Source organism: Heteronotia binoei, chromosome 7 (assembly GCF_032191835.1).
Source record: "Heteronotia binoei isolate CCM8104 ecotype False Entrance Well chromosome 7, APGP_CSIRO_Hbin_v1, whole genome shotgun sequence".
NCBI classification, from domain to species: domain Eukaryota; kingdom Metazoa; phylum Chordata; class Lepidosauria; order Squamata; family Gekkonidae; genus Heteronotia; species Heteronotia binoei.
The window spans coordinates 48,777,124-48,921,302 of record NC_083229.1 but is presented as its reverse complement, the minus strand read 5'-3'; the positions used below and the strand labels follow the sequence as shown (position 1 = coordinate 48,921,302).

The 144,179-nt window shown below is 42.2% G+C and overlaps 1 protein-coding gene across 1 annotated transcript; it reads right to left on the bottom strand.

The window, feature by feature from the left end:
• Positions 1-30,362: 30,362 nt before the first annotated feature.
• On the bottom strand, positions 30,363-111,802 carry PAG1 (phosphoprotein membrane anchor with glycosphingolipid microdomains 1). Its single transcript, XM_060243587.1, has 10 exons — positions 111,674-111,802; positions 73,939-73,998; positions 56,373-56,484; positions 55,998-56,212; positions 50,180-50,390; positions 43,502-43,553; positions 41,680-41,776; positions 40,286-40,887; positions 34,992-35,051; positions 30,363-31,145 (listed from the first exon to the last, which is right to left on the bottom strand). Exons 5-10 carry the CDS (start codon positions 50,302-50,304, stop codon positions 30,795-30,797), a joined length of 1,287 nt encoding a protein of 428 aa, XP_060099570.1. The 5' UTR covers positions 50,305-50,390; positions 55,998-56,212; positions 56,373-56,484; positions 73,939-73,998; positions 111,674-111,802; the 3' UTR covers positions 30,363-30,794.
• Between the last annotated feature and the right edge of the window lie 32,377 nt (positions 111,803-144,179).

Below are 144,179 nucleotides of genomic sequence, written 5' to 3'. Positions count from 1 at the left end.
ATCATACAGGGCTTTAAATGTCAACTCCACATAACCTTGAACTTGATCTGGTATTCAGTTAGAAGCCAATGCAGCTGACAGAGCACTGGATGTATGTGTGCTCTCTGAGGTGTCCTGGTAAGGACACATGCTGCTGCATTTTGTACCAACTGCAGGTTTTGGGTCATTTTTAAGGGCAGCCCTGTATAGAGCAAGTTACACTAATCTAGTCTGGAGGTGACCGACCGTTGTGTGGGTCACTGTGGTCAAGTTGCAGGGGAAGAAATCGGGAACCACTTGCCAACCTGCCAAAGATGATAAAATGCTGATCTGGCAACATTTGTGACTTGGGCCTTTACTGAAAGTGAGTCATCCAAGATCATGCCCAGATTCCTCACCATTGGCATTGGCATCAATTATATCCCAAGGTTTAGAAGCTGGATTTCAAACTCCCCAACCCTATGGCTCAGGCACAGGACTTCTGTCTTTGAGGGATTCAGTTTCAGTTGACTCTCTTTTAACCAATCAGTGATGGCCTCCAAAGCCCTGGCCTAGAAACTCCCACAATGGCCACTCAAAGGGCCCCCATGTCTTAAATGTACAGTTACTACTTATATTATTTGAAGTGATTAACTCCCAGGTGCTTGGGGTTTTTTTTGTTTTTTTAAAAAGATTTTGGGTTCATCTGAAAACAGAGTTTTCTCAGGTTTGTAGAAAGTTTATGGATCCATTCTCCAAATTTAAGTAATTAAATGTATTGATTACTTCTATGTCTACGGTAGACATGTACAACCTTTTCATGATTTTTAAAAAATGTGAACAATTTGGTAACAATGAATATGCTATAATGTGTTATTGCTAAAACATTACTAAAGAGTTCAGTGTTTTCATATGTTATAAAAGTTTAACTCAATATCCAACTATTCTGACACTCTTACCTATTGCAACTGTACAAGAGTGTTTTTTTTCCAAATAGTACAGTTTCTTTTGGTTGCTACAATATTTGTTTTCTCTTCAACTTTTATTTTTCCCAGCATCTCAGATGGCAAAAAAGAAGAAAAAGATACACATGCTATGTTAGCATAGGCTACAGCAGTTTGCAAGTTTCTCTTAAGAACTGAGTACTTACAATATTTCATTATAAGAAAACAAGACGTATACTTTTAAATTCCATACATATGCATAATGTAATTTTATATGCTAATTAAGTTATAAATGATTGAATTTATGTTGTTAAACTAGTAAAAGTAGTTTCAGTTTGATAGGAAATTGTTGTGTATATTTATTTTTTCCCTAAAATTTCAAGGGGGGGGGTTTCTATTAAAGTAAATGTAAACACATCAGTTTGGAAGAAATGGACATGCTAAGCCCAGTGGCTAGCAGGTACCTCAGCAGATGTTTGAGAAGCTCAGACTCATGTTCTAAGCCAGAGCTGGCAACTTTATAGGTCCTGATGGGATCCTATTGGCGCCATGTGTCTTGTGATCTCTCCTGGTGTTGTAGGTGAAGTACCACCATCTGCAGTAAAGATGCTATAGCACAGTAAAGATCAAGCTAGCAGTTTCCTTCACCAGCAAGCTCCCACTGCAGTTGTCGCTGGGTGTCTGATGGCAGAATGCCTGATTCAAGCCCCTAGAACATTATAGAAATGTGAACCCAGACCTTTAGAGAAACCTTATAGAAATCTGTTTCAGAATAATACTTTTATCCATACACAGCCTTTTACTTCTTTAAAATGTTACCTTTGCCATCTCCTGTGGTTAAGTGTGTGGACTCTTATCTGGGAAACCCAGATTGCATTCCTCACTCCTCCACTTGCACCTGCTGGAAAGGCCTTGGGTCAGCCATAGCTCTGGCAGAGGTTGTCCTTGAAAGGGCAGCTGCTGTGAGAGTCCTCTCAGCCCCACCCTCCTCACAGGGTGTCTGTTGTGGGGGAGGAAGGTAAAGAAGATTGTGAGCCACTCTGAGATTCAGAGTGGAGGGCGGGATATAAATCCACTGTCAGTGCTCAGTCAAGTTTAATACGGTCATAGACCAGTCAAATTAAATACAAATAACTTAATAAAATACAATCAGGTAAAACAAGAATCAGAATAAAACATACACAGTATGATATAATTTCCCTCCAGAATACTAGTTAGGTTCCATAGCCAAGGCATTCAGTTGGATATTTCCCTTAGGAATTGCTTCCGGAGACTTATAGCTCGCAAAGCAAATTTTGCCACACATAAAGTGGTTCTTTTATTCCTATCCGCCAATAATTTGTCTAGCTGATATCTAATATTTCTCCCAGGGACACTGGAACAGATCGGGAGTATATAGTCAGCCCTAATACACTGATATAATTTACACTGGAATAATACATGTTCCCTATCTTCCGGTTTCTTGTCCCCACAAATACACAATCTTTCCTCGTATGGTTGTCCTGTGTATCTGCCTTCAATAATAGCTGACGGTAACATATCAAGTCTGAGAAGGGTAAATGCTCTCCTATACTCAACTTTATCAAGATTATGCAAGTATGGCATCGGTGTTATTTTATGTAGCTCCTCTGTTCCTGGTAAATAACCTTTAAGCTGATTCAAATCATGCTGCCTTTCGACATCCAAGATTCTCTGTTTAAGAAAGGGTTTAACCAGATTGTACTCCATGTTGAGCAAATATTGTTTAGATAGTCCATAATAACCCAACTTGGACTTCGTTTCTCTAATCCACAGAGGCACAAACGCGTCTCTTGCTATCAGCCCCGCCAAACTGGTGGGCTGAGTCATTAGTTTATACCAGTAAAGAATAGCAGCAATCCACAGTCTTGCTTTCACAGTGACCATACCCATTTCTACTCTGATAAATGAGTTGGGAGCACATGGAGGGACTTGTAGTATATGCCTAAGGAACTTTGATTGCACTTTCTCCTCTAAATACCAGAGATGCTGATATGGTGTTATACTCAAGGGTGCCCCATATAGAATTTGGGCGAGGGCCTTGGCCTTAAATACCTTAACTGCAGCTGCCATGTTCTGCCCCCCGGAGGTCCAATAGAATTTCTCTATGGCTCCTGAACTTTTTGCTGCACTTGTAACATATTCCACATGTGCCTTCCTGGCCCCTGAGGCCTGAAAGACTACCCCTAGGTACTTAAAGCAGCGTGTCTGTTCAATAGCCCTATCGTTTATCTTCCAATGATGTACCTTGGGTCTATTTGCAAAGGCTAAAATTTTGGATTTTGAATAATTTATTTCAACCTGATTAGCTTGGCAGTAAAGCGCAAGAATTTTCATTGCTCTCTTTAGCCCAATTGGGGTCCTAGAGACCAGCACTGCATCATCCGCATATAGCAGGAGCGGGATATGCCTATCTGCAATCTTTGGAGCATGCACCTCTGGACCACTTAAATGTTCCCCCAGATCGTTTATAAAGAGGTTGAACAAAAGTGGCGCCAAGATGCAACCTTGCTTAACTCCCTTCCCTACTTTAATGGCTTTCGTGAGATGTCCCTTCAGATTTATCCTTGTCCTGATCTTGGTATTCCTATATAATGCTTTTATCAATGCCAGTAGCCTCTGATCAATTCCCATCCCTCTCAATTTTTTCCACAGTATGTCCCTCTGAACCATATCAAAGGCAGATTTAAAGTCTATAAAGGCAGCGTATAGGGCAGAGGTGCTGTTAGAGGAATATTTGGAAATAAGATGGTCTAATACTACACAATGATCCAGAGTGGAACAACCTGGTCTAAACCCAGCCTGTTCTTCTCTCAGGATGTTATTACACTCAATCCACTCCCACAGTTTCTCTTTAAAATGGCTGGCATATAATTTGCTTAGGATACTTAAGAGACTGATGGGTCTATAGTTATTTGGGTCATTAAATCCACTGTCGTCGTCGTCGTCGTCGTCGTCGTCGTCGTCGTCGTCTTCTTCTTCTTCTTCTTCTTCTTCTTCTTCTTCTTCTTCTTCTTCTTCTTCTTCTTCTTCTTCTTCTTCTTCTTCTTCTTCTTCTTCTTCTTCTTCTTCTTCTTCTTCTTCTTCTTCTTCTTCTGTCTACATATGGAAGTGCCATCAAATTGCAACTGACTTATGGCAATCCCAACAAAGGGCATTCAAGGCAAGTGAGAAGCAGAGGAGGTTTGCCATGACCTTCCTTGGTGGTCTTCCATCCAAGTACCAGCCCTGTTCAGCTTCCAAGATCTGACAAAATCAGGCTATACCATGCCACCATCCCTCCCACTGCTTCTGTTTTCCCTGCTGAAAACCCTGTGACACTTTCCACCCTTTCCAAATGTGGACCACTAAGGACCTGCATAAGAGCAAAGCAGATGGAAACCCCTGCATAAGATGCTTGTCAATATCACAGTATTGACTTGTGCAGTTAGTTGCTTATTTAGTGCATTTTTAATACTGCATTTCCTACATGGAACTCAGGATGGCATACATCATTTTCATCTCTTCCATTCTATTTTCACAACAACCTTGTGAAGCAGCTTTGGCTGAGAGTGCGTGGGGTTACTGGCACACGGTTACTCAGTGGGCTTCCATAGTAGAGTGGGAATTTGAACCTGCATTCCAACCACTACATCACACCACTGGGTCTTATCTTGCTAATGGGTGAGGGAGAGGGACCCAGGAGTAATTCTGGGGGGTATATGCAGTACTGCGGTGTTTGTGAATGAGGATACATCATGCTCCTAGCTTGTTCTGTTTTGCTAAATACAACAGATTATTAGTAAAGTGTATCCTGTGTTGTCATTCAGATCTGTTAGCATAAAATCCATCACATAGACTGGTGTAAAGACACTATTTTAAGAGAGATTTTGCAAATTTATTCCACTGTGAAGGCGTGGGGTTTCCAGCTGGCCTCTCTTCAGTTTGGAACCTTGGTAGTTGGCTGGCATCAGTCCACAGAGCTGTAACTTTTGAATACAGCAAATTCTTTATTGTAATACACGGAGAGCCACTCTCTGGTCGCCTCTTAATCTCAGCCTGGTCATGGAGCTTAGTTGATTTGAGCAATGCCAACTCATTAAGTACATCTGCTCCATTAAACTCCAAGCTCTTTGTGACAATGAAGCATTCTTAATGTGGTTTCTCTTAATAATTTTTTTTTTAAATCAATGATTTTGCCAGTATTAGATTTTCATTTTTGTTGATAGCATTTTAATATTAACCTCTATTTGGGTACCTTGGGATGTATGCTGAACTTCTGCATGACTTCATTTTCATTGGCTACAACCAGGGCCGGATTAACAATTAGGCCAAGTAGGCACTGGCCTATGGGCCCCCATGCCTTTAGGGGTCCTGGGCCAGCTTCCCTGCCCCCCCCCCCCATTTTCCTCCCTGCTTGCAGTCCTCTCAGCCTGCACATGCAGCCAGCAACTGAGCCACTCTTTGCCCAGCTTGCCTGCTGTGACTGCTGCTGGCATCATCACCAAGTTTGCCTCACTCTGCCTCTCCCCACAGTTTTTTCAAAGGGGCTTTTGAGAAAGTGCCTGCAGGCTACAGCAGGGTGGGTGCCCCAACTCTGAAATAATTTGTGAGGGGCCCTCTGAAATTTTGACTGCCTAGGGGCCTCCACAGAGTTTAATCTGGCACTGGCTACAACTGGGTGTTCCTCTGGAAAACTGACACAGAAATCATACCACAATACAGGAATTACTACGTCACATTGCCCAGTAGGAATTTTGGAGTACAAATGCTTTGTCCCGCAATTAAACAGTTATAATTTGGGAAAGAGCTGGTAGAGGCTAGGTCTATATAATTATAATTTAATTTCTTTAAACTTAAATATCATAAGCTTGATGCTTGTTGGCTGAGTTTTGATTCAATTGAAAAGCATACTGTTCAAGATGATTTCAGGAGACAAGCAACCTATCAAGGGTGTTAGGACTTTGCATTGTTGGATACAGTTGTGCTAAAAAGTCATCTACAGCTGTCTTTTCCCATTTGTACAAGGAATCCAGTTGTGAATGAGCACTGTAATGCACTAAAATAACACAATATTCAGTGATGTGTGGCTGCAGCCTTAATAATCAAGAACTGAACATTGATACGAACAGGGCTTTTTTTTCTGAGAAAAGAGATGCTGGATCCAAGGTTGGTGCCAGGCTTGCTGGTGCCCTAGATTGGGATCTGTCCCCTCCTTCCTGGGTGATTTAAATCACATGGGAGGGCATCCAGGAGAAGACGCTGCCCTTCCTGAGCCCTGGGGAAAGGTCCCACCAATCAGATGATCCAGTGGGACCTTTAAACCCCCCAGGCCATCTAGTCCAACCCCCTGCTCAGTAAGGGTCAACCTAAACCCTCCTTGACAAGTGTTTATATAGCCCCTGGTTGATGACTGCCAGCAATGGGGAAATTGCTACCTCCCTAAGCAGCTGAACTACTCTTGCTCTCACCTTAATATCCATCCAGTATTTTTCTGCCTGTAATTTAAACTCATATTTGTGAGTACCACCCTCTGCTGCCAATAGGGCTGCCAACCCCCCAATCCGGGTGGGGAATCTCCCACCCAGGAGGTTCTCAACCTGCTGGCCCACATTGGGCTGGTGGGGGGAACTTCTCCCTGCGTTGCTGGCATGATGACATCACCTGGAAGTGATGTCATCAAAATGGCGGTGCCTGTGCGGGGGCTGCTCTAGGTGTTTCCAGGAAAACTCTATGGTTTTCCCAGATGCTCTAGCCATTTGGGAGGTAAAACTCTATGGTACAATAGGTGTCATAGAGTTTTAACCTCCCAAATGGCTAGAGCATCCAGGAAAACCATAGAGTTTTCCTGGAAACACCTAGAGTGGCCCCTGCATGGGTGCCACCATTTTGATGATGTCACTTCTGGGTGATGTAATTTTGTTGCACGGCGCGCGTACAGCTGTCCTCTGCTGGGGGATGAAGAGGATTTGGAAACCCTAGCTGCCAACAGGAACAGTTCCCTGCCCTCCTCTAAGTATCAGTCTTCCAAATACTTAAAGACAGCAAACATATGAGCCCTCCGCCACCTTGTCTCCAGATTGAACATTTTCAAGTCCTTCAGTCTTTCCTTGTATGGCTTGGTCTCCAGGCTCTGGTCATCTTTGTTGTCCTCCTCTGCACCCACTTTATTCATATTCCTTTTGAATTGAGACCTCCAGAATTGCCACCATACTCACCCTGACCTGGATAGCCCAGGCAAGTCCAATCTTGTCAGATCTTGGAAGCTAAGCAGGTTCAACAACTCTGGTGAGTACTTGGATGGGGAGACCTCCTTGAAATATCAGCAGTCAGGAGAGCAGGGGCAGGCTTTACTCAGCCCACCTCTCTGAATATCCTCCATGCCCCCAGTTATTTGTTATTTATTTCATTTATAATCCACCTTTCTCACTGAGACTCAAGGTGTATAACAGAAATAGAAAACAACAAGGAAGGGCCTGCAAGGGTTGGAGAAACATTATGGTGCCCTTTTGTCTTATACCAACAGAAGGCTGGCAACACTGTTGTGCTTACTTAGCAATGGCCACTGAGTGCATTTACTAAAGATACAGGGCCTACTGCTATTAATTGGGGAGATTTTAATGCCCTAGTGTAATTCCTTTTTCCTTTTTTCCAGAGACTTCACTTGATGCAGTCAGAGGTGGCAGCAAGAATAATTTGTTTGGTTGTGTGTACCAAGTGGCACTTGCATCTATCAGGGTTTTTTGCAAACCTAGGGCTTTTATCAAGTTCAATCAAAGATGTGTCTTATCTGTTCATGGCTCCAGTCTCCATATTTAAATACCATAGGTTTGGCCATATTGAAAATTAGATATATTAACAATGCAAAAAAGGGGCAGTATAATATTTTTATTATTATTTATTACATTTATTATTATTTGTTACTTCTGTAGCTGAAGCTTTCTAGGTCATTTACATCTATAATAATAATTCTCCTGTCATGGTGGCAAATCTGACCATCCTGATTGGTTGGGTCTTGGTGGGACTGTGGAGTATCAGCCTTTGGCCCATCAAACTATCAATCAAGAGTACTTGCATGCCATTGGTTGAGTCCACTCTTCTCTCCCACCCAAGTGGCTATTGCTGTCCCTCTGTCAGTAAAAGGCAACCAACCTTAGTCTGGCAGTTACTGTGGGAACACACAATTGGCCCATCACATGTTGGTCACTGTCTCAGGCCTCCCATTGTCTGACTCCCCTGCACTGCCAACTGAAGACCCAGGCAGGGCCAGCCTGCTCACTATGCAAATTAGGTATTTGCCAAAGGCGCCAGGAGGGGGGCACCGAATTGGGCTCTCCCCCCCCACCCCGCCCCAGCACCCAAGACAAATACCTGATTGCCACGGTTGCTGGCTTGTGGCTGCAATTAGGTGGCGGCAGGCAGACCACCTTCCTCTCCACCGGTGCACTCAGGGGAGCGACACCAGTCTTGTGCTTACCCACTTTGGCAGGCATCAGTAGAGTATCTTAATAGAGAGCAGAATGAGGCTTCACTCCCTCCTCCCTTCCTGTTCCAGAAGGGAGGGGTGAGTGAAGTCTCTTCCTGCTCTCTATTAAGAGAATGGTCTACTGTGATGGCCACCAAAGCAGATAAGGATAAGATTAGTGTTACTCCTCTGAGGGGGCAGGGGGGTGACAGGAAGACTGTTGATCTTACCCATTTGTAGGGTGGCACCTTCAGAAAGCTTTGTTCCAATAAACAAACCTATCTCAATTAAGTATATCAAGAGTATCATGTCTTGATACAAAATGCTTTTCGCTATAGCTGTATTCACCATATGTCTGTATGATCTTCTTTATTTCAATAAAAATATTGAAACAAAAAAAAAAAAGAGGGGTAGTCCTGTAGTTATGTGGCACCTCATCAAGGCCGTGAAGAGCTTTATAGGGATTTGCCCAGCAATAACAATGTTCTGTGTGGTTGCCAACTCTGGGTAGGTTTGCCAGATCTGTTTTGGAAAATACCTGGAGACCTTGGGGGTTGATCTGAGAGAGGGCAGGGTTTGGGGAGGAGAGGGGAGAGGCCTCATCATGGTACAATGCCATAGAGTCCACCCTTCAAAGCAGTCATTTTCTCCAGGAGAACTTATCTCTGCCAGCTGGAAATCAGTTGTAAAAGTGGGAGATCTCTGGCCCCACATGGAGGCTGGCAAACCTATGTCTGGGTGGAGAAATTCTTGGAGATTTGAGGGCCCCTTTCCCCCTTTTCATCCCTCTTTGGGTCATCTAGTAGTGAACCAATGTATCCCCACTTTTTGAGAAGTTGGCCATTTTGCTGAATTGCTGTACTTGTGCTCCAGCTGTGAAAGAATGATCTCTACAGCAGATGCCATTTTTGTCATATAGAGCCTGCTTTCCTGAAAACATTTACATATTAGCTAGGCACTTAACAGTCTTCCTTGCAGACACATTTCTAGCGGATTTGCTGTTGAAATAGGTTTGGCACATGCAAAACCCATTTCTTTTGGCAGCTTTAGCATACATTTTGCATTCACAGTTGACCGGTTGGTAAAACTCAAGCATGGAATGATGCCAGTTCAACACAGCTAGAGAGGAGCTTCTAGGCTTCAACTGCATAAACTGGTTCTATGTGATACATCCCAGAGACAGTGAGGACAATCATCTCAGAGAATGCTTTTCATGAGCCCCAATGTTAGGCCAGAAGGTGATGCAGAGATGCTAACCTCAATATACCTCAACACATGATGGCCACTGTTCTTGATTAAACACTAGTATGAACTTGATAAGCTTATCTGTGACTCTTGCAGCAAAAACACAAAAAGACTAATAGATTTATTAATGCACATTTAATGCCAATAAAGGTAACTGAACCAAACTGATTAATGCACAAACCTTTTGTGGATGTGTGCGAGCATGGGGGAAATAGTAAATAGTGGGTTCAAAAGCCATTGCTGGAGATGGAACCTTTTGCATTCCATTGGGTTTTGTTTCATATTTAATTAAACTGCAATATGAGGTCTCTGTGTGTGAGAGAGTGCGTGTGCGCATGCGTGCAGCACATGAAAATACATCTTGCATCTCAAGAGGGTGGCTATAATCTACAAAAGCCTATTGCATTCACAACTATTCTGTACACCTTATACATGTTGGAAGATTTCCCCAATTTGCTTAGCCTTTCAAGTATGAAAAGTTCTTTTAATTGGGTAAGTAAGTGGGTGCCACTATATCAGCCCCTTGGTCTGTAAATGCCATAACTCCAATTTATTCCCCCAAACAAGGGATTGTTGCACACTTTTGCACATAATAGATAGTTATGTTGTCAGCTGTGATATAATAACCCACTGGAAAAGAGGAGTGACAAAGATCAGTTTCCTCCAGTCTCCAGAGACTTGACTTGATGTAGTCAGAGGTAACAGTCAGAGTAATTTGTTTGGTTGTGTACACCAAGCTGCACTCACACATGGATGCTGGCTGTGAATTGTGTCTTCCACACAACACACTTTGGTGCCTGATACAAAGGGCAATTGATATGCATAAGCTTCCCCCCACAAGTTTGTGGCTCACTATTGCTAGATTAGAGATTCTGGATTCAAGCACATGCCAGCAATTATTTATTTATTTATTTAGATTGGGGTTGAATCTGTGGGTACTTTTTTGCCTTTTGATAAGGGCTAGCATGTCCTACCACAACATGGATGCCAAATGTAGGGAATTCCAATTCAAGCATTCTCCCATTATTGGGGTAGCTATTTCCAAATGAGCACATCCTGAAGACCCAAAGATAATGCCTGGGGTCTTTTCAAGCACCTTCTGCTACAATGAAGTAGAGGAAAGCCATGATTAAGTCTTTGATTTAGGTGTTCTGCAAAAGAAGAAAGTGGGCACCAGGAAATCATTCCATAAAATGCATGGCTAAGGGGGTGGTATTGCCTATGGGCATTATGTTTGGGGATCACTGAATTAGGCTTCAATGCCTATACAGAGAGCGTAGTGTGATATGACATATTATCACAGACATTTGTCCTCTGTCTAAGAGAGACCTGGAGTCAAAGTTGTGAACCAGGACCAGACAGATCATCCCACCCCCTTAGCCATGCATTTTATGGAATGATTTTGGACCTTTCTTAGTCCATCATCATTTGACCTTGCTTAGTATAGCTTTCTACAGCTAAACTTACCACTTCCTGCATCTTCTTTGCTTTTTATTCCATATCTCCATAGAAGTGTTGCTTGAGTTCACAGAATAAGAATGGAGACGTTTCTATCTCCCATCTCTTTTCTGACCAAATACAAATACATCCTGGAAAGTTTGCATCACATAAATGATGAAAAAGATGAACCACTAATGTCTTGTAGTACAATCTGTCCCTGATGATCAAAAGTCACACATGAAACAACCCTTAGGTTTGGAGGAACTATTCAGGCTAGGATTATTCTTTTCAAAATTCTTTAAAACCTTCAGATGCAGGCATTCCCATTCTGCTTGATACTGAAAAAGAAGTCGGTTCCTTGCCAGAGTCCTTTCACTGTGCAAGCTCAAAGAATTTGCTGCTGTTCCCTTTTTCACAGAGTGCCAACAGAATTTGTAAAAAGGGAATAAGAGTTTAGAGCTTTGCCTGTACAATAAAACTTTTATTTGCAAGAGCCAAACAGATGGCAGACACTTTGGTGCAATCAAAATGAGCACAATACAAGGCTCTTGAGTTGTCTGTTCATGCAATCACACATCAGGGTATTAGAGAATACACACTAAAGTTGTACAAACCTCAGATTAGAAAATATACACATTGATGTGGCTTGTAAAGAAAATGTCCACTTTGATGTGGATTCTTTGATTCTATTTTCATTATTTTTTCCTGCCTGATTTAGTGCCTGTATTATGATATCATAGACAAATTTCAGTTTTTTATGATGAACCCGAGCCTGGCTTATTCTTGGACTCACATGTTTCCTCCTTGCTCTCCTAAAACTGAAGACATCTGGGTTTAGCAAGTCTTGCTGGCTTAAGAAGTCTTCACTCTAACCACAGTTTGTTGTGATGTTAATGTGGTTGCTTCACAAATTATATAACTGGGGTTCTAAACTATGGTTTAACTTACCAGGAAGTCTTCAGTTTCAGTCTTGGGGATGAAAGGAGGAGAGTATTCAAACCAGAATAAATCAGGTTTGAGCTCACCGCAGACTTGTTTGGTCATGATATCTGAATGCAACGAATTCTTATCCTCCACCACTGTGAGCATCCCTTGTAAGATCTGTTTGTTTATTTATGCCCCACTTTTCTCCCCATTGGAGATTCAAAGCAGCTCACAACATCATTATTCCTTCCTCCTTACAACCACCACCCAGTGAGATAGGGCGAGAAAGGTTGGCACAGGATCACCCAGTGATAGCAGAATGGAAATTCGAACTTAGGTCTATCAGATCCTAGTCTGACACACTATGTTGGCTGCTTTCTGTAATCTTGGCTTTGATCCCAGCAGATCTGTACAGAATTCCATTTATAGACAACAGATATAGATACCTAAAATCAGGGCTTTTTTTGTAGCAGGAACTCCTTTGTATTTTAGGCCACACCCCTGATGTAGCCGGTCCTCCAAGAGCTTACAGTAGGTCCTGTAGTAAGAGCCCTGCAAACTCTTGGAGAATTGGCTACAAAAAAAGTCCTGCCTGAAATCCAAAGGAGCTGCTCAGTTCTTGCAGGGGCATGGACTTAGCAGAGTGTTTGACTGTTTCCTTGAATGCTCCATTTCAAAAGCGGTTTGCCATACAGCTGAGAGGGCTGATGTTCAAGGTGGAAAAAAAGTTAAAACTCCCAACTCTGGAATCTGACCAATAATATTTTTAGGGCAGTGTTGGCAGGTTATATATATACATACATACACACATACACACTGTGTTCACTGGCACACAGGTGTCTTGGAATGTCTTTGGCCAACTTTGGTTGGTACATCAGCTCCCCAAAAGAGCTGCATTGGTCACAGTTATTACTACCCTTTGGTAACATTCAGACCAATTACTAGCATATACATTAAGCTAGTTTTCAGAAACTTCAACTTGTTCAGAATCAGGTAGCCATATTATTAATAGGGTTCTCTGTAATGAACACTTTTCTCTTAACTATATTCGTTATCTTCCAGTTTGTTTCCAGGTACAATTCAAATAATCATAGTAACAATAATAATTGTTAGTATTATACCATGCTGTTTCACATCTATAAAACCATAAATGGTCCGGGACCAGGGAACCTTATAAAGTATCTTCTGCCATATGAACCTGTTGGGAATGCAGGTATCCCCACCTTCTCTGGTCAGGCAGGTGTAGACTGAAGACAGGGCTTTTCTGTGCTTTGCCCTGACTATGTAACTTCACTGCTGCAGATGTTCTCCTGGTTCCATTTTTGGTATCTCTTATTTAGATTCTAGGCAAAGTGTTGCTTGTTTTTCTCAGATTGTGGTGATGGTAGGTTATATGTCTTTGTTCTGCTGCAGGGAGTGGTTTTGTTCCTTTTTGGGTGGCTTTTAGTTCCATTTGTACTGCTGCTATTTGCTTCTTACATTTGATGTTGTTGGTGATTACTCTATTGTTACTGTTTTATAAGCCACCTTAATTTTAATGATGTTCTGTTTTTATCTTGTTATATTGTGTGGAATTTCTTAGTGGGAAGGAAAAGGCACTCTACATGTGCACAAAGGCATTTTTCCCTTTACATGTTCCAAGCACTGAACCTTGGACACCAAAAATAGGCTCTGGCTCCTAGCTGTGGCTGGCCTTCAATCTAAGATACTCTTTACCTCCTGACCCCAATACAGATACAAATGTTGTGACCAAACACAACTGTTAAAGGAAAAGAACCCTGAAATGTCAAGACTGGTTGTCATGCAGGACTGGGAGATTATGGGAGAAGGGACAAATTTTGCCATTTCCCATCCCTCTGCAGACTGTCAACTTCCCCATCATGGTGTTTCTGGTGGTCTCCTGTTCCCCAGGAGCAACAATTCAGGGGGCATTTTGCTCTAAGGGAAAGTGAGAGGTGGAAAGTGAAGAAGAAGAGCTTTGTGTAGGAATTACCACTAAGTCCAAATCCAAGACTGTGATAGCTGAATTGAGATTTCTTCAACACCCCTAGTTGAAATGAGATTTGAGGTTATCGCATTGGAATTGCGGCTTTCTCATAACAAGACCTGCTGAATGGTCTCTATATTTTTTCCTGATCAGACTGTAATCATTATATCTAATTCTGAAGTGGACTGTAGAATCTAATGCAGCCAGGAGAGACAAGGAGGATTTTTCTATGAATCCAAAGGAAGCCCCAAATCTAAATCCAGAAATCTAAAAACAAACAGCAAAACATTGTGAGGTTAGGAACCCTTCCAAACATTAGAAGCAGCATCTGCCACTTTTAAGAAATGGACCATTCAGATCTGTGAGACTACATTCTAAGATTTTGTTGGCTACTGAGGTGGGAAGCTAGGCAGCAACATGAGTTTAGCTGAGTCTTCCAAGTCTTGTTTTTTTGTCAGATAAAGGTGGTGATGAGCAAGGACAGATTGAGAGGCCCAAGCAGCCCTGGGAGTGTGGAGAGTGGGAATGTGATGTAGGAGCCAGTATTGTGAGGATGATGACACCACATCTGTGGAAAGCCTGGAAGCAAAGGCTCTAGGAATCACCAAACTCTACAAATCATCAGAAACTCTATGGTAACAGGAATAGGAGTTTGGGGCAGAGAAGTCCTCACCCCAGGACTTGGCAACCCTAAAAAGGCACTTACTGAATCCCTGGATGGAGGACTTGCCTGGGCTAAACCCACTGGCAACAACTGCATGACTAGTAGCTACCATATGACTTGCACAACTTGTGTGGCCACTGCACAACTCACAGGACATGTTGATATCACTTCATGGTGAAAACCTGAAAGTGATATCAGTGTGTCAGGCTTCAGAGGGCAGGTGTGTAGGTCTGCATTAGGACAGCTAGATTTTAGTCTAGAATCCTAGATCCCCACCAGTCCGCCCGGGCCATGGGATGGAGACAGTGCTAGTCGCCCTGGTGGATGATCTCCAGCGGCATCTGGATCGAGGAGGTTTGGCAGTGCTGATGTTGTAAGACCTATCGGCTGTGTTCAAAACGGTCTACCATCAGTTACTGACCCGCTGTCTCGCTGATGCGGGGATTCAGGGGCTGGCCTTGCAATGGCTTTCCTCTTTCCTTGATGGTCGAGGACAAAGAGTGGCGATTGGGGGGAGAACTGTCCCAGAGGCATCCACTTAATTGTGGGGTGCCTCAGGGGGTGGTCCTCTCCCCGATGTTGTTCAACATCTACATGCACCCCCTTGCCCAGATTGCTCAGAGGTATGGGATGGGTTGTCACCAGTATGCTGATGACACCCAGCTCTATCTACTGAAGGACGGCCGGCCTGATGGTGTCCCAGAAAATCTGGACCTAGCGCTGCAAGCCGTGGCAGGTTGGCTCAGGCTGAGTAGGTTGAAGTTGAATCCAGCGAAGACAGAGGTCCTTTGCCTGAGTCAGGGCAACCTGGGAAGGGAGATCCCCCTACCAGTTTTTGATGGTGTGCCATTGGAAATGGTGCGCAAGGTCAAGAGCTTGGGGGTGCTACTAGAGCCTTTCTTGTCAATGGAGGCCCAGATAGCAGCCACTGCTAAATCCACCTTTTTTCATCTTAGGCAGGCGAGGCAGTTGGCTCCCTTCCTGGAGCATGATGACCTGGCAACAGTGATCCATGCAATGGTCACCTCGAGGTTAGACTACTGTAATGCCCTCTACGTGGGGCTGCCCCTGTGCCGAACCCAGAAACTGCAGTTATTGCAGAACACGGCAGCTAGACTGTTTTTGGGACTTCCTAAGTGGGAGTACATACAGCCAAGGCTACGGGAACTGCACTGGCTGCCAATTGTGTACCGGATTTGTTTCAAGGTGCTGGTTACTATCTTTAAAGCCCTATATGGCCAAGGACCTGCCTACCTTAGGGACCGTCTCTCCCCATATGTTGCCCAGAGGGTACTGAGATCTGGCTCGCAAAATCGACAATCCCTGGGTCGAAAGAGGCCAAACTGAAAGTTATGAGAGAAAGGGCCTTTTTGATCCCAGCTCCCCACTGGTGGAACCAACTACCAGAAGAGGTGCAGGCCTTGCGGAGCCTTAACCAGTTCCGGAGGGCCTGCAAGACTACCGTCTTTTAGCTGGCTTTTTCATAATGTTGAATTTATTGTACCATCATCACATAAAATTGTGTCAAGATGAGTAACATCGAGATTGTAGCACCAAATTAATTTGTTGGTTTAAAATTTGATAGTTTTAATTGGATGGTTTTTTACATTTTAATTGAGTAATATAATTGCTATGTAACTAGTGTATTTTTATTATTGTATGATTGTAATGTCTGCATTTTTTGCCATGTAAGCCGCCTTGAGCCTGCTTTGGCGGGGAGGGCGAGATATAAATTAAAAATTATTATTATTATTATTAGGAGCATCTTAGACCAACAAGATTTTAGGCGTATACACTTTTGAGAGTCAAATCTTCCTTTGTCGGGAACCAGTGTGTGAAGTGAAATTCTGGAACTCCTCCAAAACTCTATAGTATTGCCAACATTTCTTTTGAAAAAGACTGCAGTCAAAGCACCCTTGCATATCTATTGGAAAGTCCCACCCACATCTGTGCCGTTTAACTTTCCTCAGCCCTCTTTGGCTGCCATTTTCCCTTGCACCACTAGAGGGCTTTTCAGATTGTTTGTTTTCTGCAATTGCTAGAATTGCTGAGGTACAGTAACATTCTAACAACCTGTTGTCACAATCTGCTATATTTGCTCCTGTAAATACATTCTGGCAATTTTTCAAGGCATCAGAGGTCACTATATGACCATTTAGTTCTGTCTGATAGGAAGCCTCACTGAACACAGCCACCCTTCTTAAATGTTATAAGTTTTAACGTGGCAAGTACAGGGCAGGACATTACAGGCTATGACAGGTTGGCTTCAACAGAGCTTACGTAAATTAAATCCAGCAAAAGTAAAGGGTCCTGTACCTGTCATGCGGGGACCTGAGATCGGGAATCCAACACTCATTGGGATACTGCTGAAGCTGGCACCAATAGGAAAAAAGGGGGGAATTCCCTGCAAAGAAGTAGAATTCCGAAAAAGAAACGCTGGGAAATACTGCTTACTACTTAAGGAGAACCTCCTTACTACATAAGGAGAACCCCTTCTGTTTATAAAGAAAAAGCCTGTGCCTTGTATGGAATTGACAGGGAGGATTGGTTCCACTTCAAGCCATAAGTCTTGACAAAGGCAATGAAACGTATCACACCAGTTTCATGTGGACTGGCTTTATATGAATAGACTTTTCTTCTCACACATCAATGCCACATTGGAGGACTGATTTGTGAAATATTTGCTTTAAGGATTCTGTAAAAAATTTAGAAATGCCAATATGAACAAATTTTGTAAGAGTCATTCTGTGGACTCTCTTGTATGTTTATTGTGCCTGCAAACACATTGTGATTTATTGTGGATGTTTGTGATGAACTGTTGACTTTCAAAATAACCTTTTATGAAGCTGGCACCAAGGCTGAAGAGCTTGGGAGTGCTCCTGGGTGCTTCCCTTACAATGGAGGCCTAGGTTGCCACCATTGATTGGCCTCCCTTTTACCATCTGCAGCTAATGCAGAATGAGGCAGCACTTGTGCTGACAGCGACACCTGTGTGGGCTCATGTTCAGACAGTGCTGCACCAACTGCACTGGTTGCCAATAGCGTACCTGATCCAGTTCAAGGTTTCGGTGTTAATCTTCAAGGTCCTATGCAGCCAGGGACCTGCATATCTTCAGGACTGCCTTTCACCATGTGTTCCTCACAGATCATTGTGCTCAGTTAACTAACACCTTCCGGTTGTCCCCAGCCCCCAGGTTGTCTATTTAGCCTCGACTAGGGCCAAGGCCTTTTCTCCCTGGTCCCAGCCTGGTGGAACAAGTTCTGTCTTGAGATCATGTAATATATTTTACATGTTAAAAGGTAAATTAGGTGGATGGGAAAAACGTCTGAGAAAGAAATGTCCTCTTTTTGGCCTAGGCTTGCTAGCAGTAGAGTATGAACATATGAAACTGCCTTATACTGAATCAGACCCTCAGTCTATCGAAGTCTACTCAGACTGGCAGCGGCTCTCCAGGGTCTCAAGCTGAGGTTTTTCATGCCTACTTGCCTGGATCCTCTTTAGTTGGAGATGCCGGGGATTGAACCTGGGACCTTCTGCTTACTAAGCAGATGCTCTACCACTGAGCCACCATCCCTTAACAGGCATTCTCACATTCTGACATGTTACTGTTTTATTGGTTTCCCTCACAAATGCTATCCAGACCAAATGTTCTTTCAATTTGTTAATGTCACTATCTGGCCATTAGATCCTAACTTTGCATTCTAAACCACTGCATACCAGCAATAAGTAGTTCTGCTCACTGTACCCCATTTCATTGCCTGATGAAGTATGCATGCATACAAAAGTTTACATTCTGAATAAAACTTTCTTGGCAGTAAGATCTAGTCATCTCTCTATTGTATTTTTTTATCTCACACTTCTTCTGAGGAGCTCATGTTCTTTCTCCCTTTCTTTCTCTCCCACAGCTCTTCTCAAGAACCCAGTGAGGTAGGTGATAGGTTGAAAAAAAGTGACTGCCAAGGTCACACTATGAGCCTCAAGACACAATATGGATTTGAACATGTGTTTTCAAAGGCAAATTGTTGCACCAAGAACTAATTTTGCAATGCAGTCATATGACTGTGTCTGTTACAGAGACAAATTTTAGTAATAGTGCCTGCAATTACAATGCATTTGCTGTTTTTCGGTGCAATTTTATTTTATGTATGCAACTCTTGCTTGAACTGCTGGTTTTTAGTATTACATATATTTACATATACTTACATATTCTTACACTAAATAAACATCTCAGAATAATTTGCATCCATTTTTAGACAGAGCACTATTGATAGGTGATAAGGAGGAATAGTGGCTTGGTGATAGAGCATCTGCTTGGCATGTGGAAGATCCCAGGTTCAGTCCCCTGACTCTCCAGTTAAAAGGGCCAAGTAATAGGCAATGTGAAAGGCCTCTGACTGAGACCCTGGAGAGCTGCTGCCAGTCTGAATAAATATTAACCTTGATGGGTCAAAGATCTGATTCAGTATAAGGCAGCTTCATATGTTTTTATGTTCAAGGAATAATTTGAAATCTACTTACACTGGTATAATCTCACTAATTGCTGTCTATGCCAGTATAAGGAGAAATGGAATAATCTCTAAAATGAAGTATACAATTAAGAAAGCATGGACACATTTTCAAATTAATTAACCCTTGTGCAATGTTAAATAGTTCTTGGATTTAACACAGTAGAAACCTCAACCAACTTTAGACATGGTTGGTTACTTGGTTTGTGGTAAACTGGATTTTAAACAATCATCAACAACCCCCATTTCAGTCTGACTTCTGTGACCCTATTAGTGGCTCTAGTGGATGATCTCAGGCTGCAGATGAAGAAAAGGAGATGCCTCTCCATTGATACTTCTTGATTTACTGGTGGCATCTCATGTGGTTGTATTGTTCTGCTCCTCTGTCTTGAACAGAATTGTAGTGATTTGGGTTTTTTTCTGCAATAGAACAAGAGAGTAGCAGGGATAGATATGGATTCTGTTCTCTGGAAACTGATATGTGGGGTACTACAGAGGCCTGCCCTCTCCCCTATGCTGTTAATACTTGGAGCATATTTATTTATTTAAAAATATCACCTTTCCATCTACCCTGTTTCCCTGAAAATAAGAGCTACCCAAAAAATAAGCCCTAGCAGGATTTCTATGCATTTGTTAAATATAAGCCCTACCCCAATAATAAGACCTAGTGATGGGCATCGCAAAAAATTCAGGATGGAATTCCAGGTCTGGAGAGTTATGACAATGTTCCAGAAGATGACTTAACTGTATTTGAATAAATGTAGATTGTTGTATCATACTTAATAAAAAATAAGACATCCCTTGAAAATAAGCCCTAGTGTGTCTTCTTGAGGAAAAACAAATATAAGACAGTGTCTTATTTTCGGGGAAACATGGTATCTGAGAGGCTGACCATTTTTGGACACAGATGATTTGACCACACTCATCCATGCTACTGTAAATTTGAGGCTAAGTTATTGTATTGGAAGGCTGACTTTGAAAATGATTTGAAAGCTGCCATTGGTCCAGAATGCTGCCAGGTCTGACTCAAGAAAAATCTGGGGATTTGGGGGGTGGAGCCAGGAGCAAAGGTGTGACAAGCACAATTGATCTCCAAAGGGGGTTCTGGCCATAACATTTAAAGAGACCATGTGCCTTTAAAATGCCTTCCCTCCATTTGGAAACAATGAAGGATAGGGGTACCTTCTTTTGGGGCTCATAAAATTGGACTCCTGATACAATCTTTTTGAAACTTGGGAGGTGTTTTGAAGAGAGGCACCAGATGCTATTCTGAAAATTTGGTGCCTCTACCTCAAAAAAGAGCCTTCTCAGAGTCCCAGAAACCCATGGATTGATTCTTCATTATACGCTATGGGAACCGCTCTCCATAGGGTTCAATGGACTGCCCAGCAGTTATTTACCTCCCTGTTTTCTGATAACCCTGAAGTGGGGGGAGGGCCTCCAAACTGGGGGATCACCCAGTTGGGGATTGGCAACCCTAGTGTGTAAGAAAGGTTCACAAGAACTAAGCACTTCCTGCCCTCCTCCTCATGATCTGCCTAAGCTCACAGAATCAGCATTGCTGTCAGATGGCCATCCAGCCTCTGTTTGAAAACCTTCAAAGAAGAAGAGCCCACCACCTGCTGAGGAAGCCTGTTCCACTGAGGAACTGCTGTAACTGTCAGGAAGTTCTTTTTGTTTAGCTGTAAACTCTTCTGATTTATTTTCAACCACTGGTTCTAGTCCAACCATCTGAGGCAACAGAAAACAACTCTGCACCATCCTCTATATGACAGCCCTTCAAGTACTTGAAGATGGTACATTTCTAATTTTAATACTGTTGGTGTGGATCTCTAACAAGATTCATGTTGAATGTCATTGGGAAAAGTGTACTCTTAAGAGTTTCCCAAAAGTGTAAAAAATATGAACAAATACTTTATTTACAAGATTTATATTCTGCCTTTCTGTCCAAACAGGACCATCCAAGCAGCTAACATTTAAAAGTAAAGCATTATAAAACAAATTATTCAATTGTTTAAAACAAAATTTAAAACATCTATTAAATGCAGCAGTTAAAACATACTGCAGGAAGGGAAGGTCATTGAAGGAAAGCCAAATAAAACAAACAAACAAAAAGTATTCACTCACAGGCAGACGATAAACTGTGGTGGGGTGGGGGAGCCTGCATTATACAAATAACACTTTTCTTTTATAATCTTTGGACAGCATTCTAATTTGTAGAGAATTTTCCTCATTTACTTCAGGAAAATTTTCTACTGTTTATCCAAGTACAGGGGCAGGAGTTGGTATATTTTCAGTAAATAAAAATGATGACTTTCTGTGCTTTCAGTTAACTTGGCTAAAAATATCAAATGAAAATTATTAGGCAAACAGGGTGATAAAATTACACCAGACCACACACGCAATTATGAAAAATATTGTAAGAAACTTCATGGCACTTTCACACTTACAGAACCATGCCTTAGCTATGATGATGAGTTATTTTCAGAATTGAATGAGACCTAAAATTTAGCAAAGTTGCAATTTGTGGAGCATAATTTCTGAAAATAACACTACTTTACCATCTGTAACCTTGGTGTATAAACCTCTATGTTTAATGAAATAATAAAACAGCCTGTTAATTTTTAAAAAAGAAACCTTGCCTATTGTCTGGTAAGTTGCATATAGCAGTAATAATGATTAGTGATTTCTGTTTGTAGCAGCATGTAGGTCCCCTTGACTTCAGAGGGCGAAGTGTATGCCATTATGTACAACTAGAGCTAGCAGTTGCTTATGATCTTCATAGCTCTAATCTGTACCTAGAAACCTTGCCTGCATGAGTTTCAAATAGGGTTGTTAATCCTCAGGTGGGGGCAGGGGATCCTTCCATTTGGAAGCCCTCTTCCCACTTCAGGGTCATCAGAAAGTAGGGGTGGGTGGGAGGGAAATTCTGCTGGGCACTCCATTATTCCCGATGGAGACCGATACTCGCAAGATATAATGGAGAATTGATCTGCTGGTATTGGGGCTCTGGTGGACTGTTTTTTGATGTATAGGCACCAAATTTCAGCATAGCATCCAATGCCACTCCCCAAAATACCCTACAAGTTTCAAAAGGATTGGACCAGGGAGTCCAATTCTATGAGCCCCCCAAAACGGTGTCCCTATCCTTCATTATTTCCAGTGGAGGGAAGGCATTTAAAAGGTGTGAGGTCCCTTTAAGTGTGATGGTCAGAACTCCATTTAGGATTGCACCGTTAGCCCCTGGATTCCAAGGTGATGCTAATTGCTTCCCCACCTTCACTGAAGTTACAGTGGTAAATGTTTCGTTTTTATGTCATCATCCCCCTCACCCCAAAATCCAAAGCAATGTCTATCAATCCAGTTTAGTTTGTCTGCGGGGCTGATAGAAGTGTGGTGAAAAAAAGAATGAAGTCTACATTCAGGTCAGTCAGTCAAATAGTTTATTATGGTTGGAATTAAACAGCAAGAGACAAGCCAGCTGCCTTTGAAAAGTATCCTTCAGTCTTAGATGAAATACACTGAAAGGAGCACAGGACACATGCTTATGAACTATTATTTAAGTGTGTACAACAAACATTGTTAAGGATAAAAGGAATCCTTAAAGTTGGGGGAGGTGTTGGAGAGATCAGCTGCACAGGGATCACTCAATGACAATTATCTTTTTAGCCAAGGTTTTCTTTTAGGCTGGTGCACATAGACTATTAATTTCATGTTGAGTGGCCTTGGGAGCATCATCACATCAGAAATTGTTGAACATTTTGAAGCAACTCATCCAGCAGTTCTAGCTGAGATCTGAAGAACTTGGCAGTACAAAGGGTAAATGCTCTAACAGTATATTTTTTCAAAAAATAATTCCAAATAATGACTTGCACATATATGTTACATCATCTTACTTCCTTTCCCTCCTAGAGATCATTCCTCTTTTTCTAGTTCCCCTCAAGAATTTTTAGAAAGTGGGTAGGTCTTTGCCCAGGAAGGATTCTGATTAAAATTTTTAAAATATAGCTTTGGCAGCAGCTGCCTCCACTGTACAAAGATCTTCACTGTGTGACTAAAGGTAAGTCAACAAAGGAATAATTTTGTGGCTGGGTCCACCTCCAAGGGCATCCATTTTATAGCAGCCATGTTGTTGCTGTGCCCACCACATGGTGTCAGAATTCCAAAGGTGCCCACAGGCTCAGAAAGGTTGCAGAATTCTGGTCTAGGCCTTATCTCCAGAACCTTTGTTCTCTGCCTAATTTCTATTACTGCAGAAATAAATCTTTTCTTAAATTATGAATCCTCTCATATTTTTAGGTAGGGCTTTGTTTGTTCCCAGCAGGAACTCATAGCATATTAGGCCAAACCTCTGATGCCAAGCCAGCCAGAATTGGGTTCCTGCTCAAAAAAGCCCTGTTTTTAGGCCAACTTTGGGCTCCAACCCAACCACCATCAGTGTAAGGAAATTGCAGTGGGCTAAATAGGAACTGTCATTCCATTCATCATATCATAATCCTGCCAGATCACATCACCAGACCATCTAGCCCAGGGTTCTCAGCCATTTGTATCTTACATCCTAACAATCACTCTGAAAAAAAACCCCTGAGTCCTACCACAATTAACACAAAAAGCCAACTTTTTCCAAGGAGCAAATTTTTCTGTTTTGCTTTACACGAGACTTTTCTTGCAGTCAAATTTACTCACTAGAGCATTTTTATATATTGTTAGGTACAGATGACAACTCATTAATTTATTCAAAAGATCAACATGATCTCTCCCATTGTTTTTTCTCTTTATATGATGAACATTGTACTGTGTATACAGCTACCGTTCAGGAAGTCACATTGTTTATCCAGATTGTCCCTGTAAACTTTCCAAGATCTTTTGCAGTACTGCTATGTAAGGCAACAGATCAGAGTTTGGATCTATGTGTTCTTTCCACTTGTGATATATGGAGAGAATGATTTCCTTCAATCCAGCCTCTCATTGCTGCTTCTCTGCTTCCAATCCCTTGATGTTCATGGGGTCACAAGAGCACAGGTGGGGTGGGGGAGAGAGAGAATCAGCTCTATTTGCATTTTATTGAAACCAAACTGAGATTTCTGGAGTTATGTTGGATAATATCTCCGTGATAACAGGGAAAGCACAGCCAGCAGTGCTGCACTTAGCCTTTACAATACAAATGGCAAAACCAGTGTGGGCTCAGGGCAGGGGAATGTTACATGTATCGGAGAAGGTATAACTTATGTTGTCTCATATCAGAATTCAATACATATTTCTCTCTTATAGGGTTACATTCTATTTACCATTTTTATATACACCTTTAAGTCATAAAATTGAACTACTACATAGAATCTGGGATGACACAATCCTGAACACAGGCAATATATATTTATGTCCAGTTCGTCCTCACCCAGGGCCACCATACCCTCCAGATCCTCTTGTCAGCTGTGCCTCAGGATGGGTCTCAGAATTCAGAGAAAGGAGGCTAGAAGGTTGGTATCTCCTTCCCCTTTTGCTCTCTCCACCTCCTCAGCCTCTCCCTGACTGACATAAAATAGGTCTAACCCTCCTGCCTGGCTTGTATTTGGGGTGGGGGGGGGGAGGAATAGGCTGACACTTGCCCAGTGCCCTGTCTTCAGGGGCCTGCCTAGGATGATTGGAAGGAAATCTAGCCTACTGGTTGCCCTGGATGGGCCTTCCCCTCTACTGCCCCACCCTCCCCTGAGGTTTTAAGAGGCTGCTCTGCCAGCCAGCACATACTGCATGATCCCTCAGCTGCTGCTGACTTCCTCCTCTGCCATGTACCCATATGTAACCAGCTGTATGAATTAGGGTTGCCAATCCCCAGGTGGGGGCAGGGGATCCCCCGGTTTGGAGACCCTCACCCCGCTTCAGGGTAATCACAAAGCGGGGGGAGGGGAGGGAAATGTCTGCTGGGAACTCATGATTCCCTAAGGAGGCTTATTCCCATAGAAAATAGTGGAGAATTGATCTGCGGGTATCTGGGGCTCTGGAGGCCCTGTTTTTTGAGGTAGAGGCACCAGATTTTCAGTATAGCATCCACTGGCTCTCCCCAAAATACTCCCTACGTTTCAAAATGATTGGACCAGGAGGTCCAATTCTATGAGCTCCAAAAGAAGGTGCCCCTATCCTTCATTATTTCCTATGGCAGGAAGGCATTGAAAAGGTGTGCTGTCCCTTTAAATGTGATGGCCAGAACTTCCTTGGAGTTCATTTATGCTTGTCACACCCTTGCTTCTGGCTCCACCCCAATGTCTCCTGGCTCCACCCCCAAAGTCCCCAGATATTTCATGAATTGGACTTGGCAACCCTAGTATAAATCCCACCTCCTATCTGAGGCCTTCCAGATATGGAAGCTGCTGTCATGCATTTCTGGGCATGGCTTCACCCTTCCTTCTTTCCTCACAACCTCTTGTTGGACTGCCTGCCTTAGCAGTGCCTGGACAAAGGCTTTTCCCTGCTGGAGTCTTCTGGAGCAGGTGAATGCAGGGATTGGGCCACCACCCCTGGATAATATAATAACTTAACATCCTGGAAATAATTTGTCTGTTTTGAGGCCAGAATATCTGCCTCCTTTGGTTTTAGGGAAGTTGGATATTCCAACCTCCCATCCCAGAGTTACTCTATCTTGTGAAGGCATAACAGGAAAACCAAGGGGAAAAAATCAACGCTAGATAATTTTTAGAAAGAATGAACTACTGTCTTAGATAATTTACACATGATTTTCCAATAACATACAACAAGAAATTAGCTTATCAGAATATTTTATAAAGCACCATAGAAAGATTTAGGAGAAAGCACCATGTATACAGAGTTTTGATGATAAGACTATTGTGAAAAGCTGTCCAGGAAACCAGAAGACTTCACAGAAGTTGGATTTTCTAAAGGCACAATTTGTTATGCCCTGAGGAAAATGATGGAAGGTATCAGGTTGCCAGCATACATCTAGCCTTACAAAAGATGAATTTGAGTTTTGGTTTCTGGTATTGCAACCCTGCTGCATACCAAGGGCAGTCAGGGTGCAATAGTGAAAAATACATTTATTTTAAAACAAAAGCTGTAATCCAGCATCAGCAAACTGTTTCAATTTTAGAAGCTTAGTAGAAGTTGGAGTGTTACTTTCATACCACACAGCAGCAAGGTGCTCTTGCATGCATCTTTTGAATCTGTGGATTGTTCCAAGTTTATTTCATTTGAGAGCTGAACTTCTTGATTCTAGATGTCATACTTGGTGATGTTACCATCAACAAGCATATAAGTGTTCATTTGTTGTCAACAATTCCAAAGCCTAAAAACCACTCTATACCACAAGAAAGCACCACACAGCAGGCATAACAGAAAGGATTGCTTACTCAGTGAATCACCAGCATTGCACAGAGACCTTCACTTAATAACATGCCACAAGACTCATCTGGAATGCCACTAGAAATGCATGGCAGTGGGCTAAAAGTGCTCGAGGTATTGGAGAAGAGGAGGAGATTGGATTTATACCCCACCCTTCACTACCCAAAGGAGTCTCAGACTCACAATCTCCTTTCCCTTCCTCTCAGCAGGCACCCTGTTGGTGGGGCTTAGAAAGCTGCTCTTGAGAGAACAGCTCTGCTGAGAACTTGTGGCTGATCCAAGGTCACACCAGCGGCTGCATTGGAGGAGTGGGGAATCAAACCCAGTTCAAATCAAACTCACATGAATAAGCAGCTCAACACTATGGCTGCTGAATGGAGCAGTTGCCAAATGGGGGCCTCCACTGGGTGGCTGTAATGGAGAGGCCAGATTCACATGAACTTAGATGATAACTGAAATGACAAAACTCTGTTGGTTGAAGGGCACTCAGTTCACAGGGCAGCTTATTTGCAATAGCAGATTAATGCAGAAAAGCCATCTCATGGCAGTTTATGTCCTCATGCGGCAACACACCATTTGAACTGGTACTTAGGATAAGGCTTCCAGTCAGCTGTGTAGTGTCTCTCCTTCTGAAACCTCTGAAAGTGTGTGGCCAGCTCTAAAACACATGCATTATGTTGGCCTTTCCAGACATGCACCATTTTCCCCAGCGTTGCTGGCTACTGTCCTTCCTCAACTACAGCTTTCTAAAGTATGTATTTCATATTTTGGAAGGATATATGCCCTTCATGCTTTAAAGCAGTTAGTCCTTAATACTTGTGAAAATTGTGTTCATGAGGTGAACAAAGCATGGAAATGTTGTATAGTCATCCAATTGTTATATTTTAGGGTTGACAGTAGGGGTGTGCATTCGGTTCGCCCGAACCGAATAGACCGTCGAATACCCCCTGATTCGGAAGTATATGGCATTGTATACTTCCGAATCCAATTAGAATCAATATTCGGAAGTATATGGAACTCAATGTAAATGGTGGGAAAGGAGCTTCTGCAGCCTCAGGGAAGCTGCTTGCCTCCTTTCCCACCTCTCCCATAACCTCCCTGGGATCAGGGAGGGAGGGGTAGAGGAGCCCCAGCAGCCAATCCAAAGCATGCATTTGCAAAATCATTGCAAATTCATGCTTTGCAGGGCTGTTGTGTAGCTAATGGCTGGGCTAATAACCCAGCCATCAACTACATTGTTGTTCTTTTGTTTACTTTGGTATCCAAGTAAACACTGTTCTCTGGCCAATCACAGAGCAGTGGTATTTTTTGAAACTGCTCTGTGTAGGGCCACAGAACCTTTTTAAGGAGTCTGCCTGGCTGGACTCCATTCCATTGCTGTTGTGTTAGTGTTGGTGTGAGAGGGAGATTGTGCTGTGCTGGCCCTTGGCCTCAGCTGCTGCTGCTCTCTCTCAGCCTTGCCTAAGCTGCCTGGAGAAGACATCTAAGGTAAGACAGTCTTGAGGTTCTTGTTTTTATTTTAGTTAGGATAAAAGTAAAAGAACTTTTTAAGACTTATCCAGATTTGGGTGGGTGGGTAGCTTATTTTGGGTTAGGGGGTTCTGCTGGGGGTGGGGTGGGGGTTGCCAATTTGCCTATATTTAACTTTAGTGAGAGGACTTTTAAAAGTGCAGTGTCCTTTAACTTTTCCTGATTTGGGTGGCTTGGATTTCTTGGGGTTAGGGTGAAGGTTTTTTTGAGGGGGAGGGGTTGGTTAAGTTCCCGTATTGTTAAAAGTCACGTTTTTTACTGTTTTAAAAGGATTCTGTGTTTGATTTGTTGCTGCTGTATTGTGCTGCTGTTGTTCCTTTTCTCTTCTGGTTCTGGTTCTTGGGGGGGGGGGGAATGTTTGGCCTAATTTTTCTTGTTAAAAAGTTCAGTTTTTAACAGTTGAGTTTGTTGGCCTTTTCTTGGATTTGTTTGGATCTGTTGCTGTTGGTTTTGCATCCTGTCCTGTTGTCCCTTTTTTTGTTCTGTTTTTTTTTGGGGGGAGGGGGGTGTTAAAAGTTCAATTTCTTTCTGTCATGTTTTGGGTTTTTTTTTAATTATCTCTGGTTGGTGTGAGGGGGTTGGTGTGTAGGCTGGGTCACTTTCATGTTTTAATAGAGCTATTTTTGGAGTCTGAGGGTTCCATGCAGTTTTGGGGGCTCTCCCACAAACCCCCTGCCCTGCAGTAGCCTCTGATTATGCTCTATGTTGCCATTGAGTTCAATGGCCCATAGGGTATAATGGTGGGATAGGGTCACCCTTTTTGGGTGCCCCTGGAATGGGAACCCCTGGCCCAATTGTTTTGGGACTTGGGGGGTTCGTAGGGGAGAGTCCTCTGCAAATTTGGGGGCTCTCCCTCAAACCCCCTCCCCTCCAGGCGGCTTCCAATATACCCTATTTTGCTATTGATTTCAATGGCCCATAAGGTATAATTGGGCCGTATATTCCAAAATAGCCGTATATCTCTCGTATATACGGCTATTCCGAATACTGGTATTCGGAAATATACGGTATTCTGAATATTTTGGCCTCGTATATTTCTGAATCCGATTAATTCCGAATTATTTTTTTTTGCACACCACTAGTTGACAGCTGGGACTAGATAATTATAAGGCAAGAAGTATGACATTATGGACACAGAGGCATCTGTATGCATATAATCGGAAGTGTGTTTTCTAATGCTTTCTACACATATTACATTTTTCCTACCTGAATCTAGGAAAAGCCACAAACAATGGTTTCCCATGGTCAGTATTGTCTACCCTAGAAACAGGATCAAGAAGTAGGTGATCTTTCTTTTATAATACTTTCTACTTGATCTTTTCACCTGGAGATTAATCCTGGGACCATCTGCATGCAAAGCAGATGTTCGACCACTGAGCCACAGCTTCAGTCATGTACAAAATATGAACCCTAACGTGTAAAAATCAGATATTCATCTTTCAGTGATTGTGTGAAATGTCACTGTAGTTGTAGGTTCAAAACTGCCTGGAGCCTTTCCTAGTTATAGTATTTGGAACAGTTCTAAGGATGACAAAGTTGTTGATGACTGAAAGCATTAATTTTCACTTAACCATTCACCTTTTGCATTAAGCTTCACTACTGAACACTTTGGTGCGATCTTCCAATGTGGCCACCATACTAGTAGTTCCATAATTCAATATCAATCTGTAATGTTCTGTATTCCAGATACCTATTTGGACTGATAACAGATTATTAGATATTGTAAACATTAAAACAAGTTATTGGAGTGTCTGTGTGAAATCCTAACTTTTAAACCAGGAGGAACAAAGTCCTAAGGAAGAAACTTCTGTGTTCTAAATGCTAAGATATCACAATATTCTATGAAATATGAATTCTACAAGATACTGGTGCAATAGATAACTTTGGAATGAGGGTACCATTCCATAGACCACAACTAAGCAAACAAGTCAGCATATCACCTTTTAACATCTCAGACTGCAGCCCCTCACAACTAGTTCCCACAAACACCTTTCTACTAAATGGCTGTGTTTTCATACCTGTGCAGAGAAAGATGCAAGCTGAAGCATAAAGGTGCAATACTGTTTTCATATGACATTTCTAATACCCTCAGCTCCTACAGCTGTTTTTTTGGTGATGTGCTAATCTAGGCATGGCGTTGCAAACCTACAGCTCTTTGCCAGTGTGCTATATGGTTGCAGGGTGATCCTTTGCATGCCAACCATCACAAACTTCATGGGATACCTAAATGCTTGTGTGAGCCCATCAGAAGGGGAGCTATGACTTGAAAAGTACACTTAAATACAGATTTTGAAGTGGGTGACAAACATATTTTAAATAAAAACCTGATTTTAAAAAAACCAGCAGGCTCCCTTTCTCTATGTGTATATTTTGCTGATGACATAAATGGCACTCAGTACTGGTTCTCTCAGTACTTTAAACTTTCATTTTGAATTATCTCGCATACAAGACAAGGCAAATAGCATTGTACAACTTGGCAAAACATGCACAGATTTCCTTTTTAGCTTGTAGGTTCTACTTGACTTTTCCTCTTCTCTATTTCTGTTCTTCAAGAGGAGAAAATAGCCTTCTTCATGCTTCACAAGGCAAGCTCACATGTGCAAGATGACTTACTCACATGAAACAGCCATCACAGGTCAAACACCATAGACAGAGCTCTTGTATCACCTGACATCACCTCAGACAAACAGAAAAACCTTTTCAATGCCTCAGTTCAGAGTCACATTGCTAAGCCTTGAGACAAGTGCCAGTAGGACAACCCCAGCGGCCTCATATTAAGTGCCATTAAAGCCTGGTGACATCTCTGTTTTGCTGCAAGTCTCCAATGCTCTCATAATCACTCTCTTGTGGGAAATCCGATTGGCTGGTGTTAGGCACTGAAACATTTCTGTCTTCCTCGTGACTTAAAGTCTGAATTGCTTCATAGTCCGACTCTAACTCCCCATTTAGTCTGTCTGATGAGTGAGGTGTGGAGATATGGTTTGGGGCATTTTCCAAGTCCTTCACACTAGCATACAGCCCACTGCAAATAGATGGTGATTTCTGAGGTACAATTTCAGGGATACTGGTGTATGTAGATTCCAGCTGTCTTGTGACCTGCCCTGGTTTATTTATGGATGAATACATTGCTGAAATCTGAAGAGAAAAATGAAAATATTTTGAAGCACATAAAAACAACATATCCTTCCTCAGGTTGTTATTTATAGTTCACTATTGCATACAGTAATCAAACTGCTGGCCTCTCGAATATTCTGTTATCACTAAGGAATGGCACATAAGGGTTACAATAGGGATGCCACTGAAAGGCAACTCTCTGAAGAGCACACTTTGTAGACAAAAGTGCAGATGCAGAGACTGCCCGCATATTGGTAAAGCAAATATTTCTAAATATTAGAACCAGAGAGACAGAAAGCTCTCCATGCTATTTTGGGGCAGCTTCTCCATAGTGTACATAACATGTGACCCAGTCCCACATTGCACATGGCTGCATCAGAGGGGGAGGCAGGGCAGTGAAGCTTCCTTTGGACCAGCTGAGATTGACTCCTTCCCTCCCAGAAGTATCTTCTTCAGTTGTCTTTCCATCTCTTTGTTACAAAACAGTTAAGAGTTAGTGTCTAAACTTACCATCTCTCTATCCCCTTACTGTTTCCCTTTCCTTTTGTGTTGTACATAGTATACTGTAGGTATTTTAAACTATAAACTGTCTCGTGTGCAATGGCAGAAAGATCGTATTGTTTATCAAACAAAATTTTAAAAATCACGATGAGATAGCATTATGGAAAGAGCAGGATTTTAAAAATATCTTGTGGAGAAGTACCCTCCCACCCAAGAATTCACCTCAATGTTTCAATTATTATGGCTGTTCTCTATTCATGAATAAGAGCCCTGCTCAAAGAGCTGGGTGGGAGAAATACAGATTATTTTAAAAATCTGGACATGAGGGGCTTTTCCATGTTGGGCAGCTCTTCATATATGCACATATATAGACTAAGCTTCCTTCTTTGCCATGAGGCAAGGAACAGTGGAGAAAAGTCCCAACCTGGAGACCTCAGGGAATAATGACCTTTCATTTACTGCAATTTGAAGTAAAGCTCACCCATCCCAAAGCAGACATCATTTAGGAAGTACCTAGAAAAGGGAAAGAGGTCTCTGTGCTTTCACCTTTTTTGTTGTTCCCTCACTAAGCTTGAAAGCTTGAACAGAATATGTGCATTCTTTTATTCATTTCTCATGTTTTTAAGCATTCCAGATCGGAAGGATCTATGGAAGGATCCATAGGATCTTTTGAAGGATCTATGGAAACTCAATGGCACCCAGGGTCAAAAGCTTGGGGGTGGTACTAGAGCCTTCCCTGACAATGGAGGCTCAGATAGCAGCCACTGCCAAATCCATCTTTTACCATCTTAGAAGGGTACGGCAGTTGGTTCCCTTCCTCGAGCGCAGTGACCTGGCAACAGTGATCCATGCTACAGTCACCTTGAGATTGGACTACTGTAATGTCCTCTACATGGCGCTGCCTCTGTTCTGAATCTGGAAACTGCAGTTGCCACGGAACACTGCAGCCAGGCTGCTACTGGGGCTCTCCATGTGGGAGCACATGCAGCCTGAACTGCGGACACTGCACTGACTGCCAGTGGCATACTGAATTTGCTACAAGATGCTGGTTATTACCTTTAAAGCCCTATATGGTCGAGGACCTGTCTACCTTAGGGACCGTCTCTCCCCATATGTTCCCCAGAGGGTACTTAGATCAGGAACACAAAATCTATTATTGATCCCCAGGCCAAGGGAGGCAAGACTGAGACCAATATCCCACTCACCTTATGCTACTCTCACATTCCTCTTCTCAGCGAGGCTTCCTTCCTATTTCACACTATCTGCTCCGGGGCTGCAAGTAGCGTCAGCATTTTCGTGCAGCAAACAGAAACTGGTTTTTAGAGCTCTCTGTTTGCTGCATGAAAACGCCGATGCTACTTGCAGCCCCGGGGCAGATAGCATGAAATCGGAAGGAAGCCCTGCTGAGATAAGGAATGTTAGAGTGGCATAAGTTGAGTGGGAAATTGGTCTGAAAACAACTAGAGAAAGAGCCTTCTCCATTGCTGCTCCCCACTGATAGAACCTTGCGGGACCTCGCCCAATTCCACAAAGCTTGCAATACAATATTATTTCAGTTAGCTTTTAACTGATTGATGACTACCATCATGATATTAGATCCAATTGAATGTCCAAGAACACTGAATGTCATCCTAAATCATATGGAATTAGCACCAAATTGTTTAAAATGTTTTAAATTGTTTATTTTAATATTTAATTTAACTGTTTTATTGTTATTCTATTATGTTTGTGAGCTGCCCTGAGCCTGCTTTGGCGGGGAGGGCAGGATATAACTAAACTAAACTATATGTGGACAAGTGAAAAGCAGAATTGTTGGAACTCTCTGTCTGGGGCAGTGATGCTCTGTATTCTTGGTGCTTGGCGGGGGGGGGGGGGCAACAGTGGAGGGCTTCTAGTGTCCTGGCCCCACTGGTGGACCTCCTGATGGCACCTGGGTTTTTTGGCCACTGTGTGACACAGAGTGTTGGACTGGATGGGCCATTGGCCTGATCCAACATGGCTTCTCTTATGTTCTTATTTGGCCTGGCTGTTTGAAGTGTGGTACTGGGGAAAGGGCAGCAAAGAAACTCTCCATCCCTTGAAAGTGTAATAACTTTTAAAGTGTGAGATTTGTGATAGATTGTCCCATGTTTGCTTGTAAAGGTGTTGCAACTAACTGGCAACAAGCTAGGTAACAGAGCATTAGATGCATGACTCTAACAGGAGACACTCCTAAGAATCATTGGTGGTAGTCAGTGATTACTCAGGTTGTCATTTGCACCCTTGTGGGGAGGTAAAGGGAAGGGACATATTGCCAAGCAGAGATGTGGGGTGGCTGCAGGGTCCTTTTGTTCTGCCTGGCACTATGCCATTAAAGATGTCTGACTCTCTATCTCTGATCTGCCTGGGGTCCAATCAGAAGGAACAAGGTCAGGCTTGTGATTCCATTCTTTCACATACACATCTTATCTTTAAAAGATGCAGCCTGAGCTACCCCACCCCATTGCTCTTACATTTCAACTATGTAATAATCTATGTCATGCTATATATTCAGTAATGGGGAACTGTATATAAGAAGTGCCAGACTTCAGGTGGGACCTGGGGATCTACCGGAATTACAGCTCATCTCCAAACTACACAGATCAATTCCCCTAGAGAAAATAGATGCTTTGGAGGGTGGCCTCTATGGCACTGTACCCCTGTGAGGTCCATGTCCTCCCCAGGGTCCATCTCCAGATCTCCAGGAGTTTCCCAACCCGGACCTGGCAACCCTACCTCCCATTCCCACCAATGGCCAGGGGGGACCTGACAACCTAATCAAAAGCCGTTATAAGCTATAAATATCTTAAAACAGAATTCTTGACTTACATTATTAGGATTTGCATCCAAAGTGGCCCTTGTACATGCAGAATGCAAGTCAGCATATACAAGATGAATTCATTAGTTCCACACCCCAGCTACAATAACTCAAGTCGCATCACCAGCCACTCTGGAGAATTCCTTGACCCTCTGAAGTGGCTTTTGGAAAGAATGAGTAGAATGCAATGGGGTGGGAAAGCCACAGCATGCAAATGGAACTCCATCTGCAAGTCTTTGGCTACAAACCATGGCTTTAAATATTAAATGTATTCCTGCACTACCAGAAATTGAGCTCAAAGTTTAAAACTAGCAACTGCAGGTTGTCTGTTCCATTGTAAATAACAGAAATTATTAAAGCTTCTAGGTTTGCATACACTAAAAATAATCCTCTTTTGGGATGGTTGAGGAAAGCATCTTCTCTCTATTGATTGATTTGCTCAGTGTTCTGAGATCCTGCTTAATTATCCAGCATTTATTCTGATTAAATCACTGGGAAAGAAGTTATTACATTTCATGCAAGAAACCCACCTCATCTTCTGTAAGAGATGGGTCTTCTTCTCGGGATTTGTAAGACAGTGAACTAAGCCTCTGGGGGAAAAAGAAGGAAATAAGCCTTATTAACAGCCAACAGTGACAGACTCTTTATACACCCTTCCCTGTGAATCAGTATAATATACTAAATGGTCATTTCCACACCCTTCCATTTTCGCATTAGCCAAAATCCACACTGCAGTTTCTCAGATAACAGCCTAGAGGTAAGCACAGCTTTTATATGTGGCAGAACCTTTGTGATGAGTCTGAGTGCTTAAAAATGGGTGAAATGATCTAATAGCTCAGCTTCTCCTCATAACAAAATAAGTAAGCCAGCAAAATGTCTATGTATGCAAACAATAAAAAATACCCAAAACTACAACCCACAAAGCTGTTAGTGTATCACAGGATTATCATTTGAATATATGTTTCATTAACAATACCAGGATATTCATAAAATTTATTCTAGAATTCCATAAAGTAACATTTAACATTTTCTTAGGTTTAGAAAAAGTCTACAAGACAGAAAAGTGGCAAATATTTAATTGTCCATTGCAATGTATTGCAATGCAAGTTAAAAGTTGTTTGTCTGACCTCAAACCAAATTGAGGTCAGCATAATGGGGTTCAGCAATCTATAGTTTGAGATGACCAATATCTAATTACTGTAAGTGGAATGGCAGTTTCTACTTGGAAAACAAGAACAAAACATACCAGAATTCTTTTCCTTGCTTAGGCAGCCACATATACTAAAATTGGAATGGGCACATAAGATTAGTATAGGTCAGGGGTGGCCAACGGTAGCTCTCCAGATGTCTTTGCCTACAACTCCCATCAGCCCCAGCCAGCATGGCCAATGGCTGGGGTTGATGGGAGTTATAGGCAAAAAACATCTGAAGAGCTACCATTGGCCACCCCTGGTGTAGGCTGTCCTCAAGGATAACATACAAATCCATGAAAAGTTCTATATTTTTGAAAAGGGTCATACTCAGGGCCAAACTAGAAGAGATACCATTCACACTTAAATTGTGCAGAATCCTGGAAGGTCATTTCAGAGCACTGTGTGTGTGTGTGTGGGGGGGGGATTCTGGTTGGGACCAGCACAGCAGTGGTGAGACGAGAGGTTCTTGCCTCCCCCCGTGCCATTTTCCCAACCCAAAACAGTGCTGGTGGGGGACTATTTGCCAACATGCCCATCCATAAGAACATAAGAGAAGCCATGTTGGATCAGGCCAATGGCCCATCCAGTCCAACACTCTGTGTCACACAGTGGCCAAAAAATTATATACACACACACACACTGTGGCTTATGGACCACTGATGGACCTCTGCTCCGTATTTTTATCTAATCCCCTCTTGAAGCTGGCCAGCACCAGTTCGAGTCAGAAGAATGGTTCAGGATAGAAGGCAGGAGTCCCTTCTTGGTTTTAACCAGAGATGGGCCCCAGCAGCACTTGAAAATGGCATTTGAGGACACTACAAAATGGAGGTGATCCCTGGAATAGTGTCTTGTCTAGCTTGGTCCTCAGTGTACAGCACATATGTGGTCCCAGTTTTAATGCCAGTTTCCTCCAGTGGATCTCTACGGTGAATCTCTGCCTGACAGCTGCTGCCAATCAAAGAGTATAATATTGAGCTATGTGTACCACTTGTTTGTATAAGGCAAGTTCATATTTTTATACCAACAGCTTTTTTCATTCAGAGTGGTCCCCTGACACATTTTCTTTTTTCTTCGTACAGCTACAGATTTAAATGGATTTAATCATCATTCCTTCAATCACAGTTACAGGGTTGCCAAGCTTTGGAGAAAGCCATGGTAGTTAAAAGTTTATATTACTTATTTAGAACATGTATGTGCTGCTTTCCAGATACATGTTATTTTATCCATAAGAACATAAGAGAAGCCATGTTGATCAGGCCAATGGCCCATCCAGTCCAACACTCTGTGTCACACAGTGCCCCCCCCCAAAATATTATATACACACACACACTGTGGCTAATAACCACTGATGGACTTCGTATTTTTATCCAATCCCCTCTTGAAGCTGGCTATGCTTGTAATGAGTCTTTCTGAACAGACACGTCTTATGGATGGAGGAAGATCCACTCCTGTCTAAAGGTAGTGCTTGCTGGGATCATACTTTGCTAACAAACCTCAATATATTTGCTGTTATAAAGATTTGATTTCTTCAATTTAAGGATCAGTTCACACATTTGGGTTTGAAAAATTATCCCTCCAAACAACACCAATTTAAAAGTGTCTTTTATAATCATCCATTGATATGAGCCTGATACAATTATTGTCCTTGTTAAGTGCTGCTACAAATTGCTCACATTTTGGGAGCAATGCTAAACAGAAGTGACCCCTATTGTAAGCAGATGTAAGCTCTGGGTAATTCCCAGGAAAGTGTTCCTAGGACTGCAGTCTTTGTTGTTTGGAATCCTACTTTGTATCCTGACATTCCTCTTCTGCATCTAATTAAACTCAGTGCTACACAGATTTCACCACTGTGCTAACACAGTGGAAAACCATTCTAAATAAAGACTTGATGACATTAAAACTTCCTATGTTCTTAGGTCAGCTCTTGGAGAGCTTCATCCTAGCAAAATAAAGTGTCATCTTCTCAGTAGAGGGCAGTAACAGTCACAGATTTCTCAAGCCATTCTTTATACTTGACAGTGAATATACGTATTTCCTCATATAGCAAAATAGTCCCCAATATATCATTGGTGGCAGATATGCTTCAGATAACATCCTGAGTAAGTAACCATATAGAAAAGGCAATATGTACAGAGTTTATAGGGGACAGATCAATATGGCTAAATTCTTCCAATCAAGCAGATGCTGTTGCTCATCACTATGGAGAGCTAGCATGAGAAACTGGACAACTCAGATAGATGAATTCAGTGTAACTGCAGCACAACAACATTTATATACTTGATAAGTACAATTATGTATTCCATCATTACCACTTCCTAATATGCAGCAGTTGTATTTTTCAAGGACAGGACAAGGCTATGCTTCCACATATTATCTAGTGCATACTAGAAGGATCAAATTCTGTGCAGCTCTACTTCAGAAGCCTTTTTCCTTCTCTGAATAATTTCCATTAGTCAAATATCTTTCCCCAGCTCTTCAGGGACTGCAGGTGTCATTTCTTGATTAATTCTTCTAAGTGGAACCACTGCAACGAATTCCCAGTTCTTACACCTTCTGATACTGTAAATTGTTCAAGCTGAGGAGCTACAGTACAGTGAATATATCTATTTGAATTTGTAGTTATGAACCACATAGAAATCATGGGATTTATTTGACACACCAGAAATATAGTCAATACTGTGCCAAAAAATTAGAAATAATCTTCATAAAATATTTAAAATGGTCAAAATTATTCGTACAGAGATAATCATGATGAATTCAGCTTGCTTTATGCTTCATCACTATACAAGACTGAATGCATAACATTCCTAACATTCTCTCCCTCTACATACTTGTAGAGGGATTCAACCTCCTTCTACACACATTGCTGTGCGTGCGTGCCTAGAGAAGGGCCTAGGTTGCACTTAATAACTATAGTAATATGCAGGGCTTATTTTGTAGAAACAGCCCAGCAGGAACTCATTTGCATATTAGGCTATACCCCCTGACACCACCATTGTTTTGCACAGGGCTTTTTTGTAGAGAAAGCGCAGCAGGAACTCTTTTGCATATTAGGCCATACCCCCTGATACCAAGCCAGCCGGAACTGCATTCCCGTGCGTTCCTGCTAAAAAAAGCCCTGGTATTTACTGGCTTGGAAAACCTCAATCATGTAACAGGTTGATATACTGTGATTATTTGGTGATAGAGAATACTTCACAAATCAAATCTAAAGATTTAATGAAGTGGTCAGATTTTTTTAAAAAAATTGAAAGAAAATTCTATTTCATAGGACTTTCCCCTAAAATAAATGTTCATCAGCCATCCTCACATTCCTTGACTTAGATATCTTAATATCAAAATTATTTTAATCCCCCAGGTTTCAGAAAGAAGATCTGTCCTGGGCTAGTCCTGATGAATGGAGCCATCAGTGATGGCCAATATTCTGGACAGAGAAGGGGGAAATCCTCAGTAACTCCTTACACTACATTTTCTGGAATTCACTGCCATTGAATGCCACGATGGCCATGGGCATGGATGTTTTTAAAAGACAGTTAAACAAATTTATGGAGGAGAGATACATCAATGGCTACTAGCCACATGACTAGCCACATTCAGACACAGCAAATCTCTGAATGCCAGTGCTAGGAGGCAACATCAGGGAAAGCCTCATTTGTTGGCCCTCCAGGGCAATGATTTTGCTAATGCATGAAATAGGTTGCTGGACTAGATATAATATATGTCTGATTCAATAGGGGTCTTCTCACAATCTTATTTCAAAGATACTGATTGATGGGCCCAGTTTAGATATATGGTTTATTTGGAATACTGGTTGTACTCCGTATTTTTTCTAAAGCTGGGAAATAATGCATTTGCCATACAAACACAAAAATAATAATTGAAACCTCTGCATATTTAGAGATCATAAATAATGTAAGAAATAGCAATTTTTAATTTTATCATTCATACAATTCCTTATCCCCAAACAATTATTCAATCATAAACATACAAAAACATAATATATGACATTTTTACAGTAAATGTGAGAAGCTAGGTAAACATGTTTACAGGATTTTAAGAGGTTAGTAAAAGTTTTTAAAATTCCTACTTCAGACATCTACCAAAACTCTGGAACTCTCCTTGCAGAGACTGGTATGTCCCCTTCTCTTTGCCATCTTCTACTGGTGGGTGAAAACGTGTTTTTTTTTTAGTGATCCCTCCTTTCCTGATCAGTGTTTTAAGTGTTGTTGTTATGTCTTTGCATTCATTTTAGCTCTGTTTGGTTTTAATGATGTATGTTTCTTTTAGTTAGTTTTAATGGTTTTTAAGATAAGATTTTATGATGTATGTTGTTATTTGTTAAAACATACCTTGAGAGGCCAGGATATAAATTTGGCTAAATAAAATAGAAATAAATAAAACCTAAGGAAGTTGGCTTTGGTACACAGAATTTTTTTTGTACCTCAACACACTTGTTAATCTTTATAGTACCACAGTATTCTTCCTTGTTTTTTCTGCCTTTGCTAAATAGCTGTATTTCACCCTCATTGCCATCATTTATTGGTAAAGAATAGCTTGTGCCAGGGATAAATATCAGAAATAAATCTCATAATACATTGATATGATTCTGTATAAGATGTAGTAGAGTGCACCTTGTCAGGTTCACTAGGGCCATCTGTCCCCTCTTCCTCCACTTTGGCTCCCTTCTCCTGGACATTTTCATTTTCATCTAGGAGCTTCACAGGTACTGGAGGTGGAGCTTCATCTTCCATTTCTGGAGTGTTGCTAAGAGGACTTTCTGAATTTGCACTTTGACGGCTCTTTTTATTTCGGTCAACAGATGCATATTCAACTGATTCAATCTTGTGTTCAGAGACATGATCAAGGCCCCCATTAACTATAACTGTAGCTTTGGGTTTGATACTGCAGCTTTTGTCTGAATTAGTGGCTGCTCCCAGCTCCTTAATCTCCTTCACTGTTTCATACAAGCAGTCCTCAACGATGTTTTCTTGGGAGGAGCTGTCTTTCAGGACTTCATAGGGCCCCTCCATTACCAGAACATGATCATTTTCTGTAGTTCTTGTTGACAGCATAGTTTCTATGGCATTATTTGGGGGAATTCTGGGTAGCTCCCTGCTTTGATGACATTTTAATGATCTCCCCAGACTGTCCTGATGATCCAACAGATCTGCAGCAGAAGTTTGCACTTCTTCATAAGGCTGGATACAAGCAGTTGTGCTATCTTCTGAGAGGACTACAGAAAAAAAAATACATACCATAATCAGCTAACTATGATTTCACTATACAAGGGCAGAATCTATTATCTATTGCATAAAAGCTAGGAAAAAGTATTATGTTATAGGACGGGTTCATGCAATAGTTTCCCTGTGGGAATTGGATGATCTCTGCTTATATAGCAGTTCTCGCCTGTCTGCTCCTTAATTGGCTAAGATGAAACCTAACTATGGAGGAGCTTCTTCTGCCTTTATATTTCCACAAATGAATGAGCACCTTTAACATAGATTACATTTAGAAAACTTGATCACTTTAGAAAATAAGTTAGGTAATGTCTTAATTAATTTTCTTGTCAATTTTTTTCCCTCATGGTAATTTTCTTGTCAAAAGGAATCTAGTGGGAAAGAGAGAGAGCACCCTCCTTAGATATCCTAAGGACAAAATAGTGTCCTCCTGAAGTTAATGAAGCCTTAATCCAGGTTTTCCTAAACCCATATGCTTTCTGAAGCCAAAGCAAGTTTAAAGAGCTTGTATGAAAGGGACCCAAGTTCTCGATTTTTATCTTTTAAAGGACTACATGAATGGGCATGCAGTACAGCAGAGGGCTTCACATTCTGGACCATACTTAAAAAAGCAAATGTTAACCTTATAAAAAACTGTATGGGCAGGGGCAGAGAGCAGTGGAAAGATAAATATATGTCCTTTTAAGACCTCATATCACCTCAAGTACTGTACTACACATAGTTCATTCACACACTGAATTATAAATTAGCAAGTACTGAGCAATGAGAGATCAAAAATCAAGGCTTACCATCACCATTACTGAGTCTACCATTTTGTTCACTGCTGGCAAGAGGATCTGTACCCAGACTCGTAACAGAGTGGCTGAATGCCTCTTTATCTGAAGGCTACAAAGCAAAAATGCATGTATTAACGTATCATTTTAATATATCATTTCAACAGGGGAAGAGGTAACATTACACAGCAATAATTATTTAGGAATAACTGTTAATTTGAGGGATCATTTTATGCCCCTTTCACCACAACATACATAAGTTTAAAAATATATCACTTTGATCATTTCATCGATTTAACTGTCCTTCCATTTCCCTAGCCTTTCTTCAGAGACACATCTAGAGACACATCTCTCTAGATACCAAAAAGCTGGGAGTTAACAAGAATCATTTAAAAAGATTTATAACTTTTGTTCTTGAAATTCTGCAATAAAATAATAATAAAGATATACATATAAAATGTCAATACTATTTATAATCTACCTCTTCCTTCACAATGAAAACCAATTAAGTAACCAGAGCTTTTTCATACAATGTATAATGTTTATAAGTTAAAAGCCAGTATAAAATAATTAAATAAAATTCCTCCAACTACACTCTTCATTGCATGGGCCTCAATAGTCATTGTTAACGATCCCATTGGAACGTCTGCAAAGGCTTGCTGGAATAATAAAAGGCCTAAGAGTGATGAGTTTTGGCAACTGCTTTGGGAGAACATTACACAAAGCAGCTGATCTGGAGTGGTGGGGGGAACCCTCTGTCGGCTTTAACAGGTCTAAGAGTGAAAGGACGAGTCCTGGAGCAGATTCTACTCCCTAGATCTCAGTAGGTTAGAGGGCTCATAGGACTTTGTTAACTGTAGCCTTTTAGGCTGCATTAGGATGCATTAAAAGGGAATAATTCTACTGTGCATTTGCAAAGTAAGGCCAAAACACCAAATCTAGATGTATAAATTTTGCATGCACACACAGAAGTGTAATGAGGCTGAGCTTCAGGCTACTTGTAATTCAAGTAGGAATTGTTTTAATTTACATTTGTGATAATTTCAAATATGTAACGGAAAGAAGAACAAGGCTGATATTTCCCAGCTGGACAATGTCTTCAGGAACTACTGACAGGCTATGGAAACAGTTATCTGCCAGTCCTTACACAAAAGCCCAAATAACAAGGCATAATAGATTAACCATAAGTAAATTATGTTAAAACAAGAAAAAAAAAGCAGGATAATCACACGCTATCATTAATCTAAAAGTAAGAAAAGCCTAACATGGGTGCTGATGCCTGGTGTACATCAATGCAGAAGATGAGATTGATTGATCATATCCAGGTCTTTCTCAGCTAATGCTATCCTGCTAGTACCTTTGCTCTACAGCGCATTATAGGACATACAGTTGGTGCATTGAATGGATCAATTTGCAGCATGTAACAAGTAGCACCTGCTCAGTTAGGGAGCACCCTGCCAGGTGGCACCTGAAGATCTCCTGTTTTTACAATTGAGCTCCAGATGCCAAAAGAGATAATGGCTGTTCCAGAGGGTACATTCTATGGCATTATGCCCCGCTGAGGTCCCTCCCCTCTCCAAACCCCAGGTTCTACCCCCCCATATCTACAGGTGTTTGTCCACCCAGACCTGGCAATCCTATGATGAGTCATGAGCAAGCCAAAATGACTATCATTAATCCTTCTCCTCACAAGGTTGGTATACACATGAATGACTGCTTAACCTCATGTGCAGCTACACACATACATACATTGTAGCTAAACATTTTATGTACTGAAGTTTCTTCTTTATAGGCTCTGAACTACAGAAATGCACTTGGAATAATAAATTATTTTTACCACATTCATCAGATTTTCATGGTCTCCATTCTGTTGCTTGGGTCTCTTCTCCCTTTAATTTAAATAAATCTTTAAGTACTTTGTTAAAATAATCCTAGAAAGTCCTAACATCCATCCATAAGCATCTAGCAGTACTGGTGTTATGTACTGTACTGTAGCACCATCCCAACTCAACTACAGTGACTATATTTAAATGTGAAAATAAATCATGGTTTATAATCTGTGGTTTGATCAAACCCCATTTAATTATAACTGAATACTGACAGTTGGCACCAAACCAGGGTTTCAAAGCAGAGACTGTAGTTGGTTTGTTAACCAGTTGACTTCTATATTCACACAATAATAATGGCTTGCTGTAACTTTCTAATTCACAAACCAGTTTGTTCAAAAGTGTCATCTTTCCTGGCCACACAGTCAGCAGTATATCTAAGATGCCCTCTTTGCTCCATGCATTACTTAGAAACAGACTTGATACACACACCACAGCTTACCACAGTGCCAGAATGTAATTTAGTAAATCACACAGAAGTCCTCTGAAATTAACTGAGATTAATTTAGTAGCAACTAATTTACTCTTGTTCAGTTCTCATGGAAATTGCTTTAATGACAATGTTAGGGTTTGTAGCCTTCCCATACTTGAAATATGGATTGTTCACAGCAAAAGGGTTGGAACACCTGGAGTCTGGCAGCCATCTTCATATTTCCCACACTTTACATTTGGCTTGGAGAGCTCATGGGTCTCCTAATGCGCCTTTATTATTAATGCACTGGGACGCTATACTGCTGCCACTGAAACTTTCTGAAAGAAATTCAACCTTGGTTCAGTTGCTGCTCTTTTACTGTTCATTCCGTATGGACAGAATGGGAAAAGACACCAAAAATAAGTACATCAACCTCCTTCATCTGTTATTCTATTCCTTATCCAGAGGGACAGGCTTGTTGCAGTATTGTGATTTTTTTTAAAAAATATTTATTTTAAAGGGCCATACTTTGCATCTCAGCTGTGGATTAACACAGAACTTTGCAGCCAGTTTGACACATTCAAAAAGAAGTTTATATAGCACTCAGCCTTGAGAGAAAACTTTAAGCTTCTTAGCAGTGAGCTGTTTTGGTATGATTTGGAGACTGGTCATTTGGGACACAGCCTTAAAGCTATCATCTAAATAATTTACATTTTGGTATCCTGTTTCTCCAGAGCCCTATAGTAACTAAAATCTTATATAAAAAACAACCAAAAATCTTGTGTCAGTTTGAAGATATACCAAAACAAAAGCTTTCATAGACAAGTGCCTACTTCACCTAAAAACCATTTGATGAAGTAGCCTATGAAAGCTCATGACACCTTAAATTTGTCTTCAGGATTGTCTCTACACGCAGCAATTTTTAAAGTTGGGCTTCTACAGAACATTGCTGTGCATTCACTCCACTTTTTAGGTTTTCCTGAGTCCTGCAGCAGATTTCCACAAACCTTCTACATTTTTCATGGGAAGAACATACCCAAACTAGGTTGGAGAAAGTGTGGATGGTAGACTGCAGATTTCCACACCTCCCTGGCCACATCTAGTACCATTTCCCTCTACCCACATCAATGGCAGACTTTTTCTTTTTAAAAGCAATCAGATGTAGATACATTCTATAGTGTTAACACACTGTAACTGTACAACTGATTTTTTTTTAAAAAATGACAAAAGCCCCACTGGTGGGTGGGGTGAAATAAGAGTCATGAAGCAATAGCACAGATAAAGACTCCATGTAGACGCAACCTAAGTTACCAAAGAGCTAGGCTTCCCAACCCTCCCGCCCTGGCGGGGGACCCCAGGATTTCCACCCTCTTCCCCCGCTCCCCCAAAAAACGGAAGCGAGGGGAGGGGGTGGAAACGGCGCTGGGGAGCATGGCCAGCCACCGCATCCCGGAGCCAGCGAGGCCGCCGCGCCACTGCTGCCCCCTCCCCTCCCACCGCAGCTGCTCCTCTGAGATGAGCCCAGGCTGAGCCCATCTCAGAGGAGCAGCCAACAGGCGGCAGCAGCGCAGGGGAGGGCAAGGCAGGCCAGGAGCATGTCCCTTCTAGGACCCGGACTCGCGGCTCGCCACGCCCCCGGCCTGCCTCCACCCCACCTTCGCTTCCACCCCAGAGGCCTGAGCCCATCTCGGAGGAGCAGCCACGGCGAGCAGAGAAGTGGCGTCAGCTGCACAGCGGCGTCGCACGCTCCGAGACAGGGCGGCTCGCTGTTCCCCCCCTCCCCCCTAGCCCCACCCCAGTGTCTCCTGGCTCCACCCCCAAAGTCTCCTGGCTCCACCCCCAAAGTCCCCAGATATTTTTGGGGTTGAACTTGGGAACCCTACAAAGAGCTCACTATTGTTTTTGCTGCAAAGACTCTGTACCTGGCTGCTCTTCAAGGGTTACTTGGAGAACTAAGGGGAGGTAGCTGTGTATTTCCTGCATTGTGCAGGGAGATGGACTAAATTACCCTGGTGTGTGTGGGGGGTAGTTCCCTTCCAGCTCCTTATACTGAATGCGGATGAGGAAACAAAGGCCAGTTCGCTGGAAAAGTAAGCACAGGATCATGTGTGGGCCAAGCTTCATCTGATAACTGCTCGAATTGTGCCAGCAAACCAGTGCTTACAATAATGCCTACCAGCTGCTGCCCTTCTGTAACATCATTCTCAATAGAATATTTTTGCAAACACTAACACAAACTGAGACATAATGTTATCTAATATGAGAGCTCTTAGAGTGGAAGATTTACATTTCCCTACCCCCCAGAATTCAGTGGCAAATCTCACATTAACTGTAGCAGTCCTTCCAAAAATGTATTTCATTGAAAGCTAACTAATTATAGCATTTAAATTCATCATACTCTCTGTGCAGCACACAATATGATTCATATTTGCAGTTACTAATTTGCTCCCTGAAGCTTTTCTGACATAGTATCTGTTTTTTTTTTAACTTCATAAATTATTGTATCAACAACATCAGTGTAAGTATTCTAGGAATGAAGGGGTTTACTGTAATTGCATTTTTGTGCAAGTACCTGCTACATGAATATCATGATACCATGTCTGGCCTGACAACATACTAAATTATTAAAGCACAACTGCCAGATAATGTCTGGCAAAGAATTTGCATAGCTTGTTAGAAATCCCCAGCAGACATATTCATATAAAACATTTCTCCAGTTTTCTCCTACTAGAAATGTTTTAGAGAACTTCAGGGATAAAAGATGCAAAAGAAGGCAGGAGTTATCAGTCACATCCACAGACTTTGGTAAGAACTCTTCAGGGATATTTCACTCCCAGTCCAAAGGCCCTGAAAATTTAACTACATACTCTACAGTTATTATTGCTCTGCTCAGTTTATAAGAGCAACAGAAGTTAAAAGGAAAGAGCAAAGCAATTTATTATAGAAAGGGTTTTAGCCAGCCAGAGGCCTTGTTGTTCAATTAATCAGCATTGAAAAGGAGACTGTAATTAGTTTAAGCCACATTCACAAAGATTAATTCAGATTAATTTCAGTTCAATTTAAATTAAAGAGGCAATTTTAAAAACTCAACATATTTTCAAGCATTTCTGTGTTAAATTCTCATCAACCTTAGATTATAAATCTATTTTTTGAGGCTCAGAGCTTCTAACGTTAAATATAGGCACCAATGTTATTTTTTCAGCACTGCCAGTACAAATTCTCTGATATAAGTATACTGGTTTGCAGTGTTTGCACTGATAGCAACTGGTGAACTCATCTTACTCTGAAGTTGAGCCTATGCATAAAGCAGAATTAAATTTGAATGAGCTGATAGTTTTATGGCAGTAGATTACACAGCACTTCAGTAGATTTGAGAATCCAGTTTTTAAATCTCTCCCTACATAAATAGTTCTCTAAAAAATTTTTAACTAACATAGCAGAAAAAAGTTTTTAATTAGTAAATTTAGAGAGAGGGTATTTTTTTAAAAAATGGGTGGGTGTGTAGAGCATTAAAAATGGAAATTCCATTTGCAACTTTATACTATGTAACTCAGAACACTGGTCCTATAATTTGGTATTGTCTCATCTGATTGGCAGATGCTCTCTACAATCTTAGGCAGAAAAGATCTTTCTCACCACCCGGGATCTAAGACCATTGTAACTGGAGGCAATGTGAATTGAACCTGGTGTCGTGGGTCAGCCAAAGCTCAGCAAGTACTCCTCAGGACAAGAGGAGCTAGCTCTGAGCCAGCAAAAGTCAGCAAGCAGGAAGATAAACTGCAGGCTTATCAAGACTCACAACCGACAGCTGGTGCAGTGCCACAAGGGTGAAACTAAATTAATCAGCACTCCAATTTCATCCACACCCTTTGAGCACTGCAGACAGAGGCTACAAGCAGAACTACAGGACAGACGACAAACTGCTCATCTCCAGACTCAACACCAGCTGCTTGAGTGGTTGCAGGATTTGTATGACCCTTGGGTATATGCCTATGAAAACCAGCCAAGGGAGACTGTTAGGTGTGGCAACAAGCCATTTTACTGGTGACTTTGTGATCACTGCACCAGACCATTGCTTGCTTGTGTGACTCCTGGACCAGCTCTTGACCTTGCTTGTGATTAGCCCTTGAACTGCCTGGCTATATCCACTGGACCCTTCAGTAATGACTCTGGTACTGAGTTTTATGTACTGAGCACTTCGACTCAGCTTTTGGCTAGGAATGCACACTAGCTCTGCCTGCCCTGTGACACCTGGCAGCTTTTGTGTGCAAAACATATGCTCCACCATTGAACCACAGTGCTGTGTTGATTCCTATCCATTGATAGTATTTATTTACTTGCAGAATTTATACCCTGCCTTTCTGTCATCATAATGGCCACCAAGCCAGCTAACAGATTAAAAACATGCATGCTAAAAACACCTCTTTTTTAAAAAGTATTAAAGCCAAACAAAACATATAATTTAAACAATTAAAACCAATTTAAAATACACATTAAAACATTTTAAAAGGGCAGGAAGCAGGGATCAATGAGGGAGCATTGGACAAAACATTTTTTTTTTTACCAGTTGATGGAAGATTGTAACAGAAGGAGACTGGCAAGTCTCTTGGGGAGTGGAGTTCCATAGTTTGGGTGTCATGACTAAGAAGGCTCTTTCCTAGGTTTCACCTGCTTAATCTCCGAAAGAAGGAGTATCCAAAACAGGGTCTAGGAAGATTACTGTAGTAGTCAGGTAAGTTCAGAGGGAAGCAGGCAGCATTTCTGGTATACTGGGCCCAAACTTGGAAACAAATTGGGAGCCAGCAGAGATGAGCTAAGACTGGAGTGCCATGGTCCCTATGGCCTATTCCAGTTAGCATGCTGACTGCAGTTTTCTATACCCAAAAAGATTTCTGAACATTTTTCAATACCAGCCTCACATAGAGAGAACTGCAGTGATCTAATTAATACCAATATAGGCTTACATTATTTCTTCTTATATTAGTTGCTGTAGCATTTTTTTATTCATTCATTCATTTATTTATCCCGCCCTCTCTGCAAGCAGACTCTGGGCAGCTAACAGTCAATTCAAAAACAATTTATGATTATAATTTAAAACAATAAAATAGCAATTAAAATACATTTCATGGTGCTGCTCAAAGCTTCAGTATAGGCGGGATGATAGCTTTCTTTCTTCTGACACTGATCCTATAATGATCGTAATTCCTCATGAGTGATATCGCTCAGCAGTGTAGAGTGGCAGTCCTCTCCCATTTAAATGTTTAAAGTCTGTCGAAATAGTTCAGTTTTACAGGCCCTGCAGAATTGGGAGAGGTCCTGCAGGGCCCTTATGGCCTCCGAGAGAGCGTTCCACATTTCTGATGCTGCCACTGAGAAGGCCCTAGCCCACACAGAACACAGTCTGGCCTCCCTTGGCCCAGGGATAGATAGCAGGTTTTGTGTCCCTGAACACAGTGCTCTCTGGAGAACATATGGAGAAAAGCGGTCCCATAGATAGGCAGGCCCTCAACCATATAGGGCTTTGAAGGTCAGTATCAGCACCTTGAAGCAGACTCGGAACACAATAGGTAATCAGTGCAGCTCTTTCAGCACTGGTTGAATGTGCCCCCATCGAGGGAGCCCCATTAACAGCCGTGCTGCAGCGTTCTGCACTAGCTGTAGTTTCTGAGTCAGGGTCAAGGGTAGCCCCAGGTAGAGAGCATTACAGTGATGTGTTCTCAAGGTGACCATGGTGTGGATCACCATTGCTAAGTCATGATGCTCCAGAAAAGGGGCCAGCTGCCATACCCATCAAAGATGAAAAAAGGCAGATTTGGTAGTGGCTGCTACTTGGGCCTCCATAACCAAAGAGGACTCCAGGAGCACTCCCAAGCTCTTGACCTTAGGGGCCAGTATTAGTGGCACCCTGTCAAGAGCTGGCAAAGGGATCTCCCTTCCTGGGCCACCCTGACTCAGATATAGAACCTCTGTCTTCATTGGATTCAACTTCAGCTGATTTAGCCTGAGCCAAGATGCTACGGCTTGTGGAGCCAGGTCCAGATTGTCTGGGGTACTGTTGGACTGGCCACCCATCAATAGATAGAGATGGGTGTCATCTGCATATTGATGTACATAGGGGTATTCTCTGAGATTCTGAAAGGGATCCATGGGGAGAGGTTTTACAGAACACATTTTCTAGTTTTTCCTTTATTGCACTCTCAGCAGCTTATTATCTTACCTGTCACAACTAGAACATAAAAAGATGAGAAAACTGAAAACCAGGAGCATGGTCAGGGCTGCCAAACTTCCCCATATGATGACATGAAGCAGCCCAGTGCTCAGGAAACCACTGTCCGGTCCCATGACAGAAAAAGAAAAAGTGCTGGCAAAGAGTGAAGCAAATGGTTCTCTCAGGACTCTGGCATCTGCAGTGAAAATTGCTGTTCGCTCTATGAAGAAAAAGAAAAAAAAGAAAAAAGAAAGCCCAGCTAATATGCCAATGCTGCGTAATATTTCAGTGAGTAATTAACATGGGACTGTATTGGTAAATGATACCTTAATATCTGATTAGATCCAAGTATGATGCCCAGCTGATTCTTATTCTTACTGTAACTCTTAATGACAAATAAATCTGGGTTACTCAACATTAACAGATTGGTGCTGTCCATATATTCTCTTCCTGAACTGCTGGATATATTGCCCTGTCTTATTCACATCCCTCAGATGCTAGTTCCACTGTGATCAGTGGGTCTTGCTTCACTTACAGATGTGTACATAAAGATGGCAGCCTTAGACTGGTGCAGTCCAGCATGCACTGTAGCTGCATAAGTAGATTATTTGTGGGAACTGAAATTAGACCAAATATTCTCTCCAAAAGATATTGCTCCCACAGATTGCATAGGCTCAAGACATTATAAAAAAGAATCTAACTTTTTTACTTCAATTAACAAGTACAAAAATGTGAAGACAACACTTTCCCAACAGTCTAGACTTGAACATTGCTGAGAAAGGAGGACTGTTTCACATCTAGTTCTTTGTTGATACACTAAACCCATCCAATTAATCCACCCTGGAATGTCAAGGGTCACCTCCTAATCTTCCCAGGACCTTGTAAGAGAAGATAGGCTCTGATGAGAGCATGCATCGCCCTGCTGCTCTCACCTTCCCGGGTCTGCGCAGACCCGGGAGGGTGAGAGTGGAGGGGCAGCACAGCAGTGTGTGCTCTCCTTGGAGCCTGCCTTCCCTTGCAAGGCTGCTGTGCCACTCTCACCTTCCCAGGTCTCTGTGCAGGCTCAGGAAGGCAAAAGTGATGGTGTGAGGGTACCTGGTGGCACCCCTGTAGGCCAGGTGGTGCCCTGGGCAGCCACCTAGCTGGCTTACTCTTATGTGCCAGATTGGGCAGGAGGTACCTTTAAATTGCGCAGTCAAATTCAAACTTTATTTCTTGGACCAGTCCTGATCCTGGGAAAGTGGAGTTCCTCATGCTTAACTCATACTCATAGGATGTGTGTGTGTATTTGGGATTGTGACAGTGGTTTATTTCAGTTTTATTTTGGTTCATTGCCCTGGTACATTTAGTTTGAACCAGATCTCCATTACTTACTGCCTTGGAATATTGATTTGGAATAAAAAACCCGTATACACAGATAAAAAGACCCCTTGTTTATCTATCTGAAAATTCTAAAAGCTAATTCCCCCCTCCCTGTAACACTATGTGTAACAAAATAGCAGCAGTGAAATATTGATTTAGTCTGTAATGATTTTGAATCCCTAAACTGGATAGTGCATTGAAACAACAGACCTCAAATTTGTGAATATTGGAATGATTTGACTCTGAAGCTTTAAGTGGAATTATCCTATCACTATGGATGCAATCCTAAGAAAACTTCATTGGGAGAAAGACCCAATGAATAAAATGGGATTTACTTCTGAGTAGGCCTGTTTGGGCTTCCTCTGTAATCTGGCTGAATTTATTTTGCTCTCAGGATACCAGAACTCTGCTGCAGTGTGAGGAGTAGAACAGAGAAATTGTTAAGGAACTTGACAATTAGCATGAAACACTGACCCAGCCTTCAACACAAGGTGGCAGCATCAGATCACTTTTGCATCTCACTGCAAGCAATAAGGTTCTTCTATATTAACCAAGCATAGTAACTGAATCCACCCTTTTCACACCTGTTGTTAACACTTCAGACATTTTTACATGATTCAGTAGTGTACCATCACTAACCTACTCTATGGGTATTTCCAAACATCAGGTCTTCTTCACATAGCACTAATTAAATTAAAATCTTTCACAGGGCCATTTCAGAGCTCTCCACATGGATTTGTAATCTATTGTGGCTACAAATCAGTAGTTATTGTACCTGCATAATATACATGTTTTCAAACATATCTGTCACATTTCATTTGCATGCTTTAGATGTACTTTGACATAGTTCTTCAAGATGAAGACAATGCCCCAGCACTTCAGGAAACAAACAGAAACTTAAAATGCTGTTCTACAAATGTTCTTTTAACCTTGGCACATACTCTGGGTAGCCATTTGAAATGCATCATTTAACAGGTCACAGTTTCAGCAGATGAGCATCAGTCACAAAATCATCTTGATAGTAATGCTCATTCTCTAGAAGTCTCCTCAGGACTCATATTATATCCTTGAATATATATATAAAGTACTAATGGACTCAAACTTTGTTCTACTGCTAGGCCCGGTGCTAGGGGTGCCTGCACCCCTAGGCAGAACGGCTCAGCTCCGCCCCACCCCGTGTTGTTTTTGTGTGGGAGGGCGTCCATGGGAAGGAGACGGCCGCGGGTGGCACAGCATGGCAGCGGGCATGTTTAAAATGTATCAACTTGCATTATTTATGGGGTGGAAGACAGGCACCCCCAAAGAGCCAACGCCCCAGGCAATTGCCGAATCTTGCCTAATGGACGCACTGGCTCTGTCTACTGCTTCAGACTAACATGGCTACCCACCTGAAACAATTTCATTGTAAAGAACTGAGGTCACCGCTGAAATTATTGAAACTAATTTCTCTCCAAACTTTCCCTCTACCATACTATAACTATTAGTTACCATAAGATTGTCAAGAACCTCCTTATGGACCAGCAAATTCTCTTCTAAAGAGGAACATTGTTATCATCAGCCTGAATCTTTGTAGAGACTTGGGCCAGTATGACTTCCTAGGAGACATAGGAGTAAATACTAAACGCAAGGAATAAATGCGATTCTATGTTCCAATTCATTCTCTAACTAATATAAAAGTGTATCAAGACCCATGTGTCCAACTTTTTCATGAGTCAAAGCTCACATCTTAACTTTGACTCATGAATACCCTGATACCCTGGAAATGTTTGTTGGTCTTTAAGGTGGCTGGACTATAATTTTATATAGTGGGAAATTATAAAACAGCAGAAAATTGAACAGCTTTAATTTTGGGGCACAGGATAAATGGATCAGAAGACTTGATTCTTCAAAAGGAGCTTCAGTTTCACTTATTTATTTAGAATATTTCTGCCATACCATATTCACTTCAAACTCTCATGTCAGCTCAAATAATGATATTTTCAGAGATATTGTTTAAAGGGAAGAAGTCTCCTATTTTCCAGTACTTAAGACTGAGGAGTTTCAAGAATGTATGGCTTTTAGAAAACTCATAGACCTTTCTGATCTTGTGGACACCTTTGGAATTCTGACAGAGTTAGCGGCAGCCACAAATGATTGCTGCAGTTTAACTTCAGTCACACAGTGAAGATCCTTGTGCTATGAAGGAGTATCCTGGAAAGCAGTGGATTATATATAGACTTGTTCAAAATCAGGCTAAGAAAACATTTTTTGAAAATTATTTAGATAGCGCTGTATGCCAAACAGAATGCAGAAAGGTATAAACACATTATTCTTGTCTGATGGAGATTTCAGAGAATGCTGGATATGGTTCTTTCTTGCCTACTTGGTTGACTTGTAACCTATCAGTTACCGGGTTCAGTTCAAGGTATTGGTTATGACCTGCAAAACCCTATGGTTATCTGAAAAAAGCCTTCTGAAAATGCCACTCTACAAATGGGTAAGATCAACAGCAGCCTGTACATGTGGGTTCACGGGTGTGGCTCCTTCCTTGTGGAAAGGAGGTCAAGAAGGCTCCCCACACTTCTGTCATTCTGTAGATTGTATAAAACAGAGACCCTTTTAATAAATAGAAGGCTGAAGTATAATGGAATGGTTCAGGAGGATCCTTTTATTAAAAAGGATTGTTCCTTTTATAGAAAGACTTCAGTCTTCCCATTTTATTGTATGTTTTATCCTGCTTTTACTGCACCGTCTTCTACTTGTGTAATTCCATTTTCTCCATTGTATATCATATCTGATACTTTTTCCTTTTTTGCATTGTTTTTCCAATTTTGTAATCCTAGTCCTATCTCATTCTCATTGTTTATTGGATATCTTGTGTGTGTGATTACACTTTTGTATCATGTGATTCACCTTCAGCAACAAAAACTGGTTATAAATAAACAACAGTTTTTAAAAGTCATATAAGAAGAGTCACTTCAACCATTCAGTTAATTAAAGGGTGAAGAAGACCTGTGACTCCATAAATAGCTATTTTCAGGAATCTAAAGATTTAAGAAGAAGAGCACTTCACTTGGAGTCTCAGAGCAGCTTTACATTTTCCTTTCCCCTTCCCTCCCCACAACAGACACCCTGTGAGGTAGGTGGGGCTGAGAGAGCTCTTTCCAGAATTTCTCTTGAGAGAAACAGCTCTGAAAGAGTTATGACTGATCCGAGGTCACTCCAGCAGCTGAAAGTGGAGGAGTGGGGAATCAAACCTGGTTCTCCCAGATTAAAGACCGCACACTTTAACACTACACCAAACTGGCTCAACTTGACTTGATAGCACTTAAATATATAGATGTATTATTTATTTGACTTATATTCCACCCTTTCCTGTGGGCAGGCTCAGAGCAGAGAACACATTCTTTATACCACAACCAATGCGTACATTTTTAAACAATTAAAACAACATAATGAAACCATTAAAACAGCAATATGACAGCATAGGTGGCAGTTTCAGTTCGGTATGCTCAGTGTATCAATGTAGCTATAAGGCCCAAAATTAAGTAAGAGGATGGTGATATCAGAAACCCAGAATCAGAAAAACAGCGTCTCAGCAAGGAAGGCCATGTAGATGGAATATGGATGCCCACTGCCTCAACTAAAGGTCCAGTGGAATAGCTCCGCCTTACAGGCCTTATAAAAAGGTAGTAAGTCAGGTAGGGCCTGGATCTTTGCAGGGAGCTGATTCCACCAGGCTGGGGCCAAGGCTGAAAAGCCCTGACCCTGGTTGAGGCAAGATGGATGTCCTTCAGGCCAGGCAGAGTCGGACGATGTTGTGAAATGGATCGTAATGATCTCCAGGGCACATATAGGGAAAGGCTGAAGTAAGATGAAATAATGATTATTTTCACATTGCAGTGTATGAGTTGATTAGAAAAATAAGTACTTGTTAAGTTTGCTTAAACATAGTAAATTTTATGTATGTTATAGGTACAAAATTCTGAATTATGAAATTAATGTTAACTTGTATTTTGTATTATAGTGTGTTAATTATAATTCTTAAGCAAATGTATATAATGTTTGATTGTACATAATAATTTAAGTTTTTAAAAACCCAATTCTTAGTTAGGATAATCCTTAGTATAATTGTACAATAGGATGTTTTGGAGGACACTGATTCATAGAGATGCTGTATTTGGGAAGTGACTTGATGGCACTTCACACACACACGCAAAATTTCCTTACTTCAGCAAGGATAACCCTAGTTAGACTTTAGAAGCAGGTACAAATTGTAATCATGGAATGCTATGCTAATGCATAAAATTACAGATTTAAAATGGTTCTGGGACAGGAAAGTGTTCAGAAAATTTTATGCTGCAGCTTCTGATGGAAATACACATGGGCCCCATTTTTATTATCAGACTCAACAAGAGCTCATCAGTATATCTGAGGCTTGCAGAACACATACTAGTCGGTGACTGAGCACATTCAAACAGATTACCTGGCAATGGGAAAGAAAAATTTCAATCCGTTCTGAGAAGTCCTTCTGACAAAACTGCTCTCTCAACTATTTTTCTTCTCTCATTATTTCCACAGTGTGACTAATATTTTGACACCAGTAGAGGCTGCAGTATCATCAGAATACCATATCACAAAGCTATCATCTTTCTGATTCTCTAGTCCTGAAAGAAGTCTGTTCTTACTTCTCTGTTTGTCCTGCAAAATATAAAATTATCCTGCATTATATAAGGGACGATATCATACAGGATGCCACAGATAAGGCACAAACAATGTAATGGTATTATATCAATGCCAAAGATTTATTAATTTATTTGATTTATAAAAATGCATACACAAGATAATCAAAGAAGTACACCTGCTTGGTTTGTTTGGAGGTTCTAGCAGGGGAGCTCAGTTATCATATAACCTTGACTGAAGAATGATACACTCCCATCTGGGATGGTCAACCTCTTTCTCCAAGTGCGCACCTTTGGGAGGAATGCATATGGAGTGGTGAGGGAGGTAAGGGATACCCACCTAAGCCAGCCAGATCAGCTGAATCAACCCTGGCAATCAATGGGGTGCAGATGTCATAGACAGATTATCTTCACATCCCCGCTCAGTTTGCCAATGTTGAGTTTAAAAACTTTTCCCACTGATTTAGGTTTTGGAATTGTTCCAGATCCAATTTGCAGCTTGAAAATGTGTGAACTGTAGTTACAATAGCAGTAGACAAGTGCATCTTTAAGACCAACTAAGTTTTATTTAGAATGTAAGCTTTCGTATGCTCTTAAGCAGACTTCATCAGACAAAATGGGAATGGCAAGCAGCAATTCTTAATATAAATGCGCAGTGTGGAATCATGGGAATGTTTTTAGCAGATTAAAAGAATCACAAATAGAGATGTGTTCATTAGAGAAAACAGGGTTAAAAAAACACTGGAGAGTGATAAAAAGCAGACTGCTGTCATAGGAGCGGGTGCCATAAATCTAGGTAACATTCTGGCTTTGTTAGTTTAAATAGAGGGCATGGTTTCTCAAGAGATTATAACATCCATATAGTTTGCCATAGGATGGGTTGGTATATGCAAAAAGACAAACAGCCAATATCCCCCATTTGAGTATGTCAATACAAAAAAACAAAAACAAAACCCCCAAATATTCTGATACACTGTTCTAAAAGAGAGACACATTACAATAGGCACTATAAATTCCATTGCTCCCATCACCTCTTGCTTGATAACAAGGTAAATAACGTGTGCATCAATGCTATTAAGGTTTAAGTATATAACTATTAAGATCCTGTGTGAGTACTTGTACATGTGAGTACATGTGTGTAAAGATGTGCAAAGACGTGCATTTCCAATATTAACATATTAAGTGTGAGTCGGTTGCAACCACAATCCTCTCCTTTCTATTGGCAGTATCAGTAACATTAGAGAGCTGCTGCTTTTCATGCCAGAATGAGGATGTCACTGTGCCTCTAAAATAGGAATCTGCTCAGTAGCAGTCACCCTTTTTAAAAAACAGTGTCCTTCTCTCAGCCTCTTCACTTGCTTTATCATCCATCACTCTCTTTAAGACAAGGAGCTTCCTCTTGTTCCGAATTCCTAAATTCTTGCTTTGACCCTTGCAACCTAGACTATAGTCTCATTACATTGAAACTGCTCTCCCCAGTTGAAGCTTTCTTGGCAGTCAAGTTAATAGCCCTCTTCTGTCATTTCTCATGAATGGTATTTTCACCTCCTCTGACACTGTCAGTTATTCTCTCTTCATTCATAACTCCCTGATCTTCCATGTTGTTTGTATTCTCCCCCTCTTTTTTCTTCCTCTTACTTTTCTAAATTTTGTTTGAGATGCTCTCAACGCTTTTTATAGCTCTTCTGCTCTTACATTTCTACTTTCTCCTTCAGAACAAAGATTCTTTCTACACATTCGAACAGTGAAATTTTGGATGAGGCCACCACACAACAACAGTGATATAAAAGACTGTCAGGTGCCAATGGAAAATCATCACTCTTGAAACAGCTGATCAAGCTCCTTTGTGTGGCAGCTAAATTAAAAGTCCTGGTCTTCTTCATTTCTGTTCTCCAGCTTGGTTAAGACAACATCATGCGACTCAAGTTTGAAAGTCCCATTATTGTCAAACAGTTCTGATCTTCCTTGCTATTGCTTCTTTCCCCAGTGCCATTTGACTAATGTAAACTACCTCTCTTCTTCTCAGATGCTACCCGAATGAGAGAAATATACAAATAAAATATGGGCAGGCTGTCCTGCACAAGAAAAACAGAAATTTTGGATGATGGCTTGAACTGGGAAAATAGTGCAAAGGATAGAGTAAAAGTAACTACTGAAGTCCCAGTCCTCAACTGCTGTATGACCTAAAAAAACAAAAAAACTACAGGATATTCTAATATTGACATCTTGCTTAACTGCGGCATGAAACTGTAAACCTGTCTGAGATACAGCCCCTCAGATTCTAGTGGGAATATCTAGGTTTCTATATACAGGGAACTACTGTGCTTTGAGGAACATTCAAACAAGGAAGTTCCCACCAGTAAGCCATATAGGCCAGGTACAGCACTTCAGTGATATTCACTCACCTTGCTGGATCAGGGGAATGCTGTAGACATAGTTTATCTTGATTTCAGTAATGCTTTTGATAAGGTTCCACATACTATCCTTGTTGTGAAATTGAAAACTGTGTTTTGGATCATGTTACTATTAGATGGACCTGTAACTGGTTGACAGATTGCACTCAAAGAGTGTTTGTTAATGGTTCCTCATCCTCTTGGAGAGCAATGACAAGTGGAATGCCTCAAGGATCTGTCTTGGGAAAGATGGGGAAAGACATGTCTTGGCAGTAGTATGTGTAAAAATGATCTACGGGGTCTACTATATATTTTAAATTGGTCTTTTTTTGTTTTTATTGTTGATTGTTTTTATGATGTAACCCACCCTGAGCCTGTCCTATGGGAAGGGCGGGCTAAAAATTGAATTAGATAGATTAGGATGGATGGATGGATAGATAGATAGATAGATAGATAGATAGATAGATAGATAGATAGATAGATAGATAGATAGATAGATAGATAGATAGATAGATAGATAGATAGTGGACCATACAAGGAATATGAGTTAGCAGTGTGATGCAGTGGCTAAAAAGCCCACTGTCTGATTTGTAGCTCCCCAAAGCTGGTGCCCCAGGAAAGCTCAGCTTCAGCTCTTATGAAGACTAACTCTTTTCTCTTCATGCTGCAAAGTGAAAGCAACTCAGTCAGCATGTCTGCTCCCACAGAGCAGAATGGGAGCTCTGTGATTGGCTCCCAGAACTGCCAGTCAAGCTATTGACAACAGCTATGGGTGTTTCTAGGACTCTCAGAAGCCCACCCCCAGAGTTGCCTACATATTGATTGAATTGGCACCACAGACAAACCACCAAGAGACCAATCAGTTCAAAACAAACCATGAATCATCCTGGTTCATGCTCGAACTGTGGTTTGTTTTTCAATTTGTGCCCATCCCTAATCACTATTCTTGAAGTGACTCCTTTAAGTTCTCTAGTAACACGTCAGTTTCACCAGTAAAGCGATGTTTCAAATGTTATTGAATCATTCACTTATGGATAGTCATTGTTTGAGAGATCAGTGGTCTAGCTGTTAAAGCAAGAATACATGAAGCTGTCTTATAGTGCTGAAAAGAGCTTCACGCATTAGCACTGATTTAATAACAAGGAGAATGATATAAGCCTTAGCACAAGTATCTTTGGTTTTAATGGACTTGCTATCTTAGTGAAAACTAGGCCTCAGTTTCCCTGTCACTGTGGATACAAATGCATCTTCCAAAACATATGATACTGATAGATAACAGCTGACCAAATCACACAGGTTCTAGCTTATGCTCCCAGAGAATTCAAAACTGATAACAACATAATGGAAAATAAGAAGTTTCATTGTTTCTTCCAAGCTTCACTAACTACTTAACATCTTTAAGTGTAGGTAAGAGCACAAAGTCTTACCTAATAAATGATAATGGCATACATTATTTCTTAATTGTGGCATATCTTTCTCTTGTTTTAGGGAGGTAATTACAGTGCTAATATACTGAGGGCTTTTTGAGGGTTTTTTTGCTTGACTCAAAGCATTCTGGAATCCTGGGTTCCTTGACACGTTGCAGAGATTTCTGCTTAAGGTGACAGCTGTATGAGCAGTACAAGATAGATAGACATATTGCAGAGGCCATTCATGTTTTTTACAACTAAACTGACCATAAAGTGGGAACCTTGCTTGGAAAACAGAAACACTGGCAAGCATCATCCCGAGAGATGAACAAAATAAACTGTAGAGAGGCCAAGCAACCCTAAATGGCCACTGACTCCACCAGACATAAAAAGCACCAAAACTTTACAAGATACTCCCCCCAACTGTACCACAAATTTTCAAGTGCTGTTATACTGTTTAGGTTTCTTTCTTTCTTTTTTTTAAGGCTATTGATAGCTTTTCAGCTTGTATGTATGGAAAAGTCATTTAAAAACACAGGAATGAAATCTTCCTCATTAAATTGTTTTTCATTTGTGACACTGATTTTTTCTGACAGCTGACAGTTCCAGGAAAGGCAAGAACCAATTCAATTTTTAAACATTGTTGTTTTAAAAAGCACTTGGCTGTAGCTAATTTTATCTCATTAATTAAAGTCATCCAGAAGCTTTTAAATTTATCAGTACTTCAGCTTTCTCTACACATGGCATAATTTTTTGCTCCATGTGTTAGACAGCCTGACACATATCCTGACTACAGCATCACCATTGCCATACTGTATTTGCTTCCCATTGCCATGGTGTATTCTCTCTGGATATCCCTTGCCAATAAGAACGGTATAGTCTCTGGCAATTTGCTGGAGACAACTGAACTGGATCTCTTGAGAATACTCAGAGGGAAACTATCTGCATATGACAGAAACTGTGCTTTTACACTCTTAAATCCTACATAAACAAAACAACCCCAAAATGTTCTATATATAAACATTCCAGTATTTTAAACAATAATTAGAAAAAAAATACCTAAATGAAACAGAATTTAAAGGATTTATTTCCAACCGGTAAGCCTGGTGTGCTGGGCAACCATCATTTAAGCAGATATACTCCAAATGTAAACCTTACAGTTCTTTAACAGTTTAACAACCACTGCTGCCCAGCGAAGATGATTAGAGGCTGAGGAGGCTGGGGCTTTCTTACAAGTCACCAGTAAATCAAGCCACTAGGTAACATGGGTCAGGGGTCTCAAAATAATTTCTCCTTGACACATTTCCATGGGAAAAGGCCAGTTAGCCTTATTGCTAAGAACCACTTTTCCCTTTGTGAAGGATGTGTGTATTGGATAGTGATTCCTGTTAGAGACAGTGACTATGCCATGATTCACTCAGATATTAGGAAGGAGTGGATGGGATAGAGGTGAATGCCATCACACATAATGCAACTTGGCTGAGCAGCAGTTTCACAGATGAAAAGCACTTGTGTAATTCTGAGAAAGTTCTACTCTTAGTGTGACATCACTGTGACATCATGGCCCATTCATATAGGTAAGTCACCATATAGGCAAGTCACCATTTTTTAAAGTGTCATCAATCAACACCACTAACAAAATAATGATGAAAATAAAATCTGAATTCTATGACAGCGTGCTTTCATTTTCCACTGCTCTGTCTGGTTTACTCATCTCTCTTCTTCTTGTATATGAATGCACATAAGGCACAGATTCTGTCCAAGATGCTATGGTAATAAGAGCTGATCTATGACCCTGGGAGAATGATTTGAAAGCAGTCAGTTTTCTCTCCCTTTAATACCACAAAACAAATATGATTATAAGATCTAATGATCTGCTGCTAATAGAATCCTGCAATTCGCAACAGCTAATGAATAACAGATCTTTCCTTCCAAATTTAATTGGGTTGCTTCATTCGATATCCATTGGGGGGTAGATTTTTCATAACGTTATGTATGACAAATTAGTTTACAATTCTGGTAAACCCAAACAGCAGCCACATCTATTGACTTCTTTACTGACAGCTGAGTGAATCATAGATAGAGCTGCTCTTAAGACCTGCATTTAGGAAAGAACAACAGATGAGGGTACAATTTACTATATCCAATATGTCATATGCTAATTGAAGCATAACTGGCTTTGCTGCTCTTAAAACCTACGCTCTTGCAAGAAGGGTCTGTGGTTTTGCAAGATCTTAAAAGGAAAAGCAGGCTCCACTGAGCTTGAGATGCACAGCTGGAGGCTGTGGTGGCCAGACATGCTGAAATACATCAGGACCCTTACTACCAACTCAGTAGTAGAGCTAAGAGACTCTGGTGGTTTCCACATGGGGACAGGCTTCTGGTGTTTCCCTGTTGCTGGTGCAGCTGCTAATACAGCACAGCAGCAACGGGGCATCCATGAAGGTTTCCCCAGAAATGAAGCTATCAAGGTAAACAGCACAGAGAAAATCCTACGAAATAAGTATTTTAAACGATTAAATGAACTTGAAGCAGGCCTTTCTGAGAACTTTCCCTGGGTCTTCCAGGGGGCACATGACCACAGTAGTTTACATGCTGCCCTTTGGAGATCCATAGTCTAAATCACAGCTGTGCAATTTTCATGTGGGGATGGGGAGAAGGAAGCATGAACAAATGCTCATTAGCAGCACAGTAGCAATCTAATCTGCCACAGCTAGCTGATACCATTAGTCAAGACTCATTATTATCACGCAGTTCTTTTTGCCATCACATTGACTGAAATGGTACAACAGAAGTATGATGCAAGTCCTACTTTCTCATTCCAATCCCACAAAAAATACTACATCCCTCCCCCCAAAAGTTGAGTCTCACAAATATCACCAGCATGAAGTTTCCAGCATTTTGTTCTCACCATGCAGTAGAAGCAAGAAAAGAAACATGAATCACTGTTTACTGTCTGTCTGGCCTACGGGGCAAACCATAGACTCTGCTTAATCAGCTGGATCCAGATTAAACTCATAATTCACAGAATTCCCTTTCCTGCTTCAGACCCCCACTCCCCGGGGCCTTCCCCAGAGTCACCTATCCCCCAGTAGCAGCATTTTGTGGAGATTTATGGGAAGGGTGAGGTAAGAAAGTTCCATTCTGTCTCTGGAAATCTTGGACTGGATGCAACCCAATATGGTAGGGACGGGGGCCTCTCCAGGTTTGTTCTTACAGCCTAATTCAGGAGAAGCACTGCTCACCGAAGCCTTTACAAAACTAGGAAGCCTTTAAGCAGCACTTGCTTCCCCCCAATATTTGGATGAAAAAGAAACACATGTCCAGTTTTTCAGTTTCAACACAGCTGTCTCCCCTTCTCTGATCCAGTTCATTCCACAGTTGCTTTACCTTAGATTCACAAAACACTTGCAGTCTTTTATTTAATTGGAAAAAACAAGAAAGGAGTGACTTGATATTTAAACAAACTCAATGAGCAAATCTGCAACCTGGATTGTTTCTCAAAAATGTTGGCTGCTTTGCTGGGGGTGGGGGATGCCAGAAGATATGGTTTGTTCATTCTGTCCTATGTTAAAAGGCAGAAGATAATTCTTTGTCTCCCTTCCCCTCCCCTTCCAAAGGTCTGTTCTAGTTGCTTATGAAACACTTGCAAACATATGAAACACTCTCTGAACACTAAGCAACAAGTACCATTACTCCTTTTAGGATAAATGGAAGTGCTGCCTGCCAAAAGACCTTAGGGCTCAGTCCTATTATTAGAGCAAACATTCTGCTATAACCCTTGCAGGGCAGCTTCTGTAAATAGGCAAGCGACAAACAAAGGGGGAGCTTTACTGAGTTTAAAATAGAAAATTGCCTTAGCATTAACAGGCTTATCGCAAGGTTACTTACGGCACATTTGCCTTCAGGTCTCAGCAAGCATATATTGCAGCATATTGTCTCAAGCCATCTGCTGAACAGGCAAATCAATCTCAGGGTCTGTGTGTCCTGCTTGGCTTACAGATTTACCCACTGTGACTTTAAAAAAAACCCACCTAAAACTCATGATTAAAAACAGTCAGACCTGATCCTTCCTGATGGGGTAAACTACTGCTCTTTATTCTCGGAGGAGAAAGAGATGAGATGAGCTACATGTGAGTCATTTCAGAGAAGACTGAATTGGAAAGATTGGGTCTTTTCCAAATCAGCATGCAAATGTTGGGCTTCAAAGAAACGCCACATGCCATTTATAATAGAAAAGTTGAAAGCCATCTTACATTTACTTTGGGTTCATGATCAATCAAGACTCACAATTATCCTGTGGGAAGATTAAGGAGCTGCGTTATCTTTTTGGACCTGAAGAAACTCACTAGAAGAGATTAAGGTTATACCCATGAAATGTGGATCTGGGAGACTGTCCTGTGCTGGCCTTATTCATTTGTTTAAAAAAATGGTGCAGAAATGCAAATCTAAAGGAGAATGATATCTCTGAAATCAACCATCTGGGATAGACTTAGGGTTGCCTCCAAGATGGAAAATTCCTGGAGATTTGGGGGTAGAACCTAGGGAGGGCCAGCTCTGGGAGGGTGAGGGACTTCAGTGGGGTATAATGCCATCCAGTCCACCCTCCAAAGCAGGCATTTTCTCCAGATAAATGGATCTCTGTTGTCTGGAATCAGTTACAATGCCAGGAGCTCCCCACGCCCTGCCTGGAGGTTGACAACACTAGGAGACTGCTTCACAGTACAGTAATGGTCAGTCCTGAATCTGTCACTTCAGGTTTAATCCATTCTTTTGACGAAAAGAAGTTGGCAATCAGATAAGCGTTCTTGTTTCAAATACTGAGTGTCAGCTGCCAAACTTCTGTTATTTGGAAGAATGCTGATGCCGAGTTTTTGGATGCAAATCTGCCTCAAATGTTCACCAGGCTCTTCCTGAACTGCAGCCCTCTTTAGATCACTCCAGCTGGTGTTGCAGAATGTGGTGATCACAGTCTGGGCTGTCAGGAGATACAACAAGGCATTCCCTACTACTGGTGATATAACACTTAACTTTAATAAAACTAGTGCAGGGGAAACATCATCAAAGGTACAAGACACATCATAAGAAAACATGGAACTATCTTATCCTGAGTCATACCATTTGTCCATCAAACTGAGGATTATCTTCTCCAACTGGCTTCATCTCTCCAGGGTCCCAAGTAGAGAATGATAATTAACATTTGCTATCTGAGATTCTTTAAGTGGAGATGCCAGTACTTGCCCCCTACTTCCCCAGCTGCAGCACCGTCAGTTGTTTTTTAATCTTTTTTTTTTAAAGCTGGCCAGTAGCAGCCCTGACCTGGTTAGCTTGATTGCCCTGACCTGGTTAGCTTGATCTCAAACGATTTGGAAGCTTAGCAGGGTTAGCCCTGGTTAGTACATGAATTGGAAGTCCAGGGTTGATATGCAGAGGCAAGCAATGGCAAACCACTTTTGAATGTCTCCTGAGCTGAATACCCTCTAGGGTCACCATATGTTGGCTGCAACTTGATGGCACTTTCCACCCCTGGTGGCAGAGACTGAGGCTCACCTAGGCTTCTATTCCAGTCTTTTCCTTTAGCTGTTTTGCATGACAAACATGTTTCCCTTGTACATGCCCCTTTCAGGCCAACATCTCTGTTCCCTGAATTTTCCTCTATGTAATTTCTCAGCAGCATACCCATTAGCAATCATGAATGCAAATTATTTTTGAGGCTGTTGTGGTGCATTCCTTCAATAATACTTCAAAGTATAGGTTTCTCTGACTGCTGCCAAACTGACTAAAACACAATCTGTAACTTCACCTAAGATGAGACCTATATAGTTTGATTTGCTAAAGCATTGATTTAGTAGCCTGTAACAGTTAGTTCTAAGGAACCGTACTCAAAGAAGAGGTCTGAGAAGTAGAAGAATGGATTAGTGGTAGCTAATAACATGAAAACAGCCTGCATAAGTCTTTATATGGCTTCCTCCCCTCCATCATTCCTATGACAAAAAGCAATTATTGCTGGTGGGATATCTCATGGCTAAAAAATTCCAGACAGACAAATCCCAGACCACTCAATTTTCTTTCCTTGGAAGTTCTTATGGGCTCTCTTCTACCAAGTACAAAGTAGTAGATCACAAAAAGATGGTAGATGGTCAGGCTTACAAAGACAGTACATGATATTGGAGGATTTCCTTCTCACTAGGATTTCTAATTCACTTCTCCATTTAAAAAGGATCTCGAGGTGGAAATGTTCAATCACCTACCAGTGTAATTTATACCTATGCATTCTCAACAATACCAAATGGAACTGTAGCTATTTTTCAGGGAAAGATCTGTTGTCACAGGCAACTTGCTTGACTCTTGCTAAAGATGACTGAACACCATCAGTTTGGCTCATGTAATGATTGCATCCACATAGTCTGGTGTTCCATCTATCACAGAAAGTGCTGCCTCTGTACAAGAACAGAAATGCATTCTGGTGTTTTGGCACTTTACCACCATCAATATGATCATCACTCAATGTAACTATCACCCAGTATTTTACTCTCACTAATTTGGTGTGTTTGTCTTTATGTCTCCTTTTGAGTTCTGACAGTTTGTACATTAACAACTGCAACTGCATCCAGAGCAGTTGAGCATTCACAAAGTTACACATCCTAATGGGATATGGAGTCCCTCCCCCTTCCTCTATGGCAGTTAAACAGGGATTTTTATGATTCGTAGCCTTTAAAAATAATAACCATAACTCTTGGGGGAGACTAATATTTCCTACTGTGCGTGCCACAAGATATAAAGAAATTAAAATTGCCTACCAAGGCTACTGAGTAGTTGTAAAGCTGCCCAGCTATGTCTTAAGAATCATCCAGTGAACCCAAAGGGCAAGATTATCAGAACCAAGCCTCATGCATAGGACAGTGACGTTGAGCAATGTATGATCACTTGGTGTGTTCATTATACGAAGCATATTTGTGTCAAAGTTCAAGGACCTCTGATCTTAAATAGCAGGCACTGGGCAAGACATTCATAGTTCTGTGAAGAAAAACAGAGAAAAAGCTGTATTTATGACATGTGGGCTACAAATCTAGCCCTCAGGTCCAAATAAAAAAACATTATTGCTTTACAATGTTTTATTTTTCAAAGATCTAATATGCCTACAAGATGTGATAGGGCTAACAGATTTATTGTGGCAAAGAAATGTCACCATCTGAATCTCGAAGCAATTTATTGCTTCTTGACCCCATTGTTTACATTTGTGTTTTCAACCCAGTGTGTGTGTATCTGTCTGTCTGTCTGTCTGTCTATCTATCTATCATCAACCAACCATGTGAGGATACACTTCATGGATCTGATGAAATGGGCTCTAGTCCATGACAGCTTATGCATAATAAATCTGTTAGTCTAAGATGCCAAGAGTACTTTTTTTTCTTTTTCTTTTTGCTAAGCAGACTAACAGAGTTATCACTCTGGAATTGATTTGAGTTAGTTCAGAATGTCTTACTTTAGGATCATAAATCTTTACAGCTAGCAGCCAAATGCATTCAGTGGCATGAAGCATAGTTTTCACCTTAAGAAACCTTAACTCTGTGCACTTGGATGAGAGATCTAGCAGGCTTTGGAGTGTTTTTTCAGGATGAGCAAACCCAAAGCATCAGCTTCAAAGCCGGAGGCACTAGCAGCTGCTTTAGCTAGAGGATTTGTCTGTGTCCCTAAACTACCCCAGAGATAAACATGCTTACTGCTACAAAACCCCATCATTATCATAAACCATATGTTGCACAACAGCTTCTAGGTGTGGTTATGTTATCTAAGAAGGTCTTCACACATCTAAAGAGCTGTTCTGTTCATATTCAAAAATCCTGTCTAGACCTCCCACTATCACGACTTCAGCCTTCAAAAGGAGACATACAATGGATTATGCAATAAATGAAGACAAGTATCTAGTAGTACTAATGGGAAACAAAAGTTGTGAGAAAATGCAATTAAGCACTTGATTTTTTCTTGTCACTTACTGCAAATAATAATAAAAAAACTTCATGCATCATAACTCACAAACGGCCTAAATTAAGGGACCATGTAAAATGGTGAAAATAATGGGAAGTCTTACAGGAGCAAATACCTAGCCAGCCTGTCCCTCTATTTCTATGATTTTGCCCTAACAATAATTATTTTTAAAACTCTAAGGAATAAGAAGATTACTCTTTAGAATCTCAGCAGGTGGCTTTAAATAGTTAAAAGGCACACCAACAGTTCCACTGCAGGATTTTTTAATTAGCGATATCAAAAAATGTAGTGCTGCTTTACAGTAAATTAGTCTAGTATTCAACTTGTATTATACATGTTAATTGTGTACAAAATGCAGGCTGGTTCCACATCTGTTTGTGGTTTTCTCCCTCTCCTACCTTCCCGTTTTCTTCTGATGTTCTGTCATGTGATATGTCTTGCCTTAGCCTGCTAAAACTCACAATAACTTGACTATAATGGATTTTAGCTATGTACAGACATCTAGACAGTATTATTTGAATTGCCAGTAGATAAACAAAAAAATTACTAAAGCTAAGTCATAGTTTGGTAGTTATTTTCCTTCAGATTTCAGGCTGGGTCACATAAAGCTACATAAATAATCTACAGCATCATTGTGGACAAATATAATGTGTGATATAAATCACAACCCAAAACAACTGTTATCCCAACAAGAGCTGCTGCTGGCTGTGCTCTTGTTTATATACTGTATCATCAACAGGTACCATGGGCCATTTTCACTGCAGGAAAACATTCTGTGTGAACCAGCCTTTACAAAGGCAGACACAAAAGAACCCACCTGGTTAAGAGCATCATGCATCTTAATAAGATGACAGATGAGTCAGTTTGATGCCAGTTGGAAGAGAGTTCATATTCAGTTCATAAACTGAAAAGATGTATGCTAAATGAAGAGACATTGGTAGGCACCATGGATGACTAAATGATTGTATGTCATTACTGGTTGGTTATGGGATGGCATTATTGATCTCGTTTCACTTTGTTTAATTGCGCTGTATGCCAAAATATACATTTGGTGGAGAGGCAGTGCATAAACATATTTTAAATAAATATTTTTCTGTGCTGAAACTCATATTTAGCTTCACTTTGAACTCAACAAATGCAAGGGATTAATAAAAACAAAAAAAAATTCATTTCAAAAACCTATATTTAGCGAAGTAAATACAACCTTCTCTTTTGCACAACTGCGTCTCCTGCACTTCCTTCAAAATGTTGTTTTTCTGAAATGAATATACACGACTCAAAATTTCTAGTTCTCAGAACCAAGCTAGGCATAAGTGAAGCAAGGAGGAACATATGGTACCTCCCTGGTAATAAGTGCAAGATCTGTATTTGGACCCCAGCAGGGGAGTTCACAATAAGGAGGGTGTGGATCCTCAGTCAAGGCTCCCAGTAGCTTAGCCTTTCTGCTTGGCATGAGCAGAGAGATGGGATGGCTCAGAGTCCTGAGTCCACCTAACATCCCCAAACCCCTTCACAGGAAAGAAGTTCACAATCAGAAGGGAATGTGCTCTGTCAGTCTGCTTTTAACAAGTTCCCCACCTCTCTGTGTAATTGCCAACAGCTAACAGAAGAGCTGAGCTTATATATAGAACAGAATGGGAACTTTGTTATTGGCAGCCAGCAGTGGCTATTAAGGTTTGGAGGGCTGCTACTGTAGTTTCTTAGGCTGGAGAATTCCACCCTTCCACCTGTTGCTTTGGAATTTCATAAACAGTTTGAGTAGAATCAGTCAGTCTGGAAACACATCCATTCATGAACCACCACAAACAGAACCAAAGTTCATGGAATATTCATGCAGGTTGCCCTTCCATGAACCCTGCTTTGTGAACCATTGGCCAGAATTCATGAAAAATTTTACTTCATGAGCCCATTCATACCTATCCCTAGTGCTGAATGTAACAAAGGTTACGTCTTCTAAGAGTCAATCCTCTTGCATGTTTATGGGTGACTGTGTGCATACAAGACCTCAGCTGCACATGTCCTTCCAAGAAAAGAAAGAAGGAACACTACCCATTTAACCTTTTCCTTATTAGAACATCTAAAAGCTGCTAAGCATCATGGGAAGGATCATGATTGATTTCTGTATGGTTTCATATAGCTGCAGGTATTGTAATAATGCAATATTAGCACAGGGAAATGAACTGAAAACAATTCTGACTGGCTTTAAAATTTTATTTTTAGAATTTAATCCTAAACATGTGCATTGACATTATTATGCTTGATATGTCAGACAGTGGTAAGGAAGCAGCTTGTGTGCCTGCTTCTAAGAATTTTTTTGTGGGCTCAGCAAGTGCTGAGATAAGGATGCAGATAAAGTTCTTGCATATGCATTTCCCCAGTGACTACTTTTGACTCTGCTGACACTAGAAACTACTTTGGACATAGTACTAAAAAACAAACAAACCCTAAGCACTGGGGTTGTAAGAAAGTCTGTTTTTGTATTGTGCAAGTTTGTAATAGTACAGGATTAAAGAACCCTTGCCTTAACTCTCAGGACCCTGAACAGAACTAAGTCAAAACCAGCCAACTATTCATTGGAACAGGACAATGAATACATTCCACAGGTTATCAGCCAAGGTGATTGGTTCACATGGCCATCCTTGAAACCAGGACTTTTTTTGTAGAAAAGCCCAGCAGGAACTCATTTGCATATTAGGCCACACTCCCTGACATCACCATTGTTTTACAAAGGATTTTTTGTAAGGAAAGCCCAGCAGGGGCTCATTTGCATATTAAGCCACACCCCCTGACACCAAGCCAGCCAGAACTGCGTTCCTGCTTAAAAAAAGCCCTTCTTGAAACATAAAATAACACTGTCAGATGCCCCATGCCCTTCCATCCATGTGAAGAGACTCTAGCATGCCAATGGGCAACAGGGGGCTGGAGGAAAATAATGACGAGGGCAGCTGAAAGGATATTCTGCTTTGTTGTCATGCAATTTGCTAAGAGAAACAATATGCTAACATCAGAGGATAAGTACCAAGCACAGGCAAGGGAACATTTGCAAGAAGAGTTTTGCTTTTTAACTTGCAAGACAACTGGCCACAGCATTTAGAGAGAGAAAGGAGAAATACTTGGAGAAACAACTGACATTGTTCTGAGAAAAAAATGAATGTCCATTATATGTGTGTGTGTGTGGGGGGGGGAATATTCTGAAGATATAAGCAGTGATTGAAAGTGTGGTTCTCAATATATCCCTTCACACCCTCATGAAAGCTCTTCTGGACCAGCTACCAATGCAGCAGGAAGTCTTAAAGTCAAAAGAAAAGATTGGCAGAAGTCTATGCATATATGGAATAATTTTAGACACACAAGAGATGCTTTGAATCATGGCCATATTCATTATTAGTAACATGCAACATGCACACAGTTGGTTATATTTCACAAATACAAACAAGTAGGGACTGAAGTCAATAGGAAAGAAGATTCTGGTTTGCAAATGTGGCTAAACTGAAGGGCAGTCAAGAGATGCCCACAACAGTAGAGACAGAGGCACAAATATCAGCTTCTCGTGATTGGTTAGGCAAGTGCTAACTCTAAATTCCTTCATCTATTTCTAGCCCTCTCCATATCTCCTTTCTTGATCCATTAGGTTTATGGTCCAAGATGGCTGGCGAAGATGCTTTCTAAATCCCTTCCCCTCCTGGGTGTTAGTGTAAGTGGGCTTTTGAATTAAACTGAGGTTGCAGTTGTTTGGTTCTTTGGAGTTGGAATAATAATTATAAGGCAGGAGTGTTTGCTGAGGATATCACAAAGGCTCCAAGCCAGGGTATGAATACTCAGTCAATCAATCCTCTTGAGAGCCAGTTTGGTGTAGTGGTTAAGTGTGTGGATTCTTATTTGGGAGAACAAGGTTTGATTCCCCACTCCTCCACTTGCAGCTGCTGGAATGACCTTAGGTCAGTCATAACTTTCTCAGAGCTGTTCTGCTCAAGAACAGTTCTCTGAGAGCTCTCTCAGGCCCACCTGAGATGTCTGTTGTAGGAAGAGAAAGGAGACTGTAAACTGCTCTGAGACTCCGAGTGAAGGGTGGGGTATAAATCTCTCCTTGTGGCTTTTTCTTTTGAAGAAATGTGCTAGATCATGTAAAGTCCAATAGTCAATCTATTGACTACTCCTTTCTTGGAGATTTCCAATGGTATTTCTCACACTTGGACTTGTGAAACAGTTCAGAAGACAGGCGAGCAGTTATGTGTACTCACACTGAGATGTAAAATATTTCACTACCAGTTAAGATATTTGTATAATATTTGATTTCAGAACAGTAAATCAAAATAGTTAACAGTGACACAGAATAAAATATGAAATAGGACCAAAGTAGATGAGACAACAGAAGATTTGCAAACTGTTTTTTAAACAATCACAGCAACTGGAAAAAGGGATGTTAAACCCTTTGCCTCACTAAATCTGAAATTCATATATTTATTTTTTATTTAGAGCATTTATATCCTATCTTCCTACCTCATTAAGTATACATCTTACCAGGGCTTTTTTGGTAGAAAAGGCCTAGCAGGAACTTATTTGCATATTAGGCCACACACCCCTGATGTCACCATTGTTTTGCACAGGGCTTTTAAAGGAAAATGTACAGCAGGAAGTCATTTTCATATTAGGCCACACCCCCTGATGCCAAGCCAGCCGGAACTGCATTCCTGTGCGTTCCTGCTAAAACAAAAAAGCCCTGCATCTTACGTTCACAAAAGTACTATATCAAGTCACATAAACACATATACATACTCATTCCAGACATCAGCAGTCAAAAACCAAAACATCAGATTGCAGAGAGGTAACCTGGGACTGAGACAAAACAGTCTTGGGTCTAGAGTTGCCCTGTTTACAGTAGTTAAATCCCCACTTGATCTCCTAATGTCACTCAATGGAATGGGGAAAATGGGGAAAGAAAGTGGGATTGCACACCACCACAGTATCACTTCCAGCTCGAACCTGGAAGTGATGTCATTGCAGTATGGCAGCACTCTAGGAATTTTCCCAGTTCTTGTGTATGTATGTGTGCATTTTTAAGAGATAGTGGAAAATTCTAGATGATCACCACAGCTCAGAGCCGGGACCTGGGTCCCTCATTCATCTCCCTGCACTTCTTCAAATGCTGTTGGTAACACATAAGTACACAGGATATTATATGCTAAATGCATTACATAAATGCCAATTATCTAGCTAAGTAAACAGGCTTCTTCTTTGATTCTGTAAGCCAATGTCCTGAAGGTCAAAGGTGGAACATCTGATAGGTACAACTTTGTTTGTCCACTAACTTTAGGAAATAAGTTGCAATCCTGCAGTCCTGGGGGGGGCCAGAATAGTTTTACCTCTTTGCCACCCTCTCTGCATTCCATGAAGAAACACAGCACTACAAGAAAGCTTTTAAAAAGAAAACTCTTCCCAAGTGCTCGAGTTCCAATGTGATTTAATTCCTCTCTCCGCAGCAGTACTGAACTTTAAAAACAAACAGGGCAGATCACAATTACAAAAGCTCCAGCATCTTCTCTAGTCTGACCCTAAAACCTACCTAATTCAGGATTCAATTTACAATATAGGATAGGCAGATGGTTCTGGTGGCTCACAAGCCAAACATGCCTAACATCTGACATTCAGATGTAATCTACTTCTAACCATTTAGCTGTAAATGGTGAACAGCCCTGTCCTCTGTAATTAATTTGCCTTATCCTTTAAAAAAAAACATTCTAAGCTAGTGGCCACCACCACACTATATGGTAAAGAATGTCACTGACCAATTATGCATTGTAAAATGGCAAAAATATGTACAGACCAACAGCATTAGTTATAGTATAAAACATATCTCAACCTTTGTCAGCAGCAATATAAATCTGTCCCTGAGTAAAATTTGTAGCAGCATCAGAAATAAATCAAGAACTTGCTAATGCAAGAGGCTTACTTACTTTACGGCTGCATTCTCCCTTGTAGTCACACAGTTTCAATGAGGAAGCAACGGGTATGCTCTGAAAAAGAAGAACATGGGGATTGAGCAATGGAGACGCCATAGACTTCCTAACCCAAGAAGATGTCAAAGTTGAATCTTTGGCATGTGAAAGATGAATGTTACCTATGAAATTAGAAGGAAGCCTTCCATTCTTGCATAAACTTTAACTCAATATGAAAGTCACAAATCTAGTACTGAGCAACTGTGCTTTGCATGTAATATTGTAATTGAACAAAACATTTTACTTAAGTTTGGTTTTTTTTAAAAAAAAAAAAACTTGGACTTGCTAAGAAAATCCAAAGTAATTTTGTTAAAGCATCAACAGAGTTAAGGAAGTTCAAGCTCACTCCGTAAGCTACCACAAGGGTTGCGCTTTCTAAAACATAAACGACTTGCAAAAGGAAAGACTTTGTCATTCAGTATGCAATTCGTTATTGGGGGGGCAAACCTTCATGCCAATTTTAACCTATCTACACCCTTCCTCCCTCCACAAATAAACATTAAGTGGCAAAGATGGCTTTCGGAACTCTGTTCCTAGGGTTGCCAACCTCCAGGCAGGGCCTGGAGACCTCCCAGAATTGAAGGGGATCTTCAGGCTACCAAAAACAGTTCTGGAGAAAATGGCTGCTTTGGTGGACTTCACAAAGAGGAACTATACCAGCCAGAGAAATTGTGGAGACGTCGGTCAGAAAAACAGTTGGACTGGTGTTCCAGTTATAAATATCTTATTGTAAAAAAGTGATAATTGAAAGTAGTGGAAACAGCTACATATTGCTGAAAGAGCTACGGAGAAGCTCTTGGCTGACGAAGATGTGTTACATCAAAATTGGTCCCCCTTTGGACTTCAGGCTCGCCGTTTGACTGTTTATCTTAGGCAGGTGAGGCAGTTGGCTCCTTTCCTGGAGCAGGACGATCTGGCAACAGTGATCCATGCAACAGTCACCTCAAGGTTGGATTACTGTAATGCCCTCTACATGGGGCTGCCCCTGTGCCGAACCCGGAAGTTGCAGCTAGTGCAGAATGCCGCTGCTCGGCTGTTATTAGGGCTCCCTAGATGGGAGCACATTCAGCCGGGCCTCCAGGGACTGCACTGGCTGCCAATAATATACCGAGTCCGGTACAAGGTGCTGGTTATTACCTTTAAAGCCCTATATGGCTTAGGACCAGCCTACCTTAGGGACCGTCTCTTCCCATATGCCCCCCAGAGAGAGCTGCGATCCGGTTCTAGAAATCTGCTTGTAATTCCCGGGCCAAAGGAGGCCCGGTTGAAGTCAACTAGGGACAGGGCCTTCTCAATCACAGCCCCTTACTGGTGGAACCAGTTACCGGAGGAGGTCAGGGCCCTGCGGGACATTGCACAGTTCCGCAGGGCCTGTAAGACAGTCCTCTTCCGGTTGGCTTATAACTGACTGGCATTGAAATACTGATACATGGAAATATTCTGATGGAAGACTATAAGATAGCACACGGCGTTGTTGTAGGCAAACTCAGCCAGGGGTAGCAAGGTGGCCCAGTCATCCTGCTGGTAGCTGGTGTAACAATGCAGGTATTGTTGCAGCGTGGCGTTGGTGCGTTCGGTCTGCCCATCCATTTGGGGATGGTACGCTGAGGACAAATGCACGTGGGTGCCTAAGTTGGAGTGCAGGGCTTGCCAGAATCGGGAGGTGAACTGGGGGGCCTCGGTCTGATATTGTGTGCCGGGAGCCCGTGCAGGTGACAGACGTGCTGGAGGTAGAGCTGGGCTGTTTCAGGTGTCGTGGGCGGCTTGGGATAAGGGACAAAGTGAGCCATCTTGGTAAAGAGGTCCACCATCACCAGGATGCAAGTGTGCCCCTTGGACCTGGGGAGCTCAGTAATAAATTACATGGGTCAGGCAAAGCACATTGGCCCGGAGGGGCCCCGGAGGCACGTATAGGCACCTATTGTGCAGAAGGAGACCTTGGCGGGTATAGAGGTTCCCGGCAGTGCCGTCTTGCACTTCCAGGAGGCGTTGCTGAGCCCAGGGGTCTTGGGCCTGGCTGGCCTGGATGTCTGCAGTCAAGGTCAGGTGAGTCTTGGTGGCAGCAAAGACTGAGGGTGCAAGTATAAGCCCAGTTGGGGTCTCCCCCATTAAAGGCACAGCGTACTCTGGTTTTCGGGAGAGGGTGTCTGCTTTCCGGTTCTGGTTCTACGGAATATAGGTGATCTGGAAGTCAAACCGGAAAAAGAAGAGGGACCACCAGATCTGACACTGGGTGAGGCGTCAAGCAATCTGTAGATGCTCCAGGTTCCAGTGATCAGTCAGGACCTGGACGGGGTGGCGGGCCCCTTCAAGGTGATGCCTCCAAACCTCGAAGGCAGTCTTGATGGCTAGGAGTTCCCACTCCCAGATGGTGTAGTTGTGCTCTGTGGGCATCAGCTGCTGCGAGTAGTATGCAGAGGGTTGTAGCAGCTGGGAGGGGTCCTCCTGCTGGGATAGCACTGTGCCAAGGGCCATCCTGGAGGCATCGGTCTCTACTGTGAATGGCAGCTGAGGGTCTGGGTAACGCAGGAGCAGTTCGGTGGTGAAGCAGGTTTTCAAGGTGGTGAAGGAATGGTCTGCCTCTGGATGTCATGGGTGCTGGGGGCCCTGCAGAAGAAGCCGAGCCTGCAGAAGAAACTGTGCCCCTGCCACCTGCACCAGTGCCCCTGCCTCCTGCTGGAGAAGATCCAAGCCCCCCTGCCTCGCCCTCTCGGGTGGCTCGTGTGCGTGACCGCCTTCGTCAGGACCTCAGGGATCGGAGGAGGGCAGCACGCTCACGAGCAAGATGCTCCCTGAGCCCTGAGTTTTGAAAGGATTCTGGCCCTTCTAGGAGTGAGGGTGCTTGAGTCTCAGCAGGATCCTGGCTGCCCTCTGAGTCAGCAATTAGCCAAATGGGCAACAGACAGCAGAGGGCTATATAGCTGTGGGCTTTGAGAGAAGGCTTTGTGGAAGCAACTAGTCACTTACCTGACGTTCTAGCATCCACTTCGGCTTCTGGACCCCCTGACTCTGGCATTGACTTCTAGACCCCCTGACTTCGGCTTCTGAACCTCTGACGTACGATACCTGGACTGTGATTCGGTTTTGGCGCTTTGGACCCTCCTTGCTACCCAGCTACAGACCTTGGCCTGCCCCTGGACTTCGCCTGGCCTGGCCCCAGCCCATGACACTGGAGTTCAGTGAAATGGCTCTTTGGGCTGCAGGAGCTGGGTCAGAGGCATGGTTACATCGGCATAGGCAGGGATGAACTGGCAATAATAATTGGAAAAGCCAAGGAACCGCTGTACGTCCTTGCGGTTCTGCGGCGTCTGCCAGGTCAGGACCACCTTGACTTTGTCTGGGTCCATCCGAGTCCCATGAGGTGAGACGATGTGGCCAAGGAACTCGACTGCTGTTAAGTCGAAGGCACACTTCTCTAGCTTGGTGTAGAGACCATGCTCGTGCAGACATTGCAGGACCTGGCAGACGTGTCCTGCGTGCTGGGCAGGACTTTGGGAATAAGTTAAAATGTCATCTAAATAAATGATCACAAAGTGGTCGAGCAGGTCGCAGAAGATGTTGCTCATCAACCTTTGGAAGACAGCGGGGGCGTTGGTCAGGCCGAAGGGCATCACGAGATAATTGTACTGGCCATAGCAGGTCCTGAAAGCTGTCTTCCATTTGTTCTCCTGCGCGGATCTGCGCCAAGTTGTATGCAACCCGGAGGTCCAGCTTGGTATAGACCTGGGCCCCCTTAAGGCGATCCAGTAGTTCTGGGATCAGTGGCAAAGGTCCCGGACGGTGATTTTGTTCAAGGCCTGGTAGTTATTGCAGGGCCGGAGCTCGCCGCCTTTCTTCTTGACAAAGAGAACAGGGGCGGACAGCGGGGACATGGATGGCTGAATGAAACCCCGTTCCAAGTTTTTGGCGAGAAAGTCCTGCAGGGCTGCTAGCTCCGGTTCGGACATGGGGTAGAGCTGCCCCATAGGCAGGGGTGCCCCTGGTACCTAATTGATGGCGCAGTCATAAGGCTGGTGCGGGGGGAGCTGGTCGACCCCCTTTTCCTCAAAGACATTGGCAAAGTCTGTGTAGGCCAGGGGAAGTAGAGAACCAGCAGCGGTGGGGAGGTGGCCAGGGTGGCCGACCAGGCCTGGTGAGGACAAGGGTCCTTGAAGCTCAATTTTCCCTGTGCCCAGTCCATGAGGGGGTTGTGCTTTACGAGCCAGGAGAGTCCCAGAATGAAGGGAAAGCGGGTCATGCGAGCAACATCGAATTGTACTTGCTCGTGATGGTGTTGGATCTGGAGTGTGACCACATGGGTTTCCTGGGTCACCGGAGCGGAGGAGACGCCTGTAGATGGCTTCGACCAGGGTTGGGGGGTCTTTGTCCTGCACCGGGATCTGGTATTGCTTCACAAAGGCCACCTCAACGAAGCAATGGGTGGCTCCAGAGTAGACCATGGCACAGATGAACAGCCAGCACCCATCCAGCGAGCCGAGTGTGACCGGTTCAAGGAACGGGCCCTGGCTGGTAACGTAGGGTTCAGGGGACCTGACTTGGGGTCCACTCAGACTTGGGGCTGGTCTTTTACTGGCGGCGGTGGCACGGTACTGGGCTGGGTGCGCTTGGCAGAGCAGCTGGAGGAGAAGTGTCCTGCCCCTCCACAGTACAGGCAGAGATTATGTGAGCGGCACCGTGCTTTTTCCTTGGGGATGAGCCACGGCCGTGCAGCCTCAAGTTGCATGGACTCGGGGTCATCAGTCTAGGGACTGGTGTGCATCGAGTTTGTCACCGTCACTATGTGGCGGGGCAGCTGAGCGGGACGGGTACTGCTTCATGCTTGGTGGCGGCTTTCCAGGCGGCCATTGATACAGAGACACAGCATGATCAGGCCTTGCAGTGTGGCCAGTCGGTCTACTCGTGCCAGCTCATCAAGGACTTCGTCAGCCAGCCCCTCCGTATACAGGTCCATGAGGGCAACCTCATTCCAGGCCAGGTCTTGGGCCAGAAGCTTGAACTCGGTGGAGTACTGGGAAACAGAGTCCTTACCCTGCTTCCGGGTCCAGATCTTCTGATTGGCAGTGGCTACTTGCTGGGGATTAGCAAAGGCTACCGCCATATGATCCAGAAAGCCCCGGTAGTCAGTCAGCAGGGGCGATGGGGCTAGAAGCAAGGGGGTAGCCCATTTAGCTGCCTGCCTCTTTAAGAGGCTGACAATGAAGCATACCTTGGTCTTGTCATTGGGGAAGTCTCTGGCACGTAATTCAACATACAGTTTGCACTGTGCCAGGAATGCAGGGAACTCCTCCAGCTTCCCAGTGAACTTCTCTGGGGGAAGCACCGGGCACTTGGGTGGGGCAGTGACAGTGGCTTGCTGCTGTTGCAGGTGAGCCACCATTTGAGTGAAGTGCTGTACCTGAGTGAGCAAGGCTACTTGCCTCCTCCAGAGGCTACTTGCCTCCTCCAGAGCCTCCGCTTGCCTCCTCATCCATCTTGTGAAGTGAGTGTGTGGGTGGAAGCAATCTGTCACGTTTTCAGGGTGCAGGCAGGCAAGAGTCCAAAGCCAGTCCAAGGTCAAAGTCCAGGAAGTCAAGCAGGAGCGAAGTCACCAATGCAGAATCACAAACCGGAATCAGAAGTTAATGTCCAAAAGCCAAAAGGTCAGGGTGCCAAGGAAATCAAGCAGGTCAGGATCAGGAATCAGGAGGGAGCATGGATGCAAGCCAGAGAATAGACTTGTTGCTTCCATAAGGTTACCAGGTCCTGGGTGGGAGCTATATGGGAGTCTCAATCAGCCTGCTCCCTGGGTGGCAGTGACTCTGCTAGAACTCAGGGCTGAAAGACCTGAAGCATTGGCGTGCTTCATGTCTTCGCTCTGAAAGTTTTTTCTGGAGCCTGCTTTGAACTTTTGAGATGGGAGGAGAGCTTGGAGGAGATTGATCATCAACAGCTGACACTGGTGCCTGGAGAGTGATTGATGGGTCAGCTGCTGTTTGTTCAGCTGAGGAACTGGCTGGCAACTCTTCCAAGTCTGTTAACCCTTCCAGCTCCTCCTTGTCAGGGCTCATGACACCAAGCCCTTCAGTATAAAAAAGTAGCACAATCTCTATGGGACAGGTTCAATAAGGCAGTCAGACATTTTTCTAGGGCAGCTTCATCCTGAGGCTACAGGAGTTCACATGATTATTTTTAGAGATAAACCTCTACATTCAGCATTTTTTTTTAAACAAAATGTAACATAGTAATAAGACACAATTCTAAAGAGATTTCAACATGAAGTATTTTTGCTCCAGGTCTAATGCTGTTGGGAGATTTTTTTTTGTTTTTCTTTTCCATGCCTCGTTTCACCATCATAGTACATTTGTGTAGCTCCCAATGCTTCCCTGGCTTTTCTCCGGTCTTTCGCAAACCTACTTTTCTGTGAAGTTTTGGAACCGCTCACAGGAAAAAGCCTGGATGGCTACATTGTGAGTGGGCAAGTGCAGATTTCCCGACTCATAAGACAACCACTTTCCTTGCTCCCTATTGTGGCTATTTCTTCCCCACCGGAGGCTTTTATTTAAAACACACACACACAACAACAGCGACAACAATGACTGGCAGCTGAATATTGTTATATCAGTATAATGTTACAAAATCTGTAAAACACCTTTTCTGGATCCCCAGCTTTTTAAAAAAGTAGCCCCTTTTGCTGCAGAGATCTAAGGAGAAAGGTGTATCTCTGTGACTTTCTTTTCAAACAATTTTTATTTATTTATTTATTTATTTATTTTGTGACTTCTGTCCCGCCCTTCCCAACAAGTGGCTCAGGGCGGGTTACAACATAGGAATCTAACATAAATAGGAATTAAGTATAAAACATTTAAATTCAAACATTAAACCATTTAAAACATTAAAACATTTAAAACATTTAAACATTTTAAACATTTAAACATTTAGAGGCAGCGAACATCCAATATAACTGCGCGCAGTTTCTTGTACCAGCTAGTCATAGGCCAGCCGGAAGAGGGTTGTTTTACAGGCTCTGCGGAACTGGGCAAGGTCCCGCGGGGCCCTCACCTCTTCCGGCAGCTGGTTCCACCAGGAGGGGGCCATAATATCCACCAGGAGGGGGCCACAATGAAAACTAGGAATTCAGAGAACCTGATACACAGATTGTTGTAACATTATATAGCAGGGATGGCCAACAGTAGCTCTCCAGATTTTTTTTTTTGCCTACAACTCCCATCAGCCCCAGCCAGCATGGCCAATGGCTGGGGCTGATGGGAGTTATAGGCAAAAAACATCTGGAGAGCTATTGCTGGCCACCCCTGCCATATAATGATAGATATAAAGATATTCAACAGATGATTTCTTTTTTTAAAAAAATGGGGGGGGGGAACGGAAGAATCCTGAGGAAGCAGAGATGGGATTGTGGTTGGGTGTTGGGGGCAGGGAAATTATGGAGAAACCTGCCATGTAGAAGAAGCCCCATAGCCACTGCACTGTATTAACAGCCATGGCATCAGTGGGGAAACAAGAGAAAGGAAGGGAACAAAATTGTTGGAATTCTGTCTGGGGTAGTGATGCTCTGTATTCTTGGTGCTTGCGGAGGCACAGTGGGAGGGTTTCTAGTGTCCTGGTCCCACTGATGGACCTCCTGATGGCACCTGCTTCTTTGGCCACTGTGTGACGCAGAATGTTTGACTGGATGGGCCATTGTCCTGATCCAACATGGCTTCTCTTATGGTCTTATATTCTTATGAACTTAACCCAAATAATTGAATTAAGAGCCTGGAAGGTTAAATAAATACAGATCTGAGGGCCAGTTCCTAAAAACAATAACTGTAAAACATAAACATATAAATAATGTGAAATTATCAAACATACATATATTTATTACAAGATAATTTAAAAACCGTTATGGGCTCAACTATTGCCTCAATACAAGACAAAATTCATAGAATCATTCAGTTGGAAGGGACCTCTAGGGTCATCTAGTCCAACCCCCTGCACAGTGCAGGAAACTCACAAACAGGTCCCCCTAAATTCACAGGATCTTCATTGTTGTCAGATGGCCATCTAGCCTCTGTTTAAAAACCTCCAAGGAAGAAGAGCCCACCACCTCCCGAGGAAGCCTATTCTACTGAGGAATCACTCTAAAGGTCAGGAAGTTCAATGCACACAAATGAAACCTAATGCACACAAATGAAACCTAATTGTACAATGCACACAAATGAAACCTAATGCAACCTGAGCCATTTTGGCTTAACTGGCCTTCTTCAGTGGTCAAGCATAGATAGTATACTTAGGCTCAGTACTGCAATAATAATACAAATTGTTAATTAATGTAGGACCCCAAAAGGAGTTTTATAGTTATAATAAATAACATAAGGCAAAGGAGTATTATGGAGACCTCAAATGATATCGTCTTGCATCACAGTCAGGTGCATATAACCTGGATAGTGTTTCAAGTATACACCTCCCTATTTTGGACCAGAAGATACAGTCTCAAAAGCAGTTCAAGCCAATGTACTGTAATGGTATGTAGTACAAAGTGGCAGGTGCCTAAACAATACAGAAAAGCTATTTGAGTCAAAGGAATCCATTGCCAGTAAATAGACATGAATACTTCATTACACATACAAACACACACATATATTTTATATGAAGAGGGAAATGATTTTGTAAAATGTAATAGTCACTGGAATCTGTTCAGCAACCTTTCCAGAAACTGGCTGGCTGAATGTACATCTGGAGCATGTACCCAACTATTCTTGACTTGCATGGATGAATCTTTTGGTCACTTTTCAAATTCCAGAACACCACACGGAGGCAAAAGCAATTAGGGTCTTGAAGGGGTTCCTGTTGCACTTCAATAGGTTTTCAAAAGGCAAGCACTCTCTTGTTTTGGCTCAAAATGTAGAGAGCATATTAGACACAACAGAGACAGCTTTAAAGTGTTCTGCTAGGTAAATGCCTCATAAAACTTTTGATTTCTCCTGGTAGGTTGGCTTTTGTGAGCTATCAGGAGACTGAAATTAATTAACACAATTTAAAACTTGCTGCACTAAATTCACCAATGTGATAAAACCAGTAAAATTAATGGTTTGGATCCTATCAACAATGAGTGGGAGGAGATTGTGGGATGAATCTCCCCTCCTCTTCCTGTGCTTCTTAAAAAGATGCTCCAAAGGTCATGAGACTTTTTTAAGTGGAATAGAATGCAGCTCAGGAGACTGCAGCAAGGAAAGAGAAAATGGCAGAAGTCTCTTCCCCTCTAGTGTAATGCTTGCTCCATTTCTGGAAAAGTTTGCACAAGAAAGAAGCAAGAGATTTCTGCCAATTTCCACTCAGACTCCAATCTTTTATATGACATCTGACTCATACTCAAGAGTTCAGGAACTTGGCAGTAGGATTGCCAGCTCTGGGTTGGGAAATTCTTGGAGATTTGGGGATGGCTCCTGGCAAGAGGTGGGTAGGGGGACAGGGCTGGTTTAACAATTAGGCAAAGTAGGCACTGGCTTATGGGCCCCCATGCCTTTAGGGGCCCCAGACCAGTCCCCCCCACCCCCGGTTTTCCCCCTGCTTGCAGTGCTCCCAGCCTGTACACGCAGCCAACAACTGAGCCACGCTTTGCGCAACTTGCCTGGTGTGGCTGCTGCTGGCCTGGTCGCCAAGTTTACCTCTCTCTGCCTCTCCCCCGTAGCTTTGTCAAAGGGGCTTTTAAGAAGGTGCAGGGGCCATGGGCAGAGGGGTGGTGCTCCAATTCTGAGATGATTTGCGAGGGGCCCCCCAATATTTCGACTGCCTAGGGGTCTCCACAGGGTTTAATCCGGCACTGTATGGGCAGGGAAAGGACCTCAGTGGGTTATAACATCCTAGAGCTTTATATAGCAAAATGCCTGCAAAGCAGCCATTTTTCCAGATCTCCAGCCTCCATCTGGAGGGTGACAACCCTCCACTGCAGTGTCTTGGGGGCAGGTGCAGAAGGGAGAGAGAAGGCAGATATGGCCTGGGACCTGCCTACCTGAAGGACCGTCTCTCCCCACATGTTCCCCAGAGAGTACTGAGGTCGGGAACACAAAATCTCCTCACTATCCCTGGGCCAAAAGAAGCCCGCTTGAAATCCACCAGAGAAAGGGCTTTCTCCGTTATGGCCCCTACATGGTGGAATCAGCTGCCGGAGGAGGTGAGGGCCCTGCGGGACCTTGTCCAGTTCCGCAGGGCCTGTAAGACGACCCTCTTCCGGCTAGCCTACACCTAGCTAAGATGAGAACTCAATGTAGCTTGCCAGACTTCTGTTTTATATGTTTTATATGTATTTGGAACGTTTACTGGTTTTTAAGGTTTTAACTGTTTAAATGTTTAATGGTTTATATATTTAAATATTGTTTAATTTTTATGTTGATCAATTGCTGGAAGCTGCCCTGAGCCACTTGTGGGAAGGGCGGGATACAAGTCATAGATAAATAAAAAAATAAATAAATAAAAAGAGTGATCTCCTTCCATTCCTGCACCAAGGATCCAGCCTAATGTCACTTATTCCAGAAGAGAGATGCTTTGCTGTTCACGGCGCTATTAATGACCTTTGTCCATTTAAGATGCAGGTCACTTGTCATCAGCAGCTGAGGTTTAAGCACGTCATTCCACAGTCTTTCCTATCATTACCCTCTATGTCCAGTAGTCCTCATTACTACTGGAAATCAAATTTCCAATGTTGCCTTTCATTGTCCACGAAGAATATTGTGAGAACGCAAAAGTGCCTTCTAGGCTGGCCTAACATTCAGCCCCATATTTTATGTGAGACCTTCATTCCTGGCCCCTTAATAGGGGTCCCAACCCTCCCGCCCTAGCAGGGGACTCCAGGTTTTCCAGCCTCTTCCCCCGCTCCCCCCAAAAACAGAAGCGGGGGAAGAAACGGCACGAAGGAGCGTGGCGAGCCTCCCCTTCTCCGCTTTACCATGGCTGCTCCTCCAAGATGGGCTCAGGCTGGGCCCATCTCTGAGGAGCAGCTGGGATGGGGCAGGGAGGGGGCGGAGCGGCATCGCCCGCGCCGCCTCTGAAGTGGAATGGGGGGGCGGCGGGGGGGAGGGCCAGGAGCGTGGCGGGGGTGGGGTGGGAGAGATAGTGTGCCGCTCTAGGCTGCACTGGGAAGTGCCTCCTCCTCTTCCTACTTGTCAGACGCCTTAGCTGCCCGCCCGCCACCTTCGGGGGGGGAGGAAAAGCGAGAGGGCCGCTCCAGGCCGCGCGCGGAAGTGCCTCCCCTTCCTGCTCGGTCTCCATGGCAACGCCAAGCAGAAGCTCGCTTGCCTGCCACCCGGCAGCTGCTGGCTTGGCCTCCTGGGGGATGGGAGCGCGGCTCCAAGGGAGGGCGGATGGGAGTGGCTCCTTGCCTGCCCCCCGGGTCCACTTGGGGCGAGGGGGGAGCTGCTGGTGGGCAGGCTGCTGCCATGGCTGGTCCTGCTGCCGCCACCGCCACCATCCGGATCGGGGACCAGCTCATCTTGGAGGAAGACTGTGACGAGACCTACATGCCCAGTGAGCAAGGTATCCCCTCCTCGCCCTGCCCGGGGGGGGGGGGTCGCCCGAGTGGGGTCTGGGCCCTCCTCCTCCTGCTGTAGGGTTGCCAATCCCCAGGTGGGGGCAGGGGATCCCCTGGCTTGGAGGCCCTCCCCCCACTTCAGGGTCCTCAGAAAGCAGGGGGGGAGGGGAGGGGAATGTCTGCTGGGAACTTTATTATTCCCTATGGAGATCGATTCCCATAGGAAATAATAAAGAATTTATCCGCGGGTATCTGGGGCTCTGGGGGGGGCTGTTTTTTGAGGTAGAGGCACCAAATGTTCAGTACAGCATCTAGTGCCTCTCCCCAAAATACCCCCCAAGTTTCAAAACGATTGGACCAGGGGGTCCAATTCTATGAGCCCCAAAAGAAGGTGCCCCTATCCTTCATTACTTCCTATGGGAGGAAGGAATTGAAAAGGTGTGCCGTCCCTTTAAATGTGATGGCCAGAACTCCCTTTGGAGTTCATGATGCTTGTCACAGCCTTTATCTTGGCTCCGCCCCAATGTCTCCTGGCTCCACCCCCAAAGTCTCCTGGCTCCACCCCCAAAGTCCCCAGATATTTCTTGAATTGGACTTGGCAACCCTACCCCTTAAAGTTCTTTGTCTATAATCAGTGGAACACTGCATATACCCAAGACCATTCCATTGTTTATTATGGTTTTATCTTGTGCCTTCTTAAATCTTCGTTCGCGAAGCCAAGCCGAGAGAGAGATCTTGTGCCTCCTACAAAGAAACTGGGGTAACAGACCTGGGCTTCCACCCTTCATTTTAGTCTCAAAAGAACTCTTTGATGTCAGTCAGGATGAGATATTGGTTTCCTAATGTCACAATTTAAGTCCAGTAGAACCTTAGAGACCTACAAGATTATTCTGAGTATAAGCTTTTGAAAGTCAAAGCTCCTTTCATCCCCAATGTGACCATTTCGCCCCAATCTGACAAAGGGAACCTTGACTCTCAAAAACTTATCAGTCTCTGTGATGCCACTGGACTGGAATCTAGCTGTTCTACTACAGACCAACATGGCTACCCTCTGAAATTGACTGGCTGATGTAACTTAGCAAATGTCAAGACACAGTGGCAATTTTGGCCCAGACTTCCCCATTTCTAGTTTTAACCACTTCATTCCATGGGAAGATCTTTGCCAGAGAGACACTATGCATATCTCTTCTGTGATTCTTACTTTATTCAGAGCCAATCTGTTCTGGAATCTTTCAAAAAAGCTCTATTGAAACCAATGGGGCTCATTTCTAGAAAGTATTTTAAAATTCAAGCGTAAAATTTTCAAAAAGTGACACTGCACTTCCAAACAATGGGACACACATTGCACAGAAAGAAATCTTGGTTTTCCATCAATTGCAAACTTTCTGGTAACTACCATGGTATGACAAATTCCAGAACTATAGCCATGCTATTCTGTACACCAAAACTACAAAGGGTCTTGTGGCCCCTCAATGACTTGATTAATGTATTGTGATGTAAGGGTTTGTGTATAGGAGACTACTTCATCGTATTAGTAGCTGTGTGATGCAAGTATTTTCAAATATTTATTCAAAACTTTCAAACTTTTTGTAATGCATATCTAAATTTATAAGTGAATTGTCGTTGACTGTCTTGGGGGAGGGTATAAAACAGTCTTCAATCAATCAATAACTGATATGGGCTGACTGTTTCCCCTAGACCTAGAAAGTGTCCTTAGCTGTTCACCAACTTTTGACAGTTAAAATGCAGCTGGCCAGCTTGCAGGCCTTAGTCAGAGTGTAATCCTAGATGGTTTTGGCAGGCTGTTTTCAAGGGTGATAGGCAAGGACTCCTGTTGTCATGCAGTGTGTTTCCAGAGTCTCATCGTGCAATGTGCTTGTGCTACTTTGAACAGTTGTTCCTTGGAGATTAAGACACAACAAAGTAGAGTGAGCCTCATGAGAGCAGACCCATGTTTGCAAACCCATAGGTGGCCTGAACCAGATTCACCACAATGAACTTCCAGGTATTCAATTGGATGCAGCTTTGACACTACAGATTACCAATTTCCCAGTTTCTTTTCCTGTTAGATGATCATTCTAATATGTAGCACTTCAGACTGGTCCCATTTTCAAACCACCAGTTTTAGAAAAGTTGAAGTGCACACACTGCAAAAAATCAGGAACTTCTAAACTGTTTCTTAGTTGCTAGTGGAACTGGGAAATCTCTCTGCTCACTTTACAGCTGTGAATATAACCAGATCCGCCCTTTTTTAAAAAAGTTTCAAAATTATTTTTTTTAAAAAAAAAATCTGAGCAATTAGAAGTCCCAAGAGATAATAAACAGAAAGGCCAGATAGGAAATATGTCTGAATTACTACATAAAGACTTAGCACAATTTATAATCCACTAGAGTAAAAAAATGCCATAGAAAACTTGATTAATAAACACAGTTTGCACAATATGTTTTTGTTGTGCCTTAGAAGACAATTTTTAGTTTGACAAGAAGAAGCACGAAAAAGTGCAACTCTAAAGCAGTGCAATCCTGCCCTTTTCTAACTCTGCTCAAGTCAATGGACTCAGGAGGGTGTAAACTATGTTTAGGACAGCATTGTGATCCTGGAAGCATTCAGAGCTATTTAAGCCCAGTGGATGACTCTACAATAACACATCAGCAAAAATTCTCAAGCCCCTGTTGCTTATAAAGATTTAACTGCTGGATATAATGCAACAGATAAAGAACCTATATAGCTTTTTCTTCTTCTGTCAGGGTTTTCCCAGCAGGGTGGCATCAGTTTTAAACCTAAAAACATTCATAGAGCTTGGAAGAACCAAACAGTTGCCTACATATAGTTAAGGTGCTGTTTTGAGGTGATAAGTTTGCTAGCAATATTAGTTAATCCTCATAAAAGCAAGAAGAATTACCTGTAGTTTAAAAATGCTTCTCCTACAGAAGCGCACGGCTTGTCAGCAAAAAGAAAACTCCAGAAGAGCTGCTATAGGCATGGCATGCTGTGAAGTCCCTCTCAGGGAATCCAGTTCTTGGAATTTTCAGATTCTTGCCCGCTCTGCTCCTTTCTGAATCTGTATGCGCAGCACAGATCCCTACCTTATTTGGCTGCCAAGCCTATTACAGTGAGCAAACAATGCCTTCTCTGTCAGAACAGAGAATCGTATCACAAAGACACTCCTCTCATGTACTGCTCTGGACTTCTGCCTCCTCCTCTCCAGCCAATCTAACTCGGGTGAGAACGGATGGAGAGAAATTACTTGATATTTGGGTGTACTCCTCCCTCCTCTCCAATGCCAGTCATTATTAAAATGGCAGAAACATGATATGGATGCTTTTTTAAAAAATCAGAACTTTACATTAAAATGAAATGCACATATTCGGTCTATACGTTCATCCTAAGTGATCAAACATACAAGGAGCATCTGGAATATTCATTTTTGGGGAGTCTGCAAAGTCTGCTTCAACTCATCAAGAGTGAAACAAAAGAGCAAGAAGAAAAATCCCACAGGGTGTCAGCAGAGCGTGGATAAATCCTTCTGCCACTCACTGTGTTTTGAAATGGATTATACGTTTTGGTCTTTGAACCAGGGGCTCAGCTTCTAGAATAGAGTACTTGTACTATGAATGATACAAGAGTCTGAAGTGGGATTTGTGCAATGGGAGTAGATGAATAAATCTTTGGATGATTGGAAGCTTACTTTAGCTTCTTAGAGGAAGAAGAGGAATCTCAAGTAAACATAATGGATTCGGGGGATACAAACAAATGGTGCTATTTCTAATGGCTTCAGGGCATTTAATGGATAAACAGCTTTTTTAAAAAAATCTGCAGATGTCATTTAAGCAGGTCCTCTGGTATCCATAAAAGAGAGTGAGGAGCCATTTAGTTAAATGTGCTTCCATTTTCGCTGCTGGGACACTGACAACAGAAGTACAACCTGCAAGAAAGATGTCTGCATTCCCTCCTGCCAAAGTGTCTTGCTGTCAAGCTGTCTGTACCTAGTCTATGTTGATTTTATGATGTCTGAAAGCACTCGTATTTGATTAAATCCATGCTGCAGCTACATGATTATCCCTGGGCCATCCCTCAGCATTTTTCTGCAAAGAGCGCCTGAGGCGGATTGAGAGCCACCAGATGCTGCAGACACAGGATGGCTTTTCCTGTATTGTGCCCTACTTTAGAATTTTCCCAAGGGCATTTGGGTTGGCGGCTGTTGGAACAGATCAAATAGGTGGCCCCAGCATGTCCTTTCTTAGGTTCACATGAAATGTGTCTCACACTTTTGAGCTCAACCTGAGCCACTTCTTTTTTGCAGATTCTGTAAATGAGATTACTGTGAAACAGAATAGAAGGATGTCTGTGTACCTTTCACGTGCATTCACTTTTGCAACAACTCTCCAAAAACAATGGATTCCACGGTGGAGCTGGTTCCATCCACAGGCAGAGTTGTGTCGAGGCAGCAGTTAAGCCTGGCACGTTTATTAATTGTCAGCTCAGTGACTGTCATAATGGAAGTCCTCTGTTTTCACCCAAACAAGGTCCTAGCGGATAAAACCTGACACTTGTTGGCAGTCCCGCAATGGAAGTTTGTGCCACTTAACATACGTGACTTCAGCGCATAATCTATGCAAAACCTTACAACACAAGCAATTGTCAGAAACAGCAATCTACTCTATTTGAAAGGCAACTGTGAGCCTCACCTCTGATTCCAACTTTTTAAATTGAAAGCTCCATCAATGTTATTTCCCCCAAATTAAGAAAATAATTTCCTAATTCAGCAAACCAGCATCATATATACATCCAAATACATCTGACACTATTTGCACAACCTAATAAATGGCAAAAAGAAATAACACATGCACCATACCATTTGGAAAAAATGTTTGTAGCTTGAGGCAAAGCAGAGCTAGTTTTCTTAAAGGTCAAATCCTATCAAGGTTAGATTTAGAAAAAAAAAGTACAGGGCTTTCATGCTGAAATGTAAGCTCACAGAATACTGTGCAGGAACAAGTGAAATAGGTTTGGAGGCAATGGAAATAGTGGCTGCTTTAGAGACCTTTTATTTCATGTGGAAGATATTTTATTCATGTTATCATCAAAATAGAACTTTACTTGTGAGAGGAATAGGGAAACCTTTTACATCAGGAGAAAGACAAACATATTAAGACAATGCTGTCAACTCCTACTATGTGAGGCACAAAAATAGTAATAATTATACTGGATGACAGAAAGCCAGAGAAGGCAGTGATTCTAGGAACTTCATGAAGGTTTACTCTCGTTTCCTGAACTGCCGTGGCTCATAATTAAGGATGAAATAAAAAAAGACAGAAGAATTTGAGTCTGAATTTTCAGCTATGTTTCAGTCACATATTTTGGAAGAATCACCCAGAAATTATGTCATGTTGCCGATGTGAGGCGGGGGGGGGGGGGGGGAGGTTGATGCTTTAGTTTTTGGGCAAAACTTTACGGTTTGTAGCCAATTTTACTATAGAGTTTTGCTGAAAAACTAGAGCATTGCCACGCAATGTCATTGATGTCATCACATCATCTTTGGGGCCAGTTGGGAGCACGATATCCCCCTTACTGACAGCAGGGAAACACCCCACAAAAGTGTAGGTTCCCCGCCCCAGTGGGTCTGGCAACCATATTACCCATTAAAGGCTTGATGCCTTCTTTGCACAGGAGCAGCGTGTGAACAGTGGGATCTTCACAGGGCTCAAGAGGGCTCTGTTTCATGCTTCCTGTTAGTGAAAGAAGCATCTGTTTGCTGGGCAAGTCTAGAGAATCTGACCCCAGAAGGAAGTGTGGGGTGGAGATACAAAACGGGCAAATAGCACTGCTATTCTCCGGAATGGCATGGTGTGAAGTGCAGAAGCAGAATCTATTAAATATTACTGGGATTCATCCATGTTTGAATTGTCTGCCTTCACTTAGGGAAGGTTCAAGTCCTTAGGTTGCCAGCTGAAAATGCTACTTCTCAGTCGTTGGCAGCTATTTCAAAATCTGATGCCAACAAATGCAAGGACATTGTCAAATGTAATCCATCTGACTTGTGTTCTGGTATGCAATTTAAAACACTGGTTAGTAGAGATGGGAAATTGTTTCTCATTGTGAGGAAATGCATTTTTTTCTTTGGAGATTTGAAATGGGCAAAACCTTCACTCTGTGTTTCAAAAATTTTATTTTTCTCTCTGGGCATAGAACAGGCAGGAAGGGAGAAAACAGTTCAATTACTTTCCAAAAATACCTCAGCCCACCTGCATACAAATGCTAACAGATCTAGCTGGAGAGATAATGGGGGGTCAAGCTCTCCTCCTTTCCCAAACAAGGAACAGAGATTTGGGATGATTTTGGCTAGAAAGGCTCCAGGAATAATCTTCAGGAAGGAAATTTATGGAGACTCTCTGACCTGGTCTGACCTAGTCAGTGGGTGAGGAAATCAGAGATGATAAAACTCCTTGCAGTAAGGAGGAGCGTATTTTCGTGCTGGGTCCATCAGATAGCCATTGATCATGAGCTTACCTAACCGGAGAGCTGGAAGAATCTTCAAGGCAACTCTGTAGAGATTTGTAACTTCCTAAGCTTTAGGAGTCTGTCCTATATTCTAACAACTGATAGAATATGTGTAGAAAGACGGACAGAGGATTTCTGTTTTGCCCATTTATTTTGAATCCCTTTCTCAGTCTGGTACTGTGCTAAAAGTATGTGTGTGAACATTTTATTTTTATTACTACTTTATAACGTTTGATGATGGTAGTGATTCTCTGTACCACATAGACCTCCATTATCACAGACATGTTATTTTAATAGGAGTGCCAGAGCAAAGGCAGGCAATTGGCTACAGGCTATTCCTCCAGGGGCACACAGGGCAGTAAACCATTTCTGTGGTGGCCAAGTTCTGGGCAGTGGGTTGCACAGAGGCAAGGCCTCAGAATGTGGAAGGGAAGTTGGTAGTCCTGACCCTCCCAGTGGGCAATTCCTACAAAGGTCAGATGGTGGCAGCAGGCTACCCTAGAGCAGGGGTCCCCAACCCCCGAGCCGGCGACTGGTACCGGGCCGCAGCCTGTTTCCAAAGGGATGTGCAGCCTCGCTGCTCCCCCCCCTCAGCCTTGCCACCCCCCTAGTGCCTTCTCCGTTCCCCATATTTACTATTTTTTCTTCAATCGTTTCCTACTTCTCTCTCCAATGGGGGACCCAAAGCAGCTTACATCATTCTCTTCTCCTCTAATTTATCCACTATGTTTACAACAACTTTGTGAGGTAGGTTAGGTTGAGAGTGTATGTCCATACCAAGATCACCTGGCAAGCTTCCTGAGCAAAGTGGGGATTTGAACTGGGGTCTCACAGATCCTAGAGTAACAGTCTAAAGAAGGGGTCCTCAACCTTTTTGAGCCTGCAGGCATATTTGGAATTATGATATGGCATGGTGGGTGCAGCTATAAAATGGCTGCTGCAGGAAGCAGAGTCAGTCACAAAATAATTGCCACTAACTTCAGTAATGCAGTGTAGATCCTTGCGATGTGGTGAGAGCTGCTGCCAAAGCAACAGTTTAACAAAACCTGCACAGGCAATCAAATTGCCAATAGTCAATGAGAAGCCTTGCTGGGCAAAAGCCCTACCTGTCTCCACTCACTTTGATGGGCATATTTGATGGGCATGACAAAAGGTGTCAGTGGGCACCATCTTGGGGACCCTGGCTCTAAGCAGCATGTCACACTGTCACAAAGACAATGCACATTTAAAAGTTCTTTGTGCAGTCCAACATAGATGTACTACACTAACACAGTGAGCAGAGCTAGCTGGTGGGTCAAACCACGAACTTTTGGCTAATGTTCTTCTATACCAAGGATGGTCAAACTTGCTTAACATAAGAGCCATCTAGAATAAATATCAGATGTTTGAGAGCCACAAGACATGTACATCAGATGTTTGAAGGAAGGAAGACAAATAGATGGGGGAGGTAGAAAGCAAGCAACTTTAACTTTGAATGCATTCTCCAAGCTGATTTAGAAACAAATGCCTTCTCCAAGCTGGCTGATGGGGTATTGGGGAGCTTTGAAAGCCACACTATATGTGTGAAAGAGCCACATGTGGCTCCTGAGCCACAGTTTGGCCTCCCCTGTTCTATACATTTATCAAATGCACATTAAAAATGTAGAGGCAAAACACAGCGCAACTAACAAAACCAAAGTTCTTTGTAATCTTCAGATCACCATATTGAAAAATTGTAGAGATTGTCTAAAAGTAACCTGGTCCTTTCCAGTTTTAATGATTATATGGTTTTAATTAACGATGGTAAAAATAATTCAAAAATTGTTTCTAGCTGGCCTTGTAATCCCATCTTGTGCAGTGAGGGGCTCCTGGAAGCAAAACTGAAACAAAAACTTCCCACAAGTAAAGATGATTTGGTCAGAGGAAAGTGCAACTGTTTTCTGCATTAAGATGATGGCAGAGGCTTTCTGGATTTCACCAAGAAGATTAACATAATCTCACTTCCAACTACTCAAAATAATGAAGCACAATTTGCATAATATGCAGATCTGACTGATCATGCAAATTATTTGTGATGAATTAATGACAAATTTACATAATTCCCAAAAGAGACTTCTGTTACCCTGTGTCCATTGGGTAACAGAAGAAAGGGATGTATCAGCATTGTTTTTTCCTAACACCTACTGCCAGATCTGTTTTCTCAAAAACTCTTGAAAGAATATGGTGATATGTATTCATACATGATCTTCCTCTATAGGAATTCCAGATATTTTAGGGCTTGCTTTGAAAGAACAAAGACTGGTAAGGTCTGGGTCTTGTGACTATCTTAGGGTTGCCAGGTCAAACTCAGGAAATATCTGGAGACTTTGGGGGTGGAGCCAGAAGCAAGGCTGAGACAAGCACGACTGAACTTCAAAAGAGTTCTGGCCATCACATTTTAAGGGACCACACTTCTTTTAAATGTCTTCCTTTCATTGGAAATAATGGACGATGGGGGCACTTTCTTTTTGGGCTCATAGACTTGGACCCCCTGGTCTAATTTTTTTCAAAGTTTGGGGGAGGGGTTTGAAGAGAGACATCAAATGCTATGCTGCAAATCTGGTGCCTCTACATAAAAAAACAGCCCCCCCATTCCAGATATCCATGGATTGATTCTCATTATACTTGTCTCCATAGGGTATAATGGAGTGCCCAGCAGACATTAAACCCCACCCTGCCTTCTGATAACCCTGAAGGGGAGGAGGGCCACCAAACCAGGGGATCGGTGACCCTAGACTATTTCACCCCATAAAGCATTTCAAGAGTTTGGTCAGTTTTCTGATAGAAAGGTTACCAACCTCCAGGTGGTAACTGGAGATTTCCTGGGATTACAACTGATCTCCAGGCAACAGAGATCAGTTTACCTGGAGAAAATGGCCACTCTGGAAAGTGGACTCTATGTCATTATACTAGACGGAAGTCCCTCCCCTCCCCAAATGCTACCTTTCTCAGGCTCTACCGCCAAAATCTCCAGATATTTCCCAGCCTGGAGTTGGGTACCCTATCTGATACTTTGAAATAGCTCAATGGGGTACTCTCAGGCCTAGTTTTTGGTGCAACCACTTCTGAACAATAGCAGGAAAAGCTGTTTGGGGCCAAGCAGGAATTTTGGAGGCCTTCTCCCAGATTGACATTTGTGCACAGGCCTTTTTTACCTACTATGTGATGTCTAGGCTGTTGCTGGTAATAATTAAGAATTAAACAAATAATTGCATTTAGGATTAAGTAGGCCTGGTCTTTGACTGTTTAGGCCATAACTAGTTTAGCAGGCATAGGGCAGGTTGCTCATCACTTCCTGCCCTCCCTCTCATGATCTGCCAACATTCACAGAATCAGCATAGCTATCAGATGGTCATCTAGCCTCTCTTAGAAATCTCCAAAGGAGAGCCCATAATCTTCCAAGGAAGCCTGTTCCACTGAGGAACTGCTCTAACAATAAGGAAGTTTTTCCTAATGTTTAGTCAAAAACTCTTTTGATTTAATTTTGATTCATTGGTTCTAGTCCAACCATCTGTTGGAAATAAAAGAAAACAACTCTGCTCCATCCATTCACAGTAATCTAATAGTAGCAAAAACATAGTATGGCAGCAGATACACTAGTACCAATTTCTTACTAGCATCACTGCACCTCCAGGCTTCTGCTTTCCCCAGTGGAAGCGATTAATTTCGCATCAGTTGCTCTGTGGGTGGATTTTGATGCAGGCTCCCCCACAATTCCCCTCATGGTTTTTTAATCCTTAAAAGACAGCATCACAAAGCCGCACGGGGCACTGAAGGGAGTCACACCTCAAATACGCTTGTAGAGCAACTGGTGGGAAATAGATCACTTGTGCCAGAAGGAAACAGAAGCCTGGGGGCCAAGCAACACTAGTGAGAAATCAGTCATAGTCAGCTTGCCAAGAACGAACATGACCAAGGTTCTCCTTCTCCTAACTAAACTAGTTTAAGGAATAAGTTCCCAAAGCGCCATTTTTCAAAGCTGGAATCAATAGATTTCCATGCATTGAATCAACTTTGTGAATTCTTCGTCATGTCTTGATAACAAAAAAAAGTGCTGAAATTGCTTCAAAAACTGGGTTGAATCTGGATGCATATAGATTCTGGATACCAAAAAGGTTCATAAATGCCAATTCTCTGAAAAACTTTTGGAGTTGTAAACTAGCTCTATACTAAATCATTGTTATAGCTAATGACCTTTATTTGACTCTTCATACTTGGTCAACATGTAAGAACGTAAGAGAAGCCATGTTGGATCAGGCCAATGGCCCATCCAGTCCAACACTCTGTGTCACACAGTGGCCAATGTATGTGTGCGTGTGTGTGTGTGTATACACACACACACACACACACACATACACTGTGGCTAATAGTCACTGATGGACCTCTGCTCCATATTTTTATCTAACCCCCTCTTGAAGCTGGCTATGCTTGTAGCCACCACCAGCGCCTATGGCAGTGTGATACTTAGAATATCTGTCAGTGGTATAACTAGGGGTCCCAACCCTCCCGCCCTGGCGGGGGACCCCAGGATTTCCACCCTCTTCCCCCGCTCCCCCAAAAAACGGAAGTGGGGGGAGGGGGGAAATGGCGATCCGCTGCTGCCCCCTCCCCGCCCGTCTGTATATAAATCAAAAATAGGCTTTCAACCACTTCTCCTTTTTCTTTTGTTGTGTACTACTGTGACCTGGGCAAGCTGCCCTGTCACCTAGTTTCACTTCTCTCTCTGTTCCCAACTACACCTTATTAATTCCTACATACTAGAGGGAAATAAATATTCATGTTCTAGTGTGCATTTTATTGCTAGACACATTCTTCTACCAGTGATACTGTTCTGTCGTTGACACGGCCTTTCATGTTGTTATTTACATTTCTTAATTACATTCCCAATCCAGCCTCTTTCTGCTCTTGTGACTTTCAAATGTATCTAAAGGCAATACGGATGGAAAGTGTGTGTGGGGAAAAAACCACATCCATTTAATCGTGTTGTCATGACCAAGTAATAAAAATTCCTTAGATGTAGTTTGAATTATGCAGACTATTTCGTTAGCTAAATCAAATTGCTAAGCCCTAAAAACACAAGGGAATAGTAATAAAAACACTTTTCTGACATGCCAAGTCTGATTAAAAAGGATGTCAAATAATATGCCAAATCACTGGATGTCAATACAAAGGAGGTATTTGGAAATGAAATATTCATAAAACTAGTAGCACACACATCCCCCAGTAGAGGTTACTGTGTGGTATGACTGCATATTACCATATAATTAAGATTTTCATTATTATACAAAAATGAAAGATTGACATCTTCTTACCATCCCAATGACAACACTCAGAAAAGTAGAGGTGAGTGACATAGCTGAAAAATTAGCAACCTAATGCTATTTTGTGACTAGTTTTCTGTTTCAGGGCTTCTTGTTTTTTAAAAAATCAGATAACTGTTATTGTACTTCTGCCTGAGCTATATACACATGCATAATAATAAGCATATTTGTTTCCTTTTTACTGGTGAGTACCGAATTTCAGCAGGTATGAATGAAAGTTTTCTGCAGTTCAGCCAATTTGAAAAAAAGGAACACAACACAGAAAGGCCACCTTAAACATAACAAAACCCCTACAAAGAAATGGTTTCTGTGCATAAAATTATGTATGCAATTAATGGATGAGCCATCAAATTTAACAGTGTACCTGAATTATATGCCATCTGGTCTTCCACAAATACTTTATTAATGCAGGAATTCTGAATGTTCCAACTGACCCTTATACTTTATACTAAAGATCAGCAGCTTCATTCGCCGCTTAACCATGAGAAGACCTTTCAGTGGTTGACCAAGCTCTTCCTTTCTTTTGTCTGCCCAGCCTACCTTCCCTTCATGAACAAAACACCTTCTAAGAGCTACCAAACAACAAAGAAATTCCTCCTCCTGTTATGCTAACACCACCCTCACGCTAGTCTGATTCAGTGCTAACTGCACAATCTGTCATCCCAATGCAGCGGATTACCTTCTTCAGCAGACATAAGCATGCTGGGAATCTTCAACCCCCTCAGCCACTTCATCTGCAGAGCCTGCTGCTACTCTTAGAGAGGTCACTTCTTTTATAAAGGAGCCCTTTGCCACTGCCATTGCTATTGCTGCTCTAGAAATTGTAAAAGTCACCTTTCTTTTAGCCAGATTACTTTAAAAAACCCAAACTACTTCCCACACTAACATTTATCAAGTTTACTCTATCCAAAAAACAGAACATTGATGAGAATACCAAAAATGAAGCTACCAATTAAACAGTACAAAAAAATGCTATAAAAACTTGTAACTTTTTATTTATATTTACTTCATTTATACCCCACTTTTCTCTACAATGAGGCTTACAAAGCAGCTTAAAACATAATTCTCCCCTCTCCCTCTCCAACCTGTGAGGGAGTTGAGGCTCACACGGAGTGATTGGTCCAAGGTCACCTGGCAAAAGTTCCATGGCACTGTGAAGACCTGAACTTGGATCTCCCAGATCTTAGTCCTACACTCTAACCACTGTGCCATGCTGGCTCTCTTTGTGTGGGTGTATGTGCTAGTGTTTCAAAGCCTAGAGCAAATCTTTTCATAATCATTTCCTGGTAGGTTGCCAGGTCTCAATGCAGCAGTGGTGGGTGAGAGGGAGCCTTCCAGGAGTGGGGTGGGGCTCCGCAATCTGATGGCATAATGTCATCATCACTGTAGGGACACTGCTGTTTGGGGGTGGGGTTTTCCCTGCTGGCCAGCAGAGTGCAGAAGCCCCAAAAACCACAGGGTCCCCTGCTGGGACCTGGGGAATGGCAACCCTATTTTCCAGGTCTTTTAGGAGATGGATGAGCTACTCTGCAGCAGCCAGTAAGCTACATAAGCTACCTGCTGGAAACCTCTGGACAACCCTATAGACAAACTACATCTGACCATAGATACAACTGAAATTCAAGAATGCTACTGCTTGTATTTGGAGGCAAAGGAGGAAAGAAAATCATAGTTTGAGAGACATGGGGTTTTTTAAGGGCTTAATGAGACACTGTGTGTTAAGATGCTGATGAGACTTGTGATGCTAAACAAAGCAGCTACATTTATTTTTGTTAACTAGGAAACCAAAATAGACCATTTAGCAGAACTCCCAGTACACACAGTTGGGACTTTGATAAGACTGTGAAATGAAAGAAATCCAGCCAAGAAGGTAACATGGCTAGAATTACTCAAACAAAATAGCAATCGGAGTCTAGCAGCAGAACTTCAGTTTTACAGCTTATAAAGGACAATGACCCTTCTGTGACCACAATTCCAAATAAGTTATAGCAACATTAGTCTGTTTGCAAAACCCCAACTGCATGAAGCTGTCTGAAGACATTTGGCAGAGAAACTACAGCCAGAAGGCAGAAGTCAATCTGACAGTCACCAGAGCATTAAAAAATGAATTAATCCACTGTTCTCTTATTACTTCCCAGAGTAGTACTTTTTCCTTAAGAGCAGCACAAAAGTTTTTTACAGAGGACAGCTAATTTTGGCCTGTGGAGGTACAGGGAACAAAGTACTCGTTTAGTGCCAGATGCGAACAATTATATGTTATGGTAACATTTTTATAAGTGTCTTTAAAACTAGTGTTCTGCTAAATAAAATCTGATTAAATAGGTTTGCTGAAGGGCTTCTCACCACATCATTAAGTAGCACCTTAAAACATCAGACTTTTTCTGTGTGCATATTTATCATATTTAGAAGGTTCACCTCTACAAAACACACAGGTTTCTAATATTTCTTTGAATACCTCCTGTACAATTATGAAGGTTCAAGATAGGTATGATTATTTGAAATAAAACCACATCCACAAATAAGAATTCTCTCAGTGGCAGAATCTCAACAAGTCATATTTCTCAGAGTGTATTTTGACTATCACCAACCACAGAGAGATGCATTTTCCTTAGTAACCTTGCTCACCTCTCCAACTAGAGTCTAATATCTTGTAATGCAGAAGTGGGCATAGTGTTATTTGGACCGCATTTTTGTCCAACCCCACTTCTGCCCACAACTCTCCTGGCTTCTTAGTGCTTGAACTACTTGCTACCCACCTTTCCTAAGGTCTTCTATTCTTATTAAACCATGGCATCTAAATGAAACCCACTACCTTTAGCATTGGTATTTCTTTGACAACAAAGCTGCTGGAAGCCAACCTTAAATGCCTTCTTATGGACTTCAAGAAGCATCTGGCTAAACAATTCTGAGAAGAAAAACATATTAGACTTATCTTTGGTGTCTTCTGGCAGAGCTTCTCTTATGTATTTAAGGTTCTTTTGAACCTCTGGAAAAGAGGCATTCACAGCCATTAGAGCAATGGATTGATCTGTCCCAGTCCAAAGGAAGCTCAGGCTGGATTGGCTGGCTATGATGCAGTCATCCAATGGAAAGGCAGGCAGGATTATTAATTATTCCTCCCTCACGTCATGCTTCAGCTATTGCTGCTTGTTGCCTTGGGAAAGGGCGGGGTATAAATTAAATAAATATAAATGCACTTCCCAATTGGATCTTGCCAACTGGCAAGATCCAGTTCGAAAGTGCACTGAAAGTAGATTGAAACTGTATAACTTAGCATGTGTGACTGCAGCCTTAGTTTGTGGCTCGCAGCACAGAAACACATTTTAACCAGATGGTGCTCATCCAGCACCATCTCTTAACACATGCTGCATTCCAGTTCATTTATTTACCCTTTAACTCAGTAGAAAAATCTTCTAACCCTTCCGGCTATTTCCCCTGCCCTATGATACCTTAAGAAGCCCCTTCATGTATTCCTCTTCTATCTAGCAGCCCTTTTTAACCACTCTGATCCCAGTTTGATTCACTAGCAAAGCACAATTCCTTCAAGCCTGAGCTGCCCTACTCTTCAGCTCTTTCCCAACAATCACACTGAGGACTCTCCCACGCTGATTCCTTATGTCTTACTTGGTCTAAGACATGGATTGATGGTGGGGCATACAAGCCCAATAATGGCAGTAAGCCTCTGTTTTCTGAGTGCTGCAAGTGAAAAAACCTTCTGCACTAGAGAATTCTATGGTAAATGCCTCAGATTGCTGTCTCTCTAGGAATACACAATGGCACTATAGCCTTTTCTCTTGAACCACAGCACTAAGGTACAGCACTCATACTTTCCCCTTTCTACAGTATTATTTCCCCTGAGTTCTCTTTCTTTTTTTAAAGCTGCACTGGTTCCTTTAGAGAGAAATTCACTGTAGCAGCTGCAGACAGCTGTGAACTTTCCCATGGGGGCTGCAGCTGCTGTTCCTGATAAATCAATGAAAGTTCTATGATGATGATGAAAGGGTCTTAGCTCCCCTTAAATAAGATCATTTGCTGCTATTGTGGGAATTTGGGCAGTAATACCACTATTACATTTGTTCAATCCAAAGAGTAATTTTAAAAATCTGGCAACCAATTGATTTGAAAGAAGAAAAAAATAAGACTAATAATAATATTTTTGAAGGAAAGGAAAGGAAAGTCTGACTTCTCTGTATAATGTACAGTTAGTGGTATTATCTGTATTTAGCTCTGCTTTAACCTTCTTACTTTAAAAGGTGAAACAGATGAATGTAAAATATGGCCTCTTTCACTTTTAATGTTGTAAACCACCCTGAGCCTGCCTTGTGGGATAGGGCGGGGTATAAATTGCAAATTAAATTATCATGAAGTCCACTGAACTATAACAATCAGATCCCAACAGTATTGTTGGAGATAACTTTTTGGCAATTATACCAGATGTAATCTCTATTTTCAGGAATCAGAATACAATGGACATAGAGATTATTCCACACTAATTCTATCAAACCATCACTCACAGAAACAAATCATTTGCCCTGTGCTAGGAGTCAGCATACTTACACAGCTCTGGGACTCCATTACTGATCCCTGATCTGCTGCTCAGCTTCACCGCCCATCCTCTCTCTGTGTAGGTAGTAGAAATGGTAGGTGAATCTAGCACAGTTGACAAGATTCATCTCTCCTTGGTGGAGCTCCTTCTCTTTGATGAACCTTATTAGATCATATGTGGCTTCTCTTCTTTCTAACAGAAGCTTAAGCAACAACTGATTGTCATTCCAACCTACCTGAGCTCCCATCTCTGCTCACCTCAGCTTGCTCCTTTCCCATTAGGCAAAGTAGGAGCAAGTCCCCTAAAGAGACTAGCAATGGCAGCCTTCTAAAGGAAGTCAAACTAGCAGGAGAGCAAATGGATGAGCAAGCAATAGCTGGGTGGCATAGCCATTCATAAAACCAAAATAAGCAGAAATGGTTCCAAACCACAACTTCCCTGTCTGCTCATCTACCTCGGGCTGACATTCCTTCAGAAAGGGCTGTTACCACTGATAACCAGAGGAAAAGGGACAGCTGAGTCAACAGGGCAAGTGCTCCAAGTAGCAGCATTGCTTGCTTTGTGGAGGGGCAGCTTAAGAAAGGCAAACAGGAAACATTAACAGCACTCAACTGAGGGGGCTCCAAAACTTGGAGCCAGCCTGGGGGATGCAGAGAATAATTCTTCACTCATTCTTCCTCTTCCTGTTTTGCCAATGGCTGCCATAGTGGCAAATGGCTGCCACAAGGATGAAAAGCAATCAAGAGATGAGAGGCCAGCCTGAGAGAGGAGAACTGTGGGAAGCCAAGGAGCCAGAAAAGCTTGCACTAGACCTGGGCTCCTGCACATGCCTGTTTAATTATTTTATGTTCCTCTGATGCTATGTTAATTCTGGAGCAGTGGTAGCGAAATCAGGAAACAGACGCTTGTTTAATGGGCTGGAATCAATACAAGAACTTCCAAACAACAGCACTATATTAAGACCATCAAACAAACATACTCAGTAATAGCTCAAGATGTAATTTATGACCTCATAAATGCCTCCTATAAATGAGTACCCTTCACTGCCTGGGTCCTTCAGTCAGTTTCAGCTTTGAAGCCAACTTCCTTCTCTCCAGTGTCCTTCAGTGTCTTATTTATATATTTATTCCAGCTGTCTCTCTCTCTCCAGCATTTCCTCTCCAAGCTGTGCTCGCTCATACTTTCAAATCTCTTAGTAAGTGATGTGTTAATATGACTCCCCAATACACCCCCACACATTGATGATCTTGCTCATTTGATGCACTTACTTTTTTTTTAAAAAAGCATAAATGCCTTGTGCATGACAGAAGCAGAGATTACATTAGGAAACTCCCTTTTTAAAAGATAGCTTTTATTCTGACTTAGCTGAGCACCATTTTCTATTGGTCTCCATTATGGAAGAGTAAAATGCTGTTACTTTTAGCATTCTAACATCTCTGGTTGGTATAATCACACTAGGTCATATTCTACTGGTTCACATGAGCCTAATGCATTCACAGTGATCACAAGTACAAATGTATGTACATAAATCAACAGGACATAGTGGGTTTGTTGAAATCATACAGAAAAATGCTACCTTCTTGTCCTCCCCATAGCTTCTGTACTAGCTACAGTACCTGAACAAATCTCCAGTAACTTTCTACCTCTGCAATTCAAAATATGGGTGCAATTATTTTTTCCCCCTTAAAAATTGGAGATGGTGGTGGTTGTACTGCTTGGCTTAAGCAATTCTAATTCACAAGGAAGGGGAGAAGCGTAAATCCCACCACCACAACCCCCTTCAGCTGTTGTTGGTTGATATTTAAGAGGCAGGAGATGTGATCACATTTCTGACCCTTGAATTTTAAACACTGGTATGGACATCTTTGAAATTTATTATTTTGGAATTCCTTTCTCTCCAATTCCTCACATTTTCCTTCTAATCCAGGGATTTCTATCCCAGCCGCTACATGTGTATGTGAGAGAAAAAGAGACAAGAGAGTGCAGGGAAGGATAACTGTGCATATAGGATTTGTGCAGACCCCAAAGTCTATGTTCTTTGGAGCTCCAAAAATTCCAAGAGTATGAAATTAAGAATTCACTGTCAGAGGATGTAGTGATGGCCACAGGACTAGACAGCTTTAAAAGGGGATTAGACCAATTCAAAGAGGATAGTTATATCAGTGGCTACTAACCAGAGTGATTGAGGGGAACCTCCATATTAAAAGGCACTAAACCTTTGAATCCCAGAGCTAGGAGGCAATAACAGGAGATGGTCTCAGCCTCTGTGTTCTGTTGTTGGCCCTCCAGAGCAACTGGTTGGTCACCATGTGAGACATGCTGCTGAACTAGGTCAACTACTCTTCTTATGTTCTCAATGCTTAAAGACAATTTTTTTCACCCAGATGCTGAAGTTTTAGAAACAGCAGTATTGCCTTTGCTCAAGATGTGTTTGTATCCAGTTCTTAAAAGAAATATGGCTTCAAAAGGCTATTTTAGCATCTAATGATTCCTTAGAATTCTTCTTAGAGTTAGGGCATATCTCAACAGACTGATGTAATGTATTGCCAAACCCATTGCTTCATGGACTTCTTGCCTAACATGGTGAAGGCTGACTGTAATGCAAGGAGATTTCAGTATTGGTGGCAAACACTCTCTTATGAGGAGCAGCTCAGGATTTCACACTACCATGGAAACTATTGTTCTTTCACAGGAGGTTGTGGGCTTAATGCATATGATGGAGCTTGGGAAATCCTGGATTAGCCTCATGGCATTTATCAGGGAGAAGGTCCTGTTTATCATCTACATAAACCCACTGGGTAGCATTGTTCGTAGACTTAAGAATGAACAGGTGGCATTCAACTTTACCTCTCCCTTTCATCTGAATCTGGAGAGTTAGTAGATATCTGAAATAGGTGTTTGGAATCAGTAATGTGATGGATAAAGCCTAATAAACTGAAGTTCATTTCAGGACAAGATGGGCATTTTATAGGTAAGCACGTTTAGCTTAAAATACTGGGGTTGATTCTGTTCTGGATGAGATTACACAGTTTTAAAAAGAAGATTCACGAGTTGGATCTGCTTCTGGATGCAACTTTGCAACTTGATATTTTGGTCGCCGTATCTCAAAAAGGACATTGCAGAGCTGGAATAAATACAGAGGCAGGCAACCAAGATGATTTAGGGGGTTGGTGGACCTTCCTTATGAGGAAAGGCTGAAGAGTCTGGAGCTGATTCTTCACTAACCTTGCTCCACTCCAGGCTTCTGTTTCTCTCTGGAGCAAGCTAGCAATTTCGCACCAGCTGCTCTGCACCACCGTTTTGCACCAGGGCAACACATGGTTTGCTGTGCCGCAAGTTAAACCTGAAAAAACAGGTTTATGCCGTGACACGGCAAATCACGGGTTGCCCTGGTGCAAAATGGTGGCGTGGAGCAGCTGCTTTGGAGAGAAACGGAAGCCTGGTGCAGAGCAAGGTTGCTGTGGAATCAGCCTGGAACTTTTCCGTTTAGAAAAGAGATGAGAAACAAGGTACATGATAGAGGCTTATAAAGTTATGGATGAGGTGGAGAGAGTTGACAAAGAGAAATTTTTCTCCCTATACTAAAACTCAAGGGCATCCAATGAAGCTGATGGACAGTAGGTTCAGGCCGGACAAAAAACCTACTTTACACAGAGAGTGATTAAAATGTAGGATTTGCTGCCAGAAAATGTAGTGATGACCACAGGAATAAACAGCTTTTAAAGAGGATTACATAAGACTCAAGGACGATAAGTCCATTAATATTCACTAGGTATATCAGTGGCTACTAGCCATGGTGACTGAGGGAACCTCCATATCCAAAGGCACTTATCCTGTGAATCCCAGAGCCAAGAGGTAACATCAAGGGAAAGCTACTGCCTCTATGCCCTGTTGCTGACCCTTCAGAGGAACTGGTTGACCACTGTGTAAGACAGGATGCTGAACTAGCTGAACTACTGGTCTGATCCAGCAGGACTCTTCTTATGTTCTTATGTTTTTACTCAGATGATACAAGTTTTACAAGGTGCCCCTTTGGCTTGTAATCATTTTCACTTCCAAATGCGGAGAAATCATCTTGACACTCTATTCTCTAGTTACTTCCAGACTTTTGTTACAATTCATGTCCTTTAAAGACTGTTCAGAAATTTTTGTTAGCCCAGAATACCACAGCAAAAATTTTGTTGGAGGCTACCTGCTGGGGATTTATTTCCGTAATGTGAAAGAATTTACTGACTCTCAGTTTCTGAGTACAAGTGCTGCTATTAACCTACAAAACCCTCACTGACTCACACATATGTTAAGGGCTGTTTAGTCATGTATAAACCTACCTATCGTTTATTATCATTCGCTGAGACTCTTTTTTCATATGCTCTTGACTTCAAAACGTAAAATGGGATTATTGGAAAGGGGCCTCCTGTACATTGACACTATAATCACAGAATTCTCTTCCTACTTAAATATACTTATAACCATTTAGGTGCCAGTTGAACATGTTCTATTTGCTTATGTTTTAACATGTAAATCTGGCAGTTATAACAAGTATTTCATTGTTGGTTCTGTGTTTTTTTAAATATATTATTTCAACTTGATTTTTAAAAATCAATTCATATGCTGCCATATATGCTGTGCATATTGTCTGATGCACAGATGGGCTAGAATATTAGGTACATAAAAGGATGGCTTTGTTAGTCATCACATGGAATTCTGATGTAGATGTTGTTGGAATCCTTAGTCCGAAGAATCTGACCACAAAGAGAGTAGCTCATATGAGTCTTTAACAGTATGAAAGTAAACACTCAGACCTTCTTCAGAAGCCATTAAGTTGAAAATTACTCTGGCCTGAAGCGGCTGTTAAAAACTCTAACTCATTAAAAGGAGAAAATGTATTAAAATCTTATGACCTAATCGTAAAGAGTGTCCATAGTGTCACTGATAGCTTGCTTCACACTTTTAATATGAAAGGCCACAAATTCTATTATTTTCTATGCTAAAGCAGCAGCATTTATTTTAACAAGTCATTAAATAGTTGCAGAAAATTGAGTTTTCTATTTGCTTATTCATTTAAACTCTGCAGCCAGCTTCATAGGATAAACATCATTCTTCATCAGACATTAATGTGTCTGGATAACGTATTGCTTGTCTTTCTAGAAAAGTGGGGAAAAAACTCACAATCCTTTACTGTTATCTCCTTTTACATGTTCTGAATGCACTTAGATCAATTAGCAGAAAGCGATATCTCAGCAAACCCCCCAGGGCTTTGTTCTCTTTCTCTCTCCTGCTCTCTCTGAAGTTTGCCTAGAACACCATTTACAAAACAATCCTATCAGAAACTCATCCATGAGATGTCCATAACAAAGAAGATTCCCAGTCTGATATATAAATTCAAAGGCAAAGCTTATGGTTAGTTAGTTAAGTCCCACAAAGAAGTGTTAGTCCAATGCTTAGTTTTATGAATCACAAAATGGGGAAAACAAAATCCTTTTATTGGATCACCTTCTATTAGTGCAAGAGTATGCAAATTTGTCACTTGTGCCCACTTACAGCCAAACTTCACATGACTTTGGCCATATGTGGTATGACACTGACATTTTTTCCTTTAAAGAATTAGCTATAAAGGCTGAAGTTGAGAAGAGAAGATGGCTGGAAGGGCTTCTTAAGCCATTCCTCTCTGGTGATTTTTTCCATTAAAGATTTTCCCCAGCTTCTTTTCCCATCCCACATGCCACAGAGATTTTCCTGCCTGTGACATAAAAAATAGTGGTTTCTCTTTAAATTTAAATTTCAGTTGTCACATTTTTTAAGAGAAAGAAAAAGAATAATAATAAGCCCCCAAGTGCAAGAGAATTTTAAATAGTGACAAGGGCAGCATCAAAAATCACAAGACTTCCTGGATCTTTACATACCAATTAAGGGACTTATTGATTGATTTACTTAGAATCTGCCTTCACTCCAATGGGGACCCAATGCAGCTCACATCCTTCTCCCCCCACCCTTGCATTGTATCCTCAAAACAACCCTAAGAAGTAGGTTAGCCTAGGAGTGTATGATTGGCCCAAGGACACCCAGCAAACATGGCACAAGTGGGATTTGACCTTGGTTTCCCAGATCCTAGTCCAGGGGTAGAGAACGTTGGCTCTCCAGATGTTTTTGTCCAGGGGTAGAGAACGTTGGCTCTCCAGATGTTTTGGCCATGCTGGCTGGGGCTAATGGGAGTTGTAGGCAAAAAACATCTGGAGAGCCAACGTTCCCTACCCCTGTCCTAGTCTGACATTTTAACACCATGCTGGCTCTCTAATCTGACCAAGGAGCAACAAACTTGAGATCATTTTACAATATATTTCGCTATGCTTAATGACAACATGACTTCACTATCCCACATAAAGCTTGTGTGTTTCTTCCCCTTTTCTTCTTCCTTCTCTCCTTTCAGTTTTAGAGAAAACCTGTGGTCAGCATTTCATTTGCACACAGTTACCACTACTTCTGCCTGGAATTATAGTCAGATGTTGCAGATTCACGCTTTCCAATTTTAGCCAACTGGTAGAGACACAGTGCTACCATAACTAACTCAAAAACTGTCATGAAGCAAGGATGCTCACATACGTACTGAAAAGTTTTGCCAGTTACTGATCCCAGTCAATTCAGCACATATGAAAATGGGAAGATGTTCACTGCAGATAAATACAGAGCAATGGACTGTCGAGATATGAAGCCATTGCCAAAAATACAGTGACTTACAAACAGAACCAATAATATATCAAACAAAAAGGCACATAAGCTAAAGTCAACCCCTGTCCGTTAAGATTCCCAGGGTTAGGTTTATAACATAGAAAGTCTTCTTTGGGCACTCAAAGTCATCTAGCCACAGCCAGATGTTGCTATGGCTACCAGATCACAGTTCCACTGCTAAAGTCTTCTTCCTGTGCATCTTGTGAAAAGTTACAGCAAGCAAAATGCCAAAGTAAGCACAACTGGATACATGTTTGAGCAAGGGAGAAAATGAATATACAGACCAAACCATCATGATATAAGACTCTTAAGACAGGGTGGAGAAGTCTAAGTGACTGACTATGCATGAACACACAATGAAGTACCACCACTTGATGCTTTGATCCAATTGTCAATGAATCTGATGCTTACAGGTGGGAAGGAGGAAGACCCAGCAATTCAGCAACTTCATTTGTGGAAACACGTAGCCAAGAATCCATCAAATAAAGACCAATTGTTATTATCCTGCATATCTAACAGGATCAATGGTGATGCTAGAGACACTAGGCAAGATTCAAAGATCCTATTTTACTGGCAGTAGAAACTTTCTATAGTACACCTTCCAGTGGAGGAAAGCTCCAATCCACATATGTTATTCCCAAGAAGATTTAAATACATATAATGTATGATCTGGATTTCTGTTTCTATTATTAACCCCCCCAAAAGTCAGATTCTTTGGCTTATGATAAATTTGTGATGACAGCTTTTTCACCTATTTTAAATTTTCCTTTTTTCTGAATTACCAAAGGTGTAATAGCATCCTAAACAAAAGTTTTTAATTGCCTTGCAGCTTGATCTTTTGACAGTCATAATTTGCTAGTCAAACTATGTCAAATGCTTTCCAAACTGCTTAATATGATTAATGCTGTAATTTGATGGAATACATCAGTTGTATCATTACTGCCTGCTTAAAAAAAAATAGCTTGCAAATTAACTAATTCAGACTACAGTTCTTTCCTGCCCGTTAGAGACAGCATCCATCTCACATCATCTTGGCTTTTCCGCTCCTACCAAATCCTCTTCTCAATCAGACAACAGTTAGACTAATGGATCCATAAAATAAGCCTTAAAGTGCTTGGGGTCATTACCACAAAATGAAAGCATCTCAGAAATTTTTAAAGCATTATTATAAGGAGAGTTAGGGATGCATTATAATCTACCACCATGGATCTTGAATAGAAATAAAAGTAGATTTATTCATGGAGTTTCTCCCATTTAATATTTTAAAACGTATACATAAGAACATAAGAGAAGCCATGTTGGATCAGGCTAGTGGCCCATCCAGCCCAACACTCTGTGTCACACAGTGGCCAAAAAAAGCCAAAACCCAAGTGCCATCAGGAGGTTCACAAGTGGGTCTAAGAAGCCCTTCCACTTCGCCCCCCCCCCCAAGCACCAAGAATACAGAGCATCACTGCCCCAGACAGTTCCAATAATATACTGTGGCTAATAGCCTCTGCTCCATATTTTTATCTAATCTCCTCTTGAAGCTAGCTATGCTTGTAGCTGCCACCACCTCCTGTGGGAGTGAATTCCACATGTTAATCACCCTTTGGGTGAAGAAGTACTTCCTTTTATCCGTTTTAATCTGATTGCTCAGCAATTTCATTGAATGCCCAAGAGTTCCTGTATTGTGAGAAAGGGAGAAAAGTACGTCTTTCTCTACTTTTCTCCATCCCATGCATAATCTTATAAACCTCTATCATGTCCCCCCATAGTCAATGTTTCTCCAAGAGCCCCAAGCGTTTTAACCTTTCTTCATAGGGAAAGTGTTTCAAACTTTTAATCATTCCAGTTGCCCTTTTCTGGACTTTTCCCAATGCTATAATATCCTTTTTGAGGTGAGGTGACCAGAATTGTACACAATATTCCAAATGAGACCGCACCATCAATTTATACATTATGATACTGGCTGATTTGTTTTCAATTCCCTTCCTAATAATTCCCAGCATGGTGTTGGCCTTTTTTATTGCAATCGCACACTGTTTTGACATTTTCAGTGAGTTATCTACCATGACCCCAAGATCTCTCTCTTGGTCAGTCTCTGCCAGTTCACACTCCATCAACTTGTATTTGTAGCTGGGATTTTTGTCCCCAATGTGCATTACTTTGCACTTGGCCACAATTAACCTCATCTGCCATGTTGACGCCCACTCACCCAGCCTCAACAGATCTCTTTGGAGTGCCTCACAATCCTCTCAGGTTCTCACCACCCTGAACAATTTAGTGTCATCTGCAAATTTGGCCACTTCACTGCTTACTCCCAACTCCAAATCATTTATGAACAAGTTAAAGAGCATGGGATCCAGTACTGAGCCCTGCGGCATCCCACTGCCTACTATCCTCCACTGCGAATATTGCCCGTTTATACTCACTCTCTGCTTCCTATTGATTAGCCAGTTTTTGATCCACAAGAGGACTTGTCCTATTACTCCATGACTCTCGAGCTTACTAAGGAGCCTTTGATGAGGAACTTTATCAAAAGCTTTTTGGAAGTCAAGGTAAACAACATCTATAGAGACCCCTTTGTCATACATAAATAATAGCTTCATTAACTACTATGCTTGAATAACCCTGCGATTTCCAGAGGGAATTTTAAAACTATATTGTCTAGCAGCATTCAAATAAAGCAGCTCTACTAAATCCATTTTGTCTTTGCCCTATATTCACTAAAATCTTTCCCTCAGCCCCAATAGAATCATTATAAAAAGTGGACTGTGGAGCTCATTTTTCCTGTCACTATTTCTATTAAACAAATTAAATCAAAATGATGCCGGTTGATGGACACATATCGTGTTATAGAGCCAGTATGGGTAGAGAGTGTCAGACTAGGATCTGAACAACCCAGGTGTTATGGTTCAGTCTGCCAGCACCTCCTCAGATGAGGAGATGGAGGAAGCCAGGCCCACTTCTCAGATGCTGCAAGAAGACCTGCTGGACAAGGAGGTACAGAGGCAAAGTCTCAGGCTGAAGCCAGCATGCCCCACCCCATGATCCTATAGCTTGGAACCTAAAGCAGAAGCCCCGCAGCCACCGACCTCACCCCCAAAGTTACCAGATTCCTTGGAATGTCATAGAAGGCAGGCCTGGAAAGAGGTACAGGACCAGTGTCATAGGACACAGTTGGCAGCTTAGCACTGGTCACTTTCTGCCTGTGAGACTGAGTCATCACAGGATCAAGGCTGACATCCATATAGGCTGGTTGGCCATTGATGAGTTGCACCTGTCCCTGAATGACTCTGCTGGGCTTTTTGATAAATGCAGCCAAAAAAGGAAGAACCAGCATGGCAGCAATTTGTACACAATCCTTGTATGTCTGCTATTGTTTCTTTCCTCATTCTGGACTGTGACCTGGCTTGCGTCTTCTGGACTGTCCTACTAGGTTTGACATTTAAGCTTTGACCCCTAGATTGTTTCTCATCTTGGTTATCTGTCTGAACCCAGACACCAGGTTTGAATCCTCATTCTGACATGAAAGCTTAGGTGACCTTGGCCAGTCACAGGCTCTCAGTCTATCCTGTGGTGTATTTATTGTGTATAATGGAACAGTCTGTTTCCCCCTCTCATATTTGTGTTGGAGTGGAGTTCCTCCTCCTTAGTTCTGTTTCTTAATTAGAATTGTAGTCTTCATTAGATCCCTTCTCCCCAAATCATGTGCTCCTATCCCTTTCTCTTCTTGCTAATAAACATCTCTGCTGTGTGAAACCAGGAGCAGGAACCTGAATGAGTACCCTGTTCCTGACTTGCAAGCAAAAGGGAACATCACATAACCTACCTCACAGGGTTGTGAGGATTAAATGGAGGACAGTAACAGGATGTATTTCACCTTGTATCCCTATTGAAGATAAGGGGGTATGAATAAAGTAAAATAAATATAGCAAGCGTGTCTAATAGTGTAACCAGATTCAGCCATTGTAGGTACACACAATTTTAATCTTTGTATTTTAAAAGATGCTATTACCCAGTCAGTCTCTCTCTATACCATGATCTATAACTTGATAAAGATTTTCTTTCCATTTCAGTGATCCAAATTTCATGAACACAGATTGGCCTATATGTAAACCTTCACTGTGTCAGTGAAAGGACACGTTTTATAGTTTCCCCTTTTGCCTCCCTTTACATTCCATGTTGTTCCTGAAGTTCTCCACCTCTCAGGACTGACATTTTGGATGCTGTAGGAGTATAAAGGGAGAAGAGCAAAGATTCATAAACAGAGCTTTGTTAAGTGGTTTCTTGGATTGAAACCAGAATGTCATAATTCTTTAAAGAATGGAAAAGAATCACAGGGTGGGATCCAGACTAAACTGGCAACTTATATTGATCCCCTCTTCCCACTTGTGGACCTCCCTTCTGTTGTTCGTCCGGGTCTGGTATCCAACCCATATAGTTAATTTTTTTTTAAAAAAAAAAAAGACCAGCCACATATGCATTAAGACAAAACAGAAATTTCACACATACCTTTTAAAATATATAAAGGTATAGACAGAGCCATTTTACATTTGCCTTCTATTTTTGGAAGCTTTGCATTTTCTATTAACAAGCAATGGAAAGGCACAAGAAGGAAATCAAAATAAAATGTTAATTCATATAAACTGCTTTCATGCTACCACAGACATTTTATAGAACAGAAAATTGGGTGCTTTTTAGGAGCAGATGGTTAATTAGCTGTGTGCTGAAAGCATTCCATGATTTTTTAAAACAGATTTATAAAATTAATAAGCGGTAATAACTAAAAAATTTTGCAAATAACAATAAAGTGCAAAAGCTCATTTTGTTAATATAAATGATAGAAGGAAGAGCAGCAGACTTTTATGAAATTTTGCTGGATTTTAATAGCAGCTGGTGCTCTTGGCATTAAGGATGTGAAGATTCTTGCCCGACTCGTCCAGAGGGCCTCTGCAGGGGGTAATAACAAACAAATTAATAATGAACTGCCAACATCCTCTTGTGATGAAGTACAAAACACACACATCGAAAAGCAGGATTATGGTACTGGTTTAATGTCAGATGATTGGAAAAAGTTTAAATGAGAAATTTTGCAGAACTTTTTACATAAAATGGGCAGCCCAATCCAGACATACGTGGTGGGCGGCCACTTGGATGTGGGCGGATCTACGGCGCTGCTCGTTGGCTTCCAAAGGAAGACAGTATGCCACACTGGAAGAGGGAAGAGGGGGCCAACAAGCGAGAGAGAACCTGTCGCCATGGTGATTCTGCCAGGCGCACGCCATTGTCCCTCTGCCAAGATGGGGGTGGGGGAGGCGCAGGCTCACGCGGGACCATGGGATTGGCCAGCCCATTCCACATGACCGGGAAGCCCATGCCTGAGAGGCCGTCAATCCCCCCCACTCCCTTCCACTGTCAGAGACTCTGCCAATGGTAGGCTGGTGGCCAGGGGCATGCACGGACAAGCAGGAAGTTCCAAGTGCAGGAGTTCCCTGTCCTAGACAGCGGCTGGAATGCATGTCTGGGAGCAGCCAGACCAAGTCCAAAAGACACCACCACTACTACCTGGAGCCCCCCCCCCCCGGTGTTGCCATGCTGCCATCCCCCACTATGTGCAAGGAACACCTCCCCTGGGGGCCGCAGAACTCAGATGCTGGGCATGATTCCACTTCAGCAAACCCCCCCCCCCCACTAAGTGCCCAGCGCACAGCAGCCCTGTGTGGTCAGGTAGGCCGTCAGTCCCGGCAGGCTAAGGGGCAGCACCCCCCTCCCCTGTCCAGCCATGCGGGGGCAGCATGGCGGCTCATAGCCCATTCCCCTCCCCCAAGAACCAAGTCTGCCCACCCTCCCAGCCACTCCTTCAGAGAGGCCACTGCCAGAGGGGGGGAGGTTGCCCTGGGAACGCGCAGCATATGCCAAGCAGGAGAGACAACAGAGGGCACAGCTCAGACTTTATTTTTCTGGAACAGAGTGCAACAGCCTCCCTGGTACGTGCTGGGCAGTCTCACCATGGGCAGGGTTCCTCTCTGAGCGATGGGCAGAAGCAGCTGAGGGAGTGGAACGGCACATGTGGAAGCCTCTGTGGTGGAGTCCAACCTGCAAAACGGAGAAAAAATCAAGAACACCTGCAAGGGTGGCAGCTGGAAGAGCGGGCTGCGTTTCAGCCAGGCGTTCCCTTAAAGGGACAGTCTCTGACCCACCTCCCTGCAACGGGGCAGCTGCCACACACACACGCCCATGCCCTGCCAAGGGTCGGGAACGTGGCAGAGGGCAGACCAAGGGAAGGGAGCAGGCGGCAGCACAGGGGAGTGGGGGCAGTGAATGGCCCCTGCCGGAGCCCACTGCCTGGTTCAAGTGCCAGAGACGCTTGCACATCAAGCAGTTGAGAGCGAGGAGAAGGGGAGACGGGGGGGGGGGTACAGTGGAACTTACCCAGCCATGGGCGACAGTCCTCGCATGCAAAGCCTCTGGGAGCCTGGAACCTGTGGAGACCTGGAAACAAGAGCAGTTAGCCCCAGGGGAGAGACCGCTCTCTCCCCCTCGCAAGTCAAAAATACTGTCAAAGCAAACGCAAGGTGCAAAACCTGTCACCAACGTGCCTGCCTGTCCCTCACTCTAGTCTGTTTGGTCAGGAGCTCGCCAGCAGAGCCTCCCCCCATGCGCTTCTCTCTCAAACAACTGAATTGTGCAAGGCCAGAGTGGAATTATTTCTAGGAGGGGGAGACCGCGATTGGGTGCTGGGGAGGGGGCTTGTCAGTCTGAGGTGCGAGGAGATTGGCGAGGCAATCACGTCGTTCCCTAAGGGGTTTGCGAGCTTCCACAGCGGCAGAGGCAACCTTTGTTTTTGGTTTCAACGAGTGCCTATGGGGCACGCTGCTGTTTTTGCAGGCATAAAGTTGCACCTCTCGGGGGGGGGGGGGGGCGTGTCATGGCCCAAACTGCTCAGGAAGCTGCCTAAGCCTGGCTGCACCCCCAACTCCACACCCTCCTCTGCCTGAACGCCGTGCTCCGCCTCCCTTCCGCCCATGCTCAGGCGCAGCCCTCAGGCACGGCTGTCCTTGGGCGGAGCAGCACTCGGACAGCCCCTGCCCATGTACCTCCCCTCCACTATGGCAGTGCCGGTCATACATCAGTGCAAACCCTTCCTGCACCCATGTACCGGCTCGTCTGCTTCCAAATGACTCCCCCCCCCCCCCGGATTGCGCTCTTAAGACTACCATCTTAGCTAGTCTGCAGATGAAACAGAATTGCCAGGTTGTGGGACATTGTATTTGTATACATACATACATACATACATACATACATACATACACACATATATATATATATATATATATATATATATATATATATATATATATATATAATATGTTGTTACAATGTACACTGTAACAACATAAAATATGTATTTATTAGTTGAATGTGGAGTCCATTAGTGTTTCAAATCAAAGTCTGCAGCTGCAATGTCACAGTGTACTGAAGCCTTTCCCCATTTATTCTCTCTGTGTGTGTAAAGTGCTGTCAAGTTGCAGCTGATTTATGGCAGCCCCATAGGGTTGTTAAGACAAGTGATTAAGCAGAGGAGGTTTGCCATAGTCTTTGCCTTCCTCTACCGAATTATGGTACATTTAACACAAAGAAAACAAGCATGCATTTTCAAAAGATTATTAATTAATTCTCAGCACTGGTTATTACATGAGGGGGTAGGAGAAAGTAAATCCATACTCTGCATTGTAATCTTTCACCTGATTTAATTGCTTATCTGCTGCAAATAAAGTATAAGTTTTTCTTGCTCAAAGACCACAAGAGTTCACTCCAGTGGATCTTTCCTGTTAAATTGATAGCACAGCTCAAGGAGAATTTCATACGTTACACAATTGAGACTATCTTTCAAAGCAGCTGTATTAAAGGTGTTCCATCACAAGCTGTAAAGTCCCATTTAATTCGTCTGCAAAACTTCAACGCTATACTCTGCTCTATGCTTTGATATTTATCCTACTGCCAAAACATTTCACTACTAAGTGTTAAAGAGCAGTTTTAGGTGTTCTAGTGTTAGGTTTCTGTTATCTCTAGGGCTTTCTCCACTGAAGAAGCTGTTCAATTCATAGTAAAAACAAGGATTTAGCATATATTACCCATTCCCCAAGAAAGCTCCTGCTAGGAATTTATGCGGGGCGAGGTGGGGGGGATGCATGCGGTAAAAGAAGTAGCTTGGTTTGTAAATTTATGGTGTGCATATTTGTGAGGTCACATATTTCAACTAAGTTGGACAAGAGTTTGTGTGATCATGTGAAGCTACACATTTTGCAGAGGGAGAGATGTCTCATCCACTCCTTTCTACACCACACAGGAAATACAAAATAGAAAGTGTTAATTATTGGTGCTTCCATTCCTCCAGTACTATTAGCTAGGCTTCCCAAACCTTCCGCTCTGGCGGAAGACCGCTGGGTTCGCAGCCTCATCTCCCGCTCTTCAAAAAATGGGAAGCGGGGGGTGGAGGGGGGGGAGAACATACCTGTAGGCTTCATGTTATTATAGTGCTCCTGAGCCGTTTGTAAAATGTATGCCCCTTTAAGGCTGGGCAGGAAGCAGGAAGGGCTTGGGAGAATGGCCCCTCCCTTTCTTTTGCTTTCGTTTTCACAACAAGAGTTCTCCGGGAGAAGATCTGGTAAGTATTTGTGTGTGTGAGAGAGGGAGGGGGCAGGGGATTCCCTGGTTTGGAGGCCCTCCCCCCTTTAGAAAGCGTGGGGGGGAGGGAAATGTCTACTGGACACTCTATTATTCCCTATGGAGAACGATTCCCATAGGGAATAATAGGGAATTCATCCGTGGGTATTGGGGGCTCTTGGGGGGGGTCTATTTTTTGAGGTAGAGGCACCAAATTTTTAGTATAGCATCTAGTGCCTCTCCCCAAAATACCCCCCAAGTTTCAAAACGATTGGACCAGAGGGTCCAATTCTATGAGCCCCAAAAGATGGTGCCCCTATCCTTCATTATTTCCTATGGAAGAAAGGCATTTTAAAAGGTGTGCTGTCCCTTTAAATGTGATGGCCAGAACTCCCTTTGGAGTTCAATTATGCTTGTCACATCCTTGTTCTTGGCTCCATCCCCAATGTCTCCTGGCTCCACCCCAAAGTCTCATGGCTCCGCCCCCAAAGTCCCCAGATTTTTCTCTAATTGGACTTGGCAACCCTACTATTAGCATTTCTTGGCCTTCTGACTCAGCAATTTACAATCCTTTTCTCCATAAGTGTGTGTGTGTTTATATTATAATAGGAATAGGGTTGCCAAGTCCAATTCAAGAAATATCTGGGGACTTTGGGGGAGGAGCCAGGAGACATTGGGGGTGGAGCCAGGAGACATTAGGGGTGGAGCCAAGATCAAGGCTGTGACAAGCATAATTGAACTCCAAAGGGAGTTCTGACCATCACATTTAAAGGGACGGCACACCTTTTTAATTCCTTCCTTCCATAGGAAATAATGAAGGATAGGGGCACCTTCTTTTGGGACTCATAGAATTGGACCCCCTGGTCCAATCTTTTTGAAACTTGGGGGGGTATTTTGGGGAGAGGCACTAGATGCTATACTGAAAATTTGGTGCCTCTACCCCAAAAAACAGCCCCCCCAGAGCCCCAGATACGCGGATCAATTCTCCATGATTTTCTATGGGGATAGAGTGCCCAGCAGACATTTCCCTCCCCTCCCCCCACTTTCTGATGACACTGAAGGGGGGGAGAGCCTCCAAACCTGGGGATCCCCTGCCCCCCTCCTTGGGATTGGCAACCTTATTTCCCCGCCAATTCCAGGCGCCCAGAAAAACCCAGCCAGGCGCCTTGGAGTGGAATAAAAGGTGATAAAAAGGTGATTGCTGCTCCCAAGGAGGCCGCCATTTCCCAGCCTGGCCGCCTCCTTCTCCGGGAGGGAAGAAACCTTCCAGGGCTCCTCCAGGGGACAGAGCGGCGAGCAGGCCCGGCGAGGCGGGGAAGGCCGGCCTCCTTCGGCTGGGTAAGGCTGCTCCCTCTGAAGCGAGGGGCTTCTTCTCTCTCCCCGCAAATGGCAATGGAGGCTGCAAGGGGAGGCGGGCGGGCTGCTCGCTGGCCTGGAGACGCCGCTTCTCCTCGGCTGCTCCCCTCGAGGGCCTGCCGCTGCTCTCGCTTCCACAGCCTGCAAAGGGACCGGGCAGGGGCGGAGGGAGGTGGTGCTGCTGAGCCCAGCCGGGCCCTTGGGAGGGTGGCCGCTTGCTGCCGGCCTTCCTGGATGCTCCCCATGGAAACCGGAGCAGAGCGTGTCGGTGTGTGGGTGTGCGCATATTGCGCTGCTGCAGCCCCAAGGGAAAGGGAGGGGAGGCATTGCGCAGGGCCGGGGGCAGCAGGACCGGGTCGGGGTGGCGTGGCGGAGACCAGGGCCCCACAGCCAGGCCCAGTGCCAGCAGCACCGCTGGCAGCCCTGAGGCCGCGGCCAGCAGCCGCCCGTGCCATCCAAAGCTTCCCGCCGGCAGCTGGCCCCAGCAGCCGCCAGTCGAAGGCCATGCGCCGCTGCAGCCCCGAGGAAAAGGAAGGGGAGGGGAGGCTGCCCGGGAGCGCCGTTGAGGGCAGGTTGGTGGCGGTGCGGACAGGCCACTAGCTGCCGCCTCCTCCTCTCCGCTCCCGGGTCTGTTGGCTGGTGGGAAGGCCCGGCCCAGGCGCCCCGCCCAGCTCTCTCCCCCCACCCCCAGATTTTTTGAGAGCGGGGGTTGAGTCTGAAAATTCGGGGGTCCCCCGCCAGGGCGGGAGGGTTGGGAAGCTTAAATAGGAATAAGGCCAGTTGTGAATTAAAATACAATGGGCTCTAGAAAGAAGCTCTGGGCAAGTGCCCTCCCACCCCTGCTATCCTCTCACTCTCCCAAGTGAAGGCATTCACTCCCCTCCCCCCCCCGGTCAAGGGGAGCTGATCTCTGCCATCTGGAAAGCAGTTGTAATTCTGAGTGTTCTCCAGCCCTCTCCTGGAAATTTGCTATAGTGGTTTCCCGGGAAAAAAATGGCTGATTTGGAGGGTGGAGTCTATGCCACTGAACCTGTCTGAGACCCCACCTCTTCTCAAACCCTACCCTCTCCAGGCTCCACCCCTCAAATCTCCAGGAATTTGCCAACATGGAGTTGACAACTGCTAAATCACACTGACTGTCATAGGGGGCTGCTGCTGAACAGGAGCCGAAAAAGCTGGGAGAGAAGTCTCTTCAGGAACAATGATATAAACAACCACAGGTTATAGTGACCAAATTACTATGTGATAATGATGCATATATTCAAATTAACAAAAAGGAATTACAAAATTCATAAATAATCTTCCAAACAAGGAGTCCCGATGCGCAGGCAGTTGACTTAAAGGGTCCTGCTTCAATTATTCTTCCAGCATAGAGTGCTCCATAAATTCTTAAAGACAACGCCCCCATTCAAAATACGCATATAGCAACACTTCCAGTGCGTTCCCCTCTGCTTAATATTTATAACGACTATATCGGAATATAAATTCTCCAAAAAATCTTAAATCAGCATCATGCTCACAAGCAGCTCAAGGCCATGAGCCGCTTGTGAGTGTGATGCCAATTTAAAGTTTTTTGGAGAATTTATATTCCCATATAGTCATTACAAATATTAAGCAGTGGGGAATGCATTGGAAGTGGTGCTGTAAGTGTATTTTGAATGGGGACGTCTTCTTTAAGAATTTATGGAGCACCCTATACTGGAAGAATAATTGAAGCAGGACCCTTTAAGTCAACTGCCTGCACATCGGGACTCCTTGTTTGGAAGATTATTTATGAATTTTGTAATTCCTTTTTGTTAATTTGTATATATGCATCATTATTACATAGTAATAATTACATTATTACCTGTCAGTCAATGGGAGCACTATAACCTCTGGTTGTTTATATCACTGAACAGGAGCCAGCAGCCAGGCCTAGTTAAGCCATGCCAGTCACCTGGCATCAAGTCACTCAGAGGGTGCTGTGAGGCATACGGTAGCCAACCTTCAGGTGGAGCCTGAAGATCTCCTGTGATCAGAACTGAACTCCAGACAACAGATCTCTCTCCCCATCCTGGAGAAAATAACTGCTTTGTAGGGTGGACTCTATGGCATTATAGTCAGCTGAGGGTTCTCCCTTTACTGCCTAGCTTTTGACTAGCAGCTTCCCTAGTGACCCAATCCTCATCTGTCCTGGTGCAAGGCTGAGGAGAGGAGGGAGAGAGGGATGACAGAAAAGAGGAAGCCGCAGTAGAGCAGCAGCCATTTCTGAGGCCTGTTGATCGAGAAGACACAGAGAAACGTTGGCGATATGTCTGTCTCTGAGGTAAGACTGTTTTGATGGTTGTTCAGCATTCCCAGGCCTGCAGTAGGTGGGGGCCTGGTCAGTCAGCCAATGGGAACACAGGTGGTGACTGATGCATGATGGGACAATGGTTCATTGAATGTACCTGTCAGCCAATGGGAGCACTCCATTTGGCCACCACCATTAGGGAATTATCTATGATACGCATATATCTGCTAGCTGAAGATTCCCATTATGCATCCACAATAAAAATATTATCCTTTTAAAAGGGTAGCACAAATCTCCTGCTTGTTTGATACCAACATGAGCCTGCCTTTGGCAGGGGAGGGCGGGATATAAAAATAAATTTATTATTATTATTATTATTAAATACCTATAATTTACTCTCCTAACTGTTTGTGATGTGCAAACCAAAAGGCTTTTTAAAATTAACAAAACCATTCCACAATACAGAGAAAGGGCATTTATAGTGAGCTGCAGGACAGACTTGCCCATGTGGGCTCACAATAGGCATTAAGAGAGAGAGCTACAAGTGAGATGGAGCTACAAGCAGAAACTTCCTGTTCACACACACACACAAAATTCCATTAAAGACTATGGACCTCATTCAATGTCACAAGTGGAAATGCACACCCCATGTGCTACAAATCAAAAGCTTTACACCCACAATGCTATCCTATGTACAGAAACACCCTTCTAAGCCTATTGACATCACTTGGCTTGGAAAGGTTCAACTTTGCTTAGCATCATATGACATCTTTGTAAATACCTAGTTAAATATGCTGTCTGTGCAGTCATGCCATTACTAGGAGTCTTTTCTTCTCTTCCCACACCCCATAACAATGATGCAGAGAAGGGTTGGAGAAGTGCACATCACAATATTTTCAACTAGATGTTTAGACAATAGAGAGGAGATCTTGATGAAGTGCCGCCTTTTGCAATGAAAGGTCTGTGCTCTTTGTAGTTCTGCCAACATTTGGCAAAGAGATAGTCCAGCTTAATTTGAGAGTGTACTTAAGACTAGGACATGCTTTCATACCAGAATTTGACACTGGAAAAAGTCATAAAGAAGAAAAAAGAGAACTTTCAAACAAAACATAATTCTCTTGACTCTGAAGAAATACCTATGGACTATTCAAGGTCAGAGGATGTCACTTCAAGGAGGTAGGCTTACCTCTTGGCATCTTTCATAGCAGTATAATTGAGGACATCACCAACTATAACAATTATAAACATTTACATTCTGCTTCTGCTTGTTTATAATAATTAAACTTCAAAAACCACAGCTAAAAATAAGAAAAACTCATTTAAAAAACTAAACACATCCCTCCAAAAAGGCAGCATGTGACTTTATATCAGCCCGAAATCCCCCCCCCCCCAATAATTGGCTTCACTGGATCTTCCTTTGGATGCCTTGTCTACAACTGTAATTAATACTGAAGGGGAAAAAATCCTGAGTGATCCCCCTGCAACACAACATAGCTTTGCACTATATGGGAAAGTTGGCAGTGGTGAGAACGCTGACTTCCAAGGAAGCCTGTTCCTCATCACTGATTTCTCACTGAGGAGCAAATATGCCATCTGAGATAGGTTGATCCCATATAGGGAGGGGTCCTTACATTGGTTTTATCATCACATCAAATGGAAAGGCATGCTCACTGGCAATGCAGATTCTATTCCTGGGAGGTTTTCTGTACACTTTCACATTATTCTGATTTTTCCTTTCCACACATACGCCACATTGACTCTTAGGTTGTCTCAGTTGCTGTACTGACTCATTATGCTTTTATATTTTTTTTCTTCAAGCACTCATTATAATGGCCCCGACAAATTTCTGGATAGTTAAACGGCAATGGATCATAACAATTGTTTACCTCTTATCTATTTTAAGTTTTTATAGAAACATTACAGCCTTATAGTAATCAGGACCGGATCGGGGGGGGGGGACGGGGACAGAGGGTGTTACTTGACCTGGACGTTGACGGAGGGGGGGCACCAAATTAGGTATGGAGTCCATTGTATTCTATGGGATCATAAGTTAGAATGGCCCAAAAGGGGGCATCATTTTTTAATTTTGCCCCCCCTCAAAAAATTTAGATCTGGTCTTGAAAGTAATAGGTCATTATAATGCTAGAGCAACTACTGATTTTTTTTAAAAAAAAAACCTCAAAGAAGCCCTCTGATGTTACAGCATGTGGTGGCATATTGAATGTTCTCATATGTTCCAAAAAGACCAGAGTAAAGCAGGTCTGAGAAAGAGCATACTGGGGAAAGGGAAAACATGGCAACAGGTCATTTACAATATGACCCCCTGTGGCAACTCAAAGAGAAAGAAAGCACTTCAGTTGGGAAACCAAGACTGAGAAAAGCGTGATTGTGGAAGCAGTCATAATTTAAATATTAGTGAGTCTAGTATATTGTCCTTGAAAACAAAGGTTACAAGAGAGCCAGTTTGGTGTAGTGGTTAAGTGTGTGGACTCTTATCTGGGAGAACTGGGTTTGATTCTCCACTCCTCTACTTGCACCTGCTGGAATGGCCTTGGGTCAGCCATAGCTCTGGCAGAGGTTGTCCTTGAAAGGGCAGCTGCTATGAGAGCCCTCTCAGCCCCACCCACCTCACAGGGTGTCTGCTGTGGGGGGAGAAGATATAGGAGATTGTAAGCTGCTTTGAGTCTCTTGATTCAGAGAGAAGGGTGAGATATAAATCTGCAATTCTTCTTCTACATGTTTATCACTAGCAGCCACTGAAATACTATCTGCAATATATTTTAAACTAATCAGAGTTGATTAGTATTAAAAGTATCATTGATGACATACCTAGTAACTACATAGTAAAAATAATCAGCATCTTTGTTACATCAATAAATTTTCTACAGAATAAGAATGAAAGAATTATGACCAAGCGATACAAAACAGGTCAACTAAAATGCTTTCTTCCATCTTCATTTAGCTTTGGGGCATAATTCCATACCTTGAACCAAACAGGCCACACTGCCACACTGATCAATGTCATAGTAACCTAGACTGTCTATCATAATGCATTCTGTGTCAGTATGCCCATGAGGACAATCTGCAAAGTCCAGAGATACAGAACACTGATCCACTAATTGAGCTAATACAATTCAATTACTATCAGGAGCTAGAAGGAATATGCATATTATGCCCAGGGCTTTTTTTGTCCAGGAACACCCAGAAATGCAGTTCTGGCTGGCTTGGCATTATGAGATGTGGCCTAATATGCAAATGAGTTCCTGCTAGGCTTTTTCTACACAAAAAGCCCTGATTTTGCCTATGCTACAGCTGCTCCATTGGCTACTGTTACTGGCTTCAATTCAAGGTGCTAGTTAACAGCTATAAGGCCCTTCAGAGTCTAGGACCCATATATCTTCAGAATTTTGTATCTCAAAATGTTCCACAGTGATTATCCAACCAAAGTCTTCTGAATGTACCACCCTATACACGGGTGCAGTCAACAGCTGCCTGAACTCAAGCATTATTTATCATGGGTCTCATCTGATGGGATGGCCTGCTGAACAAGGGCAGGATGCTGTCTGCTGATCATGCTGCAGAATGTAAAAAACCAGAATTGTTCAAGAACAGGGGGATAAAGTCGTTTCTGAGCAATGCATTCTGAAGGTGCCACCATGCAAATGGGTAAGACTGGCAGCTGCCCACTCCTAAGGTCTGATAAGGTTTGGAAATGCTGATTCTGTGAATTTAGGAAAATCATGAGAAGGAGGGCAGGAAAGGTCAGTGCTTAGTTCTCAAGACCCTTTCTTACACGCCCAGGGAAATGCTGATCACGTTGAAATCAGGAAGTAATTTTTCCCCTGGAGGATTTCTGGCCATCTTCTGGACATGGAACAGGGTTCAGTAGGGGTGTGTGGGAGGAGGTACTTGTGAATTTCCTGCATTGTTCTGGGTGTTGGACTAGATGACTCTTGAGGTCCCTTCCAACTCTTTCTATGATTCTATGAAATCTCCTGTACTCTTATGCTGCAGAATGCATTAGGGAGAAGTGTTCAGGAGGGCATTTTATAATGGGGTGTAGAACTGCTTAATGTATGTGAAACTGTTCATTGCACTGTTCTCTGACTGTGCAAACCAGCTCTATCTAAATTATATGTATTATCTTAGTGCATTGTTCTCTGTAAGCCACTCTTATTTACTGTTGGTTGTACATTGTTTTTATTGCACTGTTTTAGATTGTGTAATCCACCATGTCTCAGTGAGAAAGATGGACTATAAAGTATTTTTTTTACTGAACCAAACCTCCAAATTACAAATTACATGGTTACCCACATACCCATATCATTGAGAAAACTAACAATGTGAGGTGTCACTCTGGTGTTTCAAGAGTTTGTTTCCACACATCAATATCACTCTAATGTCACACATAATATAAACAGAAAAGTATTCTTTGGAATAAAAAGCAATTACAACTTACGAATTTCAGTTAATTTCTAATTGCATATTGTTTTCACATCACGGTCAAGGTACAGTTGTGGGCAAAGATTATCGTATAACTAGAATAGAATTCTTGTTGCTAGTGACAACGGCAAAGGGCTGATAATGGTAAAATAGCTAGCAAGTGCAACATACGACGAAGAAACACTCACAGTGACTGACAATTAGCATATCTACAAACCAGAGGTCATTTTGTGCAAAGTGGAATAAATCAAGAATAAGCATGCATTTCATTCGGACAATTCTGAAGTTTTATTTCCTCAACAATTTCATAGATTGTGTTTCTAGGACATCTCTTAGGCAAAAAAGGAAGGCCTGAATTACATTGCAAGAGCATTCAACCAGCAGACCACCCACCAACAGCATTCTATTATTTGATTAAAAATTCTGTCATGCCACCTGCCACACGGCACACTTCACTTTTCTGGGTCCTGCTGGAATTCATATTACAAATGGAGTCTATAGCAAAAGGTAAAAGAAGCCAGAAGCCTCCTGTCAATATTAACGAAGGGCTGAAAAACAGAACAAATCAAATTAAACGCCTTTAAGAAATGGTTACCTCAACTCACATTAGGGGTGCTTTATATCCAAAAGGTTTAAAAGGTGGCAATTCAATTAGCTAATGTCTTCAAATTACACTCAGGGGGACAGAGGAGGTACGTTTTGATTATTTTCTGTTTTCTACCAAGGGCTTGTGCTATGCATTATGTTAGGAGTAAGATAAATAGAAACTCTCCTTGGCCTGGATATCAATGGAATTGCTAATATAGCCTCACACATTATAAATTCATATGATACTGGCATGCATGGTAACCAGAGCCATATTCTCTTACATTAAAAAAGGCAAACATTTCCCATATTATATTGTAAATCCAGTGACACAGGACATGCAGTTTAGGGCCAACTTAGATGTGATAGCACCCTCACAGTCTCTACACTGCCACCATTTAAAAGTAATTTTAATGCCAAGAGGACTCAATTCTGACCAGGCCCACAGCGTGGTGTCCTTGTCTCCGGAAACAAGTGTTGGAGCGAGGCTGCAAACATTTCAGCACTTGATAAGGAGCTGGGAGGAGCAAACAAGAGTGCCTCATCCTGCTGTCACCCTGATCAGGTTCAGGTCTTCACAGCATTTTAAAATTACTTTAAAATGGCAGAAGCACCCTCATGGCAGCCAAGAGGACAACATCATGTCTAGGTTGGCCCTTAATGTAGCACTTTCATCTGCAGAACCAAAACCAACTGCTCTACCAACAGGTAAACTTCCAACTCTTTTCCTGTATCTGCTCTTCATATATGTGAATTTATTTAGATATTTATTCCCTGTTTTTCTCCCTAACGGAACCCCATGTGGCTTGACAACATCATTGTCCATTCTGTCCCTACAAGCACCATGTGAGGTAGGTTAGGATGAGAAAGGCTGGCCCACGGCCATGGCAGAGTGGGGTTTCAAACCTGGGTCTCCAGGATCCTAATCTCAAACCACTAAACCAAGCATTATTGTTTACACTTTAATCCCATTTCTGCAGCACATTAGGAGTTATTTGTCACTAAGAGGGTTTAACTGGCCAAATATCTCTCAGCAAAGCACGCAGCAGAGTGAAAATTTGAACCTGGGTCTCCCAGATTCTAATCTAACATTATAACCATTACACCACAATGTTGGAAACCAATGCAATTATTCTGGACAATTTTTTATTTATGTGATCTTCAGATCACTGAATTAAAAACCAATATCCATGTTAACATATATGTCCTCTATATAGGAAATATCCAAATAACATTGCATTCATTCTGTCAGCTAATTTCAACAAGAAGTCTATAAGAATCCTGTAGTTTACATGACTGGATCCCTTCTGAAGCTAGATATTTCCCTCCTCAGAATACATATTAATTCAAAGTATATGCATTAATCCTACTGAGCAGAAGTTATTAGAGCATTACTATTGCTTGAACTGAAGAGATACTCACTGCAGTTTATAGCAGGGTTTTAAAAATCAAATATGTTATTTGAATAGACCTCAGAATTAATGATTTAAGGGTAATCTAGATTATATGATGCTTGAAATATGTATATTTCCTTAAACCAGGAGGCAACACAATTGACTTTAGCATTTATTTTAAAAAAGAAAACTCCACTAGAAAAGGAAGGTTAGGCTGCTCAAACGAACCAACCTTTATTTTGCCCTTATTTCCCTGTGAAGTATTTTGTTCTACAAATGGAAGATCTCCTCATCCATATGCAAATATATTCTACACAAAATAAGTTATATGAATAGATGCATCCTTCAAGTTACCCTATGTCAATCTGAAGTCTAATATTGTTATCTAAATGCCTGAAAATTTGAAACGTGGCTTTGGTTGCCTGCTCATTCCAATGAATGATGTGGTGCTAATACATCACCTATGCATTCCCACTAGCAGCAACCAAACAAGAAGCATGCAAATACCACTATATGAACATCAGATTTTATTCCTTTTATACATGTACACATGCAATAGCATTATATTCTCTAGCTCCGTTAAACTAATAGTTCTTCTCCATCCTCTTCCTGCATCTTCCCACAGAAGATATGCATTTAATAATATGCATGATGGCATCTTTCTCTGTTTAATTTCAAATCCCAAGGCACAGCTATCTCAGTAGTTCATAACCTAATTACTAATTATACTTTAATAACTCTTCAAGCATGTATTTACAATAAATTAGCCTTGGAATAAAATGGGCTGTCTATAAAGTTATTACCAAATGTACTAGAATGTGTGGTGTGTCTGCTGATTCCTTTCTGAGATATACATACATACACACACTAACATTTTTACCTCTTTATCCAAAGCCATATATAAGATTTATGTACATCAATGTTATAAATACACAGAAAACATAACATTCATGTTGAATTTCAACAGAATGGAAGAGCTTTTTCATTTTGTCTTATGATCTCTAAATGACCTTTGTACAATATGTACATTGTAATGCGCGGCACATCAACAAAATTACCAGAAACATCCCCAGACAGAAAGCAGACCACCACCCCACGTTTGTTCAGTACACTAACATTCCTCTTGCAGATAAACTATCTCTTACAATGCTACAGTTCTGTACTACGTGCACTAGTACACAGTTCAGTACTCCCTGGATTTGAATTGGTAAAGGGCGGATAGCCATCCAAGCTGTTTTCTTTGACAGTAATTCAAAAGCAGTTGAAGTTTCAACAAGTTTGAGTTGATTCAGTGAGCTTGCAAAAAACTTCTCCATCCCTATTTTCACCACTGACATGTGATGAAAAAGTGGCTCTGAAAGAGAGTTAAAAAGGCAAAGGAAGACATATGGGTTGCAAGTGAACACTGAAGAAGCAAGGCTTGCTCCTTAATTAATTACAGACCTGGCATTTCATTTGATGTCAGAGAACTTACTTCTTCTATAAAAATTGTGTCACTTCCACCATGAACAAGATTTAAGGTATAATGATTGTTAAGATGTTTCTAGAAGTTGTAAAATAAGCCACGGCTTGGCATTTTGTGAAGAAGCCTCAGGCTCTCATAGACCTTCTTGTCCCATTTTGACTGTTAGAAAACTATAGTTTGCAGGTTCTTTAGAACTGTTCAACTATGGTATGTCACTTCTGTCAGAAATGCCAGCTATGTTCAAATCATTATTTGGAATTTTGTCATGGAAGAAAATGGCAAGCCACAGTTTGTATAATAATTTGCCAATAGCTATAAGATGTGGGAAGATGCAAAGTGACTTGTTCGAACCCTCATTATTAATACAGAGTATTTTTTTACAGTGAACGTTTAAGTTAACTTCATGAGTTTTATGCCTGATTTCTCAATGACAAGCAAATATGCTTTTACTATAACAAATGAAGCACATTTGCACTTTGTAAATTATATGATGCATCTAATAGGATGGATGTTTTGATCAACTAATCTGGAAATTTCCTTAAGGAAAGGATATTTATGGCCCAAAACATGAATCTGCTTTTATCCTGTCAACTGGAGTATTCTTGCAATTCAACCACTCAGCGATTTAATATGCAGTGGCTGAATCCCCAGAGAGCTATTAGTATCTGAGCTCAGATGACTACCATGGTGGGTGATGGAAAATGCCATTGTCACAACCAACTTATGGTGACCCAGCAGGGCTTTTAAGGCGAGAGATGAATAATGGTACTTTGCCATTGCCTGCCTCCGAGTATCAACCCTGGACCTCCCTGGTGGTCTCCCAACCAAACAATAACCAGGGCTGACCCCACTTAGCTTCCAAGATCTAGCTTGGTCCATCATAGCAGGGCTAAAGCTACAGCTTGCACCGTTTTGCATCTTGGTCCCAGCAGGCACAAATTTAGTATCTGTTGCAAAAAATTTAGAGCACAGAACAAACATCATAAACAAGTAACCAGGAACACTGAAGTACTACAAGTTGCTCATAAAAAGGAAGGTAATACAGTTTTTACAGACTGCACAGCATCTGAACCTCCTCAGCATTTCAGACAGTTTGGTGTGGTGGTTAAGAGCAGATGACTCTGATCTGGAGAACAAGGTTTGATTCCCCACACCTCCACATGAAGCTGCTGGGTGATCTTGGGTCAGTCATAGTTCTCTCAAGAGCAGTTCTCGAAGAGCTCTCTCAGCCCCATCTACCCACCTCACAGGGAGTCTGTTTGTAGGGAGGGGAGGAAAAGGAGATTGTAAACTGCTCAGAGACTTTGAGGTGGGGTATGAATCCAATCTCTTCTAACATCTGGGTTTTCATGGAAAAACTGAACGAAACTTGACACCAGTTGTGCATCTGCAAAACTTTCATCTTGACTCCCTCAAGCTCTAGGGAATTCAAGAATAACTATACATATGTGTGTGTATATAGGCATATATTTATTTAGGCATATATTTATTTTACCTTTTATTCAATATTATCTCATGATTCCCCAGATCTGTGATGGCTTTATGTTTCAGAATAGCTTTATTTGAGCCAAGACTTGTCACTTTTTACAGCGCCATGTAAACAATCTTTTATAGTAAATTCAATTTTACTTCTGAAACTTACAACTCTGTGACTTTGAAGTCTAGCATGACTTTCCAGCTTTGGTTCATTATTACTAGGTTTGCTTTCCAGATTATATTAGAGTTTTTTCACTCCTATCTATGAAGACCTTGAACATCCAGAATAGTGATGGTTTTACTGTTAGTTGTTTTCTTTGTTTACTGTGGTTTTGGACCTTGAGGAAGTCAGAGAGATGGACTGGAGAACTGCAGTGCAAGGACTTAAGCTGGAAACAACTTTGCACACTACCCTCATCTTCCCCAGAGGGATCCCTGGAATTGGCCCCACCCATTTTGGTTTGGGGTTCCGTATTTTTACTACTGCAGAATGAAAAGAAAATACAGGGCATCTGCTGTCATACAGCTGCAGTACTGCATGAAGGCATGCTTAGACAGGCACTAATGAACCATTCAGCCATGAGTCCTCCTAAATTCACTTGGTTCTCCTCTCATCAACAATCACATATGCGAATGCATGAGATTAGTACAATCATGTAAACATGTATGTAGGTAGTCATACAAATGTGTTCTGTTATGACACTTCCAAGGAACTAATCGACATGGTAAACATTGTGAAGATGCACAAACAGAAAAACAAATGACTTAAGTCTTCAGTGGACAATAATGCTAATACAGTGAATATATGCACAGGCACCATTGCAGAATAAAATATTGTTATGGTCACAGAAGTACACAATATGCATACTGATAAGGTGTTTAGGCTGGTCAAACAATGATGGAGAAGTTTAAAGCGTGATTTGTAGAAAACAATTTTCCCCTCAAGGGGTTCAAATACACAATCTCCTATTAAGGAAGAAAAGACAATATGACTCAATTTGAGTAGAATATGAAAATCTCTTCCGCTTCCTTCGCTTGAATACTAATATGGAAAATGAGCTGAAATTTCAGACTTCAGTAATAGCTTGTTCTTTTTCCAAATGAATGAATGATTGCAGAAATGAACATGTGCTTAGAATGAAGAGTTCTCTTTTGGCTACACTGATTTTCTTGGATTCTTGCAAAGCCCTCCACAATGTTATCTGGATTACAGATTTACACCTCTGTAACTGCTTGTCAGGCATCTTTTCTGCCTTATGAATAAATAATACAGTGCCCCTGGAAAGCATTGATCTAAGGGAAAAAATCAATATGTGTCTGGCATGCGATAGACTTTCATTCAGCTGAAGGCTGTCTAAAATTTATAGAGCAATTTTAATGACAAAACATAAAAAAAACCCTGGCACTTTAAAACAGATGCTTTTAAAAGCCTGCTGCCTTTGTAACGTAAGTTCTATTTTGCAAGAATAATTATCTTCAAATTGAATAGGTAAACTGATTGCAGAATGGTCTGTGAATAACTGGTCCATGGATTCCTAATACATAGTACAAAGTAAGTGATAGTAAATTGACAGTAAATTCTCTTGGCTCTTGAAATTGTTTCAGTGCACAGTGTCATGAAGCTGACTGTCATTACAAATGGCTCAGCTGACTAAAGCTACCAGCTAATTCTACAACACATCTTATTTTTCAGTGAGATACTGATAGGGAAAATCCCTCAATGAAGCAAGATAGAACTGATTGCAAGACAGAGCTGGTTGTGAACAATGGGAATCTCTCATTTTTCCTTAAATAATTTTAAGGACTTCACAGTTCTACCACTGGGAACACAGAATGTTGCTTTCAACAGAATACCTGGTCCCACACCATTAATATAATTACCTATTCAGAGTCAGAAGATGGTGGGAACCTTCTTAGGAGAAACAGTAATCTCTCACTGCCTTCTCTGAGATGGCCACATGCTGGTACTTCTATGGTGATACACCACAAAAGATTTTATTTATTCAAACTTTTATCTCACCTTTCCTCTTGGTTCAAGGTGGCTTACAATAATAGTTGAAACATCCCCAGCTAAAACAAAAGATAAAACAGCAAGGCCCAAATCCCTCTCCCCTCTCCTTTTAAAAGATGCTTGCCATTCAATTCCCTTCAAAAGCCCTGGCAAACAGGCAGGACTTGCAACATCTCCTGAAAATATCCAGGAAGGAGGCCTTCTCACCTCTTTGCCCATTCTACAGAACCAGAGCCACAATGGAAATGGTGTGGGCTATGGTTGATGTCAGATGGACCACCTCAAGTGGTGGGATAGTCAGCAGATGGCTGCCCAATGATCATAGTTGGTGCACAAGAACATATGGAAGGAGATGGTCCATCAAATATGTGGGTTGCACTCCCAAGTAATGAAGAACTAAGGTTGTGATTTAAAGGTCATGACCAGCATCTTGAATTGAACTTGGAAATAGATTGGCAGCCAGTGTAGCTGTTTCAAAATGATCAACATATGTTCTTAGCAGCAGCATTCTGGACCAGCTGTAGTTTCCAGGTTGTCTTCAAGGACAGCCCCACATAGAGTGAGTTGCAGTAATCCAACCATGACGTTATGGAAGCATGGATTATAACAGCTAAGTTGATGTATTGAGAAAGTTGGTCAATCAAATGCAGCTGATAGAAGGAACTACTGGCCATCATGCCAACCTGCTTTTCAAATAGCAAGGCAGGCTCCATGAGGATGCCAAAGCTCTTAACCTGCTCTGAAAAAGCCAGCACTCCATCTAGGAGAAGTGGATTCAATCCCTCCAGATGTATTTTGTGCCTTGTTTTTTTAAAAATATGCAAGTGGAGTTTTTTGCCTGTCTCCACCAACAAAAAACATATCATTAATTTTTTTGCCCATCTCCACTGTTGACCCAACAGCAAGAGTACCACAATGGAATAACAAAAAGAGAAGGACTGTAACTAGATAGCAGAGGATGTGTGTGTCACACACAGAGAGAGAAAGTGGGATAAGATAGATCACTGGTTGATGCATGTAGAGGCAGCCCTCCTATCACATCTATGGGGTGCCATTGGGATACCCATATTTGGATGTCACAATAAACTGGAATGAGTTGAGAAGTTCTATCTAAGATCATGGTTTACCATGCAAGGAGAAAAGGCAGAGGAGGGAGAAAATGAGAGAGCTCAGCAGGTATCCAAGCCTCTTTCAACACACGAGTGTAAAAATGCAGGGAATGGGCAGGAACTAATCCTGCCTTGATCTTACTCCACTTGCTGCTGCCCTTCATTCTTCCCCCTAATCCTTATCCTGCACAAAAGTTGATCTTCCCATCTGCAACCCAGAAACCACCCTTCTCACTTTTATTTATTTTATAAAATTTATATCCTGTCTTTCAGCTGTCATAAGGGTCACCAAGGCAGTAACAATTTTAAAATATACATAATAAAACCACAGCTTAAAAATAATTAAAACCAACAAAAACACACCATTAAAAGCAGGGCTAAAACAGGCACACACAAACATAGCACCAACAATCAAAACATTGTGCAGGAGGGAGGGATCACTGAGGGAATGCCAAACCAAACAAAAAAGTCTTCACTTGCTGTTATAAGATGGTAACAGAAGGAGACAATGAGTTTCTCTGGGAGAGAGTTTCAATGCCACAGCTGAGAAGTCCCTCTTTTGGATTGCCACATACCTGAATTAGGGCCTCGGAAGAACGGTTGGATAGGTTCATAAGGGAGCCGGCAGTCCTTCAGGTATGTTGGTCTAAGGCTATATAGGGCTTTAAAGGTCCTATACAGTCCACCATCATCTTGAACTGTTCCCAGAAACAGATTTGGAACCAGTATAGATGAGCCAAGACTGGAGATATATGGTTGCTATGACCCACTCCAGTCATCATCCTGGTTGCAGCAACCTGCATCAACTGAAGCTCCAAACATTTGTCAAATGCAGCCCTACATAGTGCATATAGCAATTGTCTAATCTAGATGTTACCAGTGCATGCATCACAGTGCTCAGATTTTTTCTGCCCAGGAAAGGCTACAGCTCAGTAACAAATCAAAACTTAATTTCCTTTATGAATTAAAGGAGGAAACCCCAGGAATGCCACCATTCATTCTCAGAATGGCCACAACACCATGTTCCCTTTAATGGTGGGGAAAATCACTGTAAGGAAGCAGCCTAGATTTGTACCACCTGAATTTATCCAGTAGATTGTAGTCTAGTGCAGGGAATACTCTATACAAATAGTACTAGTCATAGTACTCTCTCTCATTCAAGAATTTTTGGTTTCCTCCAAAATAATGTCTTCAAAAATATGTATCAAGAACCAGGCAGGAAGCAGCAACAGACATACAGGTCCAATTGAACTGGCTACAGGAGAGGTTTACATATCTGCTAACATGGTAGTGATTGTTTGGATTTGCTTGGTGAGATCTGACAAACACAGGATCAAAAGGAAATCAATGTTTAGCAAGTTCCTTCACTAAGCACCATCTTCATTTGAAGGTCAGCAGCAAATATTGAATTTTTAAAGGTTGCCTTCCAGATACACTATTACTTGGATCAACACATAGCAATTGTTATGTGCTTTATTGGTTACGTATTCTATATTACTATATGCTTCCTATGTGTAACTCCGCTATAGGATATATAAATAATAGGAATAGTTTCAAATTAATGAGGAGACTAAACCAGTAGTTTTCCCACAGGCAAGTCAGGATGGATTGCAATGGCGCATTCCAAGGACATTCAGAAATAGTAACCAAAAATGGGACTCAGCATTTTAGACCCAAATAACAGAAAGGGGAATCATGGTCACCATAATTCCAGAAAAATGTGAAGAGCATGACACTTTTATTATGACTTGAGATTCTGCAGAACACAGCTCTACCCACGCTGTATTTCAGTTTAATACAGTCAAAAATCAGGGATTCGTCAACTGCACAATCAAACAAGACTTAGGCTTCAACCCAAAGCTCTCCATATATGTAGAAGACATTTCTGCTCATGCTGGGGAAGTCACTGCTTTCCCCTCCTACACTCTCATATGGCACCCAAAAAGCTACGCTAGACATTCCCCAACCCAGTACAGCTGGCTTTCCAGGGCATACAAGCATACTGGGGCTGCCAACAAATTTATCTCTTCTTTGCAGTCTGGAAACAGACTCCAACACATTTTACAGAAGGCAAATTACTGAGGCTAATGACGAATGACTTCTTCCAGATTGCAGACTTTGTAAAGAATGAAGGTTTAGGCCAGGGGTGGCCAAACTGCAGCTTGTGGCTCTTTCACACAGATTGTGTGGCTCTCAAAGCCCCCACTGCCCTGCTGACCAGCTTGGAGAAGATATTTGTCTCTTTAAATCACTTCTCCAAGTCATGCCAGCCAGTGGCTTGGAGAATGCATGTAAAGTTGCTTTCTTTCTATCCATTCATCCCCATTCCCCCATCTATTTCCTGCCTTCCTGCCTACTCTCAAACATCTGATGTTTATCCTATGCAGCTCTTACATTAAGCAAGTTTGGCCACCCCTGGTCTAGACCCAAACATTAATTCCCCCCAAAACCAATTGCCCTTTAACAAGCTTCCCCCCACCCCCATTTATTTATATTCTCATCTCACTCACATAGAGCTGGGTTCAACAGTTAGGTTCATGTACACAAATGAGAGAAGGAAATCATTGCCTGTTCCAAGCTCCAGATTGTCATAGATGCTGAACATGACCAGTCCAGTCCACCAGAACCCTAAAGCCCTCTGTCGTTCTGGTTGATTCCCTGTCCCAAGTTCAGAGATAGGACTTTGTAAGTCATGGTATTTACAAAATTTGCTGGGCAGCAATCATCAACAAGCCTGCCTCCATTACCTTACCACTTCTCTTTTTTATTGGCTACATTTTTAAAATCTAATTTATTTACAAAGTAGAAAAGTATTCATATAGCAGGATCATTTGTCAACAATTCAAAATATCAGATTAAAAGAATAACTTACCGCTTCTCCATGAAGAGCATGATGCTCCAGAATCATCTGTAGGGCAGGCATCAAGGTGATCTTCTAAACTCCATTTGCAGTCTGACAACAATGCATCACTGCTGGAGTACTAGATCGTCTTCATCAGATCTTGATCACCATCCTAAAACAAGATGTCTATTTAGTTCTTCTCAGAGATGTTTTTGACCTTAAAAGCCTGATAGATATGCTATTTCCACTCTGTAGAGAATCATCTGGTTCTTTCACCTTTTAAATCTTCTGTCCTGAACAGAAAACCGGAAGTCTCCTTGTAAACCTCTCCTTTCCAACCTGAACAAGCATCATTCAAATGCATGACAACTTCTTCCCTGTCCTACTTCGCTCTTCCTTCTGCAGGGTAGTATTTTCAAAGGGCTGGTATACAAGGCATTTTCTTCGCAGTTTTGTTTCATTAGGATCACCCAGGACCAAACTAGAACCTAATATTTTACTGAAACCCTGCCCAGCATGCTAAGAAAAACCAAACACTAGACTTCTCCCCACCCCAGCATAATGTGATTTTGCTAAGCTCCTGATGGGAGACAAGAGGCTCTTTTCATCAATAATGCTTTGCAGCTTCTGATAACAAAACCATGTGTTAATTTCATTTTTCAATTAGCAAATGGAAGGCTTTATTTGAGCTTCAAAGGAAAATGCATGGAAATGCACAGGCCATGCTCTCTCCTCTGATGTCTAACACAGAGGGCAAGACCTTTCTCAATTTTCCTCCAGGCACAGGAAAAACATGAAAAATGATAACAAAGCTAAAAATGTTTCCAGAGTCAAACATCTGTTAGCCAGATTCTTTTGAGTTAACATTATTTATTGAAATGTGATGGAATTAGCTAAATTAAATAATCTTAATGGTAAGAAAGAATTTTTCTCACCTAATATTCCAGTCACTTAATAATTTCCCCTCTGCTGTCTTCCAGGTTCCTAAGAACCATTCTGAGTTTTGCTGAACAGCATACTTTCCCCCCTCGCCCTTTTCTTTGCAAAAGCCATCTGGCATTGATACTCAAATAATGTAAGTCCAAAATCTTAGATCTTTGTAACTAGCTGAATGGTCTTAAGAGTCTGGCTACTTTGTGAAAGTAGGAAGACACTTCCAGTGTAGTAGCTAGCATGCAGAATAGAATAAAGTCCCTTTTTTTGTCTTCTTCAGAGCCAACATTCTTCCTGAGCTACACTGAACATGGTTTATAATGAACACTCCAGACATTGGAGTGTGTCCATGAGCTCATGTGTGTACTCCCTTTTCCATACATGTACATATAGTCTCTCTATGTACTGCAGCCAAAAAACAATATTGAAGGGATGATGTGGATTTCAGAAGGGGTTGGAGGTTGCATGGATGAAATGGAATCTGCTTGTATCACTCTTTTCTGTTGTCTAATAATTTCTAAAATATCACAAAATACCCTAAGGTAGACATCAGTTTTAGGGTGTTTAGGTTTTGCGGTTTTTTGTAATGTAACAAAGCATACCACGCTGCAAGCAAGACAGCTTCACTAAAAGCCAAATGTAACATTATTGAGTTTAACTGCTCAGAACGAGTGCCTCCATAAATTGTGTCTGTAGAGAACACTGAAGTAAACCTAGACTGACCTCCAGAGAAAACAAAAAGCAATTATATAAATAATTACCTTGCAGCCTCTGTAAGTTGTCCTGATGCTGAAGTGATTTATAACTTTGAAAGATGTCTCCTCCTGAGAGAGAGAAGAAAAAGCTCACAAATGTAGGCACAAAAATAAGTGGAGAATAAAGGAAAGAGGGGGAGAGGGAACAATGGATTGTTATTAATTTTCAATACAACCTTTCCTTGAAAAGCCTAGGGCATGATCGCACCAAAGGTAAGAAGATTGAAGGACATATTGACGTGAGTGGGAGAGATTCATAATGTGTTTAATAAACCTACTGATATCAATGCGGTTTTAAAATGCTTAATTTTTGTTAGATCACATATTTTAGAAGCAGAAGACTTTTTTTTTTTAAAAAAAGCAATATCCTAAACTGCATGATTGGCACCTCTGGAATCAAAGAAAACAAGCCGCAATATAGAAAACTGGGTATTTTGACTCCCAGTTTAACACTGAAATTTCAATTGTCATCCCCACACATTCTAGGGTTGCCAAGTCCAATTCCAGAAATATCTGGGGACTTTGGGGGTGGAGCCAGGAGACTTTGGGGGTGGAGCCGGAGACACTGGGGTGGAGCTAGGGGGAGGGGGGAAACGGCGCCAAGGAGCGTGGCGAGCCGCCCCATCTTGGAGCGGGCGACGGCGCTGCGCGGCTGCCGCCTCTTCTCCGCTCACCGTAGGATTATTCACACAACACATGCCCAATTAAACACACATAGTGACATCCTGACTGCGGCCTTTCTGAGACACTTGGCTGATGACCATTATAAAAAGTATGATATTAAAATATCATCAGTAAAACATTAGTTTGATACAGTAAACCTGCTCTAACAAGAATGCAAGAGCTATCTTCTACTTTTTTTCATCCTGCTGTTCCTCCACAGTGCTCAAAATGATGCTTAGACCTAGATACAGGCCTCAAAATTATGCTTAATTCTAGATACAATAATACACCCAAGTTCTACACATTCAGCACCGTTAGCTGCAATTTTTTTAAGCTGCAGATGAAGAGGGAGAGGAACAAGCAGTTGCAAGTTTTAAGAACCCTGGTTTTTTTTGTCTTTGACATCTGAAACAAAACCTATCTTGTGAAGGAGAACTAAAATAAAAATGTGACACACCACCAACATAGTGAACACCGGTCCCTAAATTGCCAGTTTTTACATGCTAGGAGATTTTGATATGAAGTAGTATATAATCAGATTCACCGTCCCTTTTACAATTTGAGACGACAGCCACCTTATCGCTAGTTGCTGCCGGATATACAAACTGATCCTGGAACAGCAGCCTTATTTCCTCAGCTTCGGTGTGGCTTGCTTACTCCCAGAAATATGTTAAAAGGCTGCAGCCTACATTACTCGCTGTGAAAAAGAAGGATGTGACCTTCGTTCTTGAGGGGACCAGCCAGGCCTCTCCTGCCCTTTCACCCACCACCAGCGTGACTACCGTCAGGCCAGCCAGGGACACTCACCTGCTGCTGCCGTGGGAGACTGCGGCCTGAGCGGAGTGGAGCGGCGCCAAGGAGGGCACGACGGCGCCAAAGCCACATCCCAACCTGAAAGGCCAAAGCCATGCCGCCACACCGCCCTAAGCAGCCCAGCCATGATCCCCTTCGTGCACGCGCCACATGCTGGTCAAGGAGGAGCATGTGACAAGGTTCAGACGCTACCACTCTGAGCGGAAGGGGAAGTGATTTCCCAGAAGCCCAGGGTGGATGGAGCTCCGCGCTCTGGGAGGAAGTCGCGCGACGTCAGCAAGGAAGGCAAAGAGCGTCTCTTTCTTTTCTCTTTGTCACATGAACCTAAAAGATTCAAATGGTACGGCCTCCCGTACCTCCCCCTCCCCCTGCTTCCGTTTTTTGGGGGAGCTGGAAGAGGCTGGAAATCCTGGGGTCCCCCGCCAGGGCGGGAGGGTTGGGAAGCCTAACACATTCACATAAACATAAATTAAATACAAAAACTCCACTGGATTAAAATAGCCCTCTTCTTACGTAGGCATCCCACACGTAGGCATCCCACATCCCACACATCCTTCTTGTAACTACATTCCATGTTGGAAGTATCTCTTTTAGCTTATAAATCATGGGAGCTCCTGAAAATCAACCCTGCTATCAAGGAGGTCTTAACCCTTCATCAACTAATTCTCATCTAGGATTTCATTTTGGACATACAAATCTTGGTATAAAAATATCACATATTCAGTAGCCATAAATGGACACCTTTGTATGAAGGGACACCTTCATCCTGACTATACAGTATGAAAGTATTAATCAGCAACAGAAGTTAAGGGTGTTGCATGCAAAATTACAATTTTTATTTCCTTCTTCATGCAATATATATATATATATATATATATATATATATATATATATATATATATATATATATATATATATATATATACACACATACATACATACATACATACACACCACCAGTCTGTCATTGCACAATATAATATACACAACATAAAAGGAAAAGGGAAACAAGCAAATTCAGGCACTTATTATTAGATAATGTTCCATAAGGACCAGACAGAAAGGTCCCTGCAGGACACATGTTCTGAGAGGAAGGAGGAGCCAAATGCCAAATTAAGGTAGTCACAGACAGGCAGACAGAGGGGGCCTCTCAGTCTCTCTCCTGTCTTGTACTGTAAACACATAGTGAACTATTGTTGCTAACTGAAATGTTAAGCATTTACAAAAGAAATATCACCAGTGAACGTTTATAGATCGACACTCTCCCAGGTCAAATATATTGTACAACTGTTGTCCAGCTACAACCACTCAATTCAATGGCAAGCAACTGTGGTCTATATTTGTGGCTGGGAGAACTTCAAGAAAATCCAGGGTCATGCTGGGAGGCACGCAAGGACAAACCACCACTGAACATCTCAAACCCTTATGGGTCGCCATAAATCAGCTGTCACTTGATAGCACTTTCCACCACAAAAAGAAAAGAAAAGACCCGATTCCTTACTAGTTGCTCTGCCCCTGGGCTTCTGCTTTCTGCAATTCAAGTGATCAATTCCTCACCTGTTGCTGCGCGGATATGTTTTGACCCACTTCTCCCTCCAATTTTCCCCAAGACTTTTTGATCTTGATTTTGGAGATCAGGAAGCCTCAGGGAAAACTGGAGGGAGCTGTAGGTCAAAATGCACCTGCACAGCAACTGGTAGGAAATCAATTGCTTGAGACATGGAAAGCAGAAGACCAGGGGTAGAGCAACTGCTAGTGAGGAATTGGTAACTATTTACTGGGTGGGGGAGGAACTTATTTAGCAATACGGACATTACCAGTATGTAGCTGACATAATACCTTCTTTTAAAAAGTAAAGCTATCATCAACCTTCTAGAAAGTACATAAGTAAATCTGTAAGATGTTCATTTGTATGAACAGAGAAGCTTTTACAAAAGGAACTTTTCAGGATATTAGGCAAAAATGATCATGCTTTTGTGAAAAGGAGTATTCTTATCAAGACGAGGCTGAAGAAGAGAGACTGCAAAAGCCTACATTCATTCTCTCAATAAAATCCCACTGCAATTAGCATATAATATAATGCAACAAAATATAGTAATAGAACAGAAATGGACTATGCAATTTATATATATATAAAATTATTGCTTTTCTGCTTGCAGCACCATTATGATACCCTAAGAAAGTGACATTTGGTACTATGACAAGAGTTAAAAAACAATTAACTTAAAAAAATAAGAAATCATGAGAGAAAGAAAATAAAATCTTAGCCAACAGTGACACTGAGTAAAAACAAGCATATCAATGAAAAGAAATAAAACATTAAGAAATGGCATATTATAAAATCCAAAAAAGTTATCTATAATGTCTACATCTATACAACAAAAACTATTTTGAAACCACAGGAATTCATTTGCATATTAGGCCACACAGCCTGATATCAGCATTGTTTTGCACAGGGCTTTTTTAAAGAAAAAGCCCAGCAGGAATTAATTTGCATATTAGGCCACACCCCCAATGCCAGGCCAGCCAGAACTGTATTCCTGTGCATTCCTGCTAAAAAAGAAAACCTGGTTCTCTTTTGCCTGCAGACCTCATGAACACTAGAACCTCGGTCCCTGTATTTACAGAACATGAATGTTCAAATGCTATTTCAAAACATTGCTGGATAACAAAAGGAAACAAGACTATCAGTGTCATTATGATTTTAAAAGTCAAGGAAAGGATTTTTTAAAAATAACCATATACAACCTGATCAACATATTCTAGGAGACCAGTGGTGGTACAGAATTAACAGTAGAGCTTCTTTTAGCATGTTTTGATGGAGCACACTTTTCTGAACTGAACCCGTAAACTGATAACTCTGATAACTACCTTGTTTATATCATGATTACTCCTGGCTATCAACAATAAAAATTATTCATTCAAGCTTTATTTCATGTTTGTCATTTGGATATTTTGTAAGCATAGGTTCCTGGTTGACACCGTCAAACATCCTAACAAAACTAATATAACACAATCTCAAACAAAACAGGATCTAGAGCAAACAATCACAGGACTTCTGGGATATCCAGTTGTACTTTAAAAACAAGATCAGTATCGGTGGACTAGGGATTATGTTATAGAAGACACATAGCCATATAATGGCTGATTATTTCTGCTTTCCTTTGACAAGTTTGTCAGTAGGCCAGGTGTCTATTTATAGCTGTAAAAGATACTAGATAGACAGGATGAACATACACCCAGATACATATGCATACATTACAAAAATGCAATGCACTTAAAAAAAAGCCCTCACCTTTTCATTGCAGATGCATCCCAAATGAAAAACCCCTTAATATTGAAAACTGAACTTCATCATCTGTTGATGGGGAAAGTGACAAAAAGGTAGACTATATTTATATAGCGGGGGGGCGGGGGAACCTCGCATGCACGGTTAAACTGAGCCTGGAGAAGTGAGTGATTTCACACCTATCAATGAGATCACCTGTCACTCTTTAAGGAATAGGTGTCTGAGTGATACTGCAACTGTAATTATCCCAGTTATTTTGCATTCAGAGGTGTTTCATTACTCTTCCTTGTGCTATTCTCCATCTGTTGAAAAAACAATCATACAGAAATAATGTATAACTGCTAATCCAGATGGAAGCACCAAAAGCATTCTGTCTATTGTTACTTAGATGTAGATCAAACATAGAATTTATATATCAAACTGATTTGCATCTTTATCTCCTGCATGTTTTAAAAGACAAAGACAAAAAGAATTAGACCCATCTCATTTTATATATATATATAAAATATATCAGAAATATCCATGTATATTTTTAAGTGGTTAGGAAATAATAGCAAATCTTCACAACAGTTTCATCTTAATGATAACAGTCAGGGGTGGAATTCTAGCAGGAGCTCCTTTGTATATTAAGGCCACACACCCCTGATGTAGCCAGTTCTCCAAGAGTTTACAAGACTCTTTTTTGTAAATTCTTGGAGGATTGGCTACATCAGGGGTTTGTGCCCTAATATGCAAAGGAGCTCCTGCTAGAATTCTACCCCTGATAACAGCATTACACTACCATCACTAGAATAAATGAATAAATGAAGCCATCTATTGGGGGGGGGGCACTAGATTTCTTCACTAAAACATGCATGGTGTGAAATTAACAATATGCAAAAATTGTCACATTCAGTTTAATCTGAAGTAGAAGTAACCACCGTACTATAACAGATTACAAGCAAAATTAAGAACGAATCAAATTCATGATTTGGGTCCCTGAGGAAATTATCAATACATATGTTCAGGAAGTAGTAGAACTCTCTGGGCCAGAACTTTTAACAATGGGCTGCAATCATCTCAAAAAGACAAAAGCCACTTTTAGAAACAGATCAGTTCAGATGTATTCTTTCTATGCTCCTCACTGATGATGCTGGAGCAAACCCAAGTTTGCCATCACATGTTTATTATCCACATAACTTTAGGGAAATTGTATACCAGTTCTCCAGAACCAGCTAGAGGTGACTCACAACTAATATTCTACATGGCTTTTGTTCATGCAGGTTTCACAGTCTTCAGCATTACCTTTTTGGTGATCAAAAGAGCCCCTTGCTACCTTTTATATCCACAGAAAGTCTGGTTAGATCCAACCCATAGTCTTCCTTCCACCTCTTGAAAAACACTGATGGAGAAAATACCTCTCAGCATGATGAAATGGAAATTTAGAGTGTGCGCTAGGACTTCCAGAAAATAAGATACTGCAAAGAGGCTTAACCAATTCCCTTTAAGCCATATACTCATAATATATTCTGATGCGACATGATAC

Excerpts from the sequence above, each read along its gene's own strand:
- PAG1 (XM_060243587.1), bottom strand. The coding sequence starts at position 50,304 with ATGGGACCGGACAGTGGTTTCCTGAGCACTGGGCTGCTTCATGTCATC. Across the intron at positions 41,777-43,501 it reads ATGAAAATCTGATGAATGTG|CCTTCAGATAAAGAGGCATT; the intron begins GTAAAAATAATT and ends TTTGCTTTGTAG. Across the intron at positions 31,146-34,991 it reads CATCTCTTACAGAAGATGAG|ATTTCAGCAATGTATTCATC; the intron begins GTGGGTTTCTTG and ends TTTTCTCTTCAG.